The 136575-nt window shown below is 45.3% G+C and overlaps 10 protein-coding genes and 1 long non-coding RNA gene across 20 annotated transcripts in view; 6 read left to right on the top strand and 5 right to left on the bottom strand.

Moving 5' to 3' along the window:
- C22H1orf167 (chromosome 22 C1orf167 homolog) overlaps positions 1-13402 on the top strand; it is a 17182-nt gene extending 3780 nt beyond the window's left edge. Inside the window, exons 1-20 of one of the 4 annotated variants that reach the window (XM_066334334.1) lie at positions 1-133; positions 679-722; positions 1273-1489; positions 1666-1841; positions 2320-2417; positions 2778-2961; positions 3391-3572; positions 3872-4061; positions 4235-4457; positions 5039-5208; positions 5366-5462; positions 5847-5986; positions 6497-6705; positions 7526-7670; positions 9837-10104; positions 10674-10782; positions 11038-11245; positions 11346-11481; positions 12218-12328; positions 13024-13402. The exon at positions 1-133 is cut by the window's left edge and continues 3780 nt beyond it. In XM_066334334.1, coding sequence (XP_066190431.1) covers positions 1-133; positions 679-722; positions 1273-1489; positions 1666-1841; positions 2320-2417; positions 2778-2961; positions 3391-3572; positions 3872-4061; positions 4235-4457; positions 5039-5208; positions 5366-5462; positions 5847-5986; positions 6497-6705; positions 7526-7670; positions 9837-10104; positions 10674-10782; positions 11038-11245; positions 11346-11481; positions 12218-12328; positions 13024-13083 — 3100 coding nt within the window. In that variant the 3' untranslated portion in view covers positions 13084-13402. Of the gene's footprint in view, positions 134-511; positions 723-1272; positions 1490-1665; positions 1842-2319; positions 2418-2774; positions 2962-3390; positions 3573-3871; positions 4062-4234; positions 4458-5038; positions 5209-5365; positions 5463-5846; positions 5987-6496; positions 6706-7525; positions 7671-9836; positions 10105-10673; positions 10783-11037; positions 11246-11345; positions 11482-12217; positions 12329-13023 lie in introns of those variants that run through there. The other 3 variants (XM_066334332.1, XM_066334335.1, XM_066334336.1) reach the window with 3 other exon arrangements.
- A 998-nt stretch (positions 13403-14400) lies between these two features.
- Positions 14401-25085, bottom strand: MTHFR (methylenetetrahydrofolate reductase). 4 transcript variants are annotated; one of them, XM_066334338.1, is made up of 13 exons: positions 25010-25085; positions 24298-24332; positions 22270-22521; positions 20947-21185; positions 20533-20643; positions 20191-20384; positions 19458-19708; positions 18562-18696; positions 18119-18299; positions 17568-17750; positions 16144-16245; positions 15795-15914; positions 14401-15233 (listed from the first exon to the last, which is right to left on the bottom strand). In XM_066334338.1, exons 3-13 carry the CDS (start codon positions 22509-22511, stop codon positions 15036-15038), a joined length of 1956 nt encoding a protein of 651 aa, XP_066190435.1. In that variant the 5' UTR covers positions 22512-22521; positions 24298-24332; positions 25010-25085; the 3' UTR covers positions 14401-15035. The 4 variants fall into 4 exon arrangements, with proteins under 4 accessions (XP_066190435.1, XP_066190438.1, XP_066190436.1 ...); XM_066334341.1 differs by lacking the exons at positions 24298-24332; positions 25010-25085 and adding an exon at positions 24496-24536; XM_066334339.1 differs by lacking the exons at positions 24298-24332; positions 25010-25085 and adding an exon at positions 22108-22164 and having other exon boundaries at positions 22270-22340.
- Positions 15849-16252, top strand: LOC136370758 (uncharacterized). The gene is made up of 2 exons (XR_010745235.1): positions 15849-15975; positions 16117-16252. It is a non-coding gene; the product is annotated as an uncharacterized lncRNA (long non-coding RNA).
- A 374-nt stretch (positions 25086-25459) lies between the features above and the next one.
- Positions 25460-42559, top strand: CLCN6 (chloride voltage-gated channel 6). The gene is made up of 23 exons (XM_066334337.1): positions 25460-25544; positions 26258-26317; positions 27351-27416; positions 27950-28015; positions 28652-28718; positions 29116-29222; positions 29456-29582; positions 30157-30224; positions 30321-30379; positions 31012-31144; positions 31542-31655; positions 31917-32083; positions 32944-33070; positions 33432-33558; positions 33881-34034; positions 34129-34288; positions 34429-34535; positions 35131-35317; positions 35716-35873; positions 36685-36841; positions 37516-37623; positions 38009-38134; positions 39461-42559. Exons 1-23 carry the CDS (start codon positions 25467-25469, stop codon positions 39539-39541), a joined length of 2604 nt encoding a protein of 867 aa, XP_066190434.1. The 5' UTR covers positions 25460-25466; the 3' UTR covers positions 39542-42559.
- Positions 42560-48080: 5521 nt separating this feature from the next.
- On the bottom strand, positions 48081-50535 carry NPPA (natriuretic peptide A). Its single transcript, XM_066334357.1, has 3 exons — positions 50318-50535; positions 48538-48823; positions 48081-48305 (listed from the first exon to the last, which is right to left on the bottom strand). Exons 1-3 carry the CDS (start codon positions 50435-50437, stop codon positions 48289-48291), a joined length of 423 nt encoding a protein of 140 aa, XP_066190454.1. The 5' UTR covers positions 50438-50535; the 3' UTR covers positions 48081-48288.
- A 7074-nt stretch (positions 50536-57609) lies between these two features.
- Positions 57610-59999, bottom strand: LOC136370688 (C-type natriuretic peptide 1-like). The gene is made up of 2 exons (XM_066334214.1): positions 59880-59999; positions 57610-58958 (listed from the first exon to the last, which is right to left on the bottom strand). Exons 1-2 carry the CDS (start codon positions 59970-59972, stop codon positions 58653-58655), a joined length of 399 nt encoding a protein of 132 aa, XP_066190311.1. The 5' UTR covers positions 59973-59999; the 3' UTR covers positions 57610-58652.
- A 21657-nt stretch (positions 60000-81656) lies between these two features.
- Positions 81657-87630, bottom strand: LOC136370753 (chymotrypsin-like elastase family member 2A). The gene is made up of 8 exons (XM_066334331.1): positions 87517-87630; positions 87199-87287; positions 86683-86780; positions 85632-85760; positions 84710-84846; positions 83880-84025; positions 82870-83022; positions 81657-81829 (listed from the first exon to the last, which is right to left on the bottom strand). Exons 1-8 carry the CDS (start codon positions 87557-87559, stop codon positions 81812-81814), a joined length of 813 nt encoding a protein of 270 aa, XP_066190428.1. The 5' UTR covers positions 87560-87630; the 3' UTR covers positions 81657-81811.
- On the bottom strand, positions 87582-95717 carry KIAA2013 (KIAA2013 ortholog). Of its 2 annotated transcripts, XM_066334325.1 has the most exons (4): positions 94583-95717; positions 92839-93692; positions 88199-88313; positions 87582-87635 (listed from the first exon to the last, which is right to left on the bottom strand). In XM_066334325.1, exons 1-3 carry the CDS (start codon positions 95553-95555, stop codon positions 88200-88202), a joined length of 1941 nt encoding a protein of 646 aa, XP_066190422.1. In that variant the 5' UTR covers positions 95556-95717; the 3' UTR covers positions 87582-87635; position 88199. The 2 variants fall into 2 exon arrangements, with proteins under 2 accessions (XP_066190422.1, XP_066190423.1); XM_066334326.1 differs by lacking the exons at positions 87582-87635; positions 88199-88313 and adding an exon at positions 90397-91373 and having other exon boundaries at positions 94583-95714.
- Positions 95718-98248: 2531 nt separating this feature from the next.
- On the top strand, positions 98249-114911 carry PLOD1 (procollagen-lysine,2-oxoglutarate 5-dioxygenase 1). Of its 2 annotated transcripts, XM_066334324.1 has the most exons (19): positions 98249-98398; positions 102134-102225; positions 102700-102836; positions 103498-103661; positions 103861-103973; positions 105289-105352; positions 106434-106531; positions 106859-106960; positions 107068-107199; positions 107482-107603; positions 108269-108373; positions 108818-108943; positions 109752-109893; positions 110393-110506; positions 110781-110846; positions 111172-111276; positions 111653-111799; positions 112143-112268; positions 112987-114911. In XM_066334324.1, the coding sequence occupies exons 1-19, from the start codon at positions 98317-98319 to the stop codon at positions 113140-113142; spliced, it is 2193 nt and encodes a 730-aa protein (XP_066190421.1). In that variant the 5' UTR covers positions 98249-98316; the 3' UTR covers positions 113143-114911. The 2 variants fall into 2 exon arrangements, with proteins under 2 accessions (XP_066190421.1, XP_066190420.1); XM_066334323.1 differs by lacking the exon at positions 98249-98398 and having other exon boundaries at positions 102001-102225.
- A 107-nt stretch (positions 114912-115018) lies between these two features.
- On the top strand, positions 115019-128279 carry MFN2 (mitofusin 2). Its single transcript, XM_066334322.1, has 19 exons — positions 115019-115087; positions 116117-116271; positions 116789-116967; positions 117650-117785; positions 118138-118300; positions 118817-118941; positions 119251-119359; positions 119449-119556; positions 119949-120102; positions 120341-120408; positions 120563-120684; positions 121015-121141; positions 121309-121413; positions 121818-121920; positions 122765-122985; positions 123124-123273; positions 123681-123877; positions 124535-124669; positions 125284-128279. Exons 3-19 carry the CDS (start codon positions 116793-116795, stop codon positions 125351-125353), a joined length of 2268 nt encoding a protein of 755 aa, XP_066190419.1. The 5' UTR covers positions 115019-115087; positions 116117-116271; positions 116789-116792; the 3' UTR covers positions 125354-128279.
- A 2450-nt stretch (positions 128280-130729) lies between these two features.
- MIIP (migration and invasion inhibitory protein) lies at positions 130730-136167 on the top strand. Of its 2 annotated transcripts, none has more exons than XM_066334329.1 (10): positions 130730-130845; positions 130967-131138; positions 131670-132116; positions 132746-132845; positions 133289-133400; positions 133614-133672; positions 134107-134236; positions 134606-134702; positions 135519-135627; positions 135915-136167. In XM_066334329.1, exons 2-10 carry the CDS (start codon positions 130968-130970, stop codon positions 135950-135952), a joined length of 1263 nt encoding a protein of 420 aa, XP_066190426.1. In that variant the 5' UTR covers positions 130730-130845; position 130967; the 3' UTR covers positions 135953-136167. The 2 variants fall into 2 exon arrangements, with proteins under 2 accessions (XP_066190426.1, XP_066190424.1); XM_066334327.1 differs by having other exon boundaries at positions 132743-132845.
- The last annotated feature ends 408 nt before the right edge of the window (positions 136168-136575 follow it).

The raw sequence follows: 136575 nt of genomic DNA, 5'->3' as shown, positions 1-136575 counted from the left end.
CCAAAGCAGCCGGAGGAATTTGGAAGCTAATGGCAGTCTCAAGGACTCTGAAGAATGTTCTGTAGAAAGGAATGCCAAAGAACAACGGTGCTGTGAAGAAGGGAGCCAGACACAGAAAACTGTGCCCAGAGAGGTGAGGGTATGCTCACTGTGAAGCATCTCTGTCCACACAAGATATTACTTGTGCTTGTTTCTGCCACTTGCTAGAGGTGCAGAGTTGAGGTACAAGTGATGGGGATGCTTGTCCTATAGTTTTTTCTTGTCACTGAATGGCCAGAATATCATCTCTTACAGTCCTTCTTCATCTCAATGTATGCATCTTTCCATCTCACATGCTTCTTCCTAAAGACCAGCTTGTCAACTCGGTTGTTTTGGGAATGTAAACACTTGTTTATATTCTCTGATCTGAATGCCAAGGAAAAGCATTAAACTGGTTTTTACTCTGCACGTTGTTGCAGGGCGCTGAGATTTCAGGCTTTTTGTGCCTTTTCATGTCTGAAGTATGTATTCACAGAGCAATGGTGTGGGAGCAGTGTCCAAGGCATCCCACATAAATGCAACCTTGAGGCAGTCCTGCTCTGGTTTCCATCCAAAATGATGTGTACCACAAAGACAAATTCTTCAACAGAGTGGAGCAGTGTGAGTAATTGTGAACTTCTGTCTCTTGTCTGTTTGCAGATCTCAGAGAACAGCTTGTGGTCATTGAAGGTGAATGAGCAAAGGTAAAAAGACTGTGTTAAAGTGTGAATGCGATGGTAGTTAACAGAGGAGCACTTCTGGAAAGTGGCTAAGGAGCCACGTCCCTAGGAACACTTGGGTTTAGGACTTGGCCTACATTAATCTGCATCTACTTCTTTTCAGAGGGTTGTAATTTATAATGGAGTATGATCTAAAAAATAATTTCTGTATCTTTCCAATGCTATCTTCTAAATTCAGCCTTGGTTGTTGCTAGCAATGAAGAAGTGTTGGTACCATCAGTGCTACTCTTCAGTGCAGCAAATTCCAGTGTGCTCACTGCACAGTTAGGGAAGATCAAGAGCTAGACTTATCCATGAGGTGGAATTCAAATTTATGGATGTGAATGAGGTTGCTACCAGTTTAGCAACAGTGATTCCTTAATTTGGTGTGAGATTGCATGTTTTCCATTCTTTAGAGAGAATGATTTGAAATAACCTCATTACAGCTTGATGGCTGAACCCTGATTGCCACCTCCTGGCTGGTTTAACTTTCCTTTCTATTAACAGGAACTCAACTCTGGTTTTTGTTTTTAAGTTTCTGGCACTTGTGTGAAAAACAAATCCTAGCAAGGTGTTTCCAAGCCTGGAGGAGACATATCCTTTGGAAGAGGGCAGTCAGGAGGCTTTACAAACACCAGCTGCTTCAGGAGGGCTTTGGTGCTCTGCAGTGGACTGTACACCAAAGGAGGACACAATTGGAGGTGGCCCAGCAGAGACATGCTTCAGCTCTGCTAGCTGCCAGCTTTCAGAGGGTGAGCACTGGCTAGGGACAGTGGTGCCATGAGCTTTCTGCTGTGCAGTCAGAGAAGGCACAAATCCTGTTTGGATAGGGAGGAGGAAGGGGTGCCCTGTGTGAAATTCAGTGATGTAGACCCTGGTACCAATGCTCTCTCTGCAGTTTGTTCTAATCATATGGTTTCTTCTTCAGTGGAAGGAAGCTGTGGCAAAACAGAGAAGGAAGGAAGCTCTGCAGCTTGAGCCTTGCTCCTATACCCAAAGTTCACCAGTGGGGATTTTTGGAGTAGGAAAATTAGCAACTATGACAACCTCAGCTCAGCATCAGCTTGCAACAGGATACTCGAAGGAGGCAGAGCAGGCTTATAGGTAAGCAGAGAGCATTCTCTTTCTGTTATCTTGGGCAAAGGCAGGTTTACAAACACAAGGAAATTTCTTTCTCAAATGATGGCAGACTTCTTTCATGTCCTTGAATGTATCGCTATGGATAAACATTGCAAGAATTAGTAGTTTAGTGTTAAGAACTAAACAATCCTATTTCAGAGCTTCTGTGCAGCAGTGTTTGCAGTCTGATTTGATTGTCTGACAGAAACACTCCTGTACTAATTCTTGGCTTCAGCTATCACCTGTATGTGTGATACAGGTGTAAATGAGGTTGGAGTGAGGCAATACTACAGTCTCTAGCAGTAGTTTCTGAGGTGTCGATAGAAATGCCTTTTGTTGAGGCTTCTAATTTTGAAGGCAGAAGAACAAGTTGAGACAAAACAAGAGAGGAAAGCCCTGGATTCTGTTCTCTGAGTGCCCCTTTGGTCAGATAGATGTTAAGGCCTGCTTGTGGCTCTTTCAGGATGGAGGGAGAGCTGTGGACACAGTTTCGTCATAGGCAGAGAGGAAATGAGTTCTGCTGGAGAGCTGAGGCAATCAGAGACATAAGACGGCTGGCTGGTAAGCACACCTTCCATAGCCTTGGAACAGCTTGGTATTCATTGTTTCACCAGTTTTTGTGGTCTGTGTCTAGTTGTTGCTTTGAGCTCTTTCAGAATGTGACCCTGCAAGTAGCTGGGCCAGTATCTGTGATGGTGGAGGATGGCCACTCACCATGTCATACAAGTTTTCCCTCAGTCCTTATATGAATTCAGGTGCAGCATGTGCTGCTCCAGCAACGTGAGCTGCCTTCCTTAAGTGTCCTTCCTCTGGCAGCTTGGAGTTAAGCCAGGGAATGTTTGCTGTGTGACACCAAGTTGTTTGAAGTTCTTCTATTATCTCTCTTCCTGTCAATCTCTTCCTGCCCTGCCGACACAGCAGCTTTCAGACTGTGGCGCCGGCAGAAGGAGCTGCTGAGCAAAGAGGAAGCCAGGCTTTTGGAAGCCCGTGCTCTGCTGGAAAAGAAGAAGCTACAAAACGTTTTCTGGATGTGGCATTCTCGAAGCTTGGAAATGAGACAGATTCTAACACTGACAACTCAAACCCAAAGAAACTTGGTCTCCTGGTGAGTTGATGAGATCTGGTTTTCATGTGAAAAATCTGTTCACTGTGAAAATCCAAGGAATAACAGAGCCAACCCAGACAGTAATAGTTGTTCCATCTTAAAGCCATCTATCCTTTTATTTTAAGAGTTAATAAAGATGAAAGTAGGAGTAGAAACATGAAAAGGAACTGCTGTGGCCAGAGATGTTACAACTTGTCTCCTGTGCACTACCAAAACTTTTTTGTCCTGACTTTTGATGTCCTGAAAGACCAGACCCGAGAGCAGCCACTGTGCTTCTGTGTTCTAAGCATGACAGTGGCTTTTTACTGAAATGAACAAATAGAAGCTCAGGGAGCAGCTCCTGTGTGTCTGTCCTGAACTAAACCCAGCCTCAAGATGACACATAAGCTTGTGTAAGTGTTTTTCAACATTTTCCTTTGCTGTTCTCAGGTGCTTCAGTACATGGAAGGAGACTCTTGCACAGAAGGCACTTGACAAGTGCAACCTGGCCCATCTCCGAGCAGTATCACTGAGGAAGCACTTCCAGCAGTGGGTTGAGATGCTGCAGGTCAGAGGAGTTCATAAGCAGGCAGTAGTGAACCTCTTCCTCCTGCGATGGAGACGGCATTATGGTGAGCAGTTTGAGGTCTGTGCAGAATTGAAGTTTTAGAGGTGCTTAGGCTCCTTCTTTCTCATCTTGTACACTGAAAACAGAGGGGCTCAGATGATAAAGGATATGAACAAACCAGAGTGGGCAGAGGACTGGTTCTGGGTGTGTCAATGAAGGTACAGGGAGGTTTGTTACTCTGCTTCATAAACCAAACATAAACTCTTAAACCTTGCTGAAAAGAAGCAGTTTGAGGGTTGGGTTGGGCTGAGTTGGAATGCCTTGAGACAAACAATTTCTTGTTCCTTTGTGTAACTGGTCAAGGAGCAGTTATAAATAGCTCAGTAGCTGACATGACTGTGACAAAGAGGCACGAAGGTCAGGCATCATGGTCTGGAGAGAGACCGTTTCTGGAGAAAACCATCTACTCTTTTGATGACTTCTGCCAAAAACTGAAGCTGCAGAGAGTATATCTGCTGTGGAAAACAAGGCTATGTGAGCATCACAAAGCTGAGTGAGTGCAGAAGAGCCAGACCCTGAAGTCCTACCCCCATTAGTAGTGTCCACTTCATTTTCTGAGCCTTTTGCAAGAACCCCTTTTACCCTATCTATTGTCCTTCATGTCTGTGCTAGTCACCCCCTCTGGTGTTCTTCTGTCAGTTTACTGTCTCATATCTTCTGTCTCAGTTCTTTCTCTCAGACTTTGGAGCAGTGTAAACTCAGAAAAACTCTGCAATTATGGCACCACAAGTATCTCATGCTGAAGACAATTGAACAAAGTTCTAAGCACTTGCATAGAGCTGTCTCTGAGGAACCTCTTGCCATGCTGTTTTCTGAGGACTTCTCAACATCATCTGGCTTTGACAGTAGTGCACCAGCTACTCTGACCTCTCAAAGCTCATTGGAAAAGGTGAGAAGGTCTTGGTACACCCAGACTGCTCTGAGGTATTAAATTGCTGGGATTTTTCAGGGAAAATTTCTATTTCAGCATGATATTGTCATCAGCAAACTGTGCTTAAAATCTAGTGCTGAATGTGTGGGGTCCTGGAGCTGAAATGAAGTCTGAAAGGGTAAAGTCAATGCTCTCTATGCCTTTTCTGGTTCATAATTTAGAGATGTGGGAAGGTGCTGAGCTAGTGAGATTCCCTTGTACACTTGCTTCTGTTTGTGGCTGAAAGGTGGAATGGATGAGATAAAAGGAGCTTCCTCACTGAGGCAGTGCATATGCCCCTTCCCCCTTTGCTCAGTATAGAAATACATGTATTTCTGGATTCAGTATGGAAGTTACTATTATAGAAATAACTTTTTCATCACTTACATGTTCACTCTCCAGAGGCGTCATGGCTAGCCTGCAGTTCCTTTGGATGCATTCTGGATTGGTCTGAATCCTGGATGTAAAACAGAGCAAATGGCATGGTCGGAGCTGTTAATGGAGTTCTTGCACTGTGAGGACACTCACCTCACAGTGTGTTCTTCCCTTCATACCTGCAGGAATGCAGTCTTAGTGACAGCAGCCAGCACAGCTTCTCCTCCCTTCTGGCTGCTGAGGATGTCACACACATGTCATGTCACAGTTCTTTCCTGCAACTCCACCAGTGCACAGTGCTGCCAGCTGAGCAGGGTGGGGAGCTGTGCTTGCAGACCTCCTTCCCTGGATCTGGGTGAGTTAGAGACTGGTTTTTTGGGATGCTGGTAGGAGTGACCCCGTTTGGACTGGCTGAATTCCTTTCTAGATAATCCCTCATGTCATGTCACACCATCCTTCCAGGAGACTTATCTTCTTTCTTTCCCTCCTCACCCAACACCTTTGTATTGCAGAAGAAATTCGTTTGTGGGAAATGAGTTCCAGTCTTCAGTGCTGCAGAGTCCAGATAATAATTCACAGCTTCCTGCCAGTTACTGTGCATGGGAAGAGGTGAGACTAGAAAGTGTTGTGTAAAATGTAAATATACAAGTTTTTTGCATATTCAAATTTAGCAGAGCCTTTGGGTTTCAATATCAGCATGTGGAAGGTCTCACTGCTATTTTGTCTTTTTTATTCTCTCTCAAACAGAAGATTTGGGAGATTGAGGCTTTTTTCAGGGTAACTCTTCCCTACCATTTGTCAGCTGAGTGGAAGTAGGGCAGGGGCCAAGGATTTAAAAGGGATGTGTTAGATGTGTGTTCATGTGAGGTGTGTGGGTTGGCAGCAGAGCTTGGCAATCACAGAAGTCACGGTGGCAAGGAGGGTCGGCTGAGCTGTGTGGAGCAACTGATAAAACAACAGTTTAAGGCCCTTTCTTGCCTTTCTGGATTACAGGGCTGCAGTTCTAACGAGGTGAGGAGTTGCTGGCAGGAAGCAGAGAAATACTGCCTGCAGAGGTGCTTCACTGTCTGGTCAGCTCGAACTCAGCATCGTGTAAAGGCCCAGCAGTACTGCAGGCGCATTCGGCTGTCTCGGTAGGGATCATGCTTTCCAGAGATTTCCTAATGTCTTTGTTTTGAAAGCTTTACACTTGCTTTAATTGAAAAAAAAAAGGAAAAAAAATCTTCCTCTAGCTACTTTTTTTTTGTCTCAGTGGGAGTTTTGCAGCCCAGTATTTTGGGGTTTTTCCGGGTTCAAAATTACTATGTAGGAACACAATAATTTCTGGTTTGATGGGATGCCTCACAAATTAGAGCAAGTCCAGCTCTGCTGATAAGTCCTGGTAACTTCCTATCCAGGACTGGACTGGCCTTGCTCTCTACTGATTCCAAAGCTGAAGAGCACAACAGGTGTGGCACACCCAGGACAGAGCACTTCATTCCCAACAGCTTGTCCTATCCATCATTACCCCTGACATTAATGGGGAAAAAGGATGTTACCAGATCAGATGTGTTTCCACAACTCCCTCGTGTGTGTGTTTGTTACAAAGGTGTGTATCTCTGAGTTGTTCCTACAGTCAGTGCAGCAACCTTTGTCCTTCTCAGAGCCTTTCGCAGCTGGCACCATTGGGTCATGGAAAAAAAGAACCAAAAAGCAGCAGCAGCCCTAAGAGATAGAGTTCATTGTTTCCAGATGGCTTTCAGCCTGTGGAAGAGGAGACTGGCCCAGAAAGTGGAAGTTGACCGGAGATTCAGGTGTCATGTTCACCAAATGACTGCTGATGCTCTGTGGCATTGGCGTTCCTGCTGGCAAAGTGAGTTACCCCATCCCACTGCAGCACTTGTGTCCATAGAAGAGAGAAGCTCTGGGAATGGTTGGGATGGAGAAAGTCACACTTTGGGCTATAGTTCTATGCACTGCTCCTCTGGAAAGGCACATACTACTCCAGGAGTCAGTAGGTGCATGTCTCACTGTATTCTTCTGGCTATCAGCAGGACGTGTGCCCTACTGTTTTGTAGTGCTTTATATTAGGGAAGATGCTCCTTTGGCACTTCTACCTGCACTACCAAAAGAGTGTTCAAGCAGGGTTTTTTAGCAGCTGGGGCATTAAATGGAGCTCCATGCAGCATCTCAAGTTTGAGCATGTCTCCTCAGACCAAGAAGTCAGGTTTTGCATCAGTGGGAACAGGGTGCATCTTTTGGGGTGGCTTAACAATCCTGATCCCTCAAGGAATTCCATGTGCTCTAAGGACTTACACTGTGCCAAGGAAGAACAATTCACAATTTTTAATGGGAAACTGCCTTACAGGTAAGAATGGAAGTTATTCATGATCTCCTGCAGGGGAAATTTGAAAGAATGTCTGACTGCCTTGCAGACAAAAAACTACAAGATGAATTGAAAAGTCTCTTTAGCTGCTAAAGAGAGGACAGGAAATCACAGCAAGTTTGGTTCCATTTGGTGTTTACAGCAGATGTGTTCTTTGCTCTTGTCTGGACTCTGCAATGGAGAAACAGTCACTGGGCTGAGCTCAGGAAGGTGGCAAGCAAGCAGTACAGTACAGTATAGTGTAGTATAGTATAGTATAGTATAGTATAGTATAGTATAGAAATAACTTTTGCCTGCTCTCCCACAGGGAAGCGTGCTCTGGGAGAGCTGCAGCAGCAATGGGCTTGGCACAGCTGCCAGGAGAAGAAGAGGCTGGTCCTACAGACATGGTATTACCAAACAAGGAAGCAGAAATACGCTGTTGTATTCTGGGAATGTCTTCTCCTGCACAGGTTTGTTTCTTGCTCTTGAATTTCCAAGGGAAGCTCTGCATGAAGAGCCATTTATGTAGTAGTATCCACTGTATTAAGAGCAGAGTTTGGGTTTGAAAGTGTGGATAACTTACGGATAATGGAGCTTCTGTAGGAGCACTTCTCTGAGGATGTGTCTATATTAAGGGCTCTCTTACCTAAAGCCTCACACTCCACCTCATTTTTCCTATTCAAGAATTCTTTCCCTTCCAGAACTTGACTTCAGTCTTAGTTATGCAGGGTGGTAATTGTGCACTAAGTGAGGGAGAGATGCAAGCAAATTTGTGTAGTTTAAAAATTGAAAGCCTCACTTGGACTTCAGTATTTGCTGAAAGAAATAGTGGGCAGAGATCTTACAGAGATCTGATGTTTACAAATCTGAGTCTCTTAGGATGGTGAACATAGTGTGTTGATTTTAATTTAGTGTGAATAATTGAGTTCAATTTGTTCCTGCAGCAAAGCAGTATAAAGCTTATGAAGGGAGAACCATGATATTCAAATAATCTTGGTGTTATTACAATATAGGTGAAGCTATAGTCTATCTTTGAATCTTGTGTTATGTTTCAGATCTTGAAAACACAATAATTTGATTTCTTTTCTCTCCTAATTGTGTTCAGTAGCCTTCTCATTGAAAACAGTTTTGTTTGTGGTTTATGCTGTATGAGGCCAGTGCCTGCCTGCAGTGCAGAGAAGTGTCCAGCTGTAGTGAACCAGAATTGTTGAAGTATTTCTCTAAAATAATTCAGGAGGATAAGAATGAATAAGGTTATTTGTGGCAAGGGTTCATTTAAGGCATGAGAAGTGCAGGTTTGGTCCTGGCAGGTTTTCTTTTGAATTGCAGGTTAAGACTGAGAGGACATAAAGGCAGAGTAAAGAGCAACTAAAAACCCAATAAAACTTTGGTGTTTGTGGTGTTTAGACTCTGCACTTACCTCACCCAATTGCATTTTTCTCTGCAAATCCATCTGTGTGGCTCCCTTGTGGGAGAAGCCTATTTGGGAGAAGCCCTTCCTTCCTGTTGAGCATGTCTCCACCATTAATCTTCCTTCTCAGTCTCCTTTGATGAGAGTGTGCTTCTAATTTCTCACCTGGATATGGTACAGGCTGAGCTCTTTCTCTTCTGAGGGGGGCATTTTTCATGCTAGGATAACCTGCAATAGCTTCTCTTGATCTTCCAAAAAGCCTGCCAGGCACAGGATATTTATACCTCTGCCCTATGGTGCAGTGGGGTGATTTGCATAATGAAGGTCCAAATGGAACAAGGAACCAAAAGGATAAGCCAGGAGTTAAAAGCAGATTGGATTCTCTGGTTGCAGGAAGATTGGCCTCCTATGCACCAGCCTGCAAGATATAGAGAGATTATTGTGGGTACAGATTTACTGTGCTGGTAATAGCAACTGCTGAAGTTGTTGATTTTTTGGAATAAAATTGTCTTCATAAAGATTCTAGTTGTACATCCCACATACACAGGGCCTTCGTTTGTGACAGCCAAGAAACAAAATGTGAATCTTGATGACAAGCGGCTGTCGTGAGTGCTGCAAGCAGACTTCAGGATTCTGCTGGTTCCATGCTGAGGGAGATTTTAGCAATTTTATTCTCATCCCATAATGAAAAAATGAAAAAGCCTTCATCGGGCATCATCTTTCTGGTCAGCTCATAGCACAGAGAGATTGAAGACTGACTAATTTTTTTATTTTTTTTTGGTGGGGGGATCCAGTATGTGTACTGGCAGGCAGCCTAGGAAAAGCATTTCTTTTGTAGGCAAAGGAAAAGTGTAGTATAAATTGGATTCAGTTTACAGAGGCCTTTAAAGAGGAGGGAAACAGAGTCTCTTGGGCTTTGAGTATGTGAGAGGTAACACTGCTGGGAACCTGAAGTAAAATGAGGGCAGGTTTTCAGCACTCTTTTTGAAGTCTGAAGTTGAGTCTCCCAAAAATGAAGCACCAGAAAAATATATAGCATGGAGATCAAGGCATGAATTGCAGAAGGAATAATAGGAACAGGCTTTTTTCTTGTTGAATGCTCTTTGCCTTGCTTTGACCATTTATGTGGGACACTGCAGGGCAGGTGAAAAGGTGAAAGTTGGTCTGACATGGAATTGTTACTTTAGGCGTCTGCTTCTTTTCTGTGTTTGTAACTGTTTTTCAGGTGCATTGTCACTTGGGCCCAGGTCACTGCATGTAGACTGAGGCAGCATGAAGCCCTCTCTTATTTTAAAAGAGTCAGAGAGCACCGTCTCCTGGCTGTGAGCTTTACGAAGTGGAGGGACAAACTCTTGAGAGCTGAACAGCAAGTGCCAAGAGGGAGAGACCACAAGTGGCAGGAGCCCTCTCCAGGTAAAGCTTGTCACCGCTGGCGAGTGGCTGCAAGAGGACAGCAAGCCCTGCACCTGGGATCTGTGGCTACTGTCAAACAAGTAAGAGAAGATAAAGGTCCCTATGAGACAGTTATTATTAACTCAGTGAGTCACGAAGCACTGAGATAGTGTGACAAGGCTTGTATAGAGATAGTGTGACAAGGCTTGTATAAAAACCTGGTTTGATTTGTGGTGACTGCTTAGTCCCTGCTGTGAAATTCTTCACACACTGTGCACACAACTTCATCACCATAATCTGGTACTGATTGCAACAACCATATGGAGCACAGCAATAAGGAAAGGGGACATTTTGACCAGAGAGATGAGAGCACTCCTTCCTCTCTGCTCAAAGATAAGATGGGATAATCACTGTCCCTGCAGAGCAGAGTGAGCTGTCACAGTTGCAGCTTTTTTCAAAATACTCACAGCTAGCAAACTACAAAGAGGTCGATTGATTTGGAAGGGCTGAGTCAGTCCTGCTGGGATCTCATCTGTGCAGTTTCCAGCCTGGGGTCTAGCACATTAAACTACCTGCAGAGCTGTGAGCCTGTCTCTCTACAACTGGTTTGTGTGAGTGCTGTGTGCATTGTGTTTACTCTTGGCTGCAGCTGTGTTATTTCTGTTTGCAGGCCTGCAACTACTGGACCAGAGCAGCTGCCTTTTCCCAGTGCTTACGGCAGCACAGTACCCTCATAGGAGTTAGGAAAAGCAGGAAGATGTCTCTCTCTTTGTCCATGAGTAAGAAGATTCTTCCTCCTCTCTTCCTTTAACAGGCCCATGTGGGGAGTGTGTGATGAGGGAAGAGGATTAGTTAGGATTAGAATCCCAGCTTAATGACCGGGATTCCTCTGTGGAGTAGGAGCTCATGGCAGTCAAACTCAGTGGTTTTCTTCTGTGTTCAGGAGTTGAAGGACTAAGGGCTCATGGCAGCTCTGATATCTCCCTCTCTAACTCCAAGGTTAGCTCCTGTGTGATTCCTCTTTTGTTTCTTAGAAAGCAGAAGAGGCAGAGAAGAAGATTCAGCACCAACTGGACATTTTCCCAGTGCCATTCAGTGTTGGCTGGTGATCTACAGGAGCCAAAACAGGGCTGAAAGGCTGCTGGAGAGACCTGATGTGGTGGGAGCCTCTTGTGCACATGCAGGGATCCAGGAGAACACAGCAGAGATGAACTTGGAGCAGTGGGATAAGAAGTGGCTTGGGTAAGTGAAGTGGAGGGCTTTGGGCTTCCTCTTGCTGATACCATCAGGAAAGGACTCCCTTGTATGGCTGGTAAAGCTTACTTGCTTCTTCTGCCTGCAGGAGGAAATACTTGAGGTGGTGGCATGACACAGTGGTGCGACGCCAGTGCCAGCACGACAGGAAACTGCTCTGTCTGGCAAGGGCATGGCATCAGTGGAGGGAAGCCAGCAGGGTGGTGATACTGGCTCAGGTGTTGGTGAGTGTCTGGTGCCACTGGGGTGGCAGTGATGAGTGTTAATGGGCAAGCCTGCTCTGCCTGTAGCCTCATATACATCCTGGGAGATGACACCTTGGGGTTTAACAAGTACCAGTATGCACCAGAAATCCTGGTTTACTGCTGTGGCTAGTTTTTCCACTGTTCTTTTTGAAATGTCAGCTTGACAGACTGGCATATCCACAGATTTAGTTCTGCTTTGCCCTACAGATAGGAAGCTGAAACAGATTTTGTCTAGATTGTCTGTAGACTGTGCCCTTGTAGAAAAAGTTCACAGCAATCATTATGATCTTTGTCCTCATCTGTGTTCCTGATCCATCCCACTGGTGTCTATAGCTTACCAAGAGCTGACATTTGGCTTCCCCTTCTGCTCATATCCATGTTCTGCCTGGTTCCTGGGCATTGGCTGTGTAAGAAGTGCTCTGGTCTGCCCAGGTAACATGATGCCTATATGGTGTGAGCATATCCCTAGTCACTGAGGAGCTGTGCCGTACCACAGTGGGGCACTGTCCTCTCCCCAGGGTACTGGGACTTAGCCACACTCTCTTGGAGAGAGTAGTTCAGCAAGAGCTCTGTTATTAGTCTACTCTGTTAGTTACCAATGCAAAGTCTTTTAAGGACTCAGGAAAGCAACTGGAACAAGGTGGGACTGGAGGGAAGTGAGGTAATTTGCCTGCCAGAGCCCAGTTAACCTGAGTGCTGCCTCTTTTCCTGGCAGGACCAGCAGCGGCTGATAGAAAAGGCCTGGAGGGTGTGGAGACAAAGATATTTGCAAAGCTGTGTGGTGCAGAATCTTTTGGAGGAGGAAGCCAGGAGCCTCCTGTTTCAGGTAAGCATTTATGGCTGTTTGAATTCAGCGGTACAAAAAAGCACCCCAGAGGCACAACTGGTGTTCCCTGTATTGTTCCCTGCACAATGCACTTGCTTAGGGAGAAGTTGGATACATCACGGAATGGGACTTGCCAGTAAAAAAAGGAAAAATGCTTCCAGCTTTACATGGGTTCATCTCTGGGTGTTTTTCAAAGCTTTGTGTCAGGAGTCAATTTCCCTGACATGTGCCCCTTTCCCTGCTGTTATTAGTGATGTTAATCCTCTAATCCCTTGCCTCTTGAGACCCCACTCAGGGAAGAAACAGGCTCCACATTGGTGCAGGTGGACTGTGCTGACTTGCACCCAGGGGCAAGCAAATCACTATGAATATGAGCAAGCAGGCAAAGCCTTAGAACTCATACCCAGTTTGCCTCTCTGCCTGCCTCTCAAAGATTCATGTAGGGTTAGGTCCTCCTTTAGGGAGACAGGAGCAGGTACTGAAATTAGAGAGTAGGGGGAGCATTGGTCTTTCTTCTCTTACATTGATTTGTATTCTGCATGCTCCAGGAGAGACAGGGAAGAGCTTTGAGTGAAGGGTGAGGCAGCTGGCAGAGCCATTGCTACAAGGAAAACTATGTTTATGAGTTCTGTGAGAATAGCTGCAGCCTCTCAAGGGTAACCCGAGCGTTTGATTTGTCCACTTTCCTCTTTCAGGCCTTTGGAAGGTGGCAGCAGCTCACAGCATTCCAGCGCAAGGACAAAGGATCCTGCTGAATGCCGGGGCCTGCCTGCAGCTGCTGCTCATTTCAGGACAAGTGGAGGATATGGCTCCTGTCACAACAAAGAGCTGGCCCTGTGCCGTCAAGAAAGAGAACACTGTGCTCTTAAAATAAAAGCACTGCTTCTGGCAGAAGGATGACAGCCGAAGAACAGCCAGGAAGAGGTGGTACCTAGTGAAACGTCCTCTTTAAAGGACTTGTATCCTACCTCCTCAGCAGCACAAAGGGAGAAGTTACTCACAGTTGTGAGATTGCATTCTCTTCTTCTCTGGACCCTGCTTTTGCTGGAGTTCTGATTAAAGGTCAAAAAAACACCTTATAGGCTTTCCTTTCACTCAGTGCTTTTTCCTGGACACAAGTTTGGTGTCAAGGGGGGAGTGTGAAAATAGAGTCTTAGAAATGAACAGGAGTTTGTAGGTGCTGGATCCTGTTGATTCCAAAGTGTGAACTGGGTAGGTGCAAACACAGGTCTTTATTTTTAGATTTGGCTTTAACCCCTGGGGGGTTGGGGCGTGAGGGCAGATTTCCACATGGCTCCCACCTCCTCCCCCTGTCCAGATCCATCAGCTCTTCATTAAGCCTTTCAGTGGGTGGCCAACCCCCTGACTGCTTCCTGCTGGTTCATTTCTGTGCTGAATGGGCAAGGTATGAAGAAACCTGCTGGGAACAGCTGAGCACCAAAAGCTTTGCTGAGGCGAGACAGGCGTGTCTGATCCCCAGCCTTCCCATTACTTGCCTCTGTGATTGATGCCTTGTAATTACCCTGGATATATGAGCCCGGTCTCAGACAGCTGTAACAAGAGGGTCTGAAGAATCTGGAAAAGGCTTTTCTTCCTTGCTTGTTTGAAAGAGATGCTCACAGCATGGTGGGGATCTTGAAATCCCACTGGGAACTGCTCCGAGGTCGTTTTCCTAGCCTGTGGCAGCTTTGCAGGATTGTTAAGTACACAAAGCAGCCTCAGTAGCTTCCCCAACCCCTTATTCCAATGCCATGGGGCCTAAGGCTGTTAAGAGTCATTAGGTCAGGAAAGATAGGTTATCTTTTCTGATCTAAGCTTATCTTTCCCTACAGGCACTGGAAAAAGAATACCTCTAAGTAACCTTGCAGAATTGAGCTAAGTAGTGCAGCTTATTACTTTTGGTAAATTCTAAGAGCTTTCTCTGCTCTACCATGGAGCTTGGGCCACATCAAGGACATGCATTGAAAGTGAAGGCAGAACTGCCCCAGAAACAACTGATTTTCTTAAAGTTTTCCCTTGTGCCAGGTGGTTAATTAGCAAACAACCTGAGTCTCTGCTAGAGCACAGCCTAGTACAAGAGACGTTTGTATTTTATTGTATGTAATCTAGGAAATAGTGTGATTCCTACTTAGTCTTATCCAGAATGGAAATTCCCACAGTCCTATTAAAAAGAAAACAGGAAATACAATACAAGGAGAAAAGTTAAGAAGAAAATATGAACCTTCTTCTGGAGTGAGTGTAAAAGTGCCTGATGATTAACTGTGAAGAAATACATTTTGGAGTGCAATATAAAAGCAATTTGACCTTCTTTCCCGGCTTGGTAAATACTGATATAATCCCCTTGCAGGGGTACAGCTGACAGGAGTGTTTCTGTCCCCTTGACAGCATTTCTGGCATGGGAAAATTACCAGAATCTGTGTTCTCCTGTTACTGTAATTAGCATAACCATGATTAGCAGCTTTTCATCCTGCAGACCCTGGCCTTTGGGCTTAGTCTGGAGCCTCAGCTCAGAGGTTCAGGTAGCTCTGGCTATTGTTCAGTGAGAATGGCTCAGGGAGCCTTTGTGGTGGGGATGGAAGAACACTGTGGGTAGATCAGGGCACCACCCTGATCACGAGGTTTAGGAGTGTGTTCATTGTCAGCACAAGAGCTGCTTCTTTCCCCGGAGTCAGTGGACGGAGGAGGAAGTAAGAAATTAGAAGGATTTTCACTGCTGAGTTGCAGAGTTCAACAACTCAAAAGTATCCTCCACAACCTGCCAGAGGCAGTTTTCCAGTGGGAAGTCATTGTCCACCAGGTTGACCAAGTAATAGTTGTCATGGATGTACTGGATGATCATGCGAGAGGGTGACTCCTCTTCATAGAGCTTGGCCCATTGCTCAATCCACAGTGCAAAGGCCTCGTCCTGCCATGGGGGAAAAAAAAAAAAAAAAAAAAAAAAAAAAAAAAAAAAAAAAAAAAAAAAAAAAAAAAAAAGTTGACAGTTTGTGAAACATCTTCATGTTACTTAATTTAGGATACCCAGTGTTACACAACTGACCAAATTGGCTTGTTTCTTTTCAGTAAAAATGGCAAGAGAGTTGAGAAAGGAGCCTTGTGTATTCCAGTCAGTGGGAAGTGCCCCGAGCTGAAAGGAGACACGTCTGCAGTATAGTGGATGGCTCAATGCTGCCCCTGTGTGTGTAAGAGGGAAGGAAGAGCCACTGTCCAGCACTCTAAGGCCTGGTACAGTGACATAAGTGGCTCTCAATCCCCATTACTGGGTGCTTTGTGTCTGGGAACAGCTTTTGCTGGAGCTAAGAGAGCAGGAGGAGCAAGACCTGTATAGGTCTTGACCTGTATACCTCTGCAAGCCAGTATAGCAACAGCCCTCAACTGTGAGGAGTGTCAAGAGACTAAAACTAAACCAGACATTCTGAACCTCCAGGGCATCACAGCAATGTATCCAACAGAAGGGAAGACTCACCTTCCAGGAGAGGAAGCTTACAGGATCCACTACAGTGGGCTGGATGATCTCCCTTCCTGGGAAGATACCCCAGGTGACAGCATTGGGTTGCAGATCTGGAGCATTGGTGATATTCTGGCCCTGCCAAGGAAAGTAAAACCTTTCTGAAGCAACTGCTGGAGGAGGGACTGAGTTGGAAAAAGTGTATTTACCCTCTCCTTGTCAAGGGACAAGACAGCTGCGGCACACCACAGCTGACTTGCTTTACTTCCCCTTCCCTTCATCAGCTCTCATGATATACCCTGAATATTTGGTATTTGTCTCTCTCCCAGGGTGGTGAAAGAAAAACATCCCGAGAATAAGGCCTGACCTTGACATTGACAATGTGGTAGTTGACTCGAAGCTCATACTTCTTCAGCACTTTGAGCAGCGCTGTGACAATTTCGCTGGAGGTGAAGAACTCCAGGTATGCCTGCAGGGAGGGATGGAGAAGGGGGGAAGAGAATCAGAGCCTTAAATCATGGCAGAACTGGACAAATACAGGTAAACAACGACATTTGTAGAGTCTGGGCTGCCTTGTATGTTCATCCCCAGAAACACGTATACAGAGGCTTGAACAAAGGGCAGAGCAAATTAATAAGCGAGCTAGGGGAAAAAAAAAAAAAACAGGGCAGAGCAGAGGGAACAGCCCAGAACAGTGCACTCAAGACAGCTACACACTTCCTGTTTTGCATCCACACAAGTAAGACAAGCAGGAATGAATTCCAGTGTTACCACAACTGCTGCACAAGGAAGCAGTCTGCCAGAATACTTGGAAGCCTGAGCTTAGTCTTTATTTTACAGCAGTGTCTTGCCAAGGCAGCCCAGCCTGGTAAGAGCAGAACTCAGGGGTCTCAGCTGGGCTCTCCCAAACACCACTCCCTGTCCTCATCTTTTGTTCACAATTCTCCCTGTGTGCTTATACAACCAAATTCTGTGCTTGGCTGCTCCCAACAACTGCTTCCCCTCCCCCCACTTCCTGGCTATTGCATGAGATGATGGATTTCCCTCACCTCAGGGGAATTTTTTCCTTTGAAAACATAACTGCATTTGCCATCTGCTGGTCTCTGGTTTTACCATTTGGATCCCTTTTGAACAAGGATGCTTTGTTTTCCAGTATGAGCTACTTGCCTGGCATTTACCTTGATGGGATATTTGTATCACAGCCATTAGACAAGGCTCTAGGTCCTGAAATGCCTGACAGGGGGAGACAGGCATGGCAGGCATGACTGCAGGCCAGGGAAGGAACACGACAGTTGTCTGAACAGCTCATGATAGTGCATGGGCTAGGGACAACTCTGGAGAACATACAGAAGGAAATTTTTAAATACCCCTTTATCACCACAGGATTCTGGGTAGTAGAGATACTACCTCATTGATTCCTATTTTGTGAAAAATCTGTGTGCTTTGTGCATCACTGAATCAGATGCAGGGGGAAGGCACATGTGTATATATAAAATGTCATAGCCTTGTCCTAGAAATAAGTTACCAATAATTACTTGCTGAGAATAAAACCATGACACTCTGCAGATGTTCAGATGTTTTGAGGTGGGTGAAAACAGCTGTGAAGTCAGCCATAGAGATGGCATTTTGGTTCTTAAGACACCAAAGGAGCTTTGCCTTATCTCAACAAGAATGCATTAAGATAAGGCATGGGCAGAAGGATTATGTGGACGTTAAGCCTGTGACCTCCCAGCCTAACAGAGACCAAACTAAGTCAAACTCTTTGCTGCCTAGCCCAGGGTAATACAGTACCTTTTGGAAAACATAACCTCCACTGGGCCCCCAGCCTACAATAGGGTCTGTGGATGGTTTGCCATTGATGTTTGGCTGGGAGTTGATGGTCAGGATTCCTCGTCTGTTGACCTTCTCCAGCTGGTCCTTCAGAAGGTTGGTTTCAGTAGCAAGAGGGTCATCATTCCAAGGCATACATGTAACCTACCACGAGGAGAAACCATGGATGTAACAACCCTTGGATTACCATCTGGGTGTTGAAGGAACTCAGTAGTCTTAACAGTCTCAAACACATCTCTGTCAGGAGAGAATTCCCAGGTTTGGGTCAAGGGTTAGGACATGCTAAACTGTAAGAATGACTGCTGAAGTCAATCAATACTGGTCATTTCATACTATAGCACCTTTCTTTTTATGTTGAGTCTTAGCTCTGGTTGCTGAAGCTAAGCCAATTAGCCCCTTCAACTAATGTGCCAGCAAATCCTTTTGGGTAGAGAAGTGCCAATTCTTCTGAAGAGGAAATGTGCACTATTACTTGTGCCACACGGACCATCCCTTCCTGGGCTCTCACTCACCTTGTACCCATTCCTATTGGGTTCTCCAGTGATGTAACATGTGAACACCTCAAAGACACTTTCCTCACTAGTCAGTTCTTCTCCCCACATCTTCAGAAGCTCCTCCCGGGGAGACTTGCTCTTCAGATAGAAGAGGTAATAGTCCTTCAGTTCCCCAAAAGCCGGAGAGGAGGAGTTACCCCTGTGTAAGGGGAGAAGACACAGACCTGAAGTCACCAAGGAAGATGAGCCGATTTGGTGATGCAGGAAGACAGCCAACCAACAAGAGAAGTACACAACAAAACCCACCTAGACACCAAAAGTCTCAACATCTTGGTGCCATTCGCCTCACCTCACTCAAATCCAAGCAACACGGAACCACTTTGTTAGAAAGCCACCTCAAGTGTGGCCAGGACATCAGGCTCCCCTACCACAGCTGTGCCTTACTGCAGGTGACAGCTTACCATCGGCCATTGGGGAAGTCATCCCACTCCTGAGTTCGATAGATGTAACTCTTGGGCCTGGAGGCCCAGAAGATTGGCCGAACATCTTCCACTCTTCTCTTGGGGTGGGCACTGACTGCCCAGGGCAGAGGCCGCCTGCATGGGAGGAGAAGATGTTAACACAATTCCTCTGCTGACTTTCCACTAAAGGCTGGAAGCCTTTCCCGTGGTGCAATTTGCCCCTGGGGAGAAATTACAGGGGCTGAGAAGAGTTCTGTTTGTCAACAAGTAGGACAGGAAAACTCTTCTTTCTTTATGGAAAATATTTCCTGCTCAGTTCCCTCACAGGAGGCTCAGTAGGGTCTACTTATTGTTAAGGTATGGGACTGACACCTGAAATTGGAAAAGATAAGGACAAAGCACTATGGGAAGCTACTTCAAGGAAAAATAAGAAACAGCTGTCAATTTTCCTTTGCTGCTTCTTGTCTGTGCTGAAGCCTGTGAACTCAGGGAATGTGGACTTCTCTCTTTCTCAGCTGCAGAGAACCCTAGAAATCCACAGTAGGAGCACACCCCTAGCCTGTAAGGGGTTGTGATGGCCACGAAAAACATGCTTCTTTCAAGTGGCAACTCTAAGCTCTGGGGTTTTTTTAAGTCCCAGAATGGCTACTGTAAAGCTACTTGACTAAAACAAATTCCTCCTTTGGCTGTCCCTTCTATTCCTCATAGCTTTTGTTGTGAATCTGCAGGAAAGGTGAACTACTAAATGCAAAAGGCGATAAAAGAAAAAAAAGGCAAAAGGACACCAGAGGTATTAGAGGTATTAACCCATCCATTTTTTGTACCTTCAGTAGATGGGACGGACGGACAAATGGATGGAAAAGTGGAACTAACAGAAACCAACACATTCTGCTCACCTTGGGTCCTCTTTCCATAAGCCCAGGCGCTTCAGGACTTCGGTCGTAGCCACCTCCCGGTTGAGGGTGTAGAAGTGGAGCCCATGCACCATTCCACTGTCCAGCAGCTCACGGCACATGGACACTGCCAGCTCCACCCCATAGTTCCGGATAGCTGCATCATTGTCCTTGATGGGTTCAACCACATCTTTGATTTCCTGAGGCACTTCCAGCTTGGAGAGCTTCACCAGCTGCCGCAGGGAGTGGTAACCCTGGATGAGGATGCAGATTGTCATTTTTCCAAGAACCGTTTTTTGCCATCCCAGTAACACCGGTACTTGATCTCAATTTTGTGGCAGGAGATTTAGAACTGGGGCTCCTGGAACGTAACCCCAGGCCCCATCTCTAGGATGATAACACAGTCCAGGTCATGTCACTTTAGGTGATTTCTCCCCATGTCCTTGCCTAAGCCCAGCATGCTGACAGCGACCTCAGGACTTGCAGGCCATTGTTCTCTATATCCCTTTTTGCCATATGGGCACAAGAAACATTTTCAGCTTGTTATTATTTTCAGCATTTTCAGCTGCCTAAGAGTTTAATTTGGCAAACCATCTACAGATTTATTACATTCAGCAGTCTCTCTTCCCTGAAATTTTGTGGAGGATATTTACAGACCTGTCTCAGGCCCTGACCCACAACCACCTAGCATCCTAGATCCTTATTCCCGCCTCAAATTCAAATTACTGAACTTCACCTGTATAGGGAAGATACCAGGAATAATGGGGCAGGTAATGCCAATGGCTTGACAATCCTTCATGAACTTGAGAAAAGTTTCTGGTCGGAAGAAAAGCTGTGTAATGATGAAGTCTGCTCCAGCAAAGACTTTCTCCTTCAAGTGCCTCAGGTCTGCCTCATAGCTCTCTGCTTCAGGATGACCCTTGGGGTAGCCTTTGGGGAGAAGGGGAGAAAAAATGAAAAATGTGGTCAGGACAACATGCAGAAATTAGGAAGTATCCAATCTGATTACACTGTCACAGCCCAGGTCTAGGGCTGAACTGATTTCCCTACTGCACACTCTGCAGTAGAAGGCATTTACCTGCCACGCAAACATCGAAGTAATCATCAAATTCATTGCGAATATGCTTAACCAGATCAACAGCATAGTTGAAACCATCTACTTCTTCCTCCCATTCCTCACCAGCAGGATCTGAAAAAAGAACAAATCCACAGCGCTCTCCAACTGTCTGCTGAACTCAGATCTGCTAATTCTGTAAAAACCTCCTGGTATCAAAAGGAAGACAGAGATGAACTCCCAAATCTGCAGTTTTACCTACGGACTGGTTTTGTCTGCCCTTGAGATGGAGGGACTGCTAACAAAGGACTCAGGTGAAACACAGTCTCAGCATTTAATTCCTGCAGAAGGAGCCCCTAAATCTCTGTTTTTACTCTGGAATTGAACACAACAGCAGCACAGGCTCTGCACGACACATCACAGGACAGAAGGATTCACCTCCACGCAGTGCCATGATGTTCTTCAACCCGAGCCGCTTGGCCTTCTGCAGGTGCCCTGTGATGTCATCCTTGGTCTGGTTGCAGCATGTCATGTGCAGGATGGTCTCCAGGCCACAGTAGTTCACTGCAGTGTTGGCAATAATCATGGAAGAGGTTTCCTTGTCAGATCCTGGGTCCCCTGCAGGGTGCCACGTCACATCAATGAAGAGGGGACCACCTGCTCCCATGCGGTCAAACCTGAGGGGTTTAGAGCTGTGTTAGCACACACCAGGTGGCCAAATCTCCTCCCTGTGCCTCAAATATCTTGCTCTCTGCTAGAATGCCAGCAGCAGGCAGAGAGAGCTTGGATGACAGCAACAGGATAGACCACAAAAGTGTGGCATTGAGAGTTTAGCAAGTGACCAATGTGAATAAGGAAAGACATCCTTGAAGGCTCCATGGGGAAGAGCTTACAATTTCTTAGAAGATGAGGCAACTGAGATGTCCTCTGTACAAGAGACTTTCTCCTTGCATGCTCTAATAGACTGATACAGCTTCTGACATACAGCAATGCAAGTCCTATTCCTTTTCAGATGGGAGACTATGCTGCAGCCTCCTGCTGCCAGCTTGAACTCTAGAGGCCACGAATACTAAAAGATGGACCAGAACTCTGTTGTGTTCCTAGGAAGACAAGGACTTCCCTAACTTGTCTCTCTCCTGCTCCAAGGTGTAACAGGCCCTTCTGTTTAACATATGGCATTGGCATATAGCAATTACAAAAAATTATGAGATACCCTCTTCTCCAGGTAAGTCCATGGTGGCTTGTGGGGCTCCAGAATAACTCCTAGCTCTGCTGAGACCTATCAACTTTCACTTAGCATGTAGGTGTAGACACCTACATCAGAGGCTAAAACTGTAATACTGAGGGACAAACCATATTAGCTGGATTAATATTGGAAGGAAATGGGAATCTGTTTCAGAGATTTTGGCACACGGTCCATCAAGAAATCTTTTCTGCTTTTACTAGGTACTTTTCTGTCCCAGTATTGTGCTTCAGACCCAGAACGTGACATTGGGGTTACTCCATCTTCCCAGGGCATGGGAGAGGGGAAACAACTGACCCCTCAGTAATCCCACCATGACACTTAACTCTTCAGGGCCTCCAAGGAAGACAAGTTACCTGGTGTCCATTACCCTCCTCAGCAGGAAAGCACAGCCCCATTACCTGCTTCATCACCTGGAAGGGGAGACAGAGCATGGAGCAGAGCCTGCCTCGTTAGCTATTTCCCTGCCCTCCACCACAGATACTTCCCCTCTGCCTTCTCCTACCCTGCAGGCTCACCTGGAGATGAGGTTGACAGCAGCATTGGCTGTGCGTGGAGGGAAGAACTCCAGGGAGAACCACCTGTCGCCAGCCTCCTGCCGGCGGCGCATCTTCTCCCGCAGCCGCTCGTGGCGGTCGGCGTCGAGGACAGGGGTGGAGCAGCGCGAGTTGTCCTTGGAGCTCTCGCTCCCGCTGCTGCTGCCGCCATCAGACCTGGAGCTGGAGCTGCCACTGCCCGTCTGCTGGGTCTCATTAACCATGGTGAGCGCTCTGGAGAGGGGAGCACAAGAGGATGGTTGGTACAAGGGTCTCTGCACGGAGCAGGTACTGCTGGGGTGGGCAGCAGATGATTAAAGAAGCCTATGCCAAGACCCAACATTCATCACCATCAAGGAACCCTTTTTGCCAGCTTTCACTGTAAGCTGTAGTGGGGGATCTGGTGAAAACAGAATAAAAAACATCTGGTTAGATAGTGCTGAGAAAAATAACACAGCACTTGGCTTCATGCCACTTTGATGCATCTCTTCTGTGCCTGCTGAGTCAAATTTGGCTCTCAGAAGAGTTGGCTCAACATCACTTTTGCCCTGACTACAACTCAGCAAGCCAGGATGCCCATATGAATTAGGTGATGGCCTCTGTCATCTTCTGGCCTTGGGCTGGGCATGCTAGCAGATACATTTTTTTGTCTACTGCAGCTGCTTCTTGGACTGTATCCATCTTCAGAGTTTCCATCCTGTTTGTTCCCAAAAAGCAGCACTGCTTTACACTGTAGGTAGGAAAGTCAGTGCTAATAGGGCAGCTACTCAGGAATACACAAACTATTGCTGTATCAGAAACAAAGTATAAAATCCCCTCTGACCAAGGGCCATCCCCACAAACTGTCCTTTGTTTTCTTTGCTGGCATCACACCTGCATTTCCGACCATTAGCCTTCTCCACAAGACACACCATCTCCACAGACAACCTTCCCCTGTGCCAGTCCCATTGCACACACTCAATTAACTCTTTACCAGATACACTGGTCTCTTTGTAAACAATTGTGGCTGCTTGGAAACAAGGCCAGCAGAGACCATCCTCATCTCATTGCCTTGCAACAAGATCAGCTGTGCTTGCTTGGCTTTACAGAAAGCAAAACAGCACTGCAAGTCAGTGGTACTAGTAGTTTTATGATACCCAACTCCACTTAGCTCTGCAAAATGTCCCGCCCTTTTAAACGAGGTAGGGATTACAGACAGTTATGGAAGAGCTACCACAACATTTGGATCCGTGTTATTTGCTTTAGCACTACCAAAACTTAAAATTGTCACTGGGAAGCAGCATGTTGTCCAAACATTACATAACCTTGGAGCCTGTTTTGGAGGAAGCAGTGTGTGAGCCAGCACACTCTCAGTCCTTATCATAAGCTCTGTGGGTTTAGTTCAGCCAAGAAGACTTTGACCTCTTCTTCTACTGTTTACATTTGAGTTGCCAATCAAGCAAAACCCTTTGGGAGAAAGTCTACTTTTACCACCTGAGGAACCACTCCAGCTGGCAGGAGATGTGAGAAAGGAGCGCAGGCTGTCTGTTCCAAGAGGAACCGGGAGCCTTAGATCTCTTGTTTACCAACACAGCAGCTGTGGTAAAGATCAGCAGCACAGACCTACTGACAGCTGAAGCAAACCCAACTGGGTGCAGAGTCACAGCCCTGACCAAGCTCTGAGGACTCTGCCTGACATTCACATGCACTAATCTAAGCGAATTATCCCTCAAGCATGCCTTGGGTGATCAAGCTAACGGCTCACAATCACACAATCACGTGCTGTTAACTCCCAGTATCTCATTCCTAGCAAGCATGGCACAGCACTGCAGGCAAATCAAAGGAGCTTTGTTTTCTGATTTGAGATTTAACACCCATCACATGGAAAAAGGGTTCATGTCTTTATGTCTCAAAATGAGACTTGCTGTTGAGGAAAGGTCCTTATCTTACTAGCAATATCAAATCAGGAAGACATAAGAAAGGCTCACTTAGATTTTTGTCTACAGGCAGCATTTGGAACAATTTCCTTACCATGATATGCATCACAGATTTGCTGGCAGACACTCCTAGTTATTGCAAAGAGAAAAAGAGATAAGCCTAAACAATAAGAACAGCAGCAAAGTAAGACAATTTTTAACACCTGTCAACACTCCTGCTCCTGTCTTTGTCACATTGCAGAGCTCAAAGATCCGTGCTTCAGCATATCGCTGATGCTTAGAATGGGTGTACCTGCTTTTATGATGCTGGTGGTATTCAAACTCCTTCCAGCCGTAAGCTGACACCAACACACAGAGCGTGGAATCTGCATCCCCCTAAGCTGTTTTACCCTCACGACCAAACTCGGCTGCACCAGCTGCACACTTCTCACAGGGTGCACACGCTGCACGGGGCTGCTCCAGGCCCGCGGCATCAGGCTGAGAGCCCAGGAGCCCGCGGCTGCATCCACCGCCGGAACAGCTCAAGGGGCAGCGGCTCGGCCACGGGACAGCCAAGGCGGAATGGCCGGAGGCAGTCTGGCAGCCCCGCGGGCCGCCGGGGGAGAAGGGGAGCAGCAGCACCTGCGGTCCTGAATGCCAGGGAGAGGGTCGGGGCCAGGCAGGTCACTGCAGCTCGATCGCCCCTTCACCTCAGCGGACCTAGCCGGGAGCAGGGCCCGGCTCGGAGCAGCCGGCAGACACACCCGCCGCGGGGAGCCCCCGGCGCTGGGGCAGCAATAGGACCCTCGTTCCCGGGCCCCGCTCACCTGCGGCCGGTACCAAGCGCTGCGCGGGCCGCCCGCCCGCCGCACTTTAAAGGCGGCCGCGGCCGCGCGGGTCACGTGGGGCCCTGCGGCTGCTCTCACCCGACATGGCGCCGCGGGGCGGGGCTGCGGCGGCGGGCCCGGGAGAGGCCTCGGGGGTGCGGCCAGAGCGGGCCGACCGGGCGGGACCGGCGGGGCTGCGGGAACGCCGCCGGCAAGGGGCGGGGACCCGGCGAGGTGGGACGGCGCGGGCGCGGCGGGGCGGGGGGCGCGGCCGGGCCGGTCATGGGGGCGTGGCCGGGCCGGTCATGGGGGCGTGGCCATGTGCAGGCCAGGCCAATCCGGGCAGCGGTCATGCTGTGGGGGCGGGGCCATGCTCTGGGGGCGGGGCCATGCTGTGGGGGCGGGGCCGGCGCGCGGAGTGACGCGCGGCGGGGCGGGGCGGGGCCGGCGGCGGAAGATGGCGCGGTGCGGGGCTGGGCTGTGCTGCTGCTGCTGCTGCTGCGGCGAGCGGGAGAGCCGCACCCCCGAGGAGCTGGTACGGCCGCCGCCCCCCGCTCCCCCGGCCGCCCCCTAATCCTCCCCGGGACTCGTGCGTGCTGGCAGAGTCTCCTCACCCCGCGTCTCGGCCCGGCCCCACCCGGCTCTGGGGAGCGCCTGAGGGCGGGCGGTGAGCAGTGCTGTAGTGATGGGCCCGGCACCTCAGGGCCCGGTGTCGGCACCTCGGGGTGCTGCTCCTGGCCCAGTCTCTCATGCGATGCTTGTCCCGGCGCCACAGCCCGTTCCCGCCCGTTTTGCTGCCAGGCCTGGTACTTCCCCCCGCGCTGTCCCTACCCCGGCCCGCATTCTTTGTCTGGGCTTCGTATCCCAGCCCCTGAAGCCATTGCCCCTCGCAGCTGTATGGGGGAATGGTGCTGGCTCTCTCTGACTCTAGCACTGCAGAGTGCACTCCTCAAAATTGTCCTGTGCTCCCCTGTAACCTGTTGCTGTGAAGGAAGTGGGATCTGGGTTAGGACTTTACTGTCGGGAGCTCCTATATAGAAGTGGTGTGTGTTCTGACTGAGGGGCAAGCTGTAAGGTAAGACCCTTTAGTGTTACAAAGTAAGTGGTGGTCTGGAAATCCACACTCTCAACTTATAAGCAAGAGTGGTATAGGACTTCTGTAATATTGGCTTTGCTGTCAGTGTTCATGAAGAGCTGTAGATGCAGTCCTTCCCTTCACGATTTTCTTTTCCTGCATTTGTTTTGTAGACGATCCTAGGAGAAACGCATGAAGAGGAGGATGAGATCCTTCCACGCAAAGACTATGAGGTAGGGAATTAACTGATAACAACCTGATATTAATGTGATAAGAACTACAGACAGGTTTTGATCTGTTTGAGTTTGTAACAGGGCAGATACTCAATATTAGGTTGCATTGGCATCAGCAGAAATTCCAAGAGTTGCTGTGCTTGCAAAGAACTGTTCCTCATCTTTATATGTTTCTGGGATAAAGCCCTGTGAGTAGGTTGAGTGTCTGCTCTCAAGTCAGACTCTTGCTGACAGAATTCATTTTCAGAGTCTGGTGCATTTTCCCACTTCTTCAGTATGAGATTTACAGGTTCTGGTGGCCTTGTTTTCTGGTGGCTGTAGAAAGCATCAGTAGCTACTTGGTCACAGTTGCCTTTCTGTTGTCTGTGTTCTCATGCTGGCTCACAGCAGATGTTCCCATATGTCAGATTCTGCTGCTTACAGAAGGTTTTTGCATTTTGCATCACTGTATGGTGGCCCTGAAGTATTCAGAGCAGTTGCTGTCAGCATGGGTATCACCAGCCCAGCCTGTTCCTGCTTGACTTGGATGGGTGAAGGTGTGGATAGAACTAGTGGAGTTTTGTGAGTGTGACTGGGAAGCTATTGCTGTTAACTCCCTGCTGTGATAAACTGGAGAATTGATACTCCTGGTGTGGAGAGGAGTTCCTAGCTAGTGTTCCTGTTGCAGTGAGAGGGTGAGTATAAAGATCCAGTGTTATCCCCTGCACTGTTGGAGACACTTAAATCTAAAACTGTACAATGTGACTTCTCTAACACAAAGATGTATAAATCAGTTGTGCTTCTGCTTGTTTCACTGTCTCTCTCAACTTGAGAAGTGAAGTTGTTCTGTTTTTTCACTTGGTGATTTTCAGGGTCTGAATGCTCTAAATATTTAAATTAAGTTGTTTCCAGGAGTATTTTCTCCCACTATTGTTAGCAAAATCTTCTGGGGGAGTAGTAATGACTTCTGTAGTCTTAAACAAGGTCTTCTAAACATAGTTTTTTCACAGTCTGTTGCAACTGATTCTCCTAAATTGACCTTTTGCCATTTCAGAGCTTGGATTATGATCGCTGTATCAATGACCCGTACTTGGAAATTTTGGAGAGCATGGACAACAAGGTAGGACCTTGTTCTTTCGTAAGCTAAAATTGTGGGAATTGTCCAGAGAGATTGTGGATTGAAAGTGTGCAAAGCCTTTTTGGGTGTGACTTTGACCAGCCTGGTAGGAGAAGGTGTTCCTGTCCATGGCAGGGGGCTAGAATGAGATGAGCTTTAAGGTCCTCTAAGGTTCCTTCCAAAACAGATCGTTCTGTGATTCTAAATATGCTCCACTGCAGAAAGTTTTATGGGTTTTTTCTTTTTTATGACAGGAGTTCTGTGTGTTCTCCTGGTTTTTTCTATTAAAAAAAAAAAGAAAAAAAAAAGAAAAAAAAAAGGAGATTATAGCTCCCAGCATCTCTTGTGATCCTCAGGTTTAAAGTGACCAAGACATTGAGTCTTTCAGTTTCCTATTTTCAATTTACTGTTGTCACAGTCTTCTGTTGGTTTATCCCTCTGGCTGTTGAGCTGTGGAGCCTAAACCCACTTTCCAGAAAATCCCTGTTTCTGTGTTGCTTTTATTTTACTTTTTTTTTAATCTTCTTTCCAAACAGAAAGCCCAGAGATACGAAGCAGTGAAGTGGGTGCTGGTTTTTGCTATTGGAGTCTGTACAGGACTGGTAAGGATTATGCTGTTTGGGGAATGAAGAAAATTCAGGACACTAAGCAGGAATAATTTAGGAGTCAGTGGCTAAGGAGTAAAGAAGATTCTCTTTCATGGTGATGAGAGCTTAGTAGCTGGAGTTGTCTTTTGGGAATTACAGCATGTTGTTATAGACTTTTTCTTTTCTTTTTTTTTCTTTCAGAACTTGCTGGGTTTTCTTTCTAAAGTAGTCTGGCAAATCCTTTAATTTCACATACAGGAAAACTTGTCCAAAGCAAACAACTTAATAAAAAAGGATGACAGTTTATGGCTGAACTGTGAAAATTAGCTCAGCTGACTTTATGCCTCCATTAAATACCAGTTTTCTTCTGTAACCTTAAGTATATTGAGAGTGTTAAAAATGCTGCCAGATTAGTACTTTAATGGGTAGTAATGAGATGCAGAAGTGCATCTTGTCAGGAATAATTCTAGGATGGATCTGTCCCAGCAAGAGAGAGGGAAGAAAGCTGCTTTACTCTGAATGATGCTTCTTTTGTCTTCTTCATCTTCTTTTCTCCCCTGTGTACACATTTCTGGTAGGACTAAGTAGAGGGTGGTCTTCATTATTTGCACATAGAAATTCCTGATGACAGTTCTGTTTTCTTTTTCCCAGGTGGGTCTCTTTGTGGATTTCTTTGTGCGGCTCTTTACCCAGCTCAAGTTTCAGGTGGTACAAAGCTGTATCTTTTACTTTGGGCCTTGCTGGACTCAAGTGACCTTTTCCTTTCTGTTCCCATGTTTTGCTCAAAACAGCTGACTCTCACAATTCTGCCACTGGGCATTTTGTTCATGATTAAGCAAGTTTTCAACTTCCTTATATAATTCAGCCCTTGAAACCAAGAAATGTGTCCAGTATCAGATAAATCAGCAGAGACTGAAGAAATGGGTGGTTTCCCTTCCTCATAATTCAGTGTTGAGCTTTGAAAAGAAAGCCTGGCTTCCTGACATGTTCTGTTAGTTGCTCTGGCTGGACCACGAAGCACAGGCTTGGCTGTTGATGCCAGTGGGAGGCCCAGATATTATCAAGTGATTGTGTGTTGGTGTGGGGAATGTTGTTTTCCTTGACCATCCCTGCAGCGGTGGAGGAATGCACCGAGAAAGGCTGCCTTGCACTGTCCTTGTTGGAGCTGCTGGGGTTCAACTTGACCTTTGTTTTTCTTGCCAGTCTTCTGGTCCTGATCCAAGTAAGACTTCAGTCCATTCCTGCTCCTTACACAACCTTCCTTTCCTCTCACACAGGTTCTTGATATGAAATATCCTTGCTAGAAATACCTTCTGTCCAAAAACGTCAAACTAGCTTCACACAGTGCTACTTAATTTAGCTAAGCAGGGTCTCTTGGTCCCACGCTCTCTGATGAGATGTTGTTAGTCAGGTATGAAATCAGTGCACCATAGTGTCAGTGTTTCTTTTCCACAGCCTGTAGCAGCTGGGTCAGGAATTCCTGAAATTAAGTGCTACCTCAATGGAGTGAAGGTTCCAGGGGTTGTGCGTCTGCGGACAGTGGTGTGCAAAGCTACAGGAGTGCTCTTCAGTGTGGCAGGAGGTAAGGGGGGGGCTCTGTGTGTTGATCCTGTTGAGAGAAGGAGTCACTGAAGGGGAAAAAATGCTCTCTCTGCTTACATAGGGCACAGAAGGCCCTGCCTTTCCAGTAAAATCATTTTGGTGATTTGGAGCAGAGTCATGAGCCCTAAGTGCATTTTTAGAGTAGGCAATAAACAGAAGGATCAAGAGTATCAGAGGGACAGATGATTTTCTGAGTGGGCTAGTCAGATGTGACTCTTTGGGTCAGAATCCAAGAGAGAGACCTGAGAATGTTCCAGGACACATTGTCAGAAGCAGCCTGAGGGCAGCAGGGCAGAATAACCTGGAGAGTTCAGAGTCCTTGTAACAGTTGTTTTTCAGTGATTCCATCCACTTGTACAGAATCTGCAATTGTTCACAAACATTTGGAGTTGTTTAGGGAGCAGGGGGTCAGCACCTCCCTGTGAGGAGCTGCAGGCTCAGCACAGAAAGCTGTGCCATGACATGGGAATGGTGAGCTGATCTCTTCTGGCTTTGTCAGCAGGGGAGGGTGGCAGTGGGGAAGGTGTGTTCCCTCATGGGCCCTGTTTTTCCAGGTCTTTTTGTCGGGAAGGAGGGTCCAATGATTCACAGTGGTGCTGTCGTGGGTGCAGGCTTGCCACAGGTTAGTGCTGGCCTGAGTCACTGTCCTGGTCACACCACTGCTTTGTGAGAGTGAGTTTTCATGTAGCATGTTTCTAAATCTTTACTTTGTTTGTAGTTCCAGAGCATCTCTTTGAGGAAGATCCAGTTTAACTTTCCCTATTTCCGCAGTGACAGGTACTGTACCCAGGATGTGGAGGAGGGGAGAGGAGGATGAGTGAGCAGACTTCCCTGGGAGAAGGGTGGTGGGCTGGAGTGAACCACTCAGTTGTTTTATCAGTTTCTTTCTAGAGTCCTGCAGTTTCATTCTGCAGCAAGACAACACCAGGACATCACTCTTCCAAGCTGTGCTCTGGTGTTCATGTTCATAGATGTTCTCTTGTGCTGCTCAGTAGATCTCTATCCATTTCAAACCCTTAATGTGGATGATTGAAAGCTCAGTTACTCACCCCTTATGATATACTACAGTAGGCTAATTCTCCTGAATGTGAACAAATTCTTGCCCTGTCATCTCTGTAATTCTTTCAAGCGATGCTTTCAAGAGTCCATGGTTTGGGATGGTTTCTCACACACCAGGCAGTTGTGTAGTTACCAGAATTCTACTCTGTGTTTGTGCTTTATAGAAAGAGCACAATTTTGCAACTTAATGAATAAATGGTGGTGTCTGCCATGGCCAGCCTTGCTCCCAACTCTCATTCCTGAATCCCTGGGATATATCCATAAATGGGGACAATCTCTTACTTTGCAGAACCTAAGCATCTCCAGAGCTCTAATTTGCTAAACTGAGGTGGTTTTTCTCATCATTTCAGGGATAAAAGGGATTTTGTATCTGCTGGAGCAGCTGCTGGGGTTGCAGCTGCCTTTGGAGCCCCAATTGGAGGCACTCTTTTTAGTTTGGAAGAAGGTTCCTCCTTCTGGAACCAGGGACTTACATGGAAAGTGGTGAGTGATGATTCTGACTCTTTCTATGTGTCTCTTGAGAAGAGGGCTCCCCTTGATAGGGCTTGTCCATGAGGGTGTTCAGATTATCCTCGCTCTTCTTGAGCTCTCTTGGCAGGAGGGAGGTTGCCTGCTCCATCAGTATTCCAGAGCTACTACAGATCAAGGGCAGAGATGAGCCTGGGGTTACATGGAACAGTGGGACAGCTCTAGGCAGCTGATTTAGTGTATCTGGGAGAGAGGGTCTTTGTGCCAGGGCTCTCTGCAGTTTGGTCCCTTCCACAGTCAGTTCCTTTCCCCAGGCATAAGTCTCAAGGTAGAACTGACTGTGCCAATCTTAACTTTGGGAACCTTTGCTTCCCTTTTCTGTTTTTTTTTTTTTTCTGTCCTACTTCCACAGCTTTTCTGTTCCATGGCTGCCACCTTCACCCTAAATTTTTTCCGCTCTGGGATTCAGTTTGGAAGCTGGGGGTCTTTCCAGCTGCCTGGGCTGCTGAACTTTGGAGAGTTTAAGGTAAGATTTATTGTTTTTCCCCACTCTCCAGTCTCTTGTTAGTCCTGTGCTTCTGTCTGTTAGTTTGGAGGTTTCTTTTGACACATAACTCTATTTCAGTGGAAGACACTTGATATCTGCAATTCATTGATACCCTCAGGAAGAATTGTTCCCTTTGGTCTTAGCTACTCAAAATTTTTAGCTGTGGCAACAGAAGTTTTGGTAGGAAATTGCAGAAATGACTGTAATGCTTTTTTTTTTTTTTACACTTCTTCTGTACAGTGCTCTGAGTCTGATAAGAAATGCCACCTCTGGACAGCTGTGGACTTGGGCTTCTTCATTCTGATGGGGATTGTAGGAGGCCTCCTTGGAGCCACCTTTAACTGCCTGAACAAGAGGCTTGCCAAGTACCGCATGCGCAATGTGCATCCCAAGCCGAAGCTGGTCAGGTATATGTGCTCTCTTGAGTTTGTTCAGGGATCTTGACTCCCAAAGCAAAAGCATCAGTCTAGAAGACCCTGTGAGTAGGATTGGAGGAAATCCCAGACTGGTTATTTTAAAAATCACAAAATGAAGCCTCCGTAGAATTTAAGAGTGAGCACCAGAAACCAAATGTTACAGTCCCTGTAACTTTTTGATGACTTTGGTGGTACAGAGAGAATTGCATTCCCTCTTATAAGGACAGTGGAGAGAGCTCTTTATTATAAAGGCTGCACAAACCAGGGCTTTGTTTTCATGCAGGATTTTTTTGTGTCCTTATCCAAACTGATACGAAAGGAATAGCTGATCTCACTTTTTAAAATCATGTTGCTTAATTAAATCCACAATATCTGTGCTATTTAGAGAGAGAACTTCTGTGTTATTCTGAGAGTAGCTGTTTGTTTGCTCTAGCTCCTGAACACAAAGCCCAAGTTTAAAAAGAAAAAGAATTTCAGCAGTTAGCAAAGAGGTTGAGAGATTGTGCATCACCCTGCCCAGTCCTATCTACCCTTCTACCCTGTATGGATGTACAGAACATTGTTTCCATGAGAACAGCCTCATTTCTGAACCCTGGGGCTTTTCATATGTGCCTGCTGTGTGTTCTCTGGGCAGAAATAGCTTCTTTTTGGGGCAAGCAGTTAAAAAGGGGAGCTAAGGCAATCCCTGGGAGCCAAGTCATAATTCAGCTTGATTTGCAGTATGCCTTGTTCTGATGCTAAGCTATGGTGATTGCTGCTTCTTGCAGCCTTATCAAAATTGTTTGCAGAGCTGAAACTAAGTTTCAGTGCTGAGTGTGGCTTCAGTGTGTGGTTTATGTTGTGTCTTTCAGAGTCTTGGAGAGCTTGCTTGTGTCTTTGACCACCACTGTTGTGGTCTTTGTAGCCTCCATGGTCCTGGGGGAATGCCGGCAGATGTCTTCCAGCAGGCACGGTGGCAATGACACCCTGAGCCTGCAGGTGAGGGATTCTTATGTGAAGATTATATTCCAGTCATATTGTTCACCTTGCAGAGATGCACAGGCATGAAATGAGCTTTTGACTGCATGCAGTACATAGCAGAGCTGCTATGAGAGCCCGTGGAGGGTTGCAGGAGCTTAGGGTAATAATGAAGTAATACATTGTGCTTTTGTACAAAGCAGCTCAGGCTCTGAGTCAAGGAGCCTATTGATGTTGCAGGTCCCATTTCTGCTGTTGATGTTTAGTCTGAACTTGCCAAAGCATAGCTAACAGTAACAGAAGTGTTATTCTCATTCTGCCCAAAAGCTAATGTAGGAGAGAGTGATTTTTAACCCTTTTTGTCTTTTTTGTCCTGCATTAGGATATATCAGAGGATGTAAATGCAAGCATCAAAACTTTTTTTTGCCCAAATGAAACGTACAATGACATGGCCACACTCTTCTTCAACCCTCAGGAGTCAGCTATCCTGCAACTCTTCCACCAGGATGGTGAGTAGTTAAGAGACTGTCTCATCCCATGCTTAAACTTCATAGCTTCATCTTACCTAGAACAGCACCACAAGGCTAGAAGCATCTTCAGGCCTTCATGGCTCTGGAGGGCTGCTAGTACAACTGGTGAAAGTCTCCTTGATGGGAAGAAAGGCCTGCTTTTTCTCTCTTTTCCCTTACTTGTTGTCTGCATGTGTGTTTGGACTGGGAGACTCAGTAGCTGTTGTGAGATGAGCCTGCTGTGAGCTGAGGGGTAGGATGTGCAAGACTCTATCTTGGACAGACCTGTGTCCCTTTAGTCATGATTCTTCTTGTGTTGCAGGTACTTTCAGCCCAGTCACCCTATCCCTGTTCTTCCTTCTCTATTTCTTACTCTCCTGCTGGACATATGGGATCTCTGTGCCCAGTGGTCTGTTTGTACCATCACTGCTTTGTGGGGCTGCCTTCGGACGCCTGGTCGCCAACCTCCTCAAAAGGTGCATCAAGTGTGTGTGTGAGGGATGTGCTGCAGGTGCCCCAGGGGCTCTCAGGCAGGTTTTTCTAATCTGAGGGCTCTGTGCTTTGCTCTAGTTACATTGGCCTGGATCACATCTACTCAGGAACCTTTGCACTGATTGGGGCAGCAGCATTCCTGGGAGGAGTGGTCCGCATGACCATCAGCCTGACTGTCATCCTCATCGAGTCCACCAATGAGATCTCCTATGGGCTCCCCATAATGATCACCCTCATGGTGAGTGCAGGCCCTTTGGCTTTCTGCAGATTGCTTGAACGTGTGCTGGCCCTGAATCTTTGTTACTCTCAGGGCTGTCGTAAGCCAGGAAATCTTGTACTTGGAACGACAACTCAGTAGACCTTGTGTTTGCTGTGCAGGTAGCCAAGTGGACAGGAGACTTTTTCAACAAAGGCATCTATGACATCCATGTGAACTTGCGAGGAGTGCCTCTCCTGGAGTGGGAAACCGGGGTGGAAATGGATAAGTAAGGCTGCTCCTCTTGACCAGGCTGTGGGTTAGAGTTTGTGGTGGGGATTCTTGCTCAGAAATGCTTTAATGTAGGGGGATGATGCTTCATCTCAAACAAACCTGGTTGCTCTGAGGAGCAACTGTGGGGGCTTCTGTGAAAGGAGTTGTGCACCAGGCCTGCAGCAGGAAAGAGTTGTTGAAGCCCTTTCTGAGGGGGTGGATGGGTGAAAATCTGCAGGGTGGATTAGGGAGGTTCAGCAAGAACTTTGAAAACATTCCATTGGACTTTGCTTCGTGTGGAATGTCATCTTCTCACCTGTTGTCTCTGTAGTGTTTAGAAACTTTATTATGAGTTAGAACATTCTACCTTTCCTCTAGTGCATCACTGATACAATGTTTTGTTAAAAAAAATTTAAAAATCAGGTTTGCCATCACTGCTGATACCACATAGAAAGTGAGCACACAGGTAAAAGGAGCCAGCAGAACTTAACTGCAGAAGACTCCTTCAGGATCTTGTTTAGGGACTGGTCTATTTCCATGTCTGTTCACCACCATGTCTGTTCTGTCACTGACGTGATGCATGCAGCAATGTTGGATTTCTGTTTCTTCAGGCTACGAGCCAGTGACATCATGGAACCCAACCTGACCTACGTGTACCCACACACCCGGATCCAGTCCCTGGTGAGCATCCTGCGCACCACTGTCCATCACGCCTTCCCTGTGGTGACAGAGAACCGGGGCAACGAGAGGGAGTTCATGAAGGGGAATCAGCTGATCAGTAACAACATCAAATTCAAGGTAAAGAGTTGTTTGTTTGATAGGTTGCAGAGCAGAGAGCTTTGTTTTGAATACAGAATGGCCTTGCTTTTGTTATTTAGGTTTTTGAGTAGAATTCAGGTCAGAGAGAAGCACCTACTGCAATACAAAATTTTTAAGAACTCCGTTCCATTCTCTGGGAATGAAATGGTAGAGGCAAAAGTTAAGAGGACAGAGTAATCTATTTAACACAGACATGGAAACGTTTAGATTTGTTACTGAGCTGCACAGTCCTACTGGCTACTCTTGCAAGTCCTGCAGCAGCAGTGGCTAATGAACATGTTACATGGTGGCACAAAACTATGATCTAGTAGTTCGTGGTCACTCTTCGATAACTGTTGACTTGCTTAGTGAGTCTGAAAATTGTTTGTTGTGTCCAGAAATCCAGCATCCTCACCCGAGCTGGAGAGCAGCGCAAGCGTAGCCAGTCCATGAAATCCTACCCGTCGAGTGAGCTGCGTAACATGTGTGACGAGCACATAGCAACAGAGGAGCCTCCTGAGAAGGAGGATATGCTGCAGCAGATGCTGGAGAGAAGGTGAGGCCCTGCTAGGCACGAATGTATGGAAACAGGGTTTTTCCATATGTTGAGATGTGTTGTAAGGAATGTTTCGTACAGTCTCTGTCATTCCATATGTCAGTGGAAACAGCACTGGTATCCATGTTATAGAACTGATTTGTCAGGTCTGAGGAACCAGTGCTGTGGCTCACACCTATGACCAAGTCCCAGGCAAGTGGGTTGATAATGTCCAACTTCTTACAGTTCCTTCAAAAACCTATTCAGACATATTTCCTGGAGAGGATGGAGTACCTGGGAAGGTCTCTGTAGGAATTAATGTCCTCTTGTCTGCAAAAATGCGAGAGCTCTGGAAAGCTCACTTATCCCAGCTCATGACCTGGTGCCATGATACTGATCCCACCTTTCTGGTAACTGGGCTGAGTCATCAGACTTGCATTGCTGTTAATTCCAAGCAGAAGCCCAGCCTAGTAAATAATTTTCTAAGTCAGTGATTGTGACTTTTCATGAATGGCATCCTGACCCTGACATTTTGTCAGATGCTTCAGCTTTTATTAGAATGTGAGGATTTTGGCACTGAAAATTGCTTTAATAGCAAGTGATTTGAAATTGAGTTAGGAGACTGTCCTCCTCTGCTGCTCTGACCACTTAATGGCTCTTGACCCCTTTCTCCTATTTTTTTTTTTTTTTTTTTTGTGTGTGTGAAGACTTGCTTGTCCCTAGCAAGAGTCCCTGAAATGTTCAGGAGAAGGCTGCAAAGAGCTAAAACAGCTGCTCTTTTAGAAGTTGGGGTATGTGAAGCTTGTAACACTTGGTGTTAAATCCATCACAGATACACTCCTTACCCCAGCCTGTACCCTGACCAGTCTCCCAGTGAGGAGTGGACCATGGAGGAACGCTTCAGACCCTTGACCTTCCATGGCTTGATCTTGCGCTCACAGCTGGTCACCCTTCTTGACCGGGGTGTTTGCTACTCCGAGAGCCAGTCGGTGAGTCTTCTGCTCAGGAATTTCAGCAGAGACATCCCTGCCCTCTCAGCTGAACAGGCTGGAAACAGTAGTCAGGGGCTGCCAGAAAGAATATATCTATTTTTACACTTGAACGAATGCATGTGTGTTTTAAAAGTTGCAGACAGGTAATGTGAATTCTGCCTTGCAGCTCTTAGAGTAAAGGAAGTTGAAAATATCCCCAGGAAAAGGACAGCCACAGTTTAAAAGGTTTAAGAAGTAATCCAACACACCTGTTTGTTGCATGAAGGTGTGGAGAATATATGATATGAATGTGTGACATAAAGATATGCAGAACTGGAGAACAGGGAGCAGATATTAAATGCAAATAGAGCACCCAGCAGTATATTCTGTGTGTTGTGCTTCTGTGTGTTGAGGTCTCAGCAGAACAACTAGCTTTGTCACTCAGATCAGTGAGAGTATCTGAGGCCCAGCTCCCACAAGGCTGGTTTGCTGCTGCCCTTTGTTGTCGAGTGTTGATTTGTCAGAGGTCGGGGAGCAAGGTCAGTTCTCTGTCAGCTAAATGCCTGCATAAGTTTGGGTGTGGGAGGAGAAGGAGATCTGGGGGAGCAGTGAGGGGGCATGGTTTGCTGTGCTGGTTGCTGTGTTGTCTGGAATGGTGACACATGGGCTCAGTGGGGTTTCTTTAATTGCAGAGTGCAAGTCAGCCCCGTCTGTCCCACGCAGAGATGTCAGAGGATTATCCTCGCTATCCAGATATCCATGATCTGGACCTCACATTGCTGAACCCTCGTATGATAGTGGTAAGATATGCACCGCAGTGTGGCAGTGTCTCCTGATACATATTTACAACTGTCCAAAACATTGAGAGCATGTTTAATACACTCTTTGGTGCAGTGACCAATATCCTGTGCTCCTCAAGCACTCAGCTGTTTCTGAATGTGGAAATCCCCTGATGAGGTAAGTGTTCATTGGTGCTTTACCTCTAGAATAAGGCATTGCCTGTTCAGTTTAACTTCTCAACAAACCAAACCAAAATAATGTCATATTTGTGCAGAAATAGAAGGTGACCACAGTCAAACACTCCATCAGTCACTGTGTGGAGGACTTTTAGGGGTTGCTTGTTAGTGATTCCCAGAGACAGTGAAAATGCCTCTTGTAAATAACATGATTGTTTTTCTTTCTTAGGATGTCACCCCATACATGAACCCATCACCCTTTACTGTCTCTCCAAATACTCATGTGTCACAAGTCTTCAACCTCTTCAGGACAATGGGACTCAGGCATTTACCAGTTGTGAATGCAGTTGGAGAGGTGAGTCTTTGTCTTGTCTTAGCTGAGCAAGGGAGCCACAGTGTTTGTGCAACATTTTCCATCTTCAGAACAATTAAGATCTCTTTTAACAGCAAACAGAAATGCTTTGAAGAGATCAGAATGTGATTTTTTTTAGGGCCCTGAAGGCTTGATGACTGTGACTTTGTTGCCATCTTTTGTGTCCTAGTCTGCTTCCCCTTTACCTGCAAAGGGCAGGATGTGCATCTCTCCTTTCTCAGGTTCGCAGCCTGTAGAAGCTGTCACGTTTTTGTATCTGTTGAGAGGCCTTGAGCTCATCAGAGGCCACTAATCTGACTTTCCTTTCACAGCTTTATTCAAAGCCAAGAGAAAATTTTCCTATGTGTTGGGGCAAGAGGTTTTTCTGTGGGAAGGGAGTTGTATTCTGTTCCTACGCACAGGAGCAGCAAACCAAAGGAGTGTTAAAATGGTTTGTGCTTGACTCACTGTCCTTGTCTCTTTGCTGTCTACAATGCCCAGGAACAGTCAGTAGATGTCAGCAACCTCCTATAACCACAATGAGAAACTATTTCCCTGAGGTCTGACCTGGTCTGTGTGAGGCAGCACTGCTTTTTCTGCCTCGGGGTTCCCCATAGTTACTCTGCAGGGTCTGTGAGTTGCAAACAAGATATGTTGGCTTGTTCCATTTTAGTACAAGATGCTCTTGCAGTACTAGAGAAGAGCTCAGTTCTAAACTCTTCCTGTGTGTAAAATCAGTGAGGTGTTTCATCAGCTCAAATGCCTGGTTTGACTGCTTCCACAGTAGGCTGTGAGAGAGTCCCTTTTGTCACCTGCCAGTGTGCAGTGACCTCTTAGCTAGTCTTAACCATTTCTGTTTTGGCCTTTAGAGGTTCCTTGAATGTATCTGATAGGAACTATCTGAAGTCATGCCATATGGAATACCAGAAATGTCTTGAATGAAGCCCTAGAAGACAGCTTTATTATTTCTAACTGCAGTTTTTACTTCCCAAAGAATTTTACATGCTTATGCCATCTGACATGGAAAGGACTTCCCTTCCTAGGCAGGGTGTCCTGCTGGTGCCAGACACCACAGGAATGGTTAAGCTGTTTGTTTGGGTGTAGTTAAATCAGCATTCCTGCCTGGAGATGAAAGTGTTGGGAGAGGAGGGAGGGACTTTGTTTCTGTGGATTTCAACTTGAATCCACTCTAACTCAGCATTGTTTAAGAACTGCTTTCAGGTTTCCTCTTTTTGGGGTGTTGAAAAGAATGACCATTATGGATGTCTCTTAGTGGCACATCTCTGATACTGATTTGTGTATTTTCTTGCTCTTTTCTTCCTGGTTAAGGTTGTTGGGATAATCACTCGGCACAACCTGACCCATGAATTCCTGCAGGCAAGACTGAGACAACACTATCAGACCATTTGATGCCCTGGCCCTCTGTCAGTGTGGCTTCCTCCCTCCTCCAAGCCTGCACACATGCTCGCATTCTGCTTGGACACCACAAGGCCCAAGACTTGCCTTTTGGCTTCTCACATGCATATCAAGCCTGGGGAGCTGGAAAACATCTTGCTAGCCAGAGGAGCTGCCTGAGCCCAGAGCTGTTGATTTGCCTTAGGCACTTGGTTTGACAACTCTTGATCCAGGTGTTTCCTTCCCCTGTCCCCCAGTTACCTCCTTCTGTCCGATGTTGTCCTGACGCTGCGTGTTCTGCCATTTTGTTTTGGGGTTTTCAGAAGAGTTGGAAAAAAGAACCATTTCCCTCCACTGTGTCCTGGGCAAAGAACTGCAGCATCTTTCCCTTCCTCCTGTATGACTCCCTTTTCCTCTTCCTCTCTTGTTCCTGCAATTGTTGCCTTATTTGTGTGAGAAGGGGCTTGCTGTCACCACTGAGATACTGAAGTTTGCAGATACCAAATAGCTGCTCTGGAGGATGGTTTCTTGCAAAAGCAGTATTTAAAAATGCAGCATTTTGGAAATACATCTGTCTTTGAAAGTGTTCCCCTTTGCTCATGTTTTTTCACTCTGGCTTCATTTGTTCTTAATTTCTCTCCTTCTTTCATGAGGAAATGTTTCTGCTGTGATGTTTCTGACAGCAGATGACTTTTGAGAGCAATTCAGCAGATTTGGAGTTCAAAATGGTTACATTTTAGTTACTGTTTGGGTTTATAAATATTTAATATGTTTGCAAAGCATCTCAGAGAAGGGAGATCTCTTTCCTGTTAGCTGTTGCTATTATCTCCCTGTAAGAGACTCGTCTAAGATGCTTGGTGGCACTCCACTTTGACATTCCTGCATTTCTTGGCGTTTCTAGGCACCTTGTCCTTGCATTGCTCAAACAGTGAGAGCCTGGGGCACCCTTCCAGCTGGAGTCAGAGGCCAGGGAGCTCCAAATCCTGAGAACATGGAGAGATGTTTGTTTCTGGAGGCAAATAGAACTGATGGTCTCTGGGCTTGAATTATATCTGTGTCATGAGAGGAGCTGCTGTACATTCAGGCTGCCATAAGGAGGGATACGTGGTGCTGATGACTAAGGCAGGATCTCCTGCAGGTGATAAGTGAGGCTGTCTGTGCTCTAAAAATGCTTGGGATAATGTTTGCAACCGCTACAATCTATAAGGGTAAAGTCAGCACTTGAGAACCAGTTGCAGCCAGTTCAGTGCTTTAGCAGGTACCATCCTGGCCAGCACCTGTATTGTTCCAGCAGGCACCTGCCCTCCTGAGTTGTGTGTGCAGATAACCCTCAGTGGGAAGCCGGTGCTGTGCCTCAGGGACTGCAGAACTGATTGGCTTGATAAAGCACAGAGCATTCTCTCAGCCAAGATATTTGGACAAGTTACGTGGGGAATATATTCTAGAAAAGCTTCTACACGGCCTCTGAGCCCTCCAGTTAACCTGTTGTCTGCCATAAGGACTGGCTAGGTGGGAATTAGGACAGAAGAAAGGCAGACATTGTTGATTTTTTGTATTTCCTTAGAGCATAGGAGTTGGCATCAGCTACTACTCTTGATTTGTGAGTTGTTTCCCTTTATGTAGAGTAAGGATGTTTGTTCTGTCTGGATAGACTCTGCAGGTGTTGTCTAAAATGCCTGTGTTCCCTGAGCTCTGGTCTTACCCTGAGCTATCCCAGGAAACTTCCAGCACTCATTTGCACTCCCTGAAGCTGGACTCTAGGTTTGAAATATGCATATGTTTGGCTGCCTTTCCTTCAAAGGATTTATGCTCCTGGGTAGTTATGAATCACAGCAATCCTCGTTTTGTGGGATTTCAAATCACTTATGTGGAATTTGGAATCCTGTACTGTTAGAGGACCTGGCAAGAATGTCTTGTGTTTCCCCATGACAAATGTTTTCCTCTATCTCATGTTGTGTGTGGAAGGGAAGGTTCCCTCTCTTCCTGCACATGAATAAGGCTCCTTAGGTTATTTGCCTTGAGCTGGTCCTGTTTTATTTCTGTACACAAACAGCAGGGTATTTTACTGCAGGATGTCTTTGTCATTGCTGCTGAGGCTAGAGTTGGACAATCCAGACAAGTCAGGCTGGGGAATTTGTCAAGGTTTTTCTGGGCACCAGATGTTTCCCCTTGAGAAGACACCTTGCCTTCAACCTGTTGGCAGCACTGTCTGCTCTGCCTGGGCATCTTATTCTAATGTTTCAGCTGGAAAACACACCCTTTCATTCTTTCAGTAAAGAAGTTTTCAATGAGGATGGTGGGTGACTGTCAGCTGCTTTAAAGGGAAATCTCAGCTTAGAGTTACTGTTCTGTAGCCTGCAGAAAAGGAATTTCAAGTTTACCTGACATTTGGAGATATGTAGCATGTCCCTTCTGATGAGGATTGATGCCAAGGGGTTTGTGTTTAATCAGTCTTGTTCTTGCACTTCAGTTACTTAATTCCTTTCTTACAACACACTGCTTCCACCCTGGCTCTAGTTGCTTAGTGATTTACCAAGGAACTTACTCTAACATAGGTGCCTGTAACATTCTAACAGAGCAACACTAAGGGAAAAATAACCCAGAGCTTGGGTTAGTTCTGATGGCAAGGTTAGGGGCTTAGTCTGGGGCCTTCTCCCTTGCCTTGTGGTTTCCTGTGCAGTGTTAATGATACAGTTCTGAATTATTAATTACTGTGAACCATTCCAATGGTAGCAACTTACCTTTCCATTTGGGTTTTTTTGCACTGTTTGTTTTGTTTTGTTTTGTTTTGTTATGAAATGATGTAAGCTAATTCCATGGTGTGTGTGTATATAAATTGTATTTTTTTTAAATTTGTATGAATATATTTTTATTTGAACTATAGCACTTGGGAAGTATTCATGTAGTTGTAACATGTCTGAGAGTAAAATGTTGGTGTCTCCTTCAGCACTTTCAAGGCCTTTTGATGTTTCTGGTATTGTTTTATTTTTGCCCTTTATGATAATAAAACTAGTAGAACATGGTGACATCCAAGAGCATGATTTGAGGTGGTTGAATAGTTGCTATTTATGAGCTGTCTGGATCTAACAGTTTGTACAGAAGGTGCTCTTAGGCTAGGCTGTGATCCTTTAGGTTGTGACCACTGTAGCTCCACATTCTCACAACAGCTATTTCAAAGGAGGGAATTGCCCTGTTTGATAAGGAGCTAAATTGTGTGCATTATGCTGCTTTTCTTACCTGACAACTCACCTTCCTGCCAGTAAATTCATGAAAGAGGTTTAGACAACGGTGTGGCACCTCTTGTTTCACAGTTGACTTCTCCAGGGTGTGAAAGATCTTAATTTCATCTTTAATGTTTATTTAGTTTGTGGCTATCTTTCCTGTTTTGTCCTGCTGTCTGCCTTACAGAAAAGAATTTGTGACAGTATTTGAGCTTTCATCACATGCTTACAGGCCAAAAGTATAAGTACAGTCTTTGAGCACTGTAGAGATACCTGACCCACAAAGCTCACTGCCTTTCCATTTCTGTGCCTCAGGGGACTGTGTTCTGAGCTCTCTAACACAGAGTGGCCAGCAACTTGTGTGGCTCCTGCCCTCTGGCTCTGCCTTGGTGGGTTTGTAATGCCAGGGAAAGCCTGAGGTAGATAAAACCATCTCTTGGGAGGGAATGGCAGGAGATCTGGTCTGAGGAGCTAAAGAAGGGCCATGGCAGTCTTAACTAAGCAAGGAATAGGGAGAACACCCTAGCAGGAGTAGGAAGAAGTCATCAGGAGAAGGGACTGAGGGAACTCTGCTTCAGCTCTGTGCTGCCTTTGGTCATAAATGCAGCAACACAGGAGGGAATGGGAGAGGTTTATAGACATGTTGAATCCAACCATGTGTCGCTGTCCCTGTAACAACACACTGAGGCTCTAGAAGGAAAAAAATAGTGTTCAGTGATATTATTATTATTTAATTGTTACTTTGCTAAGCAGGATACAAGCTGCCTCTTCAGTGTGTGTGCATTCCCATTACAGACATGTATTCCCAGCATGCACTGGAAGGAGCAGAGGATGGCTGCTGGAGCTTTGGCTGCTGCAGGGCTGTAAGGACAGAGTGAAACTACTCTTCTTGTCCAGGGTGCTGAAGGGCTTTTCAGCGGGGTGGGATACACTCAGTCTCCTCTGCATCCACTGTTCAAATGCAGTGTCTTAAAAGGCTCACTGGGAGCTGAGATGAGATGTCAGTGAGCTCCACTGCTGCCTGGGAAGGGAGAGGAGTCAGTTGGTGAGGTTTAGATGTTGAGATCACACTTTGAAAGTGAGTAGCATGTCCCTTTCTCCAGGCTGTTTCAATTGCTGTATGGGCTATGTATGGTTTAACACTCATCTTACTGATCATTTTAAGCATTTTGGAGCAGAGACTGGAACCCTTATATGCCAGTTTCAGTAGAAAACAGTACTGTGTTGGAAACTCATGACTAACAGATAAGACATTACAATCTTGAGACCTTTGACTCCCCCAGCAACTCTTTGATGCCTATACTAGAGAATATTTCTCTGGGATGGCCAAATTAACACACCAGTTTTATCTTTCTTTTCTATCCTCCTAATTCCATGCATAGCAAGCCTGACTCTAGCTGCCTTCCCACCATCTGTTTTCATAAACTTCTCCCCACTCTGCTTTTTATGTACAGGATTGTGCTGGTTTTCTGAGAGAGCAGTCAGGAGATGGTAATAGAGGGGGAAAGTCTTACAAATCTTCCTTCCTTCCCACATAAAAGAGTGGGACACACTTACCAAGCAGATGTCAATCAGCAAAGGCCTTTAGGGGCCAAGATTCAGGGGAAGTAAATTAAGCAAGCTGGCTGCAGCCAGATGGGGATGTGAACTGGCCCAGCTCCACATCTCCCTGCAGCAGTGGAGGGTGTGTGCCCTGTACTTCACATACAATTTCTTTGAGAAACCAAGCAGTGCTGACAGCTCCTCTTGGCGTTCTTGCCTGCCAACTTCCAAGTTGAAATCCATTTCAGTGGAAGCATTTCATTTAGTGGGAAGCTGGATAAGGATAGTGCAGTGTCTGAGGAGCAAAGAAACCAAAGAAACCATCAAATCTAATTTGCAAATATACCCCATGTCAAGCAGACCCCTATTCCAAACAAGGCTCATGCCTTACAGAGCACATGGAGCATGCTGATGGAATTACTGTGTTTCAGAGTCTAAAGGAAAGCAAGCTGCTGAATTATGACAGCCCATCATGGGTTCTGCCAAACACTGTTAGGAAGTTAAAACCGAGTCTGGCAGGGCAGGAGGTGGCAAATGTCATTATAGCTGTGTGGAGGGTGTTAGCCTGGTCCTTCTCTGGTCCCACTGGGATATTCTTCATTTACATGATGGCTGTTCCCAAGATTGTTCCCTGCTCTCTCTGATCCAGCTCTCACAGCAACAGTGGCAGCTTTTTTTCATCCTTGGGGGTGATGTTCTTTGCCTGTAGAGCTGATCTGTGTTGGGTTTCTCCCATTCAGCTTTTCCTGGTGCTTACTTCTGAGTACAGCACTATTGTGACCTGGCTGTGAGATTTCCCTGAGGGTGCTGTACAGCTCAGTGTATGTATGGGAGTAGCAGTAAAAATCCAGTCAGAGATGCTTTTTTCCTCGATTGCTTACCCTCAATTAGGTTCTCCCAGACCTCAGGGTCTATTAACATACTGTCTGCAAGCCAATACAGACTTGTTCCACCAGGAACTGGCTTGCTGCTAATACTGGACCTACCTGGCTTTAGGTCAGGCAGCATTGCCTCTTCTTGCCATTTTTAGCACATTCCACTGAACTAATCAGTGTTTTGTGCCTTCAGGGGCTGGCAGGGAGGGACAATTTACAGTGTCTGTGCAAGTTGTGCTTGACTGGGTAAAATTCAGCTCTAGCAAGAGCTATTGTTAAAGTGCATAAATTGTTTTTACTTTCAGCAGCACAGGAGGAGTCAGGCTGTTGCCCATTGCTGGTATGGAGGGATCCACCTGCATATTCCCATTTTGCTGCAATGGGTGTGTTTGGAAAGCCTTTTTAGAAGACCAAGTCCTATTGTCCCCACAAGGGCTCCCCAAAGGGACTTCACACCCCCTTGATCTGTGAAATTGAATAAATGCAAAATTACTGTAACTTTCACTGCAGAGATGCCCCATGGATGCTGCTGGGAATCTTAACGTGAATTTATTCTTCTGTCAGGGAAACCTGTGTGGTCACTATTCCACAAAGTATTTTATCTGTAGCTGGTGCTGCTGGAAGGAGAGGATTTGTCTGTGGCTTCCTGTTGGGAGTGTAGCAGAATTATTCCCTCAGATTAGACTTCTGCCCTTCTTCCCTAGGAAGGAATCACAAGGCCCAGTGTGCAGAGGAGCCCACAGATCCTTTTTGGAGGCCATGCCAGCAGTGCAAGGACTGACTGTGAGGGTGGCTTGTCAGAAATGTGATGTGTGACATGAGCCCCACTAAGGTGTTGCAGCAGCCATTGCTGTTCCTGGCCCTGTGCAGGAGGGGTGTGCACTTGAATTTACGCTTTCCTGCAGCTGTGGTCCCTGAGAGCTGTTGTCAGCAGCTCTGGGACACCTGCCTTCCATACCTTATCCTCACCTGCTAGTATTTCTGTCCCCGTGCATTTGCATAAGCAAAGTCAGAATTGGACTGTTCCAGCTGAGTCTGTCCTGGTACTGCCTTCTTAAGCCCTGAACAAGCTTCTCAGGGCACTCAGGTACATGGGAATGAGACTGGGAATGCACTGAGGTTCTGGGAATGAGGCTCATGAGGTGCTCAAAATAACACAGTTCCTAGCAGTACACGCAGTCAATCACAGGACAGTTGTGTTGAGCTGGGCTGGATGCCATTGCCAGGGCTCACGTGGGGATCTGCCTTGGTTTGAAAGACAGGTGTCTGCTAAGGAAGGCAGGAGCCTCCCTTGAAATGGAAAATGTAAACCCTCTCCCTCTGAATTATTATAATTTTTAAATTAAGGGACTCTCAGGCAAAGATATGGGAATAGGGATAACAGTTCTTTATTAGGAAAATGAAAATAAAAATGCACTAGTACAAAAAAAAAGAAGTGACAGGATGCAACCTGACACCCTGTTGGTCAGGGTGTTGGTACCAGTCCACTTTTATTCATCTTAAAATGTGAATCTCACCGAGGTGTATTCAGCTATTTGATTGGTTTAACCAGGTGTCAATATTCAAACTAGCCATTGATTGGTTTTGTCAGGCACAGAGGAAACTTCTCTTAGAAAAATAATTTTTATTGTGGCTTCTTCCCTCTTCACCAAATGTCAATTTATGCAGAACTAGCCCAGGTCCCGTGGTGGTCTAGATGGGTCTGGTCTTCCTCTGGGAATCCAGGGAAAAGGCTGCTCTGGTGTCTCAAATATCAGATTTTATCCTAGGTAGGAATGCTTAGCTGCTCCCTCTGGCTGGAGCATCTCACAATGGGATGATGTAATTTTATCAGTCATGCAGTGAGACAGTGGCCCATTAACAGAAGGTTCCCACTGGACAGAGGATGGGTCGTGAAAGATATAAAGAAAACTGCCCCACCTGGTTTTAACAGCTGGCTCATTAACAGAGGAATATTCCCCCCCAGAGTTATGAGGGATGAGTCATGGAAGAGATGAAGAATACTGCTCCACCTTTCAACAGATGGTGATAGAATACATATTTCTAGTTACATCTTGAATTGCAGCCTAAGACAGAATCCAAGCTCTTTGTTCCTTAGGATGCTGACTGAATGTGGTTTTGGCAATATTACCTTCTTTGGTGGGGTCCTAGAATATATTTTGGGTCAAATTCAGCTCCTAGGTGTGAAATCTAGCAACTAAGGTTAAATAAACCTTAATCAGACTTCCAGTATTCCCATTAGCTGTGTTAAAACATCTTTGCAAGGGGCTATTCCCAGAAAGTGATAAATGTTCTGTACAAGGTGCTGTGTAGTTGAGTGATCCCACTTGTCCTCTCATGAGGAATATCATGATGATATTCAAACCCTTTGAGGATCCTTCAAGAAATTCTGGGAATCAGCATCTCAGCCACGTGCAGAGTGAGACAAGACACAGTTAATGATGTATCTTTCTATTGATGCTCGTAACCTTTATTTGGTCACTGCTTGAAAATGTATACAGTGAATTCCCTTGCCTCCCTCTGGTTATCTTGAAACTTGTGGAGTGTTATGATTTTATTTCTTTCTTTTCATGTAACTTTTGCTTACACGAGGCATTTGTGGTAGTTCTCATGACTGAATAATCTAAACAAGTAAAAGGACCCTCTTATTACTGAAACCCTGTCTATAGGAGGACTCATGATGGTCTTTCAATGTTAAGCAAGTTTTTTTTTTTTTTTCTTGCTAACCTGTTAGTATTTCTTATTGCAGAGGAAAAGCTCTAGTCAAAATTCATTTTTACCAACTTCATGCTTTCTCTGTCTCATGTAAGTAATATCCAGGCTCGTGGGTACCAGAATATCAAGAAAACTTAAGATTTTGACTTTAGGCAAATACAAGAAAATATAATGCAACAGACAGGAGAGAGGTCCAGCACAGATGTCTAATGTGTTAGTTTTATTTAAAGATGGTCTGTCAGTGCTAGCGTAAGAAATGTTCTTTAAAAAACATCAAATAAATAAATAAATAAATAAATAAAAATAGGAATAACTTTCTGTTGAAGAGCTTAGAAAACATCTGGCTTTCATCTTGGGAGGAAGGGGTACTGTAAAGCATTCTTCAGAGCAGGGCATAGGGAGGTTGATCCTAATTTCTCCGGGAACCTGCAAACCAAACATGAAATAAATGTTACTAGAATCTGGTTTTGTCTTGGTACATGTCACCATTGTCAGCAGTGTTTTTGAAAAACCAATGCTAGCTTAAATACTAGGCTCAAATTAATTCCATTCTCAAACTGTGTCCTCTTAAAGACTTCAATGAGAAGCTGCTCCTTCCCTGTCCCATAGCATGGACACGGTCTGTGCTGTTCAGTGAAATGGCTTAGACAGGACTCACCATTGCAGCCCATCCCACTCAGGGAGCCGATCCGATCAATCCTCCTCCCAAAGCAGCCAGAATCTCTCATCATCCTGGGCATCTGCAGCCCCCTCAGTCTCTTGAGGAAGGGGTCCCTGTAGGACAGAGGGGTGTTGGGTGCAAGCCTGGCTTCAGCCTTCTGGTTGTCACTGTCATCAACGAGTTCCGACAGGATCTCCTCCTGGGGTTTGGGTTCTTGCAGGTCAGGATTGGACTCCAGGGCTTCCATCATTGCAATCTTATCCTCCAGTCTCTCCAGCAGAGCCTGTAAGAGAAGGATTAAATTAATGAAAGTCCTTGTTTTGTGGTCATTTGCTAGCTCCTCCAGTAATTCTGTTCTGCATTCAATGATGGTCCCATAGCCCACCCTAGCGAGACTGACAGGTTGGATCCCAGCCTTCCTGGTGGTTGCTGGGTGGTGTCCTCTGTATTATATCCTTGTTCACAGTAATTCCATCTATGGGAAGATACAGCTTCACCTTGTGAACTGAATGAAGCTGCTTATCCCCATGTATATCTTGCTGGCAAGGTTAGAAGACATCTTAGCAAAGAAGAAAACGCAAGGTGTGGGTTGCACAGGGAGATACCACTCAGCCCACCAGTGGTACACAGTCTGAGAGAACCTCTAGCCACATAGCCCACTCCCACGTTTTCAGAAGCTGCTTTGTCACCCCTGGCTATTTCAAAGGACATCACTTGGAGAAGCTCTTGGTGTTTTCACTCATCTCTGCTCCAGAGATTGCAGGATTGCTGCTCCTTAAAGTAACTGAAAATACCTGTATGGTAAATTAATGCCTGTTGTGTGATTGCTTCCTGGGTACCATTCTTTGTCATTGGTAAAGCTTTGTGTCACTGGGGTCAGATAACCTCCTCAAGGGCAGGTCAACCAATTAGAGGAATATAATTGGCCATCTCCACAATATGAATAAAGAGGGATGAGCCTTATGGCTTGCCTGACAGTGACTGCATTTGGAAGCCACTCTTCCTGGCTACAGGAAACAGCCCAGAGGCAGCTTTAGCTTCAATTGTCCTTTTCAGCTCAGGGAGTTTGTTCTTAGGGCCTGAGAACAGCTTTGGGAAGCTGGTCCAAGGAAAGGTTTGAGCTTTCAGATCCCCTCAGAGTCTCAAACTTGTACTGAGCTTTACCAATGGATTTTCTCTGTTATTTGTTAAAATTCTTAGCTGATAATTTTATAGCTCTGGAAGCTTTTCTGGATGAACCACACTAAATGATTTTGCTACTCCTCTAGTAATATTTCTAAAAGTTTGTCTTCATGTACTCCACTTTGCCTCTTCATCTCTCAACCATACACAACCTCAGATTCACAAAGGTAGATTCATATGGCTGTCCTGCAGAGCAGGGATAGACATATAGACAGCAGGATAGACAGGACCCCACCTCAAAATTTTCTATTTGTTCTTATGGAGCTACTCTGATGATTATTTTCCTTCCCTGGAACTTTGTTCTGAGGAAGATGTATTTTTAAAAGAAAAAGAACCGAAACACCAAAGCAGACATCCTACAACATCACAGTTTTGGTTCCCACTACTGCCCAGGAGCTCGGGTGAACCCAACATGGGAGGATATTGCCCTACAGAGCTTCTCTGAACCCCTTTGAAGAACTGAGGCTTTGTCCCCTGGCATGTGATGGCTGATGTGGTTATTGCAGTCCAGTCATGCAAAAGGACAGCAAAGAACCACACCTCACGCTCTGCTAAGCACCCCAAAAGTTTAACCTTGCAAAATGAGAGTCCTCACCTCCATGCTGGCTAGTTCTTTGGCAGGGCTGAGGCTGTAGATAGGGTTGGCTCTGCTGGACTGGAGCTGGATGAGCAGCAGCAAGAGGAAGCCATAGAAAAATGAGCCTTTCGTGTCCATGGCGCTGACTTCGTTGGGAAAGGGAAGTTCAAGCTGTTTCTTCTGAGATGTCACTTCAAGTCTCTCTCTTCCTTGTCCTGTTGTCTCTGTGTTGTGAAGCTTGTCTTTTATACTCTTTGGATGATCCCTGCTTCCTAGGTTATCAGTAGGTTTATCTTGGGCACATTCCAGTCCCACTGGAGGCATGCAGCTCTGTCAAGGGAAGATTCCCTTTATTAGCTGTCATTAGGCAGCAGCTGCTGTTGCTGAGGAATGTATGTCACAAGTCAGTGATTTCATGTCACTCCCCCTCCTCTTGATACCAGGCGCTGTGATTACATAGTCCAGTTGGAAATTCTTAGCAATTCTCTTTCAAGAGACCCCTATGGTCAGATTTACAGGGATGGGAAACAATCCCAAAACTGCTCTAAACTTTGCTCAGTTAGAAGATTTCCATAAGGAAATTGCCTTTTACAGGGGATACAACAGGCTTTCAGATGAGTATTTGGTGAAGAGTCAAGAATGAAGATAAATTGACTTTCAGGACACCTAAAGCATTGTGCACACTTTCCTTCTATATATGGAATATGCTCGGCCGCCGCATACCACAGAGTGTGCTGAAAATCCCAGATTTGGGCCACTTCTCTTTTCCCATTGCTGCTGAGGTGATACCAGCACTGAGACTTTGCATTTGTGTGTTACCAACAAGAGCAGCACCTCGATCTGCCCCTCGGTGCAGACTGACTGTGGGGAGAGTGTCTCCAGCCCGCCGCAGCAACCGGCTTCGGCACCACGGGAAAATTAGTGTTTATTAACAGCCAAACGTTTAAGTAATGGGATTTCATTGATGGTAAGGCTTGACCCTGCATCAATAAAATTTAAAGAACAGGCAGCCAGATTCAGCAATAATCTTCTTTTAGTCTCGTACAAGAAAGAAACTTTTTCGATGAGAACTTACATAGATGTCTTTTGGTGTTATTCAGAAAGGTATCAGAATCTGTCCCAAAGAAAGAAGGGGTGAATTTGTGTGTATGTGTGCTTTGTGAGGAGTTAAAATGGAATCTCTAATTTTATATATTTAAAACAAAAAGTATTTGTTTCTTTAAGTGCTGAATGTCTTAAAATTAGCTAGAAACTGCCTATTCTTAAATGAGAAATTACGAAAGTACAGAAATGCTTCAAATTCCTCTTCCATTGGTGTCTTTGTGCATATAGTATAATTAAAAAATAATCCTTTTACAGAAATGCAACAGACTTCTAAATCATGAAGCAATGGCTTTTTTTTTTTTTTGCATTTTCCTAATGTTTCTTGTTATTTTTAGTTGAAACAACAAATGTATGAGTAAGTTGCATGTCAGTCTAGTAATAACTTGTTGGCTCTTCATAAGAACACAGATCTTGAAAGAATCTCCTGAGTACACTTTCAAAAATAATAATAGAATGATAAAGTATTTCCCATGTCTTAAATGGCTTAACATGGTGTTTATGTACAAACATGTGCACACGCTGTTCACATGATCAGCTACCAAAATTATACCAGAAAGGACATTCTCAAGGTTGTGAAGTCATGCTCGGATGCTACTTTTTCCTAATATAGCCCGAAGTCAGCCCAACTCTGTGTATGTTCTGATGAAGCCCTTTATTATAAGAGCTTTCTATTTTTCCTCAGTGCTTTTATTTTTTAGAACATGGAGGCAATACTAGTTTTTTTATTATTGTGTGCTCCAACACTTATTTCGTGCTTTTTAAAAAACCCTAAGATCCTGATAGCTTTTTTTTAAATGAACACTCTATACTACAGTGTCTGTATAATTCATTAATTAGTTAAAAAGTATTCTGTTCCTGCTGCTCTTGTGTGTGTGTTTGTTGTGCCAAGGTGTTAGTTTTGTAAACTGCAAAAGTAGGAGAAGATAAACCAGAATTATTCATTAATTTTGAGTGTCCAATTTAAGATAATTAGAATCTGTTATTGTTGTATTTGTTTCTTTCCTTTCATACCCCCTCCCACTAAATATTCTCTACTGCTCTCTCTGTACAAAAACATTTTGTAGCTTGCTCCGAGTTTTCCTTTGTGCCTGGGTTTTTTTGTACAGCAGCCCCTGGGGCACAAACCCAGCAGAAGAAATTGAGGGGCACAATATTAATCTCAGATGTGAAATTTTTTGCCTTGAGTGACCTGTCCCTGTGAAACAATCTAATTTTCCATGATTTTAGTCATTAAATCAGACCCTGAGCTAGTCCTTTCTTTACTGGTTTGTTCCTTTTCATCCTCTGTGTTCCATGGCAGATAAATAAGATGCAGCAGCATGACTTCAACCTCGACAATACTTTTCTGAGATAGGAAGCTTTTGTGCTCTATTCCATGTACAATGTAGAGAAGATGGGATAAAGTGGCTGCCCGTCACAGTAGCAGTTGTACTTTCACAGCCAAATTCTGCCCTCAATTATCCATCTTGCAGTTCTGCCAAAGCAAATAGAGTGTGAAATGTCAGAATTCAGCTCATCATTGTTAAAGCTATAAAAGTCACTTGTTAATCTCAGTGTTATCACCCTGGTAAATTAATGTGAACTTTAGGTATTGCCCATGCTCAGCTGGGCATTTCCCGAGTGAAACGTCTGCCTTAACAGGGCAGCAAGTTCTAAAATGCTTACTGGGACTGGTTTTGGGGTTGGGAATCTGGCACCTTGTCCCCTCTCCCCAGGGTGTGGGATGGGAGGTGTAGTGACATGAGGCTCCGTTAGAGCAGCTTTAGTTGCTCAGCTCAGAGAGGGAGAGCACCAGGGGTGCTGCTGGTAGCCCGTGTGTGGATCCTGTGATGAGGAGGATGGACAGAGCTCAGCTGAGGTGACATTGCCCCCTCCCCAGCAAGATGATTCTGTGTCCTTGCTTTTCAGCCCTGTAAGGGCCAGGACTGTAAACCTGGGGCCTGGTGCCATGTGGGTTCCTTCTGCTGCTGGACAGACCTGCCCTAAGTGCTGCCCTGACCTGCTGCACCTCCTCCTGCTGGTGTCCATTCTCCTACTGCCGTTCTGTGCTCAGAGTGTCAGCTGTTCGCAGGGAGCCTCCTGTTCTGGGGATCCTTTCCTCTTCCAGTGACAAAACCTTCGACAAAACTATGCCACACCCCACCCAGCCTCTCTTTCGCTGCGCGTTAGTTACCTTGAGAAGGAAATGAATCAATGAGGCCATCAGACAAAAATCAAAACATAAGTATAAAAATGTTTGGAGTGGCCGTCCTGCAATTTGAGTGGTGCCTCACTTTTTCCAAGGGGGAAAATCAATTTTTTCTCCTAAACACGGATTGTTTGTCCCGGTGATCGTGATGTATTATTTCCGCGTTGCGGCTGCCCCTTTGCGGACCGTCCAGGCTGGGTGCCGGCCGCGGGGAGCCCCGGGCGGGCCCGGGGGGCGATTGGCGTCTGTCCCGGGTGCTGAACACCTCTCGGCCCTCCGCCTGCAGCGGCAGCCGCTGCCAGGGGTATTTTTAAAGCGATGGAGCCCCTCTGTCCTTAGAAGTCCCCCTATGCCGGTCTGCCGTGCCAAGGCTGGCGCTGATACCGGCGGCTTAGCCCATGGCACAGGGGCGTGTGTGGGACACTACCTGGAATTAACCCCTCGGCCAGTGCCCACCTCCGGGAGGATTCCCTGGGAGCAGCAGTGGAGCCATCGGGAAAGACACGCTGGCTCACTGCCACGGTGCCAGAGCTGGCAGCGGTGCCTGGCAGTGCCACCTCAGTACAGTGTGGAAGGGTCACTGACACAGTCCCGGAAGGATGGATGCAGCCACCATCCTTCCTGCTGCAAAAGGCTTTCCAGAAAGCTGGGGTGTTCTGGTCAGGGTCGGGACGGGGCCCTTAAAGCAGAGGGAGACGAGCACGCTGTGGGGGATTTCTGTATCCTCTGACCATCTGCTAAACCGTGTCCTAAAATAAAAAGGCAACATAGGCTTGGCACAAAGTTTATTGCTCCGTACCCGACTGCCGTGGCGGGTCCAAGGGCAGCCTGGTGGTTTGGCTGCTGAACCCAGGGCTGGAAATTCAGGGAGCTCTTGGGAGCCGGTCCCAGCTTCAGCTTCTCCATTCGCTCCAGAAAGCTGTGAAAGAGCCGCTCCGAGGCTTTCAGGTGGGGACAGCGGCTTCCCCCGCCCGCCCCGCTCCGCCCGGCGCCTGCGGGCTCTGTGCTGGGCTCATCCCGGCCCCGTCTGCGCGCCCGAACTCTCCATCCTCGTCCCAAAACAGCCGGAGAAGTGTCTCCGGCTGAGGGAGGACAGGAGGCTCCTCTGTCCCACCGCTGGCTGGGAAGGTCTGGGGCCAGAGCCGGAGTCCCCGCCCGGCCGCTCTCTGTCCCCGGGAGCTCCCGCTCCGAGCCGCCGCCCTCCGCCCCGGCTCCTCTCCCAGGCTCCGCTCGCCCTCCTCTTCCCGGAGCTGCCGCAGCCACTGCAGGAGGTCCTGGAGAGGAAGGGAGAGGAGGGATAGAGAGCGCCGCTCCTGCCCCTTCCCCGGCGGGAGCGGTGCGGGTGGCCGCGCTGGGAGCCCGGCCCCGGGACCTGCAGGGATCACAGCTCCGCACCGCGCTCCCCGCCGGCGTGACGAGCAGCAGCAGGGGGGACCCGCAACAGAGAGCTGGGAGCTGCATCCTATCCCTATCCCTATCCCTGTCCTTATCCCTGTCCCTGTCCTTTTCCCTATCCTTGTCCCTATCCCTATCCTTGTCCCTATCCCTATCCCTATCCTTATCCCTAAACCCATTCCTTTCCCTATCGCTATCATCATCTCGATACTGTATTGTTTCTTTGCCCATGGATGTCTCTCCTTCCATCCCCACTCCGCCCGGAGGGAGCTCAGCTGCCTTCTGCCAGATCCCTGCAGGAGCCGAGGTGCTGCTCTGCACCCTCTGCCTTCCATAAGAGAACTGTTGGCATCTGCCCCCACAGGTCACCCTCCGGGAGCTGGGGGACTTCTGAGTGCAGCAACTGCTCCCAGAGGGAGAGAACTGCACTTAGTCATCTCCCCTACTGGCAGCACCCGTTTTTCCAGTTATTTCTTCTCCCTCTGCTCTCCATCACTGTTAGGAAGGAGTTGGTGAAAAAAACTTGCACTTTCAGCCTGTTTGCTCTGCCTCAGACACACAGGAGCTGAAATTTGGGTTGATTTCCCCTTCAAGGGGCTGAAGGATGGATCATTTCTCTGTGGCGGAGACAAGTGGAAGGAGTTGAAATTGTTTATTTGTCTGCAGCAGCTCTTGGGAGCTTTTTCTTCTCTGTATACAAATTTCTGTGCTGTGTGAGTAGATCATGTCCAGAGACTTGGGTTTAGGAGATTTTCCTTCTTTGAAAGTTCCTCTGCTGATAGTTCTCTGGCACTGTCACCAAACCCTTCCTTACCTTTGTAACCCTTCCCTCTGTAAGAGGCAGAACAGCAGACAAGGTCCTTTCATTCACCACCTGGGTAATATTAAAGCAATTTCACTAAGCCTCTGCCTTCTGCCCTCCTCTTTCTTAGAATAGAAGCAAACCAGCAATATCAATTGGTGTGGGACAGTGATTTTTGCATCCAGCTGTTTTAACAGCTGGCCAGCGGGTTTGTTTAAAGCAACACAGCGAAGAACCTGGCAGAGAAAGGAGATGTGTGTTTTGGAAGCTCAGTACCTGAATGAAGATCATGTCAGGTGAGAGGGTTATTGTTGACAGACAATGAAAGCAGATCTGGTGAGGATGTGAATTATCCTCAATTTTGTGTGTACTGAGGACAGGGGTGGAAAGGGATGAAGCAGTGAGGCTGAACAGGATCTGTGTGATGATCAAGGGGAATAAATTCAACTGGTCCTCTATTCATAAGCTAGCCAGAAGTGAGTCTTGGATGAGACCAAATCTCAATTGTTGCCTGACATCACCAGGTGCACCAAAAACATGCATATTTGAGAAAGATATCTATATGTTTCTTTCCATGTAGGAGTACTTTCATAGGAGGCTTTTCTCCTCAGCAACTTCTGTTACCCTGGCCTGTAAATTCATGCACTGCTTCTTAGCAAAGATGGAAATGGCACAGCTAGAGATGAGCTTCCCTCGTCTGACTGGCATCCTCACTTCAAAGCTGAGCTTTGATTATTTAAATGCTAATAGAACTCAGCAAATTACCTGAAGTACAAACACACCTGGCTTCAGTCCTGGGGATGGAATTATAGAGCCTTTTATGTGAAATAAATTGTTCTTGCTTTGAGAAAAGTACCTTTTTAAAATGTTCCCAAAAAATGCCAGGTGATGGGATGACACATTACCAGCTCGACCTCTGTAATTGCGGCTCTTATCTGTTTCTTATTCATCTCCTATAGGATTCCGTTCACAAGTACTCACGGCTCAGACCTCAACCTACTCTGACCTCTGTTATTTTTCTGCAAATAAACTTCAGTAGTGCTTGTCCTTCACTGGGTTTTCAGTGAAATTTCAAAATTAAGAAGCCTTTATGTCTGTGAGAACATCCCTGCTCTAGAGTTACAGGGAGCTGGGAACAAGTTTTACACTCAGGATTGTTAGAAAGGAGGCAGTAAACTTCCCATTAGCACCAGCTGTCAGGAGCTCCTGGCTCTACATTTTTACATTGTTTGTTACCGTGATGTCTGTGGGCTGTAAATTAACCCCTCCACCACATGGGCTAGCCTGGGCTAGCACACCTGGAGAGGGACTCTAAGAAAGCTGCATGCTTTCCGTTAAGATCCCTGAAGTAACCAACTTAGCCTGAGTAAATAGTTGGTTTTAAGCCATGTATAGATCAGCTCTTGGTATGGAATTATGCTGGAAGGTGAAAGAATAACACAGTTTTCATTCTGGACTTTAATTCTTTATTTGATCAGTGGAATTCTTAATTTTCTTGTGATTTTTTTTTCCTTAGGAGTGGCAATTCAGAGTTGAATAAATTCATTATGGACTAATGTATCATTGGAGAGTTTGTACTCAGGGCTGTCTATGTATATGGCAACAAATATCCAGCACATTTTCAGTTGCTGCTTCTTTGTTAATAAAGTTAACTTAAACAGATTAACTAGCAAACTATGTAAGACCTAACAAAAAATGTTAAACAAAGAAGCCTTCAGGATATGTTTTTCAATTTTCTTCTCAGTGCTTTGAAATACCTGGATCTGCCTATGAAAGAATATTTGAATTTCCTTCGAAGAGGGTGGTATTCTTTTGGGGTTGTGTGGTTTTTGTTTGGTTGGTTGTTTTTTGTTGTTATTTTTCGTTTGGTTGGGGATATTTTGTTGGGGTTTTTTGGTGTGTGGGGTTTTGTTTTTTTAATAAGATGATATATACTATCAAGAAAAATTTGTTTTCCTCTGTCAGTGGCAGATCTAAATGCAGAGTCACTGCTTTCTAGTGATGTCTGCTTAGACAGCTGCCCTTTGTTCAAATTGTGGGGCAGAGACTTGGGGCTTTGTTTACCAGACAGCAGCCCTCTGAAATGCTCCTGAATTCTAATGTCTAACTGCAAACTAGAGCTCTATTTCAGGAATGAAATATGAATAAATCACGCAGCAAACCTTGAAGCAAATTCATTACAGAAAACAGTTTATTACCTGTGACATAATGAGATTTGTTTATTTATACACAGTAAACGAACAGTACAAATGCAATTTTCTGTAATTAATTTTCAGATAGATGTTCCCAAGTAACTACTCTGATACGAACAGGCAGTACAGCAAAGGTGTGTTCTGTTGGCCAAGTATATCAGGGGAGAGGTGGGTGCATTTGCTCAGTACATCCTGTAGTAGGCAAGGGGTACTTTGAAACCCCAAGGTCAATCCTGTCAATAAAGAAGATAAATAAGTAATAGACAGAGAAGTGTACATGATTTCACACATGGAAATTAACTGTTTTCTTACTGTTCTAGTGGCAGATTTAGCTCCACTGTTCTGCTTAGAGTTTGTTTGGATTGAAACAACTATCCCTGGGGGGCTGGTGAAAAACCTCTCCCATCTTCTGATACAAGATGAAATGCTTACAGCTGACTGAGAGCAAGGAGGGAAAGCAAGTAAAGCAGAGGTGTGGCATTCACAGGCTTTAAGTCTACATCTGATGACAGGGAATTCTGAGAAAGGTAAATAATAAATTGTGTTTGTGATAGGAGGGTGAATCTTACTTTAAGGCATCATTTCCATTAACTTTGCTCTTTTGCATACTTTTGCATATTACACAAAAATACACAGACCAGCAGCCTCTGCCTTTCTCTTACCATGTTAGAGTCAGCATCCTAGTCCACTCAGTGACCCAATTCTGTCTAGTCTGACACCAAAACAGCCCCTGGGGAGGTTCTTTTTCTTTCTGCCTTGGTATCTACGGGATAAAGTCAGGAGGTCACTGAAGAATCTCTGGATCACATCATCTCCCATGGACATGCTCTGGGGCTGGTCCCTAGTGCTGTGGATCCACTGGAGAGCAGTGTCCTGCTGGTCAAAGACACCTGCTGGGGTCAGGTCATCTGGCTCATGGTCCCTCTCTTCTGGGACTGGGGGATGCTCCAGGTCCTCATCCAACAGTTTGGACAGACTCTGGAAAAAGAGAAGAGTAGAAGGTGGAAGAGAGGAGAAGGAGGGGTTTGGAGAGCTCTCATTATTTCCATATAAGCCATACTCAGTGCTAAGTTTGAGGATGTATTTCTGAGCTGCCAGACTGCCAGTTAAGTCTTTCCTGGAACTGGGCATATGGGATAAATTATTAAAAATTTGAAAAAGGCCTGATAAAGTGTGAATAAGGAACAAGAAAAAAATAGTTGATATCTAAGAGAATTAATTCAATGGCATGAGACATACTGAAATTGGTTCTGAAGGATTTGGTTATACATTTCTTTGCACACTGGGAGGTTACTTCATATGTGGCAATGCCAGCTCCCTAGTGCAGCAACTGAAATGCTTTTTCTTAATGACTTAGAATTTCCTGCACAAACAAATACACATAGATACACCTACACACTTTCTCCTTTTTTTATATTCTACACCTGGCAGTCACAAGCAGGGGCTGCATTGCTGTACAACTGAGCTGAGGAGATCCTGCAGGTACAACTCCTTAATTCATTTTCCAGCTAAAATCAGAGGCTTCAGGGAGGAGCATGCAGGTGACTGCTCTAGGGCTCTAGGTCACAGTCCTTCCAGAATAATTTCTTTTACTCCAAAAGCTTATTGCTACTCTTAGTCACAAGATGACCCTAAATGTACAATCCCCTAACTGAAACCACAGGAAGAAAAAAACCCCAAACATTTTCCTTTCAATTACCTCACGTGATTAGAAATTTAATTCCAGTGATCAATGACTTTAGTTTCCTCTGTGTACTAACTCTGTCTGCCCATCTCAGCATTCCTGCTCTCCTGATGTCTCTTTAAGATGGGGTTGGAAGAAACAGAGCTTATCTGATGTGTCTAATTCCTAAAGAAACATCAGCTTCTTTCAGCTCTATTGAACAGCCAGTCACTTACCTGTAAGCTGGAAATGGATCTGGCCCCTGCCTGGTTTTGACTGACAATAAGCAGCAGAAGGAATCCAAGGCAAAGAAGAAGTTTCAAATTCATGTTTGGTGTTGATTCCTCTTCCCTTAAGTCTCTCTAGTTCAGTGTTGCTCTGTGTCTCCAGCTATCAGCATTTATATCTTCCTCCAACCCCTCCCAAATCTACCTTTTGAGTTCCTGCTAGTGCAAGGATTGGTTTGAGGTTTTGATCTGTTTTCATCCACCCAGGAGGAGGAGGAAGAGGAGGAGGGAAGAAATAGTTCTCTTTTCTGGTGGTGAATTAAAGGAGCATTTTCCACTTAGGCAATGCAGCATCATTCTGCTGTCTTGGTGCCACTGATGTACATGAGTGAGCACAGCTCAGTGTTCCTTGGGCCGACTGCTGAACCTTTCTGTTTCATCCAGAGAAAAAAAATTGTGAGAGAACTATAAAGTGAGAAAGTGAGTATCCACAACACATTCACCTGGCTCCTTTGTCACTGTGAAGCACCATACCAGCAGGATGGGCTAAGAAAACATGCTGTGAAAGAACTGAGTATTATTACATAACGATGGTATCATAATATTATATTATAACTTATTAATAGGATGTTATTGACTGGAGAGATGAAGGGAAAAACCAAGTGTTACAAATATGACACATTGAAGGGGTTATTGGCCTGAACAACAGTGAGTGTGGCTAAAACCAGGCTGACATGCACAGACAGCTTCCACAAGGCTTAAGTTGAGAAAGAAATTCCTCTTTCCCTGGATCCACCTTAAAGTAGTTCCTTTATGTGATCTTTCTCAGTCTATTGTACACAATTTATATTAAATTTGCAATCAGTCTGAAAGGAAGAACAGGCTTGAAATTTGGCTTCACTGAAAAATTGAAATGTTCCTGAGCATGCAATAATATTTCTTGCCCTTTCATGGCATTTTTGCACACATGTGATGCACAGAGTTAAAGGCCATCAAGCTGGATCTACATGGAAGAAATGGAAATTAAGGACCATCTGGCATTTTTCATCTGATATTTGAATTACTGAAAACTTGCAAAAGATTTGTAGTATCAACTTAATGGTCCTGAAAGCTTGGAAAAAATAATTCTGTGATGTGCCAGCAGGTTTAATGTTTTCAGTGGTTTTTTTTCATGTGCAGATCAGTTTGAGGCATAATTTTAAGTGTCTCTAGAAATGGATGTTTTAAGGAGACAGCTTAAATACATCCCTCTGTGACAGAAAGGGAAGTCTGATGTTATTATACTGCTGGGGTTTTTTTTGTTGGTGGTGGTGAGGACCACATTTGATATGAATCTTTTTAGTAAATGAAATCATCATCCCAGAGGTTTGAGGTGTAACAACACAATAAGAAAAGGTCAGGGCAGCTTCAGGTTCATTTTTTCTCCTCTGCAAAACTATTGTTTTGTTGCTTTGATTGGATTGTCACAGGTCTGCATAATATGGATAATAAATCTTCTAGACCTCGAGATCTCTGAAGTTGTTTTGGGGTTCTGCTGAATTGTCTCTCTGGTTACTGTTGGACATTCATACACTAGTGCACTCCTCATCTATGACTATGTTGGTAAAAGAATAATTTAGGCTGTACTGGTCTTCCAGAGGTCTGTGGTGCAATCTTGTGCTAAAGCAGAGCCAACTTAGATGAAATTTCTCAATGCCTTGTCAAGCTGAATTTTGAAAACCTTCAAGAAACAATGATTTACTAATACCTACTTGGAATTTTTCCCATTGCCATTTGTGTCATTGCCTCTCATCCTAATGCATTGCAGCTGGATGCTGCCCATAAGCACAACAAAAGGATGCTCCATCTCCCCAAACAATGACATTCCATGTGATTGTATTTCAGAGAGTGCTGCATAACCCAGACAGCAAGGGCAGCTTCAGTCCAGGTAAGCCACAGCTGGGTTCAGATCAGATTTGGTGCAGGGGCAAGGAGTTAGAAACAGAAAACCATCCAGCTTTATGTCTCTGCTTTACATTCCAGATCTTCTCAGGGCTCAGAGTATCTGAATATTCACAGAGATTTATCATTGAGGTGGTGCAGCTAAGACAGAGAGTTCAGCAGAAACATCAGCCTATAAGAAAGGAGGAACCCCTGAGGACAGTAGAAAATATTTTGGAGGTAGGAAATAGTTTGTGTCCCTTTTTGAAGTGTTCCTTTGTATGCCAAGTCCTTCACATAGGGTGGAAGTATCAAGAAGGCAGCAGATTGATGTGTGTTGTTTATGTCCAACAAGGAATTGTTTCCCAGCTTCCTGAGATATTTCTCCTGTATCATCAGAAATCTGGTTAAAGAGCAGGATTAGGACAAACCATTCCTCTGGGGATATACCTGCCTCATCTTGTGAAGAAGCTGAGCTCTGAAGCTGAGAGCACATCAACTAGGATTAGGTAAGGTATAAGAGCACTGCTTTCTCCTTTCTAGCTCAGTGAAAACTCGAGAAACTCACCTTTCTCCCTCCTAGCTCAGTGACCCCTTTAGCCTCCGTCTCCTTCCCAGCTGCTCAGGCCAACATTCCCTGGCTGGCTGAAAGGGCAGTGATGTTTCTGCAGCGCTTTCATCACAGTGGGATCACTGAGTCTGTGAGGGAAGCTGGCACCAGGGGCCCCTCACTGAGACATTGACATTTAGCTGCAATCTCCAAGCATTTGCCTGGTGTCCCCCTCCCCTGGGTGAGCTGGGACTGGGAGGAGCTGGGATCCTGGTGTCTGAGACAGCCCATCCATGGGGAATAAACCAAGCCTTCACTGTCAGGTAACTCAGAAGGAGCTTCCCTTGTGGGCTGGTCATCCCACAGGGTCACTGCACACTGTCCTGTGTCCTCTTTGTGTCCTGCAGCACCTTCTGAGGGACACTAAAGGCAGTCAGGGGACAGAGTCAGTGCTGGCACTGCTCTGCTCTGTGGTGCCAAGGGTGTATTTGCCTTTGATCTGTTCTGTGCTCACTAATTAATGCTCACTGATCTCTGTGAATAGATGAAGAGGGAATGTTTTCCCCTCTAGCCCTTTGGCAAAAGGAAGGGCCAAGGCCACCTGAGGACAAAGAGGACAGCAGGCTGGCATTTAGTAGCAGGTTGTAGGTAGTTCTGGAGCACTGGGTTTTGATCTCAAAATTTTAATTTTAGGTTTGTTAGGCATGTTTATCACATTCCTCTGATGCTAATGATGACCAACAGGGAAGCTGCAGTGGCAGAGGGGACAGGCCTAACATGAATCCTCAAACAAAAAGGAAACAAGCTGAGGAATTCAGAGCAATGGCACAAGAGCCTGGTGAGAGGCAGAGGCCTAAAGAAGTACTCATGTTCCACAAATCCTCACCTGTAACTCCATTTTTGGCTAAGATTCATTTCTAGCAAAATGAACAGCATCTGTTCATCTTGTTTTGGAAAGGTAGGAATGTCTACAGACAAATAGATATTCACACTCCAGCCAAAACATGAATTAGCTGTGGTTCTAAGCCTTGTAGGTCTTTTTAGTACTGTGACAGCCATTCTTGCTTCCCCATGATCTTTAAGTTGGGTCTCAGAAATTCATAGGCTGATCTTGCACTAAACTGCTCAGAATCCAAGTTTTTTCATTCTCTGTGTTTTATGAGACACCTTTGGTGTTTGGACTGAGGTCTGATTTGTCTGCATGTTATTGCCTTACTGTAGAAAGGCTGGACTTCCAGTGGGAGCAGCTGCAGGCAGGGAAGTTGTGGTGTTAGTCTGCACTTCCTAACTCCTGATAGGAGAGAGACAGAGAAGCCTTTGTGTTCAGCATGGACATGACATATCCCAGCTGTTTCGAGCTGGGACATTTACACAGCCCGACTAGGTGGTCTCTCCTGTGAGATCCCATCTGGGTTCTTCATTTGGTTATTGAGGTGTGTGGTGACCTCTCCTGGTGAGTGGAGAATGTGCCTCAAGTTCGAGAGCAAATTCTGCTAAAAACAGAGAAAATGGACCAGACGTTGAGAAGTTTCCATTAAATGATTACTTCATAGTCAAAAACATGGTGCATGCATTACAACAAGGTTCTGAGTGTCTCTTTTTCGGAGTTTAGCCATGGAAGCCACTCACATGTGTGTGAGTGGTTGTGTCTTGGGAAGACCCTTGGTATGTGTGTGGTACATGAATGGTTGTGCTGATGTTTAAAAGTTTGGGTGTCACATGGATGGCTGAGTTTAGTTCAACACTAGATATGTTGATCTGGACTCCCATAATGGATTTTGCAGAATGTAAGTTTGTGTAAGAAGAGATGGAGGTAGGGAGGATAATTCTTGAGCATTTTGTCTGGGATAACACTTGCCAGGTTTTTCTTTGCAACTCAGCTCATCCTGGCATAGCTGGGAACAGTGTCACCGTGCCCATTGATCAAGGTTTTCTTGACTAGTAGCCAAATCAAGGGGCAAGAGGTCACACTATCCCATTGTGCTATTTATTGCTGCATGCCATTTGTCAGTGTGGATCATGCAGGAGGTGAAGCCATTTCTAGAAATGGCCAAACAGCTACAGGAATGAAATGGCACCTGTCCTAGAAGTTGCAGTGGTTGTTTACTTCCCTTCTCCCTCCCCCAACAGACTGGTGATGAACCTAAAAATAACCTAACTAACTAAAAATGTGATCATTACATAAAGCCTGTCCTCCACAAAACCCTCCGCAGATTCTGTTCACCTTGTGAGAGTGGCACTGTACATAACCTGGATTTTGTATTCCCAGAGCAGGATCACAATTGTCCATTAGTTCTGACATATCTCAGATTTTTGGAATGTACCTGACTAGAGAGTGGTGTAGGTCAGCCCCTGTGTTTTGAGAACACGGAGGTAAACTACCCTGATTTTTTGTCTGGGATTCATACATGTATTCTTCTTCTTCCTGCTAAAGTTTATGGTCCTTTTCATCAATCCTTCTCAGCAGTTCAGGTATAACTCCACATTGCATGTACCCACTCTTGCTTATTGTGATTAGAAGGAGAATCCTTCATGTTGAGCATTGCAAGCAGTTGCTTGTGCCAGGATGGCCATCCTGGAATTCTGCAGTGGATGCACATGAGGCTGCATGTGAACAGAGGGCACCTTCTTGCCTTGGGTGGGTGAGCTGCAGTGAGAAGGATGCAGCTTCTTCCATAGCTTAGAAAAGGAACTCGGTGTGGCTGTGGTGGCTCTTATCACCCACTGTTCTTGATTTGACAACCCTTCTTTGTTTTCCCAGAAAATACTCACTGTGATTGCCAAGCTTCTGGAAATAGCTGAAGCCTTTTGTGGTGGAGGGTGGCACGGCTGTGGGCCAGAGGGGCAGGATATTTTAGCTGTTGCTTCTCAGCACAGCCTGACTGGCGAGCAGCCTTTCAAAAACTAACACTCCTAAAGCTGTGATAAGGTGCTCAGGCTACAGGGCTGGAGGCTGTGTTCATGCTTGAGATAAAGTCCACTGTCAGCACCACATTCACACCTCCCCTGTCACACCAGGCACCCCATGGTCCTGCCATTCCCACCAGTCACTTGCTGCAAAGCCTCAGCACTGGGGGATCAGGCCCTGTGCTGCTGTCCCCAGGGGCTGCACAGCTCCCTGTGCCCTTGTGGTGACATTGAGCTGGTTAGAGGGAATACTGTGGCGTGGAAGAGATTTGTCACCAAGGATTGTCACCCACAACTTTGGACTCCAGCCCTTTCCCTTGGGATGCACTGTGTGGATAAAAGAGGAATGGGTGGAGCAGTGTATGCCAGGTGTGAGCTGGGGGATGTTCAGTGCCCCGGTGCTTCCCCACGTGGGTGCAAACACCAAATGCATTCTCTGAATCAACAGAGAGTCACAGGAAGGCAGTAAAATCTTCCTGTGGGTGCTGAAGAAAGCAATGATTTCTCCCAAATTTCTTACAGTGTCTTACTCTGTAAAAGTTAATTTGGAGTCAATTGTTAAGCGTCTATAGGCTGGCAAAGTTTACTGGAATTACAGAAATTCATTAAATTCATTTACAGGGACAAAAGACACTTGTGTTTAGCAACTGAATGCCACTAGAAAACTGAAGCCTTGGTGGCTGTGCCAATGGGCAAAAAGAATCATTGCTATAATCAAAATAGTTTAATCAGTGCAAAACCCAGAGTTTAAACTGGCCCTTCAGGATGAGGACAGGTTCAAAGGCTTCCACCTACACCTATGGTGTCAGCTCCAGCTCATAAAAGTGCTCCTTTTGTGTGTGTGTCATTCCCACACTTTCAATGGACTTACATGGATGAGGGAAATGAGCAGAATTTTTCACCAAGGTTCTCTGTTCATCGAGTCACTGGAGAATTGAGGTAGCTACTTCTGTTAATATGACTGTAAACCAAGAAGCTGTTTGCTGTTTATCAGCTCCACAGGTACAGCTGTAGTTCTCTGTCCCTCTCTCGAGGTGTTTCAATCCAAACCTTGAAAGATTTTCAACCTATATGGGACTAAAATCTCTACTGTTATAAATGTTACAGCTCTATTGATGCAGGGAAGGCTTTGGCTCAACGCACAAATAAAACCACTGGCTTACAGCTCCCAGTGAGCCCAGTCAGCTTCGTGTGTGCCAGTCAGCAAGAAGTGTTTTTACAGTTTGTACTCACTGGAGAAGTCAGGCCAGAGCTTAAACACCCCAGGTAACATTGCTCTGCCCCTCTGCAGACAGTAGAATGTCCAAGTCTAAGTTTGATCTGTTGTCTCTCTGAACTTTCTGATCCTGGGAGCAATTTATTCTGTGTATCCATTCACTCTGTCCCTCAAGACTGGGCTCTATCTGCTCTGCTTTTAAAGTTGGATGGGAAAGTTATGGAAGAATAAGCACTAATGGAAAGGTGGGGTAAGAATACAGACACATAATCTGCTTTTTATAGAAAATAGTGCTTCAGTGCCTTCTGAAACATGGGAGAACCCCTCAAAGGGCCTTCAATTTAGCACTCAAACCCCATCTTTGAAAAAATCTGCTTTATGAACAGTTGCCTACACTTTAAATGCCCTGTGTAGTTAAACCAAACACATCAGTATGGGTTGCACACACAGAGGCCACAGAACTTCAGAGGCAGAAAAATGTTTTTAGTATCCCTTTCCCACTGGAGATTCTTCACATAACTTCTGTGTTGTTTGACCAAGAGGATTTGTTTTACCCTGTCACCTCCCCGAGGATAACAGCACATTTTTTGCGTGGTGTTGAAGTGTGAAGACCATTGTGAGCCATGACATCATATCTCAGCCCAGAGCAGAACAGGAAATGACCAAGAAGGCCTAAAATATTGGCCATGGGAAGAATGAACATTCTTTAGCCTAGATAGGTCAGATGCACCTGACAAGTCTAATAGGACAAAGAGATCTTTCACACTTTAGCACATGATGATATGTTAGTGCAGAGAGATGGTTTGTGAGAGGCAGAGGTGAATCAGGGTGCAAATCCTCTAGATGACACTCGAATAAAGCAGAGCTGCTCTCACATGGTGAGGAGTAAAGGGAATATGGGCCTGAATAGCTAGACTGCTCCAAATCTGACCTTTATTTAATGTCAGGAGGCTTAAAATTAATTCTGTGTCCCAACATCCAAACACAGCTACAGCAGTAATTCCCCTCCAGATACATCAAAACTACCAGTGAAAAAAAACACATATATTAATGGCTATGGCTTTTTGGGGGGTGGAAGGGAAGGAAAGGAAGGTAGTAATAGGAGAAAAGCAGCAAACTTTAGAAAATTTAATAGTGTTTTGCAAAAATAAATCATTATAAATATTGGTTCATAAGCTGAATAGTTTTAACTATTTTTAACTGATGTAAACCAAAATATTAGTCGGTGAAAAAATTTAAAAGGGGAGTCAGGGAGGTTTATAAGCTAAACTATCTGTAAGGTCTTACTCAGTGGGTTACAAAGCTGAGGACTTTTTTGGTCCAAGGTTCCATAGGTCGATGACTGAAGTCAGAGCCAAGATAAACCTTTGGGTCATTTGGACTCATTTTGCCCACAGCACAGGAAACCTTCATTTAAGTTCAAACAGACCTGACTTCCAGAAAGCTCTTGCTGCTGGTTTTGTAGGTATTCTGTTCTCTATATTGTTAGAACACATTTCACTCTGTTCATCTCTCACCTTGTATCGAGTGTTGAGAGCAGGATGACAAACTAAGACTGAGCTGCTTTAAGTCTTTTATTCTGTAATTGTATGGGGGGCATATAATTACATTTGTATGCCAAGGATTGACCCAAGGGCTTAAGTATTGTTTTGAGAAGTGGAAATGTGCATCACTTTGATGATCTGGCCTGCAGTCTAAGCAACTGCTTGTATTTGTCCCCTGCAAAAATCTGTGTGTGACACACCCCTGTGGCACAAAGTGAGGTTCTTGTCTGTACATCTTTACAATCACAGAGGCAAGAATGAATGAGAGCTTTTGCAGGCACTCGGTAATTGCCTTATGACCAGGAAGTTTCTACTGGAAGAGAATTTAAAACTTTAATTCTTCCCCACTGTAAAACTCTGTGGCTTTCCAGAGCTATTTTTTGCACATCCCTAGTCACCATACCATTGCACTTTAAACCTCAGAACAGATCTCTGCTTGTGCAGGTCTGAGAGCTTGGTCTGGTCCTCCTTAGCTTAGCTTCAAAGCAAGTATCCTCACAGAGGAAAGGAAACATCCAGAGTGAGCTTTTCTAGGCTCAGTGCCCACCAATTTGTTCCCTAAGGGTCCCGCCAGCCTGAGGCTGTGAAGCACAAAGTGTTGCTGAGCCATGTGTGGAAGGCAGAAGGCTCCGAAGGCAGGAATTCCTGGAGCAGCAAGAGGAGGGGGCATGACAGGAAGAGGAGGCTGATACTTTGCTGAAGAGGCCCTCACAAATAGTGCAAGAATAGCAGTTCAGTGTCCTGGCCCCAGACCCCCTTATCTGAGAGCGCCGGCCGCGGCTCCTGTCGACACGTCTGCCTTGTGCCCTGCTCTGCACTCACTGCCCAGATACAGAGTGGCTTGAACAAGTTCCAGTGCTCCATCCCTGAGCTTCCCAGGAGCCTTCCATGCAGCAGCCAGGTGACATCACTGCCAAACACCGTGTAGGCGCTTCCTGTGTCACATTCCCCACTGGAGAGCCTCTTGCCAGGTCCTTGTCGTTCTGCATGGTCTTTTTAGGAACAAACGGTCTAATTTTAACCCTCCTGCCACTAACACCTCCCTGAAATAAGTTCTCACTCTCTCCTGCCTTGTGCATGTACTTGAGAGCTTAAAAACAAAATATCTCATTTGTAGGCTCCAAGAGCCAAGTCCTGTGAGCCCTGGGAAGGAGCAGGAGCCTGTGCCAAAAACTGCTGTCACTGTTAGACCCAGAGTGAGCTGTGAGGATAGGAATGTTCCACAGGCACACACTCAGGTGATGCTCATCACAAAGTTGCATGGATCTGATCCAATCTGAATGAGTTGTTCTGTATTTCAAGGACGTTGCAATAGAAAGATCTTATTGTTTCTGGATTGGCTGCAGCCAGATATGACATTGAAAAGTGCAATAAATGGGCTTATTGTCGTCTGTGGTGTGCCTAGAGCAATTGCTCTAATCATGATCCTTTCTTTGTTGGGGTGTAGCTGGGTGAGCCCTGGACCAGGAGTCAATAAACTAGTTCTGATCCCACAGTGATGTCAGTGCCTCACTGGCTGTGCTGGCCTTGAAGGGCACGTGTAGCAGTGACCTGTTTTAAGAACACATAAAAAACACAGGAGAAACAGGAATTACTGTGAGCTGAGGACAAGGAGCACAAACTCCACAAGATCATTTATGCTTCTGCCTTTTACACTTTCAGTGGAGGTGAATGTGAGCTCTTGTACCAAATGATCAATGCAAGCCTGAACTGCTGTTTTTAATTAGCAGAGTGTAAAAACCCACAGCTTTAAAGAACCCTCTAAACAGGACAGGAAAATGTGTTTTCAGGCAGCTGCTGTCTTTATGTTACGCTCTTGGGAGTGACACACTATCCCTTATGCTCCTTTAGAACTCCTAATTACCAGCTCCTTGTACCTGGAGGTCAGCTGATGAGGTAATGGACTCCCTGCAGTCTCCAGGGAGCTACATCTTAAAGGATAAATAGAAAAAGGCAAAAAGTCCCAGAGGATCTCACCAGACCCCAGCCTGTCTTGCCCATGGGGCCTTTTCTGAGCAGAACTTCAAGCAAAGAGCAGCAGCCTCGAGGCTGATCCCCAGGGCTTTGCCAGGATCACTGTGAGGTGGCCCAGCCCTGCAGGGAAGGAGCTGTTGGCCACAGCAGCTGCCCATCCTGCTCCTGTTCAGCTGAGGACTGAACCAGTGCTGGCTCACATAAGGTGAATGAAAAGTGGTTGGTGTTCCTGGGTACTCTGAGGGTCAAAAGCCCTGGATGAGAACAAATGAGGTAGCAGGGCTTCATGTGCTGAGCATCCCAGCAGGAGCTGGGAGCACACCAGTGTGGTGGTAGAAGGACAGAAGGGACTTGGGGATAGGACTTATCCACTCTGGGTGAGCAACTGAATTACCCCAACTCGTGCACAGGCTGTCATAGCATTTGCTCTCCTCTCAAGCAGGATCATACAGCATCTTTGAATTGTCACTGGCAAGAACTCTGTCAAACTGATTGATTTCAATGAGCTCGTTTTGTTTCCAGCTTCCCACCCTCCTCTCATTTTGACACATTTTATTAGCCAACTTCTTAACACCCTGAGAAGCAGTGCAGAGCCCACAGGTTGGGTTACTTGCTTAGTGGGTTTGGGGATAAGGAGCAGCTAGAAAGATACTCCAGAACATGCATTTTTCTGTTATGCTGTTTTCTACTTCATGTTATCCATTTTACTCTCCTTTTCCATGCTCTCTGGTTTCAAGGTCCCATTCCCTTTTATACTTTGTCAACAGAGATTTGTTTTGGCCTTTTAGCTTCTCTGTCCTTCATCTTGAGAGGAAAATGCTGTGCTGGTTCAGTGATGTTCCCATCTCTTTTCCCTGGCTCTGGCTCTGTGTGTGCCCACAGTCCTGGCTCTTCTTTTCCCTTTCTGTGGCTGTGTGTGTGTGATTTGATGGATGCTATTTGTTTAAATATCTGATGAGGAAGGGTGCTAGAAAGATGTCATATATTTTCAAAACCAAACTGCATATGTGTTGGCTTTGCCCTGAGCAGTGAGTTATGTCAGACATTTTATAGAGATTTCCTCTGACCACAGCGATTTCATTAAACAGGGTAGATAAAATTTTCCCATTGTTATGTAAATATTTTCCCTTATGATTTTAGCTATTCAAAAGTATTTAAAATGTTCCTTTTTCTTTATATATCTGGAAATTATTTAGATTTTTTTTTCTTCAGAAAATAAGCAAGATAAGTTTCAATATGTTTATTTTATAATCATCTGTCTACAAGAACCTGATGGAATAGAAATCCCGCAGTCCCGGCTCTCCCTTTTCCCTTTTCTCCTTCTCCTTTTCCGTTTTCCTTTCCCTTTTCCCTTTCCCGTATCTGTACCCGCAGTCCCGGCTCTCTTTTCCCTTTATCCCTTTTCCCTTTTCCCTTTTCCCTTTATCCCTTTATCCCTTTTCCCTTTATCCCTTTTCCCTTTATCCCTTTTCCCTTTATCCCTTTTCCCTTTATCCCTTTTCCCTTTTCCCTTTTCCCTTTATCCCTTTTCCCTTTTCCCTTTTCCCTTTATCCCTTATCCCTGTCCCGTGTCCCTGCCCGCAGTCCCGGCTCTCCCGCTGTCCCAGCCGTGCTCGGGCCCGCAGCGTCACCTGGCGGCTTTGGGAAGTGCTGTTTGTGTCCTGGCAGGATCCAGCTGTGCTGTTTCCACATCTGGCCAGCTGGGCCGGACAGTTCCTTCCCCAGGCTTTGCATCCCACGTGTCTCAGCAGTGCGGCTAAAATATCCCATCTGATCTTCATGGAAATGAAGTGTAACCAAACTGCCTTTGTATGTCAGACCTGGACGCTTTTATCCCTGCAGGATTTCTCTAGTTGAAGAGGTATCTCTGTGCCTTTGGCTAGGTTGAAAACCCCCATAACAAGCCTGAGACTTTGAATCAGCCTGATCCAGAGCAAGGCTTTCAGTCCAGAAAATGTTTCATGGTGCCAAAGTCAGTCGTAGATTTAATCCAGGCATTTAAGGTGCCTGGTGCAGCCTTAACCTTCACCCAGTCCTATATGTTGTCCTAACCCCTTGCTATATGTTAGACATAAAACCCACAAAATTTTCAGGAACCAGGCCACTATATCAAAGCATCAGCCACATGCATAGCAAGGAACACATCACTTCCTTCTTCCCTGAGGAAGGGAAAGGGACTGCTTAGGGTTCAACCAAAGCATGTTTTGTTAATAAACACTAATTGCCATCTATCGAGCACACACATTTTTTTCTAATTTAAAAATCCACACTTGAAGCCTCTGAAGAGATGAGGATCAGAACAGGCTTCATTTTCCATGCAAATAATTTGCTTCTGATCTTGACCCAGGATTTTCATAACAATTAGAGACAGCATGGGGCTGCTGTGTGTCTGAGCTGCCCACAGTACCCAGCTGTCCCTGTCCCCATGGGGTTCCTTTCACTCCTGGCTCTGAAAGGATTTGTGCACCTGAGACCTTTTCCCTCACTGAGCTGAAAGTCGTGGCTCTTCAACCGCCTTTACTTCTGTCTCTTCTTTTCCTGTTTTTGTTTTTTTCCCCTTCCACATTTGATCCCACTTTCTGAGCACTGATAGGAACCAGATGAAAAGATTCCAGCCTTTCAATGTCCAAATTGGACATCAGCCTAAATTTATATATATTTGAGTACAGGCGATTGTGTGTTTAAATCTATGTGAACACACCTGTGCAGGTTCCATACATCTCCAGTAATATCATCATCAGGCATCTTAAAAATGCCCCATGCCACCATCCCCCTGGATTCAAGAGACTCACTTTAAAAAGAGGGCGTTTGTTGTTGTTGTTGTTTTGTTAATTTGTTTGTTTTGGAAGTAGCTTTCCAGGATGCAGCATGCTGTAATGTGATTTAGCTTTGTTTTCTTTGGTGTGAAAGCATTGGAGCAACTTCCAAGCTACTTTAATGGAAAAATCTGAATCACATGCTTATAGATACCTTTTAACAGAAATGAAATTGTATTTGCACCCACATAAATATTCCATGTAGACAGGTTCTGAGATTTGGGGAGTTGGGAGGGAAAGTTGTGCTTGAGATCAGCAAAGCACTTATTAAGTAGATTTATTAAGTTGTAAGCCTGGAGTGACTGTTATGGCCATTGATGCAATGTCCTGCATTAACTGAATCACTAAAATTGCCTGAAATATTTTTTGCTTGAACTAGTGAGTACATTTTCAGAATAACACCTGATCTTTATTCATAAACACCGATGCTGGAGTTCAGTGTTTCATTCTTTCTCATGTAGAAATATGCATGTTACATTTATCACAAGGACTTTGGCCTCCAATTTTATTTACTTATTTACAAAACAAAACAGTTCTTCAGCTGACCTTCAGCAATCCTACTTCAGGCTAAGCTTGGACCACACACACACTCCTGCAGTGACTTTACCTGACCTCGCTTAAAGAAACAGCTCTTGGTTTTGACTCTGCAAGGAGTTTGGCTTTGACTCTACAAGGAGTCAATTTATACAATTTTCAGTTGTTTTTATAATATTCAATCCAATGACAAAGAGATACTCCAACCAGCTTCCTTTGAAACTCATAAAGCTACCTTATTTTGGGAAAAAAGAAATTATTAAAAACAAAAGCCAAGAAATTATTAAAAACCAAGTCCAACTGCAGATTTTTAAGATTAACTTCCTCTTAAATTCACACCTTCATTTATGTTGCCTTTTGCAACCATTAAGCACTGCCTTGCCTCCTTTAGAAAGAGCTTTAATCTGCTAGATCTCTCTTATGCTCTGCATGAACCTGTCATCTAGGAGAAGAGACAGGCCAACCTCTATCCCTCACACTTGTGCTACTGATCCCCCTTCCTGGAATTCCTAAAAGAAGGTAGTAGGCAGGATGGGGTTAATTAGATGTGCAGCTCTCTTGCAAGTTAATTGAACTCTGCACAGAGTTAGTAACTGCCAGCAGGAGGAAGTGATTCTGTTTGCTTTGATTTCTCTGAGTCATACACAGAAGAGGAATTTACTGCTCATCACTGCAGAGACTCTTCATCCAACGAGGAAAGAAAAGCAAATTTCAGTTTAATGGGAGAAGTAGCTTGTCTTTATCACAGAAAGACACAGAGAGCTGGACTGTATCTTTGCCTGATGACCAAGCCTCTAGGAGACTGATGGTAAAAATACCTGTATGGAGAGGAGATTCCACTGCAGGGGAGAGGAGTTGGAAAGACAAAGTGCTAAAGGAACTTACTAGAAGCAATTCAGTGTTGTCCTCACTTCATTTGTTTATCCAAAACAACAATCAAAAAGAGTTATTACCTTCTCCATCAGGCTTTTACTACTCCTTCTCCTACTGGATAAACTCACACATTTCTCAAGCTATGGTTCCCTGGGGAGCTGTAAAGGTCAGCTTGAAATAAGCAGCTTGCTGTAATGTGTCAGGGTCTCAAAGCACCCTCCCCATTCTGGACTTTGGGGGCTACATTCTGTGTCACCTGCAGGCATAAATCTAGAACGGCTTTAGTGAAGTGAAAGAGTAACACTGCTGTAAATCATTTACCAACCAATCATGCTCTTGGTGGAACCCTACCTGCACTTTTGTAGCTTCTTGTTTTGAGACACCTTCCTAAATTTCTACTGGTGTTTTGGGTTCCCTCATTAACAAACTAGCTAAAAATACCAACTGTGGCTAGGAGCAAAAAAGAGAAGGTTATTTAAAGGAGCTGTGTGTGCCTGGGACAGTCTAGTCACTTCTTACACTGTCACATCTCATCTACAAAGCCTGGGAGAAGCTCATTTTTCCATGATGTTTGAGTACCGTTTGACCTGTGTTCTAAATTGGCACCTTTGTCACCCTCCCCCAAAGCAGGTGATCCCGGAGAAGGGAAGTTCTCCTGGAGGCTGTGTTGGGAGCTGTGGTAAAAGCCATTCCTCTGCTTTTGGCTCACCCCATGGGTGGCACTCTCAGGGCACCAGTCTGCTCTGGAACCCCTTTGAGGGTGAATGTCTGAGCTCAGCTCATCCCAGGACAAGGCAGGGCTCCGTGCAGCTGGAGCTGCTCCCACTGCAGCCTGTTGACAGAGAGAAACACACACTGGAGCTGTTCTGCACACAGCAGAGCCCTCTGCTTCCAGGGCAAAGACACAACTTCCACAGGTGCCAGCCTGTAGTGAATGCCCCCTTATCTAGGAAGGCTCCCCCAGCAAGATGTTCACCTCCTTACTTGGACACATCCCTGGCTGCTTTCCATCTTTTTTTTCTTGGAGATTGCGGGATTCCAGTGACACACCAGGCTGTCATTTTGAACACTGTAGTTCTTGTTTCCAAGAAGCCAGTAGGTTTTCATTTTCCCTTTGCCCTGGACAAGAAAAGGAGAGAGCAGAAAACAGCTGTTTTCATGGGATCACTGTGGCCAGAGCTACTCCCTGTCCTTCATTTATTATCTCTTTCTTCTCTCACAAGTGGCTGCTGATCAGGGAGAATTATAATTCATGTGCAGTTTGGGTGCTAATAATCTTTTCCATTCAGAGGTCACTGCCTTGCTGGTCACTGGCAGCGTTGCTAAGGGTTTAAAATCAGCCTTAAACACGTATCTCTTTTATAGAATCCTTACACTTTGGGCCATACTTTTGTGGTTCCATGCAGGTGCAGACATAGCAGCCATGTTTCAAAGCACACAAAACACTTTTCCATCAGCTTTGAGGAATAATATGTAGCCACTTCCAACTGAATTAGCAAAAGAACCTTGGGGATATGGTTAAAGGTTGACTTGCTCTTCACAGGGGAGTGATGGCCAAATCTGTCATCTCCTTCCTATCCCATTAAATGCCTTTATTGTTGTAAAGTTACAGAAAAACTATTACCTTGACTTCAATTTCTCCTCTCAGTTCAATTTCATATGCATCATCTGTGAGAAGGGCTTCATATGTAGCAGAACTGATGTGGATCTTCTGTGCTAGGATTCATAGCAGAATTAGGAATTAATGATCCCCTGAATCCCAGAGGGCACACACCAGCCCTCCTGCATTCATCAGCCCAGTGTTTCCTCCTCCTCTTTTGGCATTAAGGGATGTGACTCCACAGGCCCAGGCCAATCCACAAGAGTTTCTCTTGTGTATTTGGTAACTGCTGCATGTGCAGGGACAGTGGGAATGGCAGGTCAAGGACGTCCCTCTTCCTTAGATAATGATAATTAGTTCTCTGACCTGGGATGATCCAGAGAATGCTCCTCCTCCTCTAGAGACCTTATTTCAGTGATGTGAGGGGGTGTTTTGGTTTTCCCTCGCCCTGCAGTGCCCCAGAGGTGCAGAGTGCAGGTGTGGCTGTGGCTGGAGGACCCGATCCTGCCCCAGGCACTCACGCAGGCTGGTGGATTCCATGCGGGAAGCCGTGTTCACAGTGTCCCCAAAGAGGCAGTAACGAGGCATTTTGTACCCCACAACTCCAGCTACACAGGGGCCTGAGAAAACACAAGGCAGAGAGACTCCAAAAAGAAACAAGTGGTAAGAAGCAGTGAGCAGTGAGTGCAGGGCAGTGTCAAATAGCAGCACCTTGGCCAGTCACTCTGTACCCTCAGAGAAACGTGGGAATTGGGAGTACCCTGTGCATCTGGGTCTGGCTGCACAGTATTTACTTAGTGAAAGAAGTCACGATTTGTTTAGCTGTAGCTGATTATTGGTGATACCACCATTACTAAATTGCTTCCCAGACCTTTCCACACTGATACAGGGAAAAGTGATTTCTCCTCCCTGCTCCTGCTGGAACCAGGAGAAACACTTACCCTGAGCTGTGGGGAGAGGCAGCAGCTCATACAGAAATACAGAATTCCTTTCTCCTCACACCACTGGACCGTGCCCTGTTGTGGTTTTCTCCTGCCCTCACCTCAGGTGTGTACCTGTGTGTATCCCAGCCCGCAGCTCCAGTCTGCCTGTTGGCATGTGAGGGATCACAACCTGCCGCACCGCTGCCACCAGGTCCAGGGACATTTTGGCAATCTCATCAGCGTGCCTGGTGCCATTCCTCTCTGGCAGGCCACTCACTACCATGTAGGCATCCCCAATGGTTTCCACCTGATAGGAAGGGGCACGTGTAACTAAGTGGCAGGCACTGAGCTTTCCTTTGGAAAGAAAATCAGAATAAATTCTGTTTTAGCTGTCCAGCACTTGCCAAAATGTGGTGTAGTCCCTCTGGGATATCAGGTCCTGTATTTCATGGATGCTGGCCTCCTGGCCTGGGGAGTGTGTATATATATATTTGATATTCACCAGAAAACAGGGTGAGAAAGGTTTCAGCAGCTTGCAGATTCCTTTCCTGTGCCTTTGTACTCACCTTGTACACATCGTAAGACTCAATCCTGGTGTCAAAGCAGATGTACAGGTTGTTGAGCATCTCAACCACTTGCAAGGGGCTACAGGAGGCAGCAATGCTTGTGAAGCCCACGATGTCTGAGAAGAAGATGGTCACCTGTTACAGGGGGAAGGAGAACATGAAGCCAAGGTCCCAGGCAACGGTAGTGAAGCCTTTGGGGAGTTTGGGGATTTGGGAAATCCTGAGCACAACAGGTAAGGCACAGGCTGCAGCTCAATAGATACAATCCTAAATTAACAAGCTCTGGCTCTGAATTGTTTTCTACTGCTTTGAAAGATAAAATTATTCTTATCTCTAAAGTTTATCTCCTGCACTTCTGTGAATATCTCATACTAATGAGAGACTGAAAGTCAAATGCTTTGAATCTTGTGAGCAGTGATCAAGAGACTTCTTACAGAAGTAGGGTCTCGTTTTCCTTTAAAAGTGATTTAAACTGTGATAGGGATAAAACTATCCAACCCAAAAAACCTGCAAAATAAAATCTCAGCTGCTGTCTCTGCTCTTGTTGAATCAGAAAATATTAACTGGGTTTTATTTCTCATCAAATGATGTTTGTCATGATCAAGTAATTTACATAAAAATCACTTAAAAATCGAACTTCTAAAAAAGAAATAATAGAATTGAGGAAGAGAAACATGTGTGGCAGCTGTTGGCAAAGAATTTTCTTCTTTGTGTTGTCTGAATTGTGTCAGTGTTTAAACTCAAATCATCCCTGCTAATACCAATTAATCGGGAAGGGCCATCTTTTCACTCTGCCTTGGCTCAGCACTTTTGATGTCATGACTATTGTGGATTATAATTGTGTAATTACAGGTTGTTGTTTTGATAATGACACCTACAGATTAAATGCAAACATTTAGTACTGTGCTTCACAGCTGAAAGTAAGGGGGTGTGCAGGGAAAAAGAGAATAGAATTGCAATTACTGCAGCACGAGGATTTGGGCTGAGGGCTGTACAGCACAGCTGTTGAATTCAACACTGACAGCAGCAATTCTTTTATTCTTCATGTCTTACAGGGAGGAGACTCATTTCTTGCTCCTATGAACTCATGATCCAATGCTGCTGGCTGTCTTTAAACACAAAGACAATTTGCCAATATAGGATGTTTGACATCTAAAGTGATGCATTTGGAAATCTCAGCTCTTCTTCCTTCCCCATCAGCCCAAGTGTTCCCTAGCACATTGTACAGCTCTTTCCAAAGGCCATCAGGAATACTTGGATTTCCATCCACACTCAACTCTGGGTGCAAACCCAGGATCCTCACAACTGTGACGAGGTAGGTGCTATTTTAACCCTTAGTGGCAACATCCTTTCCATTTGCTAACCTGATCATAGTTTTCTGCCTCAACTTTTTGGCATTTCCTCAGCTGCTTGGCCACAGACTTTGGCAGCATCTGGTGCAAGAGGTCCTCAGCAAGGCGCCTCTCCCTTTTCAGGTCCTCTGTCTTTTCCTTGAGGTTCCTGGCATAGTTGTGTATCCAATCTGTCATTTGCTTGAAGGACATCAGCACAATGGGGTAAATGAGACAGGCAACTACCAGCAGACTGATCTTAAGGCTTATGGTGAACAGAATTTCCTTGGATTTCTTGTGCAGCTTTTCCTGTCCCTCCTGCAGCAGGCAGCTCTGGGCATAGTGCAGTGCCCTTAGCCTGGCTTCCAGGGACACCAAGTCACCCAAGCCCAGGAAAGAGATTCCTTCATGATGGGTGGAATAAAGTGACAGATTTGCATTATCTGTCCAGCACTTATGTGCAGCCTCTGAGGAGAAGAGAGCATAGCTCAGAGTGGCAAAATGCTGATGCAGTGTGGTTTGAGGGCTCACAGGTGCTGGCTGAGCTTTGAGCACAGCTTCTCTGATTTGGAGGATGAGTTTAAAAGCTACGGTGTCTGCCCAGTCAGGATTGTGTCTCATGGCTTTGAGGTCCTCATGGGGACTCCTGAAATGCTCGAGCAGCTCAGAGATGGCTCTGGACAGCACCTGCCTGACTTCAGTAACCCCTGAGATATTCAATTTGTGTCTCAAGTCAGTTCTGTAAAATCTACAAATGGAGATTTTCTCCTCCTTGCACTGGCAATTCTCGCAGTACAGTTCTGCTTCACTTGCCATGCAGAGGGAGTTTAAATTCCCCAAGAGCTGAGAGTGGAATGATCTATTCCTTGTGCCTGCTGCTGGGAGCAGCCAGCTGTGCCTTTCTTCCTGCAAGAGAGAGATGAGATGAACAGCCCAAAGGTTTTCACAGGAGGCAAGTTCCTGAAGGGCTTTGCCTGTGTTTTTCCATATTTCCCAGCTGTTGCTCAAATCAAAGGAAATGGCCCCAAGGAGGCTGCAGAAGGAGACCATGCATGCAGTCAAAATCCTTTGAACTGTTTTTCTACCACCAGCATTGGAGGAGGGAAAACACCTAAAAAAAAGAATTAAACAAACAACAGTGGCATTGTCTGATCTTGGGAGTGTTTCTTCCAGCTCCTGAAGCCACAGCTAGATCTAGCAGTGATATTTAACAATTCCCATGCATTCTGAAACAAAGCAAAAGGAGCATCCATTATCTGGATTTTTTTAAAGACATGTTTTATTACATTTTGTTCCACCTGACACAAATTTTGAAATAAAAGCTGTACTTAAGAGCCTGCTTCCGTGACACACTCTGGTCTGCAATAATGAATGAATGACACAGTTTTTCTGTGAGGAAAAAAAAAGCTAACAAAAACATTTGCTGTAGGTTTTATTCTCTGTGATACTTCTCTCCAAATCTTAAGAAAGGCCATGAAAAGACAGGTTACTTATTCCCCCAGTGATTCCACTGATCACAGACTGGAACTGTTGATTTTTTAAAATCAGATTTGGAGAATTTGTTCTTAATAGGCATTTCTTTATGATGAATGATTTCTGTTGGTATGTTCAAATTAGCTCAGATGTTTTTTACAATATATTTCGGAAGGAAAAATTAATCACATTTCTGTTTTGTTTTAGTTTTTACCAAAGCATTTGCACATCCAATTTTTATTGTTTGAGCTTCATGGTTACCTTTCTGTCTCTCTTTCATGCTGCACAAAATGGACATCCATACTTCATACGACAAAGTGACCTCTAATGATTTTAATTTTCAAACCCGTTATTCCATCATTTACAGTCTTACACTAATGATACTCATGAAAAAACTCAGGATGTTATGCTGGAGCTGATGACTCCTGAATAACTGGGTGATCCTTATTTCCACTGATAAAGAACAAAGTTCTGCATAGAAAAGCCGATTGAAAAAAGATCCCCTGTTCTTTCAGATAAAGGAAATCACACTTTTAGTAAGGCAAATAAAACCCAATAAAGACTGTTATTTCTCAGCAGAAGCTGATATTAAGCAAAACAAATTCTTGCTGGGCAGATTGATGCTCAATGGTTGTAAAGCAAAAGAAAAGCTATAAAAATACTACCCCCAAAGATGACAAACAGCCATACTTTGTCTTATTAATTTAATACAATTTCTGATTAATAGTACATTTACTTTCAGTCCAAAGGTTAACATCTGCAAAATATCAAACTAAAATGAACTGCAGACGTAGAAAATGGATCTCTGAGCATTTCTGTTCTCACAACAAACATCCAACCTTTTCCTTACTCTATCTACTGCTTACCTTTGGGTCACCTCCCCTCCATTTATAATCATTCCTTTTACTTCTGGAAACATCTAGTACGTGCTGGATGGGGGGGAGAAGAAAAACACAACAAAAATCCACCTTGATTTCATACTGCCTATCTTCTATTACAACGAAAGAAATCTAAAGAAGGTCTTTAACCGAGTGCTGAGCAAAAAGTGATGATTCTGTTTTGCTTTGCCCCAAATCCCCGTTCATGGCAGCTGACAGGGATTGACAGCTCTGAGGTCTTCACCTGAAGGGTTTAAAAACGAGCAGAGTTTTTGGAGGTGACAATTCTGCCCCCAGGGCTGGATCTTGCCCTTCCCCTTGCTGGCTCCAGGATCACAGGTGGTAAAACCTCTCTGTCCAAGCATTTTGCAGGGACTCACCTGCAGGGACCTGCCGGCTCCTCTGCTGCCTTCCCTCCGGGCATCGCGGCTCCCAGGGGTCCCGCTGGCAGCCTCAGGGTGCTGCTGCTGCCCCAGCCCTGCGGTGCCTCTCTGTGCCTCCCCCCGAGCTGCCTGGAGGGGTTTGTGATGCTCACACTCTTCCCACTGCCCACCCTCTGCACAGCAGCTCGCACCTTCCCCCAGGTTAGGCTGGCAAGAACAGGGAAAATATCCAGCATTATCCCCAAATCCAGGCTCTGGGCTTGCCAACAGTCAGGAGGAAATGACAGAGACACACGTTTTGTTTTTGTCTTGGAAAAAATACTGTTTATTGCACCAGCGTTTGGTTTAATACTTGCGTTGTTTAAAAGTGTCATTTCGCAGTTCTTTGTGATCAAAGGTGCCATGGTTATGACTTTATTCAAACTGCTTTCCTTCCTGGTATCTCTCATTGGATTAGTTGTTTGCCATAACCTACAAAAATGTAAAACAAATGAAAAATCGGATCATGAGGTGCAGGAATTTGTGAACAGTATGTGTTGTGTCCAAGTCACAGGATTTAAATCACTGAAATAAGATTTTTGTTTCTCAGTCAAAGTTTATATTAAATTAAAAGATGTTTCACATTCCAGACTTGAGCTGCATGTGCTACCTTTTGCAACAATCAAAGTATTGATGAATGCAAATTTGAGTAATCACTTCTGAAATATATAGTAAATTTTTATGACTACAATAAAGCTCTAGGATAAAGAGAGAATGCATTCCTATTATCAAAACTTACCTTAAAACGTGAAAAAAATAGATATCTGTTTCAGAGTAGGATACTTTCAATTGGTAAGGGCTGAATCTAAAGTGATATGTTGGAACCCTGGGCACTGAGAATTTTAGACTTTCTGTGCTGACAGGAACTGACCCCAAAGAAAACACTGCTGCTGACCTGAGGCCTTGGAAAAGGCTTCCAAAATTGAATGACAGCACTGGGATGTGTAGTTTGAATAGAAGTGTGTGATATCACATGGTGGAAAACTTAGAGTTTAAGGTTTTAGAATATAGTAATATATATAAAGCAAGATGGAGGTTTTAAGGCAGTGGCCAGTCCTTCTTTTTCACCTTTTTCTTCATGGTTTTGGGTGGGATTTTGTAACTGGATAGAAAAGTCCACATTGCTGACCACGGGTGGCTGGTTATTGAGTTAAAAGTAAAAATAATTTAGGTGTCGTTTCTTAATTGGACAGGATATCCTTAAAAGGCCTTGGAGAGAGAAAAAGATAGGGGCCATTTTTCACTTTGTTAGCTAGAAGTGCTGTAGAACCCACAGTCTGTGTGACTAATATAGGTAAGAATTAATAAACATCTGAGCCTGAACATGAAATACCATCTGGAGCATTTAATCCTGATTCTGACAGAAAAAAGATAAAAAGCAGCAGTGATCCAGCTCCCTCAGCAGGTGGAGGAAACCCCAGGGAGAGAACCCCAGCAGGGGCAGGTGTCTGTGCTCTGCAGCAGCTCCTCACCTGCTCGATCCAGCTGATGTAGGCAGAGACCCGGGTGAACACCGAGGGTTTCCTGTAGTAGTTGCAGCCCAGGGAGGAGCCGAAGCTGACGACGCCGTGCACTTCCCACCTGCCATCGTCCCCTTGGCAGTTCAGTGGGCCCCCAGAGTCCCCCTGGGGGAAGGGGAACACAGGTGCAGGGTGAGCAGCTCCTCCCTGGAGTTTTAAACCTTTTGTCTTGGGTTCAATGCAAGATGTATTCTATTTGCCATCTGTTGAAACTGGCTGGGGAGGTGTTTTATTTATCTCTTGCATAACCCATTCCTCAGAACTCCAGAGAGGAGGGGCAGGGTGTGTTGTGTTAATGGCTCAGACATTCAAACCAGCTGGGGCAGAGTTCCTTATCTCTTCTTATCTCGTCCAGTCCATCCTCCCTCCAGGGGTATCTGCTGTTCATGGGCCATCCAGGCTCACTGCAGGGCTGAGACAATTCCATCATCCCATTGGGAGAGGCTCCACCCAGGGGGAGGAGCCCAGCATTCCCACCTGGATCACCCCTGGGATTCAGAACCCCAGCACAGTCTGTGTGCACTGGATTCCCAGAGGGAGATCAGACCCACCTCAGCACCACTGGGCCCTTCTCCAGGATCATCTCTGCTCCAACAGAACCACATCTGTCACTGCAGGAGACTTGATTGGACTGCTCTCAACACCCTGACCAACAGGGGGTCAGGTCATATTCTGACTCTGTCAGTGCTTCTAGGATTTTTTTGTTTGTTTGCTTGGTTTTTGTACTACTACTTTTATATTTTTTAATATTCCTAGTAAAGAACTGTTATTCCTATTCCCATATCTTTACCTGAAATCCCCTTAATTGCAACATTATAATTATTTGGAGGGAGGGGGTTTACATTCTCCATTCCAAGGGGAGCTGCAGCTTTCCCTGGCAGACACCTGTCTTTCCAAACCAAAACACTTTTCCTTCCCATCAGACCTGTTTGTCTAAACCCAAGACAGGGATGTGGACTCACATTACAGCTGGAGATGATTCCATCCCCACCAGCACAAACCATGGTGGGTTTCACTGTCTTTCCCCACCAGGAAGGTTTGGAGCAGGTTGCATAATCCACCACCAGCAGAAGCCCTTGCTGCAGGTCATCAGGAAGGGGTCCATTTGCTGAGAACAGAAACACAGAGTCATGCTACCAGCTGACACAGAAGGAAGAATAAAACTGCTCTGCTAAATTTCTCCTGGGACCTGGGTACCATCAATCCAGGTAGAACACTCCATAGGAGCTGTATTAAAGGAGAGGCTGTTATAGGTATGAATGTCCCTTAGTTCCATTATTTTATATATACCTTAACTTACTAAAAATTTGCATTCCATTAAAAAATGTCTCATTGTTAGAGAAATGAAGGGTTACTCTTTTTTCAGGAGTTTGCAATTTACTTATCCATCAAGGAATTGTCTCCTGAGCCAAGCTGACACCTCTGCTCAATTCTCTGAGATTTTCTTCACATCTATTCCCTTATGTGTCTTCAGATATTTAGCAGGTGTGCTGGGATCAGCAAATGCACCTGTCTGCACACTATTAACATTTCTATTACAATAGCTCCTAAAAGCTCGATTAAGGCCCCTCAGGTGCATTACCAGCTCTGTTACAAGGAAAATAAACTTGAAAGGGAAAAAATCATAATGTGTGAGTGAAGTGGGGCCTAATACAATAAAATATCTCACTACACTGAGTTTTGAGGGGATCTTGAGCACCATCAATAAATCTTTACTGTCAATCTCAGAGGAGAAGGCACTTCTGAAAGTTCATTTTATTGCATTTTATGTTGCAAATGCCCAGGTACTCACTCTGCAGCCTGCCCCAGCCAGTCACATAGCAGGCAGTGTTGGAGGACAGGATGCTCTGGGCAGGGGGCAGGCAGGCCACCTGGATCTGGTCACTCAGGGGGACATGCTCAGGGAGTTTGATCAAGGCAATGTCGTACCTGTGGTAACACGCACACGTGGGGGAGAGAAAGGGAAGGTTTGCAAAATGGATTAAGACACAGCAGCCTGAGCACTCAGCAGTTACACAGCACTTGGCCTGTTCAGCAGAGAAGCAAGGGAGCAAAGGCCCAGTGCACAAGCAGCAAAGATTCCTACACCCTAAAGTAATGGGGATATTCATGGGTTGGAAGGCTATTCCCTGCAGAATTGCCTGTTTCCTGATGGCAGAAAATGGTCTTTTATAATTATATGGTTATAATTATGATTATTAATTACAACAAATTATAGTTTATAATTATAATTATTTGTTATTTTTATAATAGTATAATTTATCAGGTTTTTTCCACCAAATCCAAGCATATGTTAAGACTCGCTCCAAGGACTGGAACTGAGGGGATTTCTCTGTTACTGCCCTTAGCCTGCAGCAGGACACAGGGGTCCTTAAGCCATATGGATATTAATGATCACAAATTCTGTGTCTGTGCTGCTGGTAGAAGGGCTTCAAAGAGTGTTGTATAAAATGCTTAATTCCCCTTCACTGTACAAAAGATATCATTGCACAGAACAGCTTCCAATCCAAGCATGAACATGCAAAATGGCTTCTGGAAACATTATTAATCAGTAAGAAATTAATATTGTTAATTGCTTTGTATTCTCTTGAGGGGGAAGGTACAAACTAGATGTAACAGGAGGTTCTAAACATGAATTTAAATTGCCATAACTCCAGGTAGTTTGTTTTTTACCCTCCATTTAAAAACTGAAAAAATACCTGCTACCAGCTTACCCATTTGCAACACGCTCTGGATCCCAGTTCTCATTAACAATGATCTTTTCTGGAGAAAGTGCAATTGATCCTTCTTCCTCAGCTGCTAGGTTGTATTTTCCAAGGAACACTCGATATGTCCGAGAAGAACTGGGCAAGGAAAGGATGAACACTCAGTTATGAAGCTGCTGCTCAGGCATTTGCATCTTTCACTCCTGAGAGATTCAGTAAGAATATCCTTGACTTTAATCTCTCATCACAGGCATGGTTTGTCTGGAGCAGAGGCAGTCTTTGCTAAGGGCAAAGATTGTGTTCTAGACTTCATAGTCATTTCATCTCTAAGCTGTTCTCTCAACTCCTGCTCTAGGCTTCATTTACAGACTCCAGGTGCCTCCAATCTTTGCAGGATTCTGCTCATATTCTTCAATGCAATAACAATTGGGACTTTGACAGCCATAAATAACTTCAATAACAAACAACTCTGTGGCAGATAAAATAATAGGATTTATAATAATAACATGCAGCCAATCCTTCATGTTTCATATTATGATATTTGCTACAACTTAATGTTACAATAACCATACGCTTCCAGAGCAAAATGGGATTGTATTTGTGGAAACAGTTTTGATGATGAAGTTACATTGCTGTACCTAATAATTTCTTTCTACACTGCCACGTAATATGAAGAGTGTACTGAAAATGATTGGTATATTCAAAATATTTGTGATTATTTCTTCAGGGAGTGGATTGATTAGTTAATTTGTGGATCTCACTGACACGTAGATTACAGAAACGGCAACACAGCTGAATTTTAATACTGACTTGAAAACAGAAGGATGTTTGTAGTTTGTTTATAGAAAATGAAGAATATATAATTCAGGTAACTGGTTTTTTTTTTCCCCTTTCACATTAAGAAAACAAAGAGATGCCATTCTCCTGACTTGTAATCAAAAGATGATACGAAACTCAGAGCTTTCAACTGAGAAAGGGAGAACTGGCATTGATACAGTTTTCCTTCATCTCTTTCTGCTCATGTGCTGCTTCCTGGGTCAGATTTATGTTCCTGACTCACCTGATGCAGTGGGCAGCTGTCAGTACCCAGTTGGTGGCAATGAGAGTTCCCCCACAGGTGTGACGCCACTTGCCATTGGAATTGTATTGGAGGGAGGCCTGGGATCAAGAAACCAAGTCAGGCTTTTGCTTATTCATTTTTCATTGTTGTGCTTTGTTCCTGCACCAAGAACATGACTTGCTGATGGTGAAAGGCTTTGAACTTTCCAACTCCTGGCCACAGAAAAGCCTTCCCTCCTTTCCTATCATCCAAAGCTTGATTTTGAAAATATATATTGCTTAAATGGCCCAAGTCTAATGGACTTAAAATGAGAGCCTGCATTACCAGCAATATGCTGCACATTCAGAGCTTTCTTAAAAAGGCTGGAAACTTTAGGATTGATCAGAACAGAAGAGTCAAAACCTAAGACATGTCAGGCAAGATGTATCAAATGTAATTTAAGAGGTTGTTTTCTTCAGTTGTGCTGCACAGATACCACAGCCCCAGTTGTTCCAGGGAAAGCACAGAATGACCAACCTGCCAGGGCCAGCTGTATGGTCTTGCATTTTCCCCTCCAACAACTCTGGACACAAGAGGTGGGAAGGCAGGAACCCCACAGCCAAAGGCTAGAAGACATACAAATAGGATGTGTGTTTTAAAAGTAGGTTTTTAAAAGTATCTGTCTGCTATTAAATAGCATAGCACCCAGTTACTCCTTTGAGAGGCCTTGTAATGAACATCCTAAGCTGTATTTTTTCCTGCTTTGATGCAGGATGTTCAATTTGTCTAGAAAAGGACTTTTTAGATTTGAATTAACTTTTTCTTTTAAAACTAAAGCAGAAGTTGGACACGTACCTGCAGGTGCCAGAGTAAACACAGTGAAGAGGACTCCAAGCATGGTGCCAGTTCCTGGGTGCTGCAGGCTCAACTCCAGGTCATTTTATACAGTGCCCTTTATCTCTGGGACATATGACCTAAAATGCAGAGCTATTCCAATACCAATGGAAAACTTGTGTCACTGTGGGATAATTCTTTATATACATAAGTTGCTAAAATATCCCCATTTAGGTGGACCTTGGATCCAGGCTATATAAACAACTTGTTAAAAAGAATTCCAGATTAGTTTCTTATTATCTACAGCAGCTGTTTGCATTTCCATTGCCTTTAAAGTTCATCTCAAAGGTGTTCACAGAAGGAAAATGTTCAATTAATTATTTTAACACTTGGTGGTATGTCAGCAGTAAGTGTCTGATATATTCAGACAGTGATAGATTCAGATGTGCTGGTGGGGTTGGATTAATTGATCTCTAGAAGCTCCCTTCCTACCTTAATTATTACAATTCTATGACTGCTTGGGATTTTATTTTGGTCTGGGGTCTGCTTTTCTTTTGTTTTGTTTTGTGTGTATCTGAATGGCATCTACCACACTGTACTGACTGAAAACCTGCATCTTCTTTCCCAGATCAAGCTGCATGTGTTTGAGCATGCCAGACTTCTTCAATAAGCCAGACTGTAATCACTTTGAAGTGGAACATACCTCAAGCCATACAAAGAACCAGCTGTCCATGATGAAGCAGAAATCCCCTGGTATGTTGTGGTGGGTCAGACTCCATTCCTTTCCTATTTCCCTTTGTTAGATCAGCAGCACAGCCCTGGATGAGAACAGGATTCCTGCAGCATTGCAAATGAGCCTGTGTACACCCCAGAGCAGTGCTGACCTGTGCTGTAACACACTGTGAGCTTGTTAATGAAAAAGAGCAAAGCACTTTCACTCACAGGACAAAGCAGGCAAGAGCAGGCAGCTACACTCCTCCAGAGATGCTGCCACAAAAAGAAGTGTCCTAATTCATTACTGACATGTGAAATATCAATGCTTACCCCTGTCTCTTTTATTTCTTTTAATCTTCTACTTCAGGGATTTTCCACCCTCTGTCACCTTTCCATCCACCAACCATTGGAAAAACCATGGAAAAACCATTGCTGATTATTTGAAAAACAAACATCTCTATCCTGTAAGCCAGGACACCCACAGGGAACAAACTTACTAGAATGGAAACAAAGATCATAATGCCAGTTTTGCAACCAGAGCTGTGTTGTACACAGACACCAAACACGGGGTTCAAAAATCCTGAAGTAAATCTAATGTTTAATTAACAAGCAGCAAACTCCTTGATTTCCAGAGCTGCCTTTCAGCAGTGTTTCATATTCAAGGTACTGTTTTGGATGAAAGATGCCTGGAGCACACATGTGGAGGGCAGAAATATAGAATGTTTTGCTGTTTTGTCTGCTTCTCAAGAATGTATTTTCCTACCCAGACAATAGCACTTGGGAAAGCCGCATTTTGAATTGCAAATTGGATCAACCAAACCCTGTTCCGGCATCTTGTATTTATTATCTGACAAAAACAGAAACCAGGATTAACAGTGCAGAATTGAGAGTCTAAACTTCTTTCCATTAATTTGTTGGCTCTTTTCTTAGTGTCTGAATTTACAAGCTAAACAACATGGTATGCTGCTCAGTTTCACTTCCATGTCACTATCATTTTCCAACTAAATTCCAACTAAAAGTATAAATTTCAGATGGTCGGTTACTATTTTAACTTTCTTCGTTTGTTGTGTGCTTGCAAACATGGAATTTTGTTTAGTTCTTTAAGCATTTTTGCATTTCACAAATGCAGAAATCTTCTTTTCACAAATGCAGAAGATTTCTTTCACAAATCTTCTGCTCTCTTGCATACTGAAAATAGAGAAACTCTGTTTCTTTTTCCCCTTCTTCATGGAGGAATTCTAGAACAGTTCTGCTGCTGTGGAGAAAATGCTCATAGGAATCCTAATACATTTAATGTAAAACACTCTCAAAGCTGTTTTGGTTTTTGTTCTATTCATGCTTTATGTGATGGTAGCTTGTCCATCTTTTCCAGGCCTAAACAGTCTCTTCCTTGGACTCCATGGGTGTCATGCTGCTGGCAATTCCGCCAGGGAACATCAAATGGCTCAGCCCCCAGCTGATACCATGGTGGCTTGGAAACAGCCCTCTGGAAGTTCTTATCACCTTCATGCCAGATGCTCCACAGAAACTGAGCAGCTCGTGGAACTTCACTGAGAAAGAGAAGGAGCTTCTGGTGTGCTCTGTTAAAGCAGAAGAGTAAATATCTCCTTCAATACACAGTGTACCTGTGTACAACTTATAATGGACTCTGTTGCTTCCTTGTCTTTATTCCCTTGAAGGGCAGTAACTCTGCTATACTAATTATTAAATGGAATTGTCTGCAGAAAAGTTACAGACACTGGAATCTGCTTTCCTGAGGGATGTTTTTAATCTGAAACCAGACAGTAACCCCTCTGAAAATTTTAAATTAAATCCTGACCCAGTTTTCTCTTGAGACCACCAACTGTGACAAATTCATTACTTGCTGGATGGCTGTTAAATCTGCTGCTTGATGGTTCCCTGGGATCTTCAAAGGAAAGCTTGGCCTTCATTCTTCAGGACAGAACAAGGTTACACTGAGCAAGGAAATGGAGATGAACTTTACCATGTGGGGTTTTGTCATCTGTTGTGCCTTCCAAATTGTCTTATATCCAGCTTATAGCCATTTATGCATTATTTTCCACACTGTATTTGCAGTCAATACTGGCCACAGATGTAACATGAGGCTCTGCTTATCTAAAGGGCGTGGAGCAAAGGCAGGAGAGAACAGAGACAAAATCCACAAAAGACCCAGCCACACTTCAGCAATCAGATTAGACTGAAAGATATTTATTTAGAAACAACAGCTTTGGTATTTTAAAACCAAACAACCTGTAAGTCACTAGAAAGTGGGATGTCTTCCCCATAGCCAAAACAAATCAATGCACAAAGTCTCAATAGGCTTAGATTAGGAAACGTGTAGATCAGCATTTCCAAGTGCATATCCAGAAAACAATTTCATTAAGTTGATTTTGCACTCTACAGTCATAAAGGCTGAAAAACCTGTTACGAGAACTTAGATATCTACACTTCAATTGACTGTTACTGAAGTGGAGGAAAAATTAACATACTCCCCCTCCCCTCAAGCAATAAATTAAAAATTGTATACCAGAAAGGAAGTTACACTAAACTTTTTTTCAAGTTAACTCTCAGAAGGGAATCATTATCCTTTATTTTTCTGTAAAATTAAAAACAAAAACCCAGATCAAGATATCAAAGGACATAGTATATCTTCAAGTATTTTCACCAAATGGATTACTCCTAGGGAACCAAACAGCTTACAGGGAAAGGAAACATCTGTTACACAAGCTTCTGGGATAAACTTTTGAATGACCACACCTTCCAAGTCTCAGATTCCTGTCATAGCAAGGCACAAAAGGATTGTTGCTTTCAAATGGTCCTTGTTCTCAGCTGCAAAACTGCCAGGAGTCTTGTGCAAATGGAGGCTGAAAGCAAGACTAAGTTCACTTGGACACGGAGATGTTCCCATTCAATCAATGGAACAGAGTGTTATTTCAAGACCATCTATCTTGCTTCCTGCTACAGATTCTGAGCTTCAGCTGGCTTTCACTTCTTCCCTGTTTCTGGAATCAAGTTCTGCATCACCTTCACCTGAAGTAGGTCCAGCTAAGACGAGGCAGCAGGCTGTGTGCTCTGCAGTGCCCAGGAGATGAGGTGCCAGGCCAGCCCTGGGCTGTGGCTGTGAAGCCTAGGGCACTTCAGCGGGCAGTGTCGGGGACAGTCACCTGCAGCAATGGTTAACAAGTCACTTGGTAAAAGGCAGAAGGCAAGTCTTGGAGATGACAAAGGCAACTGGATAGACAACAGTGAAAGGACATAATTACATAATCCCAAGGACACATTTCAGGCCATGTCAGGGCACAGCTGTTACACAATAACTGACTTCACCTCCTAACCCCTTCTTCCCTTTGCACTGAGGTGCTGATCATGATCAGAGGCTTGTAACTGCAGTTGTCTGATACACATTTCTATCCTACCTCCTCCTGGGTTGGTTTGTCTGGCTACAAGCACCTCCCACTCAGTCTTTTATTGGATCACAGGTATTCAGACCTGCTCGGGATCAGGCTCGATCCTCAGTGCTCAAAAGGACAAAACCAGTGAGCTGACAGGGAAAATTCCAATTCATTTTAAGCATCCCATACATACCAGTCAAGTTTAGTTCAATACCTTCTGTTCAGCCTTAGCTATCCAAAATCGGATTTGATTTTATAATTTGGAATAACAGTACAATCTATAGCTAGAACTTTTCCTCTGACAGCTCTGTTTAACTATCATCTCTTCTTTTTCTAAAAACAAAACCTACTTTTAACTCTGTTCAGCCCTCAGGAGGGAAGCCTCTGAACAGCACAACTACCTCACATAGCAAATCCAGTCTGGTCTTGCATTTCCACTTCATACCAACACACAATGAGAAAGTCCCAGTACTATGAGCAGAAGTCACCATCTACTGTCTACTCTGTACTAAGTTTTTACACCAAGTAAGTTTTCCAAGGCAACTCAAACAACTTGAAATTTTTTACACCCAGGTAAGATGCATGAGAGCTTGGAGAAAGAACCTTCAACTCACAGTAAAAAGCACTCAGTACTTTCCTTAACACAGCTTTGTATTTTGTCTGACTGGGAGAAACACCAATTCAGCATCTTCCCAAAATGATGGTGCTAAGTGTGGTTTGATGGAGGACTGCACAGTGTCTATCACATGAACATGTACCACGAGTCCCAGCAAGTAGTCCCTTCACCTCAGAGCAGCAGCCTGCCTTTGGGTGTTCTTGTGTGACAAATTCACACCAGGCAGGTGTGCAGGTCTCCACACAGCAGTACAAACAAGTACAGCAGCTCTCTCACATGCTTTCTGGTACTGAATAACAAGAAGCAGCATCTCATGACAACTGCAATTGCTGGCCTAGAAACAAGTTACACTGATGTGTGGAAAATGGACAGAAAGCTGTGTCTGCCTCCACCTGCAGCCTCACAAATGGTCAGACAATGTGTTTATCTTTTCTAATCATTGTGAGCCCTACTGCTCCAATCCCTGCCCTAATTCTTCTTGCAAGAACAAGTCACAGACTGCTTGTTTCAAGAGAGACTGAAAATCATCACAGTCCAAGACAGAGCCTGCCCAGGCACAGCTGACACGACATCAGGCTGACAACACTCAGTGGACAGCAGCCAGAAGCAGCAGCCTTATACCTTACTCCTGAAGAGTGGCTTGGCTCCCGGGCCACAATATTCATTGTAGATGAGTTTGAACAGAAACAAGTGAAACAAAGTAATTAAGGAGGCCACACTGAACCAGAACAGGAAGGGTAAGCCCGGGTATTGCTTGGCCATGTGTTCCTCATGAGCCAGAATAGCTTTTAGGTGGAGTGTGTGTCTTAGGTCCTGCAAGTGGACCAAATCTGTGGATATATAAAGCAGTGGTGTGATGGGTTGAGTCACCATGACAGGGAAGGTGTGGCCCCGAGCCTCGGAGGTGAGCTCCACGGGCTCGTTGAGGCAGCCAGCCTCACAGGCGTACAGCCGCACGGGCTTCTCCTGGAACTTCACCGACACCTGCAGGAAGGGCTTTCCCTCAGCATCCAGCAGAACTGCTAAATTGATCAAGTCCTTGTTGTAATGGATCCCACGTAAGGAATAGCTGTTATGAAGCACATCAGGGTCAGCCTGGAACTGAAGGTGGTTTTCTGTGAACTGCAGCCCCCCAAAACTAAGCACCATTCCCTGCATGAGTCCGTGGACTCCAGCTGTCACCAGACCCTTGCAGCCCCGCTTCTGGAGAGTCAGCTTCCACAGGTCTGAGAGCTGCAGGATCTGGCTGACACTGGTCAGCCTGGGTGGCCACAGGTTCTGGGCGTGCATGGTGGCGTGGCCACTGAAGCAGTGGTCAGCATAGTTGAGGCTGGCCTCGATCTTCTCCCTGTCCTCCCCTCCCAGGAGCGGGTCCAGCAGCGGGGCTGGCACTGTGGACAGTACATAGTACAGAGTCATGTTGACAGTCTCACTGGATGGGGTATGTGCATCTGTGATCTTTCTCATTTCAATCCCTGTAGCAAAGGAAAACAGCCAGTAGTCAGAAATTAGCTAGGAGGAAAAGAAGATCAAACATGAACGTTGACGTTCAATGTGCAGGTGTTCTTTATAACATCTAAGAAACCTGTGTCCATAAAACACCAAAGTTAAACAGTGGAACTAAGAATCAGCACCTGAATCAAAGTAATTTTGTATTATTAACTGTTTCATTGTGTTACAATGTGTAGCAGACACAAAAAATGACATTTATTACTAGAATAAATACCCTACAGAGCATTAAAGCTTCTTTTTTTTTTCTTTTTTTTTTTCCCCTAAACAAATACAAATATTTTCTTGTGTTTGTCTAAGAAGATACTCTCTCTGCTTCTTAGGAGTTTGACAGCCATTGTCCTACTAAAGACAATGCTAATTTAATATACAGATGCATTACAGGCCTGTCATCATGACTCTGCAAGAATGATCTGTCAAAAGAACATGATCTTTCTATAAAATAGCAAGTTCTACATTATTTGGTCAGCTACTCTTCTATGTAAGACATTAAAATCTTAAGAAAAAGCATCTTTGTAGAACAGCCATTAACTTCCAAGCAGAATCTGTCTTTTATCTATCACTAAAGGTCAACTTTATTTCCAGCTGACATGCAGGGCAAATCAGTGAAGTTCCTGAAGCCATGAAAAGCAGCATACACAAAATAATGATTATAAATGTTCTTGTATCACTCCCTATACACAGTCAGGTGTACTCCACTGTGTAAGGCAAGCTGGCTTTCAAACCAGGAACACTGTTTTACTATCCCACAACCCATCAGGAAGACCAGAGCCTCTGATCTTACAGCAACCAGGACACGGAGCTTTCAGCCACCCTCTACAACAACCCCATGGAAGTTGAGCATCACTTTCCTTACCTGAAATGAACAAGTCAGACCAGGTCTGCTGGTGCTCCTGGAAAAGATCTTCCACCCCCATCTTCATCACCTCCAGCATCTCTTTCTTGGCTGCCTCTTTCAGTTTGCTGAAGGTCTCCTCCAGCCTGGAGACCTCGATGGGCTCCGAGGTGTACACCACCGACAGCACGGTCTCGTCAAAGTGCGACTGGGGCGCGACCTGCACCCGGCTCACGAGTTTCTTGGCAGCCACCACCACCAGCACCATCTTGGGGCTGCCGGCCAGCAGCAGGCGGCCGGAGGAGAGCAGGAACTGCCGCTCCTCCACCTTCTCCAGGCTGGTAGCGAAGCGCCCGCCCAGCGCGGACCCGGCGGCGGGGGCCGAGGCCTCGAAGGCGGCCACCCGCTCGGTGGGGTTGGCGATGCGGATTCGTTGCATGTAGAGATGCGGTCGGCTCCGGTGGGCCACCACCTCCTCCCGCACCGAAACGCAGTCCCCAGCGCTGGCGCCGGGCCCCGTCTGGACGCAGCGCAGCCTCCGCACGGCCCCGTCCCGCAGCGCCGCCAGCGCCGCCCGCGCCTCGCCGCGCCCGCCCAGCGCCCTCAGCCGCACCAGCGCCGGGTACTCGGTGGCCAGTGCCGGGCCCCCGGCGGGCCCCGCGGGCCGCACCCAGAGCCGCCCGGCCGACACGTCCAGCAGCAGGAACCCGTTGCCCGCCACCGCCAGCGCCGGGGGCCCGCCGGCCTCGGCCGCCTCCTCAAGCAGCGGCAGCGCATCGCCGCGCTGGGTCTGCGCCCGCCAGGCGCCCGCGGCCGCCTGAACGCAAAGGGCGGCGGGTCCCCGGGGCTCGGCCCCGCGCCCTCCGCCCCGCGCCCGCGCCGCGCCCAGGTACCAGTAAACGACGAGCAACAGCACCAGCAGCAGCAGCAGGCGCCGCGCCCAGCTGCTGGACAGCAGCCCCGGCAGCCCCTTCAGCCGCTGCTGCAGCCACATGGGCGGCGGCGGGGGAGCTCCGGCCCGGCCCTTCCCGGCCCCGGCCCCGCACCGGCCCTAAGCCGCCATCGCCGCCGCGCCCTGCGGCAGCTCCGCCGCGATTGGCGGCGCTTTGCGGCGCTTTGCGACAGCCGCGCTCTCCGCCCCTGAGGGGGGCTGGGCTCCGAGAGGCGGCCCGGCCCGCTGGGGTCCTCCGGAACCGCCGGGACCACCGGCTCCGGGACCCCGGGCTTCCAACACCCCCGGAACCGCCGGGACCCCTGGCTTCAGCTCCCCCGGCTCCTGGACCCCGGGCTTCCAACCCCCCCGGCTCCAGGCCCCCCTTTGTTCGTGGCCTCGCCGGCTCTGGGCCCCTCCCGTTTCCGGGACCGCTCCCAGCTCCGAGCCTCCTCCGCTCCGGGACCTGACCCCGCCGGCTGCGGGATCCCCGGCATCCAGGCCCCTGTCTCTTGCTCTGCCCCGCTCTCTGCTGTATCCGCGGGTGCCCTCGAGCAGCTCCAGCCCCGGGCTGAGGTTCCGTGTCACCGATCGAAAAGGCCTAGAGGGATTTCCCGTAATTCCCGTTGCAGTTTACTGGTTTACCACAACAGAGACTATGCGGGAAAGGAAGATCTTTCTATTAAACTGTATCTCACTGTGTCCTAAACAGAAGAACAAACTTTCTCACGTGTCTTAGATGCGCACAGGAAAGCTTTGTATCCACAGCAGGGCTCGAAAGAGAGAACGAGAAACACAGTTTCAAGCAAGTCAGACAGAAACATTGTGAGTTAAAGTAGAAATTCTCGACCGGGCTGAGGAAAAGAACCGGGTCAATGAAGGGAAACAGAAAAGACGTTCTTAATTTATTCCTGCAAATGAGCTGTTTGACTGGGGGCGGGCACTGGGATCCCCAAACTGTGGGCGAGATCCCATTCCTTGCAGGTTTCACTGGGGCTGGTGGTTTCTCAGCTCTGAGGCTGCTGTAAGAGCAGAGCTCCGACTCTTCCAGTTTTCAGGAAGTTGCTGCTCTGCCTGGAGCACGTGTTGCACGTACTCCCTGGAACATCTGCATTGGCAGCTGGCTCTGTTTAAAAAGACAGGCAGCCGGCTGCAGCCTGTGCACAGAGCAGTGCAAACACCCAGACGGGGGAAATGTGCTCGCTGGGTTGGCATAGCTGCAGAATACAAAGCTGTCAAACAGAGACAGCCTGGGTACAGTAGCATAAACAATGGGGCATTCATGATTTCGAGTGTGCAAAACCGCTTTTGGTTTAGACTGGAGAGATTTAAATTCATTAAAATGAGAAACTTGCAATTTTGAAAATCCATGTTGACTTGTAGCCCTCAGTCTGAGGTCTGAAGGTGAAGGACTGAACAGTTTGCTGTGGCTTCTGCCTTAAACTGTTGAAGCTGCTACAGATTTATCATGGGCTTTGTCCAGGCCTGCAAAGTACTGCAGAAATCTAAAGTGAAAGTATGTTCTCTTTTAATATTAAGGGAACTGACTTTTTTGTAGAAGGAAGTTTTCTGATATCACCATTTCAGAACTAGTATTTCCTTGGGTTGTTGCCTGGAATGCTCATCACTTAGCATGAAGACTGTTTTGTTTGCTGGTATTTATGAGGGAATTCCTGCACTGGGGAGAAGGAATGGAAGGAAAAGTGCTTTGAATACACTCAAGAATATTCTCAATGAACAAACAAACAGCAGTGGGGATTCTTTGGGATGATGTTGCTACAGATCATGGAGAATATCAGTTAGCTACAGTGTGACCTTTCTAAAGTGCTTGTTTTCTCTCTCTCTCTTCCCCTGTTCTATCTGTGATGTCTGTTAATTTAAAGAAAAGAGTTGATTTACTGACAGGCATCACACAGGATCTGGGCCAGTAGTAGCTCCTCATCTGGTGCCCTGCAGGCTCTAAGGGGTTTCTCTATGTCTAAATCTTACATTCACTGCAGTGTAGAAGTGATCATAAAGCAAATGTTAATTTCAAGAAGTGTAGATTTCTAAGACATGATTATTTTGTTTGTTCTCAATGGCAGAATGAAATAGAAAAAGGTGCCTGGATAAGTGATCAGGGCTACAGCAAGAAAACCCAGCACAAGGCCACAAAAGATTAATGTAAGACTTAAAGATGTGTATATAGCCAGAAAAAACCAGTTAGTACAGGAAAAAAAACAAAAACATTGAAGATTTTGTGTTCACCAAGGAAATATAGGAGGTGACAGATAGGAGGAAGGTATGAAGAAGGTATTTAATACGGCTTCCAGCTTCTCGAGCTGTGCATAACATTAACAATCAATTTCTGGTTTTTTAATACATAAATATCCCAGAAGTGTCAGCCAGCTGCAGCCCACCAGTAGCTGCAGCTGGCCAGAGAGTGACTCCTCTCCTCCCACAGCGGCGTTTGCTCATTGCCTGTTTGCCCCTCTGCACACCCAGTGCCCGCTGTCCCAGGGCCGCGGGTGCCCCGCAGCCAAAGCCGCTGCCGCTCCGGGATCAAACCCCGAGCTCCTGGGCTCGGAGTTCCCTCTCTTTCCCCTCGGCCCCAGCTCGTCCTGCCCCGTGTCGCAGCCCAGCGCCGGTGCCGCCCGCCTCTCGCGGGGGCCGGGGCAGCCCGGGAGGAGGAGCCGGCGCCTCCCGCTTCCTCCGCCCGTCCCCGCCGGGCGGGTCTGGTGCGTGGCACAGCTCCGGGAGCTCTGGAGCCGCCCGCTCCGTCCCGCAGGCATCGCTCCCGCTCGGCGTCAGCTCCCGGATCGCGCTCCCGGCGGGAATCGTCTCCATGGTGCCTGCGGCGGTGCTGCTGCTCTGGGCGGTGCTGGCGCTGCTCGGGGCGGGCGGTGGCCGTGCCGCCCAGCAGGAAGGTAAGGGGGGACTGCCCGGGGGGCACCGGCAGCGCGGGGAGCCGGCGATGGGGCTGATGGACGGGCACAGCCGCCGTGGGTGCCGCTGCCGGCCTCCGCCTCCTCGTCTCGCTCCCAAGCATTGCCCGAGCCTGGGGCAGAGTGGGAGCCTTTGGGCGGCACTTGGAGCAGCTCACGGCTCGGAGTTTCGTGAGACAACATCATTTCGTCCCGGTGAAGGTCTCTCGGTCCCGTGGGTTGCATCTCACCCGGGTCAGCCCCTCTCTGGCTCTTGAACTTAGGCTGTTCACGAATTAGGTAAAGGGGAGAGCGTTTGATCCCAGACTGGCCACACTGTGACTCAAGATCAGGGATGCTCCTAAAATAGCACCAGTCCCATCAGTTCTACCCTTGTAAACAGTTGGTAGAAGCTCTGGAGTAGTTGGTAGAACAGCAGAGGGTTAGGGCAGTTCAGAATGTCAGCAGCACTGACAAAGTGGTTCATACACTGTCACTCTGCCAAGAAGTTTGGATAATTATCTCTGTCTTCATTAGAGAAGAGGCAATAGGATGGGATTTAATCTTGTTACATAGAATATTTCCCTTTACAATGTGATTCTGGTATAAGTACCTTTATTATATATGTACATTACTTCATACAGTTAGTGTGTATCTATGGGGGTGTTGGGAGTTTTTTGGCTATAGTGGCATAATTAAAACAAAGAAATCTCTGTGCTGTCCTGCCTTCCTTGCACATCCCAGATCTTCCATGGTTTTAGTAAGGTTTTAGAGTGCACTAGGGATATAAAACTGGGGGCTGGGAGAGAGAATTAGGTAAACTGGTTAGGAAGAGGGATTTGGAATTAGCTGTTTTCAGAATCCATCACTTTTGGCATGGCTCAAAGAGAAAATGCCTTATCTTTCCTGTGCCTCAGCTTCCTCAGAGTAACGTGAGAGTAACGATACCTGTCTTCTCTCTTGGATGTTCTTTTAGATCTCTGCAAGAGCTCTCAGCAGAGTTATTTGTAGTTGATAGAATTAAAAAAAAATCTGTAAATGTAATACAGAGATTATATTATCCACTGTTAAATTATGCAGGGTTTTTTCTATTTGATTGCCATATTAATGGTATTTTCTTAGACACTGTTTCTGTCTTAACAGGAAGTGACACAGTAAGATTTCCCAAATCATAGCCTAGGGATAAATTAATTCCTTGTCCTAAAATGCAGCTGCAGCTGTGCTTTCCCTGTAGACTTAGGGCAGAAGTAAATAAGTTAAATTTTGTTTAATTGTTACTGAACTCATCTGGTCTCTTTACAAAAACTCAGAAATTTACTGAATCACTTCATTGTGATCTTGGTATCAGGGTTCCTGTTCCAGTGCTTTCTTCTTACAGAATCCTTTTCATCTATAGACCTCTAAAACCTTCACAAAAGTGGTAAATGTTCTCTTTTATCATTCTCCAGATGGAAAAACAGGGATAGCAGGATTGGCTCCTTGTTGCATAGCAGAACAGCAGTACAGTCCAGCTCCCCTGGTTCTGAGTCCAGTGCTTGCTTTGTTAACCACCCTGTGTTTGTATTTTGCAGCCATGCCACTATTAAATGTATTTATACAGTTCCTAATTGTCAGTGTGGCCCAGGGAGCCTTTGGGCCCAGGAGGCCCAGCTTGGCAGAGCAGGCTGCATTTCTACATGTGGAAATTGACTGTGACATGGGAAACAGGGAAGCGTCAATCTGTTTAGGTTGTTTTGAAAAGTTTGCACGTGATACTGAAAGTCTGAAGGTTTACTGCTCTGCCCTTGAAAGTACCTATCAGTGTTCAGCAAAATCTTTGGGAAAGAGAAGAAGGGGTTAAAGCAGAAGGAGTGGAGGGAACATAGCACAAACTTCCAGTGCTGGGCTGAAGGAATGTCTCCTGGGAAGGAAAGCTCTCGCTACTGCAGAGAGTTCTTAGAACAGAAACTGAGCTTAGTGTCTCTCAGTGTCCTAGCCCACAGGGAATCTGTAACCTGGAATTCTGCTGGGGTCGAGAGTGGTCTTAGTGCTGGTTTTTCATGCTCCTTTGAGTTCACAGACTGTATGGGGAGAACTTTTCTGTCTCAGAAATAAGACACCGCTTCCTGTTCTGTGTGAGCCTTTAGCGCTCATCCTGTCCAGCCAACTTTTGGCAGTCAAGTCGTAAACAGTGTGTGGCTTTCTTGGGGTGGCAGCATGACAATGAATTATTGATTTATTTAATGTGAGATGCCTGAGATTTTGGGCTGAAATAACTGCACAGCAGTCAGGATCCTATCTTCCTTTCCTTCTTTCCTTCTCTTATCATTCTCCTATGCTTTCTCCCCTCATGTACTAGAAATTAAAGGGTTGTCTACGTTCCTCTCTGGCAAACCCATGTTTGTTCCCCCTCTTTCCTTGGCAGTATGATCCTCACCTTCTCAGAATCCATCAGCTCAGAGCTCTCTCATAAAGCTGCTGTGGCTTTCTGTGTGTCATCATATAGCTAGAAACTTTAATGGCTTTAACATATTCCCTGAGGACATACATATTTTACTCATTTGTTTGCTCCCTCTGACTGGGCTGGACACAAGACACTGGAGTGTGCTGGAGGTGCTAGATTAGGAATGCACTTCATATGTCTAAAAATCTGCCCTTAAAAACTGCACCTATATGGGATTCATATTCTTTTATTTATCACTTTGTGCACATGTCTAATAAATACAATTAGACTTGACCTATTGATTGCTTTCAATCTCTCTTCTCTTTCTTATTCTGATGCAGGTAAAGGATTGGAGGAATTTCTTTGGGAATATCTTCTTTCTTCCTAACTTGGAGTCTTACACTTACTTTTTACTTTTGCTGCCTTTGTCTGGTACATCAAAACTCCAGCTTCTAGATCCTTCCTTTCTAAGACCAGGCAGAATATCAGTTTCACAGGTACATGAGGGAGATACAGCTGGTGCATCCATCAAAAGAAATCCTTGTTCCAAAATAAGCCTGCTGAGGCCAAGAAAATGTGCTTTCAGTTTTTCCTGGTATTTTCTGATGCTTAAATCAGATTTGCATTTAAGCATTGTTGCCAGAGCCTATACAAATTCCTACTCCAGCAAAACTGTTAAGGTGAAGTATAACATTTCATCATGGCAATGAGGAAACCAGAACTTCCACATAAAAAATCATATTCTGGGGTACCACAGAGAAATTTTTGAAAGACAGCTTCAGGATTTACTTTTATAATTTTTAAGAGACTGGAAATGAAAAGCAAGTTTGGGAGGAGAATGTAAATGAAAATTATAGCACAAATTCACATTGAATATGTATGAAAAACTAGAAAATGCCTCAGGAATGCAAGTAAAAAGTTGAAGCAGCCATGGAGAGGGAATAATAACATTTAGTCTAATTTTAGTTTTCCCTACATCCAGTTTATGCCAAATGACAAAAAAGCAGCTCTGTGGGAAACAGAAAGTAAAATCTGCATTAAATGGATGACTTCCAAATGGGCATTTTGTAGTAGTTCTATTTTTTATCTTCACGTTTAATTTCCTTTGTACTCTGTGTGAAAAAAGAGAATTGTATCTTTCACTAGCAGGGCAAAACACCCACTTAATACATTTTAATTTCTTTTTTTAGCTCAGGTAATGAAATTGTATCTTTACATAATCTCTCATTTTATACCCACAATCAAGTTAGCTGTGGAACAGCAGGTTGTGGAAACAACACAAGTTGAGTATTTCTCATGCTTTCCCCTGTGTGCAGAAAACCTGCTGGTTCTGACTGTTGCCACCAAGCAGACTGAAGGATTCCAACGGTTCAGAAGATCAGCCCAATTCTTCAACTACAAAGTCCAGGTGATGTCTAGCAGCTTCCATGGTGGTGGGTGAAAGGGAATTTCAAATTGTGAAATGGATAAGACTTGGCCCCACAGTGATTAAATAAAAGCCCAAGAGAGGACACACGCCTGCTCCAGTGGCTGAAAAGTACCACGACTGGGTCATTTCTGCAGTGTCCTGAGGGCTGGCTTGGGATGAGATCCATAACTCCTGCTCAAGGGAGCCTCATGGCACTGCCAAGACACACAGTATAGGGTGTGCTGCTGTCCCTGTGCTAGGAGTCCTTTGTCTCTGTGCTGTGCTGTGACACTGACTGTCCAGCCCAGAAACTGGATCAAAGGCTGCCTACTCCATTTGTCCTGGGGCTGTTATTTTTGCTGTGATTTAGACTGAGAGTTATCAGGGCCAGTAAGTTTGTGGGTTCTGCTTCTTTCCTGTGAGCCTTGCGGGGAAAGTGCCCTGTTGAGGTGACCCTGTGCCTGTGCTGTGCAGGTGCTGGGGCTGGATGAGGAGTGGCAGGGTGGAGATGACCAGCAGCCAGGTGGAGGTGGGCAGAAGGTCCGTCTCCTGAAGTCAGCTCTGAAGCAGTATGTGGATAAAGAGGACTTGATCATCCTTTTCACAGAAAGGTAATGGTTGCAAAGAATGTGCCAGGAACTGAATCTTATGGCTGTTTGGACGGGTTCTCACTGAGAAGAAATGAACTGTGAAATCAGTTGCTTTTGAAATGAAAAGTGTGTCCAGATCTCTGCTGTTCGAGTTTGGGGTTTTTTTTTGGTTTTTTTTTTTTTTTTTTTCCTCCCTGAACGCTCTGTAGTTTCCTGGGAATCACTCAGAGCTGCATCCGTGGCAGTTGGGAAGGTCTGGTCAGAATAGACTGATGCCAATTCCTGCATGAAGTTAATAGTGTTGCACCTGATTCTGCCACGGTGGAAGTTGGCTACCTCTATCTGCAGAGAATGAGCAGACAATTGCTATGGAACTAGGCAGGCCTTTCTTACCAGAGCTATTTGTTTTATAAGGTGAAGTAAGCACACCCTGAGAGCCAAGAATTAGTCTGCCAGAGAAGTGAAGGGACAAAAGCTGAGCTGGAATCTCAGTGTCTTTTCATATGCCAGCATACGAACAAGACTACACTTTAACTAGTTGCATTACAAAAAATATAATACTGTTAAACAGAACTGAAAGAAAGGAGTTCCTAAAGAATTAGCTATTCCTAGAAACTTTTCTCACTGACGTGTTTTTCTGACTCCATTCCTTTTGTCCTATTTTGTCTGTCTCTTTCTCTAGCTATGATGTGCTCTTTGCTTCGGGCCCCACAGAACTGCTGAAGAAGTTCAAACAAGCCAAGAGCAAGGTGGTTTTCTCAGCAGAGAACTACATCTATCCTGACAGAAAGTTGGAAGCCAAATATCCTCAGGTGCGAGATGGAAAGCGCTTCCTGGGTTCTGGAGGTGAGACACAGAGCTTTGCTTGCAGCTTTCTCCTCCTGTTTGAACTGTGGGAGAATTGGCAAAGAAAACTGAAAGTTGATGAGTCTGCAGCAACAAGCTCAAGTGAGATTGCATGTGAGAGAGTGAAAGTACATGTATACAGGAGTACTTCAACTTTTTGGTCATCTGGGTTGAAACCTCCTCATACTCATTCCCACAGGCTTCATAGGTTATGCTCCAAACCTGAAGAAGCTTGTGGAGGAGTGGAAAGGAGAGGACGATGACAGTGACCAGCTCTTCTATACAAATATCTTCTTGGATCCAGAAAAAAGAGTAGGTGGATCTAGATTCTGGGTTTCTTAAAATTTGCATTCTAGCCAGTACCCCTTTGTCTGCTATCAGTGGTTTTTATGCTTAAGCAGAAAATGTGAATGGGAAGAGAGATGTCTGAAAACAAGTTTTACTGGAGGCTCATACCAGTATCTGTAGGTGCTGATGTTTAAAGCCATTGAGTGTGGAGGAACTAACCAGCTTCCTGCCCAGGGATGTGAAACTGCAGAGTGCAGTGCTGACTTAGAGATATCCAACCCAGCACTGAAGTACATATTAGGAAAATGCCATGTAACACCCTACAGAAGCCTGGAATGGGCCCTGGAAGCAGCACTGCAATTCCAGCACTGTGTGGTGCACTGAGACCATCCAGCCCGCAGGTCATTCTGGTTCTGCTGTCCCTGCCCAAATGTGCATTACAGAGGCCAGTCTGTCCCTGTGGACACACCAAATGCATGGAGAACTCAAACTGTACCAGCAATTTGCAAATCAAGAGGAAACATTTGAAATAGGGAACTGCTATTAGATAATTAGAGGGAGACTTGCAATTTTTTACCAGCAAGAGTGGTAGAAAATTTAGAACAGCTGGACTATTTTCGTTGCCCAAATCTGAGAATGGCCTGTGGTACTTTAACATGAACAGTCCCTTTAATGTTCTCATCTGCAGTTCTGGCCCTGTGCCACACAAGGGCTGAGTAATTCCCCTCACTTGGCACTCAGACAGTGCATGTTAGCACCCTGGTGTCCTTCCCAGTAATCAGTCTTAATAGATGCCTGCAGGGACACAGAATTCTGTTATGTCAGAGCTGCATTTTAGTCCAACTCAGAGTGTGCCTTGCAGCAGGGGATAAAAGCAAAGACTGCACAAGCTGATCTTGCACCTTACTGTCCTCTGATTTGACACTGGTACCTGGGGCAATGCTTGGGGTTACACTTGCAAGAAACTTTTCACAGCACATGGTTTTGCTGTCTGGAATTCTTGTGCTTTATGTGTGTTGTGGGGTTTATGACTGTATGTAAGTCCACCTCATTCATATCATGCAGATTTTTTGACACACCCATAGCAGATTTAAAAGGGGGATAAGAGGGGGTTTGCATAGTTTTGCCTTATATATTTAATTTGTTCTAGAAAATGGTGAATTGTCCCAGAATTGAATGAAATATGATTATCTGGGAGTGTTTTAGGCTTCAGTGTTAGGAGAGTTTGCAAATGACTATAGGAATAGGATGTATCTTCACGGAGCAAAGGGTCTGTTGCATGTAAAGAATGGATGCCTTTTGTGTTCTGATTAAGGTTATTTATCTAATTCTTTTAAAGGAAAGTATCAACATCAGTCTAGACCACAGAAGCCGGATCTTCCAAAACCTAAATGGAGCATTAGGTGAGATGGAAGAAGGAAGCTCATTGCTCCTTGGAATGCAATTTGCATGTTGACACCAGAAACAGTTATGGCTGAAGGGATCGTGTTTCAGAAATGGCTGTCCCGACAGAAAAAGCTTTAGTAAAAGTCTCTGCCAAAGTTCTGGGATTTGTTTGCAATTTCACTGTGACCAACTATGCTCTCATTGCAATTCCTTCTCCACTTTGGGGAATGCAGGTCAGGGTTTTCATCTCACACCTCCTTGCCACTTTGATCTCCAGGCATGTTGGATTGCATTAGCCTTGGGGATTGAAACTGGGAGGGACTTCCAGTGCAAGTAATAACACAGAGCCCTGCCCAGGGCTTGCCTGTCTTTCCGCTTCAGAACCGTGCTGGAATGCCATGGGAGGTGAGAAGCAGCCAGATATGCCTGTGAACACTCACTGATTGTACCAGATTTCTGACCTGGATTTAGCTAGCCTGGCAAGAGAGATTCACTTACTCTCCTGTCAGTGCTGCCTAATGTTTTCAGTCTTGCTCCATTTCCATCTTTGTTCTGGTCAAGTAAAAAGTGATAATGGCAGTGTAGTTTTTGGCTCCTGTGGTAATCCTATCAATGACAGACTGCAGCCTGTGTCTTTGCTAGTCTTTTTTCCAAAGGATTTTGTATGGTTGTGTTGAGGCAACATCCTGGATGATCTCTGGCAGGAGGATGGACTTTCATGAGGGGTGACAAAGAGATGTCAGGTGCATAGAAATCAGGTGAGAAGGGCCTGAGTCCTTCCATCAATAGCTGTCCCTGTCATCAATAGCTGTTCTTCACTGCACGGTTTGTCAATCCCAGTTTTGAAAGAATCTTTCAATATGCCTTCTGCCAATTTCCAGTCATTGTCCAGCTTCCCAGCCATCCTCCTGTTACTTCACAGGATCCTTCTGAATATTTTTTTCTCCTTTAAAGATTTGGTCTGTAGCCCTTAAACTACTTGTGCATGGTTGTCCATTTTCCACACTTTCATCTTTCAGAAGTTTTTCTGTATAAATGAGGCATTGTGCTTCTAATGATTAATAAAAGCCTTTAACATGATGACAATGTCATTTCCAGATGAGATAGTTCTGAAGTTTGAAAACTCACGAGTGAGAGCAAGAAACCTGTTATATGACACTCTGCCTGTGGTGATCCATGGAAATGGACCCACCAAGGTAAGTGGACTGTCCTGAGAGAAAGATTTGGTCTGTGTTTGTTGCAAAGTGACCTTTTAGGCTTCATGTGTCGGGTTACTACTTTCACATATACTGACTTTCCCTGTGTGCATTTACTCTTGAAAAACAATAAGCAGTCCAAGCCATAGCTGCAAGATGTATTTGGCTCAAAGACTCATATGTAGTTGAACCCTCAGGCTATTAATACTTTTTAGATTCTCTAGTTCAGGGAGAAGGTAAAGTTGAAATGTGATCCCACAATGAGGGTGCACACAAAGAAACTCCCCTGCCCCTGTAATGCATAATCTGGCAAATTGCCTTTTGCAGCTGCAGCTGAACTACCTGGGAAACTACATTCCTCAGATATGGACATTTGAGACTGGCTGCACAGTGTGTGATGAAGGTCTGCGAAGTCTCGTGGGGTTTAAGGTAATGCTGCTGTGTCTGCTCAGAGCTCTCAAAACAAGTCTTACAGTTGTTATATGTCTGATGTGAAATGTGACTCACCACTTCTTTCCTCCTGTCCCTGAATGTAGGATGAGGCATTGCCAATGGTTCTGATTGGCATTTTCATCGAGCAGCCCACTCCATTCCTCTCCCAGTTTTTCTTGCGGCTTCGTAACCTTCATTACCCAAAGCAACGGATCCAGCTCTTCATTCACAACCATGTAAGTGAAGTTGGCTTGTAATGGTCTGAGCAAATGTGGGGAAAATGTACACATTGTCCTCTAGGCACTTTTGTAACCTTGGGCTAGACTTACATGCTGTGTAATCACAGTACTTATCTGCAATGGACCCATAAGATCACATACTTATCTGCAGTGACATCCATCCTGCTGTAAAGGTGTGGAACTGGGCTCAAGAGCTGTTGCCCAGCTCATTTTCAAGAACAGGAGGCTGAGTGGCCTGGATGAGCCCATCTTACCTGTTTTTCCTTACTTTTGGAATAGGAGGAACATCACTTGATGGAGGTAGACTCTTTTGTAGAAGAGCATGGCAAAGAATATCTCACTGTCAAAGTGATCGGACCAGAGGATGAGGTGGAGAATGCTGAGGCACGTAACCTGGGCATGTAAGTGAAGACACCGTATATGATAGCCAGCAGAGACAGCCCATGTCCAAACTAAGACATTTATTTTTTCTGAGGATCGTCTCTGTCAAGAGATTGCTCTTCTTTTTTCAGTCACCCTTTCAGTTTTTCTAGCATTAACTCTGATGCCCTTATATATTGGGAAAAAAATCAGCTTCCATAGCAGCTCACTTCGTCCAGTTTCAGAAACAAAGTTCTCACTGGTTCTTTGATCTGACAGAAGGACAATCCTGTATCTCTCACCCTCATCTATATACCCAGACATGGAGCAGAAAGGATATGCTCCTATATCTCTGAAGTGGAGGACTGTTGTAGCAAAACTAAGAACTAGTGGGAGAGAATCTTCCTGTCTGTGATCAGGAGGTTTGAGCTCAGGTGTGGATTTGGGCCAGCTGTAAATGGGAACCTCTTCAGTTTGAGCTGAGGAAACAGTTTATTAAATGTGATTTTGGCTGTGTCTCAGTATCTGCTATTGGATACTGAATCTGATGTGCTTGTCACTATGCTGACCCTCTGGGTTGTTACATTAAACCAAACTTCTCTGAGCATCCAGAAGACCTTTAGACTACAAAGTGAAGGAATTCTTGGTGCTTTGTCCTTTGTCTTTCTCTGGTTTAGTATGTAACTTTCCTTTTCTCTTTCTGTAGGGATTTGTGCAGGAAAGATCCTGACTGTGACTATTACTTCAGCCTGGATGCTGAGGTAGTTCTGAAGAACACAGAGACTCTGAGGATCCTGATTGAACAGAACAAGTGAGTTCTTTGGTCTAAACAATGTTTACTGGTCATCTCACATGAGCAATTCAGTGCACATCCCTGAGATGTGTAGGGAACCAGGAGAGCTGTGCCAGAGATTGGATGTTAGCTAAACATCTCTCACGTGGGTTGTTTTTCTTTTCACTGTACTTGTAATCCCTGGATTTTAGGCAGGGGATGTAAATCATCCTTAGCTTTGTTTTTATATAGTCACTAGAATAAACTGGATTCTAACAGACCTGGTGCAGGGGGAATTTAGAGAGGAGATTGGGACCGTATTTACCTTTCTTATGTGGCACTTCATTCCAACAGAGTTAACAAAACAGCAACTCTGTAAGTGAGGGAGGAAATAGCTCTTACAGTACTGTGGTTTGTAAATATTTTTCTTTTCTTCCTGTGGTAAGTCCTATCCTGCAATTCCTTTTTCTTTCATGCTTCCAGGCTGGTGATTGCCCCGCTGGTGAGCCGTCACGAGAAGCTGTGGTCAAATTTCTGGGGAGCTCTGAGCCCTGATGGGTACTACGCCCGCTCGGAAGATTATGTGGACATTGTTCAAAGGCGGAGAGTGTGAGTGTGCAAAGAGAGGTTTTCACTGATACAATCCCTCACGTGGTAAAGCTTGCTGCAGCACATTGTCATCAAACTAATGTCAGAGAGCACAAATGTCTTTATATATAGGAACAGAAAAGTCTCTTTTCCCATTTGGAAGCTGTTTTATGTTCTCCCCTGAGCAGAGACAGTAACATACTTGGGGCAGATTTTCTTATGATCAGAGTAAGGGTTTGAGACTGCTGACTGCTGAAATCATCTCATCTTACTCATGTCATGTTTTCCCACCTGGAGATTATAGTTAGTGTGATCCTTTAAATCCTGTAAAGTGCTGTTTAATCTCTGTCAGGTAAATCTTCAGGAAATACCAGGTGATCCTTGAATGGAAGATTCACAAAATAGAATTGTTGATTCATTCATATTCTTGACGGACCCACTTTTTTATAGGCCACTGTATGTGCAATAAATGCTGGAAATCAGCTTATGCACTTTTGGCTGGTTCAGTTTCTTTAAATCAGTGGAAAAAATATGTTGATCTCTCTGGGAAGAGATTCAAGCATTAATTATGTCCCTAGTAAAAACACACAAGAGCAATTAATTGCTTTCACAGTGGACTAGCATTTGTGCAGCTTAAAAAGCTGTGGGCAATATAAGTGATTTCTTCTGGAATGCCAATCTCTATTGGTATGGTTTCTCCCTGTTGTTCTGAGTTGGCTCACTTAGGCAAGCCGGGCTGATGCTGCAGTGCTGCCTGTCATCCTGTCAAGTCCAGCAGTATCTGTCTTAGCGGTATTTCAAGTCTCACTTTTCTCCTGCTGTGTTTCAGTGGGCTCTGGAATGTTCCCTACATCAGCAGTGTTTACATGGTTAAAGGCAAGGCCCTGCGCTCGGAGCTGGACCAGGCAGATCTGTTCCACAGTGGGAAGCTGGATACTGACATGGCTTTCTGCCACAACGTTCGGAATCAGGTCAGTCAAGGAGAGAGGCTGCCAGGGGAGAGCTGTGTGCCAGGGTGAAGGGTGCAGGATTAAGTAGTTTCAAGGCATTCAGCTCTGCCAGGGCAGGGATAGGGTGAACTGGTACTGGTCAGTACAGTGCAGACTTTAGAACAGCATGGGATTTCTGTCTTGCTGTGAAGCCACATGTAGCCACAGACAACTAAACATGGATAACATTTTTGTTCTTGGGCCTTTTCAAGATTTCTCTAAATAGGATTGACAGGGTAAGAAGGAAGGCCCTAAACTCACAGCTGCTGTTCTCCTCTGCTTCCAGTCCTGGCTGACAGGACACAGAATTATTGTCTCTTCCTGTAACCTTTCAGAGTTTCTCATATCCAGGGTGGAAATAAAACTGAAAATCCACAGGAGAAAGAATGAGTAAATGAACAGCTTGGATTACTATCTAGTGCTTGGTTTCACAGTGGCTCTCAGAAATATGAGGCCTTTATTATTTCTCTCTGTCCTGCAGGGAGTCTTCATGTACCTGACAAACCAGCATCAGTTCGGACACATACTGTCCCTGGAGAACTACCAGACAAGTCACCTCCACAATGACCTCTGGCAAATATTCAGCAATCCTGAGGTGAGATAACCTGCATGCTCAGAAGGCACAGCAGTGTGGGAAGACCTGATATTAGCTTCCCCACTATGGCAAATTCAGGCTTGGTAATAATGGTGTCTCTCAGGTGGGATGAGGAGCACAGACACGCAATTTAAAGAGAACATGTTTTTGGGATTCATAACATATGGATCTTCAAAGCCTGTGAAATACTGCTTGCATGAGTGCCTGGCCTTTTATTACCTCTTCAAGCAGGAGCCCCACAGAAATTACTGGTTTGCTTATCTTCTAATTGCAGGACTGGAGAGAAAAGTACATCCATGAAAACTACACAGCAGCTCTGAAAGGGAAATTGGTAGAAATGGTAAGAAAACATCACTCTTATCCATCAGAATGAGAGATGAGCTTTAAGACAATATTTTATCATTGCTATTGTAATTCTCAGGAATAAGCAGTTGAGCGCAGGAAACATGACCTTGAAAGTACTTTTAGAGCCATATCATTCTCCTAGAAGTACATCTCCTGCTCTGTTAAGTGGAAGTGGGACACATAAATCAGAAGAAAAATTTCTGTCCTCAGTATTTTTAGTTTCCTTCCACTTATTCAGTCTACACTCAGTTTAGCCTTACTTCTTTTGCCTCAAGCACCTGTCCTTGTTTCTGCTGTTCTCACTTGTCTGCTATCTGCAGCCCTGCCCAGATGTTTACTGGTTCCCCATATTCACTGACACTGCCTGTGATGAGCTGGTGGAAGAAATGGAACATTATGGCCAGTGGTCCACAGGTGACAACACGGTAAGTAAAAGCAGGAGCTCTTTTGAGTTCTGGGCCACACCATTTTCTGTGCATATCTGGTGATAGCAGTGCCTCCTGTGGGAAGGCATTAGATCCTGAACTAAACCAGAAAAGTAGAGACAATACTTTAATTTTACTCCTGATTAACTCTGATTTTTCCCTAAGTCCTCTTTAGTGTCCTCTGAACTTCCAGTGTTCAGCTTCTCTGATGGTAATCTTGTTTCCCTTAAGGTTTAATTATGGTTTGAAATGAGCTTTCCATCCTGCAAATCCTGATAAACATAATATTTATTTGTAGTTACCAGGAACAAGTACATTCATTCATTCAGCTCCAAGGTTCCCATCCTTATGGGTATTTATGTTGATTCTATTTCAGGACAGCAGAATACAAGGAGGGTATGAGAATGTCCCAACTATTGACATACACATGAACCAAATTGGCTTTGAAAGAGAATGGTATAAGTTTCTTCTGGACTACATTGCACCCATCACAGAGAAACTGTACCCAGGATACTACACCAAGGTATGTCCACCTTAACAGCAAAACTCATGGTCAGCTCAGCACCTCCTCCAGCTGCAGCTTTGTGACAAGACTGCCAGAATCCTCCAGTAATACACACACTACTGTTACTATATCCCCCAGTAACACACACACTATTTCCCAGTACAGAGGAACTGGCCCTGCAGTGTGACATAAAGTACATGCATTAGGAAATGCGCCATTTGTCAGTGACATTTTCTGCCTGTTTGTTGCCTTTCTCCTTTAGCAGTGGGATGCAATTTCAGTGTTACACCCTGCTCTGCAGCTCAAAAGCCACAGAGCACTGTAGCCCTCTAACAGACTGCACTTTTTTCTCCACTCTCAGACCCAGTTTGAACTGGCCTTTGTGGTTCGCTACAAACCTGACGAGCAGCCATCCCTAGTGCCCCACCATGATGCATCCACCTTCACCATCAACATTGCCCTGAACAGAGTTGGCATTGACTACGAGGTGAGTGTCTGCCAGGGGGTCAGGAGTGCAGCACAGCACCTGGAGCAGCTGAAAACCCTTCCCTGATCCACATGGGCCTTCTTTGCACTAAGGATTACAATTAGTGACTGGCTTAGGCTAGGAAAGAGATTTTTGAATGCATCAGAATGATGCCTTAAGCATTAGTTTTCATATTTGCAGATTCTGTGCTGCCTAGGGATGTAGTTCTGAGCCTCATATTAAATGCCAGTAAGCTATCTTCACAAAGTAGGTAGACAAAATAAATCCTTTTCCTGCTGAAGACCAAGGACAACTTTCAGGTCCAAAAGCACAAACAAGGGTGGGCTGAAGGGAGGAACAAGAAGGATGGGACCTCACAACCTGAAGCTGGAATTGGACAATTAAACCCCAATATGCCAATGGACCAAAGCTTATAAAAGTATAAGATCTCATAAGCGGAGGGCTATTTTTTTTTCTGTGACTACTCTTGGTCCACCCTGGGTGCAGCCTTGGTTGGGCTCCTGTCCTGTCCAGGGTGGATGTTGGAGGCCTTTCAATAAATACCTACTTTATTCACTAGCTCTGTCCAGTCTCCGTTTCAGATCATCCTTCCAAGGCACCAAGAACACAGGAGATTCACCAAGCACCTTGTCACATTTTCAGAAGCACAGTCAGAAGGCAGGGACCCCTTCCCCGAGGTGCTTTTCCCAAGCTGACGTGTCTCTTGTGTTCCCACCAGGGAGGAGGCTGCCGCTTCCTGCGCTACAACTGCTCCATTCGAGCTCCCAGGAAAGGCTGGAGCCTGATGCATCCAGGACGCCTGACCCACTACCACGAGGGTCTGCCAACCACCAAAGGAACCCGCTACATCGCAGTGTCCTTTCTGGACCCCTAGAGTTCTGCTTCCCAGGAAGGACCTTTCCCTGGCCCTGCTCACTGCTGACTTTGAGTGGAATCGGGGAATGCTGCTGAGAGTTTCTAAGGCATTGTTCAAAGATGTTTGGATTTGATTTTTATATGATTTTTAATATGAGTTTTAATGATATTCTAAGACTCCACTACTGGAAGATCTCCCTCTCTGATACTGCAGGTAATATCTAGGAATATTGCTGTAGAAGTCCAAAGGAGATTTTGTGCCTTCATTTTTGATTGTGTTCCTCATCCACTGTTTCTTGAAAGTGCCATTTACTTGAACTTTCATCAGTGATTGATTGGCTTTAAAAAATGCTTTTTTGGACTGGAAATCCAGCTTTTTGGAGGCAAGTTAGAAGCCATCCACAGCATATATACGGGAACGGATGTTAGACAATAATTCCTGGACATTATTCCATATATAAACCAATCAGGGAGCTGACTCCAGGAGTCATAAAGTTGTCACACCAAATGAAACTGAGTTGGAAGAGCCTGAAGATCATCTGATTCCTTACCTCTTTGCTGTCCTTGCAAGCAAATCACAAAGTTCAAAGCAGCAGCAGTGGCAGCATAGATGCTTCTGGTTAGCTAAAGGAAGGTCCTCTGATGATGCTTTACCTCTGGGATTAGACTGAAGAGATAAAAGACCCCCCCTACCTTCTGTTTCTCCAACTAAGAGCAGCACACATACCTACAGAAATTCAGCCCATGTCAATATGTGGATTAAATCTAAGAAAGGGAATGCTGGGAACAGCTACATCAGCCAGGGGGGCTTCACTGCAGAATTGTCTCTGTTCTGTACCATGTTACAATAGTCAAAAGCTCTGATCAGTCTCTGGATAACACCCCAGGGGTCCCAGTGGTCTTTGGTGGCCTCATTCCATGTGCCAGAAATTGTTTTAATTATTTTCTTTGATGGCCCATTCACATTAGATGGAAAGAGCTGTTCTCTGGTTCTTAGAGGAAATAATTATTCAGTGTTTCTATTATTTGGGATTGAAAACCAAAACACTCCATTGCAGAAACTTCTCCAGTGGGGTCAAGGCTGATAGAAATGAGTGGCTGGGAAGTGCTGAGAGATTGTGGTGAACCAGTAGGTGTAAAAATATGTCTAGACTAGACCTGTGGTTAGAGAGGGAAGAGGCAGAAACATTTCCTGCCTGTGCAACACCAGCTCTGCTTATCAGACACCATTATGCCAGACTAGTGCGTTTCACAAGCAATAAATTCATAGAGTGATTGTCCTTGTGGAAAAACAAAAAAATCATCAGACAGTTGTCTGTCTCCAGCTTCTGCTGCCTGACAGCCAGGGTAGAGCCCTTCTTCTGGGATGGGTCACTGTGATGGGGGCAGGACAGCTTTAGACATGTAAGTTCTGGCAGGAGCTGTACACAATGGGGCTGTGCTGAGGAAGGGGGTATACAGCTTTCCCCACTGCTCTCCTTGAGCTTTTTAGGTCTATTTCGAGGCCACACACTCACCCGTGCCCAGCAGTGAAAAATCCAGGCAGGGACAATCATTTGAGAAGTCGTCTTACGTGAAATCCAGAACTGTCTGTAACCAAAGGAAGGGATTGACAAGCCAGTCGTCGAGATGTCCAAAATGTGTATTAAGTATTTATTCAGCAGCAGGTGTTTTTTTTTGTTTCGTTTCGTTATTTTCTTGTGTGTTTCCTCGGGCCGGTTCGGTGGTGGGCGTTAATGAGCTGTACGGTTTCAGCGTGGGGAACTCTAATTAAACCCTTTCCCGTGACATGGTCCGTGGATTCTGTTCCCGAGGTGGGCCCAGGCCGCCACCCGCCATCAGACCTCAGAACTACAACTCCCAGCATCCCGCGCGCGCCGCGCGCCGCTGACGCGCCCTGACCGCACCTCCCGGGCGACGGCGCCGCGCAGTGACATGGCGGCGGTGCGGGAGCGGCGGTGAAGGTGAGCCCCGGGTGGGGCCGGGCCGGGCCGGGCCGGGCCGAGGGGATTTGGCAGCTGCTTCAGGTCGGGCTAGTCCCTCTGAGGGTCGCCTCCGGAGAAGCAGGGACAGGGACAAGGACAAGGACAAGGACAAGGACAAGGGCGGGGACGAGTGAGTGTCGGACCCTCTGGGGCAGGGTTCTGAGGGGGCGCGATGTGGGTATGAGGAGGGCGCTTCCCGCCCTTTTCTCCCGCCCCTGAGGCCTGAGGGGAGCCGGCGTCCGTCCGGAGCGTCAACCCAGCGCCTTCTCCGGGCGCCGGTATGGCGGGGGAGCAGAGCCCAGAGCATCCCTGAGTTACACTGCTGTGGCGGGGGAGCAGAGCCCAGAGCATCCCTGGGGTACACTGCTATGGCGGGGGAACAGAACCGGGGCATTCTCCTGGCACCGGGATGGCGGGGGAGCAGAGCCTGGAGCATTCCCCGGGCACACCGGGATGGCGGGGGAGCAGAGCCGGGGGCATTCCCCGGGCACACCGGGATGGCGGGGGAGTGGAGCCCAGAGCATCCCTGGGGCACACCGGGATGGCGGGGGAGCGGAGCCCGGAGCATTCCCCGGGCACACCGGGATGGCGGGGGAGCAGAGCCGGGGGCATTCCCCGGGCACACCGGGATGGCGGGGGAGCAGAGCTGGGGGCATTCCCCGGGCACACCGGGATGGCGGGGCAGCGGAGCCGGGGGCATTCCCCGGGCACACCGGGATGGCGGGGGAGCAGAGCCGGGGGCATTCCCCGGGCACACCGGGATGGCGGGGGAGCGGAGCCCAGAGCATCCCTGGGGCACACCGGGATGGCGGGGGAGCAGAGCCGGGGGCATTCCCCGGGCACACCGGGATGGCGGGGCAGCGGAGCCCAGAGCATCCCTGGGGCACACCGGGATGGCGGGGGAGCAGAGCCGGGGGCATTCCCCGGGCACACCGGGATGGCGGGGCAGCGGAGCCCGTGACGGAGCTCAGTGGCCTGTGTCCCTCACCCGCGGTCACTGTGCCACAGGGGTGCAAACCGGCTGGACTCGGCGTTGGTGAAGGAGCTGCGAGACGGAGTGCGGCCGGGGCGAGGAAGAAGGCAGGGCAAACTGCTGCCATTTGTTTTCGAGAGGGCCTCGAGCTGGCCATGCCTGACTTGTGAAAACGTAACTCATCCTGAAAGTAAGCGGAGGATGGGGAGGAGTGATCACTGCGGGCCTGTTTATTGGAAGGGAGAAGGAAAAGAGTTGGGGTTTTTTTTCCTGATATATGAGTTGTATAAAGTGGAACAATTTCTTTGTGATAGAAAGAAGATAGTTCTTAAACTCCATATTTATCTAGTTCTTGTAAAGATGCTCGGTTGGATCACAGAATCATGGAATGGTTTGGGTTAGAAGGGGCCTTAAATGTTATCCAGTTCCACCCCCTGCTATGGGCAGGGGCACGTTCTACCAGACAGGGTGGGTCAAGCCCTGTGCAATCTGGCCTTGAGCACTTCCAGCGATGGGTTGGCCACAGTTTCTCTGCAAAACCTGTGCCAGGGCCTCCCAACCATCGCAGGGAAGAATTTCTTCCCAATATCTCATCTAACCCTGCCCTCTATAAGTGGAAAGCCTTTCCCCTCTGTCCTGTCACTGCACTCCCTTGGGTAGCTGCTGACACTTGGTGACACTGGTCTTCACTGGATTTTTCCCTGTAGCGCAATGTCCCTGTTGTTTACTCGTTCCAACTCAATAGTTGCAGTGAAGAAGGATAAAAGACACATGGCTGAGGTAAATGCTTCTCCACTTAAACATTTTGTCACTGCAAAGAAGAAAATCAATGGTATCTTTGAGCAGTTGGCTGCATACATCAGCGAGAGCTCCTCGTTCCTGGAAGGTGAGCTGAGTTCTTGAACTATGATTGTGTAAAGGGGCTCTGCCCTTGTGTGGTTTCCCCCAAAACACACACCAAAGCCCCTCAAACAGTTAAACAGCACTGCTAAATCTGTGTTTGTTTGTGCATACATGTCTGTTTATGCATTCATGTTTGTAAGAAAAACTGAAAATTATTTTATTGAATTTGGGTGGAGTTCAGGTTCATAATTTGAAGATGAGAAGATATGCTTGTTAAGAAACAGAACTACTTAGGAAGCTATGCTTTGTTTTATGTTTGGGAGTGTTTTAATTAATTACACAACCCCAATAGAGGTTTTTTGCCTATAATCCTTTCGATATTGTTGCCTGAACACATCATTGCTACTGACATGTAACATACGCCAGTAATTGGCTTTAACAGCTTAAGGCACAGACAGATTTTATCTCTAAGGGTGCTTGACTGCAGTTGCTGTTCTGTTGAAGGCAGTGCCAGGAATGGGAACGGTTATGAGACACACAGAAGAGGCCAGTTGATAAATGCTGTTGTAGAATTGCTTCAGGACGTCATTGCCTGTGTCAGGATCACTCACACAAGCTGTGGGACACAGATAAATGTTCAATGTTAGCATCACAGAGAGGGGTTTCAGCCAGGACTGACCCAGATGGCTTCTGGCATTCAGAGACTTGATCTATTTTGATTTTAGAAACACACAAGAATGCAGAGCTTGATCCTGTCACCACAGAAGAGCAGGTACTGGAAGTCAAAGGCTACCTGTCAAAAGTCAGTGGTATTAGTGAAGTGTTGGCAAGACGACATATGAAAGTTGCTTTTTTTGGGAGGTGAGTCACGTGCTTGTGTTGCCTAGGCTCCCCGTTCAGTAAAGCATTTGAGTATTGTAACCAGTAAAAAAATATTTATATAAACACTAGAGCTTTAGCTTTTTTGTTTGTAATGTTCATGTCCCTGATAAATGCTGCTCTTGTAAATTAGATACAAATATTTTATCATGTAATTCTTCAATTTGAAGAATTCTTAAAATAGGGAAATAGAAAATTTTTGCAGGTTGCCTCTGGCACCTAGATTGTTAATGGCTCTGATACAGCTTGGCTTTAGAGAACTTGCTTTTGTAATATCAAAATGAGCACACCTGGCTCTTGGAAGCCTGACAGACTGTCCTTAATGTGACTGCAGGACAAGCAATGGGAAGAGCACTGTGATCAATGCCATGCTGTGGGACAAAGTTCTTCCTTCAGGAATTGGACACACCACTAATTGTTTCCTGCGTGTAGAAGGGACAGATGGACGTGAGGCTTTCCTGCTGACTGAGGGCTCAGAGGAAAAGAAGAGTGTTAAGGTACAATTAAGCACAAGGTTAAGGCAAAGAGCTCTTCAAAAATGTCAGGAAAGGGAAGAAAAAAAATTAATTTTCACGGTTAAAGATTTTAATCATTAAAAGAGTGGTGATGAAGAATGAGTTTTTGTTAGATGTAGGAGGTAAGGAATGAAGCAAATTGCAGGATGGGGATCATAAAATGAATGATTTTATGAAAGAGATGATATGTTGTATTTGTTAGTGATAGTAGGGAACAATGACTCAGGAAGCTGAGCTTTGTATAACTCAGACAGAATCACAGACTTCCTGATAGATCCTCAGTAGCCTTTTCAGACAGGAAAAAATCTCTCATAAACTCTCACTAGCAGTTGTCTTTTTACTAGGGCACTCAAGAAGGTTTAATGTGGAAAACCTTCCAGAAAGAAAATAATTTGAACTTTGGCTTTATCTCAAATTGGCTGTGAACAGTCCTGAAGGGAGAATAATTGTGTTAGTGGGTCTTGGCATACAGGAGATGTTATTTCCATCTTTTCACAGACAGTAAACCAGCTGGCTCATGCCCTTCATCAGGATGAACATCTGAATGCTGGCAGCCTAGTCAGTGTAATGTGGCCCAATTCCAAATGTTCTCTCTTAAAGGACGACCTGGTGCTGATGGACAGGTGAGAAATAGCTTTCTTTCCTTTCGTGCTTATCACAGACTAATTACAGAAGTGTTTTCAAATATATATTTAATAAACCTCAAGGGAATTTATCCTGTTCTAATCTAAGACAGTGACCAAAGTCCCTTGCTGTAATTAACAGTGCTATTTTCTTAGTCATTACTTCCTTTTAGCCTGTACTTTTGTCACCTCAGGGCAGTGTAGCTCAGACATGGGAAATTAATGCTCTAAAAAGCTCTTAATAACTTTTTAAATTCTGTTTTTGTTGTATTCACAGCACAGTAATATCTCAATTCTCTTTATTTCTAGCCCTGGCATTGATGTAACCACAGAGCTGGACAGCTGGATTGACAAATTCTGTCTTGATGCTGATGTATTTGTCCTGGTGGCAAATTCTGAATCGACACTGATGCAAACTGTATGTGCAAGTCTGTTTGTTCAATGAATTTGGCTAAAGGTTGAAAATATTTGCTATATTCTAAAGAGGTTTTGTTTCATTTTCCTTAGGAGAAGCAGTTCTTTCACAAGGTGAATGAACGTTTATCTCGACCCAATATATTTATTTTAAATAACCGTTGGGATGCATCTGCCTCGGAACCAGAATACATGGAAGAGGTTTGTGGTGCATTTAAACTACTTCTCTTTGTATGGATATTATGGAGTCTGTCTTGACTCTGATCCTTGGGGATACAATCACTGCTTTGTGTGACTGTTTTGCAGGTTAGATTTTTATCACCTTAGTGTGGAGACTAGAGGGAACATAGACTACTAGTGATCAGGACATGACTCTTGAAATTTCAGAGCAGGAAATCAAGAGTCTCACAGGGGCCCTTTGAAGTTAGATCACTTAAGATAACCTCTAGAAAATTCCATAAAACAGCAAAATTTTTTTTATGCTTTTTTTGTAGCTTTAGAGCAGTAGAGCACACTTGGGTGCCTGGTCTAACCTCTCAGAGATGGATCATGTTGATTTAACTGCATGTGTGTTTATGGTGGTTGTCCCTCAGGTGCGCCGGCAGCACATGGAGCGGTGCACCAGTTTCCTGGTGGATGAGCTGGGTGTGGTGGATCGAGCCCAGGCAGGAGATCGAATTTTCTTTGTGTCTGCAAAAGAAGTGCTGAATGCCAGGATTCAGAGGGCTCAAGGGATGCCAGAAGGAGGTGAGGAAAGCTAGCAGAAACTTGCTATTGACTTAGAGACAAGAAAATAGAGAGTATCTTGTTTCAAAAAATGTATAAAATTGGGGTAGGCCAAATTATTAATAAAGCAACCACAACAGGAGTGACATAGTAGCACTTTTGCATTGGCTTCAGTGTAAAACAAGAGCATTTCCTGATGTCCATCATCTGATTGCTTTCTCAAAATTTAAGTGGTTGTTTTGTGCGTTCCTTCTCTCAGGTGGAGCATTGGCAGATGGATTTCAAGTAAGAATGCTTGAATTTCAAAGCTTCGAGAGAAGGTTTGAGGTGAGTATTACGTGTGCTGACCTTCTGGCTAGATTTTACTCCTAAAAGACTGGCACTTGTGGGGACGCATTTTGGAATTAGATTGTACAGGAAGCAGAAGCTGTGTTAGTGTGGTCCTGCCTGCTGCTAATCTTGGGCTGCCTTTTGTGTGCAGGAATGTATCTCACAATCAGCAGTAAAGACAAAGTTTGAGCAGCATACGGTGAGAGCGAAGCAGATTGCAGAAGACGTTCGTCTGATCATGGACTCTGTGCACGTTGCTGCCCAGGAACAGCGGTGAGAGCTGATGCTTGGTGCTTGCATAACTGAAGTTTGTATTCTGGGAGGGATGTAAGGGAACATGAGCATTTGAAATGCAAAGCAGAATACAGTGTGTTTGAGAGCAGGAGGGACATGTATTGGTGGTCTTGCTTCTAGTGAATTATAGAAGTATTGGGAAAAGCACCTTATTTTTGTCCTGTGCCATGACTATGTAATGTGCTGCAGATATTGACATGTTTTGTTACTGGGCAGGAAAATCTGTCTTATTTTTGGAATTCAAATATATTTATAAATCAGAAAGGCATTTATCTGGCATTTTGATGGCCTGGGTTGTTTTTTCACCAGAGTTTACTGTCTGGAAATGCGAGAGGAACGTCAGGATCGTCTGGGTTTTATTGACAAACAGCTGGAGCTCCTCACTCAAGACTACAAACGGAAAATCAAACAAATCACAGAAGAGGTGGAGAGGCAGGTAGGGAGGAGTGTCTCTGAAAGATTGTCTGAAGTGGCTACCAGCATGGTGGAAAAAATGCTCACTTGCTGACAAAGCTTTGAAGTACTAGAAATGTGGGAATTAGAGATGGGAAAAGGAGAAAAGCTTTCAGATGCTCCATTTCATCTCCTTTGCTGTTTCTGTAGGTGTCAAATGCAATGGCAGAAGAAATCAGACGACTCTCTGTGTTGGTAGATGAATACCAGGCAGACTTCCATCCATCTCAAGTAGTTCTTAAAGTGTACAAGTCTGTAAGTGATTTTTGCTGAAGCAATTTAAGAGACCTTTTTTAGCTCTGAGTAATTATGCCATTTATTGAGATGTTTAACTATCTTCCAACTAGGATATGAGCTAAAGCTTTGGTTTTCTAATAATCTCAGTGATAAATTGATAACACATTATATATAACATTATATAGGTTGAACAAAACTTTCCCTGAACTAAAGAGTCCTTGTGAGATTTTTTTTTTTATTTGCCTTTTCATCCCCTTCACTGAAAAATGGGGGGAAGTATGAAATTAATGTTAGAACACTGGTCAGAGAGATGGTGTGCTCCTGTCCTGGGAGGGTCTTTTTAACTAGCAAGCTCTAGCACCTTCAGCCTGCATCTTAGATGTGTTTATTGTAATCTTTATAACCCTTTCTTTGTTTGTCAGGAGCTGCATAAACACATCGAGGAAGGCCTGGGCCGTAACATGTCAGATCGTTGTTCCAGTGCTATCACAACTTCCCTGCAGACAATGCAGCAAGAAATGATAGGTCAGTTCCACAGGCAATATTGCCCTTTCTTTTCCTTTGAATTGCAATGCAAAATAACTAGGTAGATGTTCTAGGTTTCTCGTTAATTCAATGTTAATTCAACAATGTTAATTCAACAATGGCTGATGTGCAGCTGGCATTATCTTAGTTTCCATCTTGAGGAGTAATGCTGTTGTGGAGAGGACTAGTTCTGTGTCTGAACTTGTGCAGTGATTTCCTAATGAATATGTACAGTCACAGCATGATCCTCGTGACAGAGAGGAACTGTGGCTTTGGAAATTTGGGAGATTCTCACACCAAATCCTAGTGAAATACAAATGACTTGTAACTAGGTGCTTGTCTGAATATCGGACTGTGGTGCATAAATACTTGTAAAATTTGGTTTCAGATTTTGTTTTCCAAGGTTCTGCTAATCTGTAAACTTCAGCAGCTACCTTGAAGGATTTTAGAGGGTCTGTGGAAAGATTTCCTTCTGTGTTGGTCTGAAGAACCAAGACTTCAGTAGTAATTGATTTGCAATTATAACACAATAATAATAATAATAATAATAATAATAATAATAAATCATAACTATCACAGTAATTGTACTATACAAATATATTAATATTATATATTAATGTTAATGTATGATATTATATAATAATTATTATAGCTCAATGTATAATAATTGTTATGCAGTTGTAATCTTACTTTGCAACATGCTTGGCTTATGAAATTTAACATACTAAGGAAACTAACTGTGGAGGGTGAAACAAGCCATAAGCACCCTGATTATGGAATACAAGACCAGTTAATTCTTATGAACTCAACAGCTGTTTTTTGCATGTTTTTCTTTTCTGTGTAGATGGTTTAAAACCCCTCCTCCCAGTGTCTGTGCGGGGCCAGATAGACATGTTGATTCCTCGGCAGTGCTTCATGCTCAGCTATGATCTGAACTGTGACAAGCTGTGTGCTGACTTCCAGGAGGACATAGAATTCCATTTCTCTCTTGGCTGGACAATGCTGGTGAACAGATTTTTGGGACCAAAGAATGGTCGTCGGGCCTTGATGGGCTATAATGACCAGGTAGAAATCCTCATTGAGTGGTTTGGGTAGATACTCATTATTTCAATGGCTGCTGAAATTCCTTTGGTGGGAAGAGCAGTGGTTCACCTCGTTTTATTCTCTCTTTTGATTTTGTTTTGTCTCTGCTTTTCTAATTAGGTTCAACGCCCTTTAACACCAGCAAATCCCAGTCTGCCTCCTTTGCCTCAGGGCTCTATGACCCAGGAAGAACTCATGGTGTCCATGGTGACTGGACTGGCCTCTTTAACTTCCCGAACTTCCATGGGGATCATCGTGGTCGGTGGTGTGGTATGTGTGCATTCTAGGCAGCATTTTTATAACTTAAGTTGGAGCACTGATGTGAAAAGCACTAGCACTGCCAAATCCTATCCTATCACAGATAGTGACCTATTTTCTCCTTTGATCTTCCATTTGAGTGCAGTGAGCTGATTTTGCAGTGCTCTGCACCACTGTTGGGGGCGAGCATCAGTCTGAGATGACAATGGTGTGATTTGTTTTTCCTTGTGCTGCTTTAGGTGTGGAAGGCTGTGGGCTGGAGGCTGATTGCTCTCTCCTTTGGCCTCTATGGGCTGCTCTATGATTTGTTTTCCCTTGTGCTGCTTTAGGTGTGGAAGGCTGTGGGCTGGAGGCTGATTGCTCTCTCCTTTGGCCTCTATGGGCTGCTCTATGATTTGTTTTCCCTTGTGCTGCTTTAGGTGTGGAAGGCTGTGGGCTGGAGGCTGATTGCTCTCTCCTTTGGCCTCTATGGGCTGCTGTATGTGTACGAGCGCCTCACCTGGACCACCAGAGCCAAGGAGAGAGCGTTCAAGCGGCAGTTTGTGGAGTACGCTGGGGAGAAACTGCAGCTCATCGTCAGCTACACGGGCTCCAACTGCAGCCACCAAGTCCAGCAGTGAGTTCCCTGTATTCAGCTAACACATGATGGAAATTCTGTAGTTTGGGGGTTGTTTTAATGCTGTTCCTGGTTAAAAAAAAAAAACAAACTTCATGCTGAATTCCAGATTTTAAAAAATGTAATGACACCTTGTTGTCATAGGACAGGAAATAAAGATGCTTGACTCCAGTCAGAGGGCTGTAGCAATTATAAGGCTTTATTTGCAATTTGTTCAGCCCTTTTACAACATGCTGCATGAAGAAGACATGTTATTGGTCCATAGGACTGTGACCTCTCCTGTTGGCTCAGTAACTGAAATAGCAAACAACACCTGTTGTTATGAAAAAAAATATTGTTTACACAAAGTTGTTTTGAGAAAAAGAAAAACTGTTGGAAAGTTTCCCTTGAGAAGAGCTAGTTCTTCTCAAGCTCAAAAAATACCAAGTCCATGACACCTGTTACTTTTCTTTTGAATATATAGTGTTTGGGGACTGCTAGGCGTTAGACTTAATGTCCTTCCATGTCTCAAAATGCTCTGACATACTCCTGTGCAGAACTGGAAAGATGAGCATCTTGAGTTCCTATACCATCATCCCTATACATCATAGGGATTTATTCCTTGAATGTGCTGCTTGATCTTGCTTTGTATCATATTCAACTCTTCTTGTTTCATAGAGAACTTGCTGGAACATTTGCTCATTTGTGTCAGCAAGTGGATGTCACACGGGAGAATCTTGAACAAGAAATTTCTGCCATGAACAAAAAAATTGAAGTTTTGGATTCCCTGCAGAGCAAAGCAAAACTGCTCAGGTGAGATTTGATTATTCCATACAATTGTTTTTTATGTGATTGCCCCAAGGTGTTCATATGAGCTGTAGCTTAGAGTTCATTCTGTCTTCATCATAGCACTTGATGTGCAGGTGTCAGCACTTTTCCCTACCTAGGTCATGTTTCCTTTCACCAGGTACTTTCCTGTGGACTGTTGACAGTCATTTAAAGCTTCTGTCTCACAAAGCACCTTTTTCTTCCTGTTTTTTATTTGTTTGGAATTACAGTTCCTTCCCATTTATTAAAACATACAGTCTTCCACTCCTACAAACTCCTTCAGGCCCTTATAAAACTGTGCAAAAAGTTTTGCCTTCACCTTTGTACCCAGTTGTCTGCTGCTTTCTTTACCCTGCAGAGGCTGTTGGCAAGACTTTTTCAAACATTTCTTACCTACACAGTTAGACCAATGTGAAGTTGTGTCCAAGATGTCTGTGGGACTGACAGCAGGCAAGCATTCTTGACCTGCAAGGAATGAACCTTTGGAATGAACCTCTGGCACTCCATGCCTTGCTGTTTACTGATTTTTGTTGCACTTCTTCCTGACTGGCTTGAGAAAAGCTCTTTCATTCATCTTACAGAACTTTCTGTCCTTGCAGGAACAAAGCAGGTTGGCTTGACAGCGAGCTCAACATGTTCACACATCAGTACCTGCAGCAGAGCAGATAGTGTGAGAAGAGAAGAACCACAGTTTCCCTTCAGTGCTCTCTTAATTACTGCAGAGAACGTGGTGGGTGATGGAATTCCCCAAAGGGAATGAGCAAGAGCATATTGCTGCATTTCCAGTTGCTGTGTGAACAGTAGGATTCTGCTTCCCTGTTCTGTGTCCCACCTCTAAACACTAGCTGTTAATAACTCTTCTTTTTCCTTGTGAGACCAGGCAACTTCAGGAGGAGTGTGTACTTTACATTTACAGGGGGCTTTTACTGTACTTCATTTTACTTTAAACAAATTTAAAGCAATCAAGCAAATGTTTATCAGGTTAAAAGTTATTCTGACACATCTTTATGGAGTCATTTGTTTTACTTCATAAAGACAGAACTTTTGACTTCCAAGCCCCAGGTTGATGTATGTGTGACAAGCAATTGTTTGACTAAACACAGATCCCATGCACACAGATGTGATGGTGTATTTCACAAAGCATTTATGGCCCACACAGGCTTGTCTCTGAGGTTAATATTCAGTTATTCTAGAACATAAAAGAAAATCACAGTGTCCCTTCATAAAAAGGTTTATTGCTCTCAAGATGCTTAAACCTGTGAACAAAACTCAGTTTTCTTCTGGAGAAGGAGACACTAAGATTTTGGGTTGATAAGCTTAGTGTATTTGGAGTTAGTTTCTTTCTCTTAAGAGCTCTTTAATAACACAGTCCAGCCCGTTTCCTGTCATGGACAAATAGTTTGCAAACACAGAACTAGTTCCTATGAAGGAGATAGTGCTGATAATTTGGCAGCTTGTTGAGGAAGAAAACTAGGAAAGAGAAGCCAGTTGACGCAATGTAAAGCACTGCATTATGAGGTCAGTTGATGAATGTGGGTTTTCTTTGGAAAAGCACAGCTGTGTTTCTGGAAGCATGCCTGTGGAATTCCATTACCGCTATTTGGCCACAAGAACAGCATGTGGATGACACACTGTAAGAGATGTTGCTTCATGTAGAGTTCCCGCAGAATGTTACAGTCTGGGCAGCAATAGGATTTGATATGTTTCTCTTCTGTTAAAAGTATCAGAACATGCTCACAAGTACAGCTCCTCTGGGGTGGAGGGAGTTGTGGTCTTGTTCATGCCAGGGCAAGAACGGCTTAAAGCACCTTTTTTTTTTTTTCAATACATTCTTTATTTGCAAATACATTAAATTAATTGTTAAGGTTTGCCCTGATGCATTTGGAATATAATATTTGGGAGTTGTAAGGACTTGAGTCTCTTCCTGTTGTAAGTGATAGAGAAGAAATTATCACTGATTTTAGGAGCCTGAGTAGGATTAAGTTCCTCTATTGCAAATTTCTTTTCCTCTTTGTGGGTCGGTATTTTGCCATGTGTTGGTTATAACCTTTATTTTGCCTACAAAATGCCTGAGGAATCCAGAATCAGATCCTGTAGTTCTGAGGTTGGTGACAACCTAAATCTCTTCAGAATCACACACATAGAGTATGGGTTGTCTTTTGAGCAAGTACCAGCTGAATTCAGAACTACTGAGCAGTGGGGTGTTTTTCTTATTGACAAAATGAAAATGGCTTTAGGATTACTCATTCATGCTGAATGAATATATGTGGCTGTAATAAGTCCCATGTTTTTCATATCATGGCAGTTCCAGAAAGAAGCTGCCTGATACTTGAGGGAGTAAAAATTGTGAAATGTCAGTAATTACTTCTTAGGTAAGGCTGTTCTGAGATTTGCAGGAAGACTTGAAGTATCTTGATTGTGTAGGAGCTGGTGGTGAGACTCTTAAATCCCCAGAATGTAGAAAGGAAACAAAACTTTGCCTTCCATTAGAATCTTTGACTCCAACTCAAACTGAAAAGCTGTTTCTATCAGGTTTTTTTTTTTTTTTACCTTAACTGGGTTCCTCAGGCATCCACCAGGATAGGAATATGGATTTGATCAAATCTGAGAATGAGCAAGAAAGAAATTTGGGTCCTTGCTTCTGGAACTGTGCACTCTGATCTTGTGGTGAAGTATATTGGAGTAAGTGGAATCATCTGCTCTTACTCTGCTGCAGGTCTTGGTTGAATCAATTTGAATCTTTAGTCTCAAGCTGTCAGATACACATTTATAATAAGCTATGTTCTGTTCTATTGAGTTAAAATATTAAGCACGTCCCTAATACACAAGGATATTGTCAATTCCAGGTCGGGGTGGAGGATGATATACTACTGCTAGGCAGCTCATGACTACTTGAAATGCTGATCTTGCTTTTGAAGAGGTAGTGTTAGCATCTCTTCAGCAGGCCTTTAGGGGAAATCTGATAAATGAGCTGATCTTTAAGCCAGTGTCTTATCTGTGAAGGGAAGAGAGACTGATGGGTTCTTGGAACCCGGTGTCTTGCTGCTGTGTGTGTGACTGCTCAGGCCCAGGTGCTGTCAGCATTCTCACTGCAGAGCTGAAGCCTAACCTACACAACGGGGAAAGAACCACTTGAACTTTTCCAGAAGCAAAGCTGCTAATATGTGTGGTGTAACCCTTGTCCTGGAAGCCCAAGTGATCAAGAATTGAACTTTTAACAGACTGGCCTATAAGCTGGGTTCCTCTGAAGCAAATTACAGCTGTACTTCTTTAATTGAGAGTGGTGGAGGAATGAACACTATCACGAGGAGTCTGTTCTCTTCTGATTCTCCTAGAGAATGCTAAACTATTCCTTAAAACAGGTAATTCCAAAAACAGTCTTCCCCAAACTCCCATTAAAGAAGGTCAGCTAAATGCACTTTTATCTTATTGCTGCTACTTACTTTTGCTATTCATTAGGTTGATGGAGCTCTTCAAAGTACTCTTACCAGTGAGTTTTCTCTCTGCTGTATTTAAGGTGATAAATTTGCATGAGTTAGTCCTGTAACAGTGCTGTAAACAATGGAAACCAAAATAAAAATGAATTGGGAAAACATTTCTCCGGATGTGTCCTGCATGTTGTGATACTGTCTTCCAGTGTAAGTTGATAAGCTTACATCACTATGTATAGCTTTGCTGCTTTGCAATTTGATACTGAATTGCATGTTTGACACTAGTGACCTTTTTCTGTGTTCTTACTTTGAAAATTAACACGGAGAGCAATGGTACTGAATTGTCTGATAGAAAGCTTTAGTTGCACTAAAATTGTCAGTATTGAATTAATTGCTTATTGGAATACTGTAGAAGCGAGTGACTACTGAGTTGGTGGCCTGAAACTATGGTGGATCAGTATCCTCAGCTGAGAAGTTACATCGGGCGGGTTAGAAACGGGCAGATTTCCCGTGACAAGTTCTCAGAACAACTCCTTAGGGCTCTGGGGGTACGTGTCCCTCCCCCAGGAGGCGCTGCGGGCAGGCTCCCGCGGGCCGTGTCCCGAGCGGCTCCCGCCTCCTGCCGCCCGCGGCGGGCGCTGCCCGGGCCCGCGCATGCCGGGAGCTCGAACGGCCGGCAGGGAGCGAGCCCCGGCGGCGGCACGGCGGGCCGGCACCCCGAGCGGCGGGGCTCTGCACCCCGAGCGGCGGGCCCGGCACCCCGAGCGGCAGGCTCTGCACCCCGACGGCGGGCCGGCACCCCGAGCGGCGGGCCCGGCACCCCGAGCGGCGGGCTCTGCACCCCGAGCGGCAGGCTCTGCACCCCGACGGCGGGCCGGCACCCCGAGCGGCGGGCCCGGCACCCCGAGCGGCGGGCCCGGCACCCCGAGCGGCAGGCTCTGCACCCCGACGGCGGGCCCTGCACCCCGAGCGGCGGGCCCTGCACCCCGAGCGGCGGGGCTCTGCACCCCGAGCGGCGGGCCCGGCACCCCGAGCGGCGGGCCCGGCACCCCGAGCGGCGGGCCCGGCACCCCGAGCGGCAGGCTCTGCACCCCGACGGCGGGCCCTGCACCCCGAGCGGCGGGCCCTGCACCCCGAGCGGCGGGCTCTGCACCCCGAGCGGCAGGCTCTGCACCCCGACGGCGGGCCGGCACCCCGAGCGGCGGGCTCTGCACCCCGAGCGGCGGGGCCCTGCAGGTGGGCCGGGAACCGCGGGCACCGGGGCTCCCCTGGAGCACTGAGAGGGAGGGGAGGGCTCCCCGTTCTCTGCCGCCTCCCGCCCGGCCTCTTGGAGCGGAAAGGGGAATTTTACACCGCTCGGGCTCCTTCCCCTTCCGCGTGACCGTGGGAGGGCCGAACCAGCGCGGCTGTGCGGAAGGAGCGCAGGGTGTTCATCTGAACTTCCCCCCGGGATGGAGAGCGCTCGGCTCCCCCAGACCGCCGCTGTTTATTTCTGACTGCGGGAGGCGAAGCTCCTACTCACGGAGGTTTCAAATTAGAGCAGTTTCATAAAGCTGAGCCCCCGGGGTTGGGCATGAAGGGTTTGTAGATTATGCCAACAATGGACTTCATCTCGTAAAATCCTTCCAAAAAGTCCCTTGACGGATGTTATTTTCAGAGTATTTGTTTTGTGATGAGTAATGACGAGAGGATGCTTATCAAAGCTATTAGCGGTGTCTTGTGAAGGCTGCGAGAACTACTGGTTTTTTTTTTTCAAATTGTCTCAAATGTAGTGCCTCAACATTGATATTTCTGTTTTATGTTCTGTAGTGCAGCTCTCCCTTGTCTTTTGTAACAAAGAGATGTTGTAGTTTGTTGATTGCTAGCGCTGCTCTTGATTCCTCCCACTGCTGTCGTACCACATGTGTGTTTGATTCCCCATGTCCAGTTGCCAAGGTAGCAGACGTAAAAACAAATCAGGTCAGCTTTGCAGAAGGTTATGGGGATTCTTTAGAACAAAAGGTCTCAGAGAAACACGTAGTTTTCTTGAGAACGTAATTTATCAGTCTAATCAAAAGTAATGTGGGAGTTTGGGTTTAGGGTTTGCAGCTGGTTTATTTAAAAAATCCACTTTCTGCAAATGTAGAGGAGCTTGTGATGTTGTAAAGATGTAGAACAGTGTGACAGCTTTTCAGTCAAACTAGACTTCATTTATTTATCTGTTTATTAACTCCTTTTCACCTCCCTTTTCTAAGAAAAGGGCATCCCTTTGTGGGATTTAATTTAATTAATTTGTGGGATTAGAATTGCCTGAACTGTAGTCCTGAGTCAGTTGAGCCTTTTGGAGCCTTCCTGCCTGGGAACATGGAAGACAGCTTTGACTCTGTATTTCTTTTGGATGTAGCAGATACGTTCATATTAATTAGTTAAATTTTGAACTTAAAAGCATTCTGGTGTTATCACAATAGAAAATTCAATGCTTCAAAAGAACATTACAGCAGAATTGTTGTATGTCCTAAATAACAGCCTCTAAACCAAATGTCTCTTAGCTTTTTGATGTGCATTTTTCATTTTCACTGTTTCCTCTGTCAGATTTTCTTGTCTCTGTTAAGTCAGCTCCCAGTTTCTGAGGTGCAGAATATTTGACACTATATCCAAGGGGAGAAAAGCATCTAGTGGTGCTGGATCTGAGCATAAGAAGTTCTGAGACTGGCTGATTTCTCAGGAGAAAGAATCAACATTTCAACAGCTGTAAGTATTTTTTAGGAAAAGTCCCCTGAAAGTGGTTTCACTTGTATCTGCTTCTTCACTTAATGTAGTGAATTTATGTAGTTCGCTCTTCCTCTGGCTTTACATTAAAATGTTTTTGTAGGATGGACTTAGAGCTCCTGAACAGGCTGCGCCAGGCCAGCCAGGACCTTCTACAAAGGCTGAGAATGAAGCAGGAAGAGATCAGAAAAGGACTTCCCAGCAAGCAACTCCTTCCAGCATCTCTTCATAGCAGTACAGCTGCTGACAGATGTGTCCCCTCACCCAGTAGAGTGGTATGTGTGGTGTCTGTGCTAGAAATACAGGGAAGCAAATAGGCCTCTATGACAGCAGCTCTGCCTATGGTGTGATGTGGCCAAGGAGATACATGGACATGGAAGAGCTCTTAGAAAGTGGTGTGTGGAATATGGAATCTGTTAGAAAAGGAGCTGCCCTTTGGTTATTGTAATTCTGTGCTCTCAATCTGTTCGCCTGGTAGAACAGGGTTTGGAGATCATTCCTGCCTAAGAAAGGCAAGTTTCTTCTAACATAGGAATGAGCATTGGGCAACAAAATCCTTTTGTTTCTTTTAAGCACAAGGGCTGAAAGTTCAATGATTCCTCAAATTGGGAAAAGCTGTTTTTAGCTGGAAGTAGATCTGTTTCTTACACTCTTCAGAACATAAGGGTTTTTCTTTTTCCCCCTGCAGGAATTTAAAGGAGTGAACAGACTAGAATGAGAGGTTGATTTAGTGAGTGAAATGTTCTTACGAAAGGTATTTGTAGTCTGACTGATGCTGTGTGTTAAGGGAGTCTCTGTCCTTACAGAAGGAAAATCAGGCTGATGCAGTAGAGTGTACAGCTGACCCTGGAATAAAGGTGTTTGTGGAACCCAGAGCTGGCCCAGCCCTCAGTTCATCTCCTAAACACAGCATCAGTGACAGAGGGGTACAGCAACAAGTGAAGACACAGGAAGGAGCAGGGAAAGAGGAGAATGTTACACCACCATCTGCAATCACTATGTGTGACAGAGAAATCTCCAGAGTGGATGGGGATGGCCGTGCTCAAGGAAGTGCAGAGAAAAAATCCTCCTGCCTGGGTCATGGAGAGAACAGAAAACAGTCTGCTCTGCAGCAGGGTTTCCATGAGGAAAGTCATCCAGGGCTGTCACTGAATGGAGTGCAAAATAAAGAGACTGGTGAGCAGCATGTGGTCATCAGAGAGCCCCATGTCCCTAAATCAGTCTTGCTGACATCTCGTTCCAAAGGGTGGAAGGTAAATGTTAAATCAATGCTTTTCTTATTTTCCTAAGTCAACAGAGTGCCGGGGAGGAAGGGCCAGGAGAAAGTTACCTGCCCTGCTCCCACTGTGTAAGTTGGAAGTTGGGATCAGAACTGTTCCCAGCTCTAGCAGCCAGGGGCTGTTCCTGTTTGTTCAGGCCCCGCTTTCCTTAGCCAGTGGACTGAAAGATCAGAAATCTGTAACACTTCACTGTGAAGTTCCCTGTTTTTTGCATATGTCATCCACATGCTGAGGGGGAACAGGCAGGTGCAGTGCTGCTGTTGCGCAGTTTGTCTCTTTAGGCATGAAGGGCAGGCCTTGGCTGTGATCATCCTCCAAGGCAGCACAGGTTGCCTGATCTTTGTGTGATGCAGCTCATAATTTTGTTTAAAGCTCTGAAAAATCCTGCCTTACTTGGGCAAGTCCCTCTCCTCTTTCTGTTTTACTTATTGACAAGATAAAGGGCTGGTGGGCAAATTACTGGTAGAGGCATAGATAGAATCCAGTCTCAAAGTGAGGCACAGCTGCCCTATCTGAACAGCTGCCAATTGTCTCCTCAGCTGTACCTTTGAATGTCCTGTCAGATGATTAGGAAGTCTTTATGAATTGTTTTCTTTCAGAAGAAAGCTTGTCATGTGACTTTTCAGCCTGACCCTGAAGAGGATGCCATACCTGTCAGCAGCTGGTCTGCCCACCCTTTCCTGGGCTATGACTGGATTGCAGGTGAATCCTAACTCTGAAGCAAAGCTCTCAGTGTGATGTGGTGATAATAAGAGTTAAAACACAGTTTATGACCCCTTTGAGGTGGGGTGGAAATGCTGTCCTGGGGCCAGTGGAGCAGGTCCCAGCAAAGAGGCTGCAGCTTTTTCTGAGGCCCCTCTCCAGACCAGAGGTGATCTGTGCTGACCTGGGGTGGTGGAGTGGCAGTGGTATGGGAATCCAGACAGCAAATGGCAAAGCCAGATGGGGTCAGAAGGGATGCCAGATACCTGGAATGAATGAATGCAGTAAGGGACCCAAACAACACAGTAAATCTCTGGCTGGACATGATGTACTGCCCTTCTCATTATCAATATTTTGTTTTGACTCTATCTTGTGAGGCTTGCTTTGATGCTTTCCCAAATTTTGTAAGTCATTGAACTTTTCTCTTTCCTTGGTGTTCTCAGGGCTCCTTGATACAAAGTCTCCAGTAACAGAAAAACCTGAGCAATACTTTGCTGAGCTGCAGGAGTTCCGACAGTCCAACAGAGAAACCTGTATGGATCAGCAGCACTTGGAGTAAGTGGGAATGAAGAAGGGCTGAAGCAGCAGTGTTCAATCCCTTACTAATCCTTGTGGTAATGAGAACCATAGGCTGATTGTAGCAGGACATTGCAAGCATGGCTTTGAGGGTCTTTATTTACCTTCCTGTCATGTGTGCTTTGAAAAGGCAGTGCTGTTCAGAGGGCCAGCTCCTCTGTCACTAACTGGTTTTCTTGTGTGTTTCTTTAGGCCCAAGGCTCTGGATTGCACGGGTCCTGAACAAGAACTGGATTTGATAACTCATAAGTGTAAGATCATATTTCTTCCTAATGCAATTTCTGTGAATAAACAACTAAGCAGTCTTTATTTGTCATCCTGAGAGAGCACCACATCATGCAAGACCAGCAGAAATGTGTTATTTTCAGCTGCAGCTTTTCAACCAGATTCAACTTCCTACTCGGAAGATACTTGAGTCTTCTAGGGATCCTCTCTCTGTGTCATTTTAATTTGTGAGGGTTTCTTGTAATTGGCTAATGTTCTGTTTCTAAATTGAAGAGGTTGAAGTTTGGTTTTGCTTTTTAGGAACTTACTTGGGGACAGGAAATGTGTAAGATATTTCAGGAGAAGCAGCTCTTTTTATAGAGTGCAGGTGTGGCACTGTGGTAGAACACAGCTTTTTTGGCTGGGTTCAGGGATCTTGTGACAAACGAGAACCACGATGAAGGTTTGTTGCTCCGTGCAGGTGTTTACTGTTACCGGTTAAACCAGCGCCTCTTCCCCATCCCTGTGGATTCAGAATCTGCCTGCCCTGTGTGTAAGATCCCACGTAGCCACCAGCCCCTGGGGACACTGGAAGAGCCAACCTATGTCAGGTAAATAAGAATTACTGCTTTGTAATATGCACAACTCAAGGAAACAGTAGGGAAGAAAAAGCTGATCAAGTGAAGGAGAAAAGAGTGTCACAAAAGTTCTGTAGAAGGTTCCTGTTTTCAAGGCAGAGGTCTCTTAGTTGAAATCTCCTTACTGATCTTTTCTATAAGCACAAACAGTCTTGAAATCAATGAGAAATTCATGTTTTGTCTGAATTTGGTCCAGAATCTGAATGTACATGTAAAATGTCTATTGCCCTAATCCAAAATGGTTCACTTTGGGGTTAGACCCTTGCATTCTGGATGAGAAGGCATGCAGATTCCCTGTGCTGTGGCAGGGGTGCAGGCAGTTCTTCCCTTGTGTGGTTGCAGGGTCAGCATTCCCAGGAGTGCCCTTTTGCCAGCCCACAAGTACAGAGCCCATCGCAGGAGGAGCTTTGAGCCCGCCGACGATCTCGCGCTGCCCTCGGTGAGCTGCTGTGTTCCTGTCCATGGCACTGCCCCAGCTGCTCCTTGCTTTAGAGCAAGAAGGAAGGAGAATCTGGGACTCATTCCCTTAGCATAATCAAAAATTTTGATACGTGTTAGTGAGGTACCCAGAACATCCTTTGGTGTGCTCTGAGTTCATGCCTTTGTGTGAGTGACATAAAGTTGTATGACATACTTCCAATGCTTTACACTGCACAAAAGAAAATGCCATGTGGAGCTGTGTCCTTTTGGGGCAGGTATGGGTGGCTTTTTTCAGGCATTGGCTTTTCAACACAATGAACCACAGCTAAAAGTGCATGTATTTGTTTCCACAGATGTTAAGGAGTCTGAAAGGCAAGTGTCTGTGAAGTATTCACAAAATCAGTAGTGACAAGGGTAAATTTAAAACTGCTGTTGTATTGCTGTTCTTGTATTCCAGCCAGCAGTCAATGCTTGCAGGCAGTATTGCTAAATTAAGCTAGCCCAGCCCTAGAGATTTCCAGGGAAGAGGTGGGAGGAAGCTTAGTTTCGAGGTTTAGGGAACTGGATGAGTCAATTGAGATAGGATCAGAGGGGTCAGGTGCTTGAGTTCACAAAATGGTAGAACAGTTTAGAAAGGTGGAAGAGGGGACAACTGTGTCCCCTTCTTTATTTAAACTTCTTTATTTGAGATTTCATTTATTTCCTGTTAGTCATATAAAACTCCTCAAACATTAACAGATTAATTACTTAAACCTCCCTGTGCAGAAGTTAGTTCTAAATAATAACAGGCCACATTAGATAAAAAAGGGTAAAGCATTCCAGTCTTTTTTCACAGCATTGCCTGGCTGGCTGGGAGAACATGGTCCCTTCCAGCAATGTCCTGCTCAGCAGTTTGGATCTGCGAGCCTCGCTGGAAGAGAAACCTTCTCCCTTTTCCTCACCTGGTAAGCACAGCCTCCAGAGTCCCAGGAGATATTGGGAATTGCACAAATTGCAGCCCCAGCTGTAAAGGGAGTAATGATTATTGAGGACTGGGCAAATGAAAATTCCTGGAAGAGTATCTACTTTACATTACTGGGAAATGTTTTCCTTCTGCTAACTGATGTGCAGAAACAAAAAGCAAATGGGGTTGAGTAACAGGCAAAAGCCTGTTCAGCTCACCAGTCTTCATCAAAATGGGAAAGGTCACTTTGGCGTTCTTTGATTAATATTCTTTTTATTTGGATTCCAGGACTCAGTGTCCAGAGTGGCAGGAGAAGCCAGAACTGACAAGTTTCTACACCTGCTTCACTTGACACACCTGAGGTCTAGCAGAGCAAACTGGGACAGCAGACAGCAGCTCTCAGTTCAGACCCCATTCCCTCAACACTCTGGACCATTGACTTGATTGCCTTGGGGAAGGGATGGGCACAGCATGTGGAAACAACTCAGAAACAAAGCAATTTGGATAAAAATAAATCTTTGGGCAGATTTTTCCGGTTTTCGTAGTCATGCGTGTATATGAGCAACCAATCTACAGATCTGAGTTTGGTTCTCTTTGCATGTTCACTTTGTGTTTTTTGCCTTTTACAGCTACTTCTGAGCAGCTGCATGAACTGTCCCAGCTAGGGCTGGATAAAGCTGTGTGTCCAGGATCAGTAAGTACTGCATCTGCCACCTCAGCTGAGTAACCAGCAGTATAGCATTAACTCTGAATGCCAGGGTGAGAAATCAGCCTGTGAAGGGCCTGGCTCAATGGAGTGGCATAAATACGTTTATTTCCAAATGTTTGAAACATGACACACAATTTTCTAGTGCCTTGAACTTGAATTCCTTGATAATTTGTAAAAATTTTAAAAATTCAGTTTATTCTCAGTGCAATGTGTGTAGCTACAGAGTGTATTACATTGGAG

Source organism: Sylvia atricapilla, chromosome 22 (assembly GCF_009819655.1).
Source record: "Sylvia atricapilla isolate bSylAtr1 chromosome 22, bSylAtr1.pri, whole genome shotgun sequence".
NCBI classification, from domain to species: domain Eukaryota; kingdom Metazoa; phylum Chordata; class Aves; order Passeriformes; family Sylviidae; genus Sylvia; species Sylvia atricapilla.
Note: the sequence above shows the minus strand (reverse complement) of the source record. Positions and strands in the feature narration are given on the sequence as shown.

Coding starts and splice junctions, on each gene's coding strand:
- LOC136370753 (XM_066334331.1), bottom strand. CDS start 87,559: ATGCTTGGAGTCCTCTTCACTGTGTTTACTCTGGCACCTGCAG. Junction 87,288..87,516: donor GTTTACTCTGGCACCTGCAG/GTACGTGTCCAA, acceptor TATGTCTTCTAG/CCTTTGGCTGTGGGGTTCCT. Junction 85,761..86,682: donor ACAGCTGCCCACTGCATCAG/GTGAGTCAGGAA, acceptor TTCCTTGCCCAG/TTCTTCTCGGACATATCGAG.
- KIAA2013 (XM_066334325.1), bottom strand. CDS start 95,555: ATGTGGCTGCAGCAGCGGCTGAAGGGGCTGCCGGGGCTGCTGTCCAGC. Junction 93,693..94,582: donor GTCTGACTTGTTCATTTCAG/GTAAGGAAAGTG, acceptor CCTTTGCTACAG/GGATTGAAATGAGAAAGATC. Junction 88,314..92,838: donor AGCCACTCTTCAGGAGTAAG/GTATAAGGCTGC, acceptor GTTCTCATCCAG/GGCTGTGCTGCTGATCTAAC.
- NPPA (XM_066334357.1), bottom strand. CDS start 50,437: ATGGACACGAAAGGCTCATTTTTCTATGGCTTCCTCTTGCTGCTGCTC. Junction 48,824..50,317: donor AAGAACTAGCCAGCATGGAG/GTGAGGACTCTC, acceptor CTTCTCTTACAG/GCTCTGCTGGAGAGACTGGA.
- LOC136370688 (XM_066334214.1), bottom strand. CDS start 59,972: ATGAATTTGAAACTTCTTCTTTGCCTTGGATTCCTTCTGCTGCTTATT. Junction 58,959..59,879: donor GATCCATTTCCAGCTTACAG/GTAAGTGACTGG, acceptor CTCTTTTTCCAG/AGTCTGTCCAAACTGTTGGA.
- PLOD1 (XM_066334323.1), top strand. CDS start 102,016: ATGAAATTGTATCTTTACATAATCTCTCATTTTATACCCACAATCAAG. Junction 106,532..106,858: donor ATGGAAATGGACCCACCAAG/GTAAGTGGACTG, acceptor TGCCTTTTGCAG/CTGCAGCTGAACTACCTGGG. Junction 108,944..109,751: donor ATTGTTCAAAGGCGGAGAGT/GTGAGTGTGCAA, acceptor GCTGTGTTTCAG/TGGGCTCTGGAATGTTCCCT.
- MIIP (XM_066334327.1), top strand. CDS start 130,968: ATGGACTTAGAGCTCCTGAACAGGCTGCGCCAGGCCAGCCAGGACCTT. Junction 132,846..133,288: donor GGGCTATGACTGGATTGCAG/GTGAATCCTAAC, acceptor TGGTGTTCTCAG/GGCTCCTTGATACAAAGTCT. Junction 134,237..134,605: donor GAAGAGCCAACCTATGTCAG/GTAAATAAGAAT, acceptor GTGTGGTTGCAG/GGTCAGCATTCCCAGGAGTG.
- MTHFR (XM_066334338.1), bottom strand. CDS start 22,511: ATGGTTAATGAGACCCAGCAGACGGGCAGTGGCAGCTCCAGCTCCAGG. Junction 17,751..18,118: donor CCAATAGGAATGGGTACAAG/GTGAGTGAGAGC, acceptor TCCTCGTGGTAG/GTTACATGTATGCCTTGGAA. Junction 15,234..15,794: donor TAAGCTTCCTCTCCTGGAAG/GTGAGTCTTCCC, acceptor CCCCCATGGCAG/GACGAGGCCTTTGCACTGTG.
- MFN2 (XM_066334322.1), top strand. CDS start 116,793: ATGTCCCTGTTGTTTACTCGTTCCAACTCAATAGTTGCAGTGAAGAAG. Junction 122,986..123,123: donor TGATGGGCTATAATGACCAG/GTAGAAATCCTC, acceptor TTTTCTAATTAG/GTTCAACGCCCTTTAACACC. Junction 123,274..123,680: donor TCATCGTGGTCGGTGGTGTG/GTATGTGTGCAT, acceptor GTGCTGCTTTAG/GTGTGGAAGGCTGTGGGCTG.
- CLCN6 (XM_066334337.1), top strand. CDS start 25,467: ATGGCGCGGTGCGGGGCTGGGCTGTGCTGCTGCTGCTGCTGCTGCGGC. Junction 32,084..32,943: donor CCCAAGCCGAAGCTGGTCAG/GTATATGTGCTC, acceptor TGTGTCTTTCAG/AGTCTTGGAGAGCTTGCTTG. Junction 34,035..34,128: donor GTCGCCAACCTCCTCAAAAG/GTGCATCAAGTG, acceptor GCTTTGCTCTAG/TTACATTGGCCTGGATCACA.